Here is a 121,896-nt window from a genome sequence, read left to right as displayed (position 1 = left end):
TATTATAAACATATTTCCTAGTAGACATGGTTGAGACAAAGATAATATTATCAGAAGCTATTTTTTTTTCACTGTAAAACATGTCAAATGAGTAAATCAACACAGTGAAATGGTATTAAACTGTTACTTCTTATAGTTAAATACTGTATGTTTTTGTGAATATACGTATGTGTATCCTTGTACATACATGTGTCAATGCCCGTGTGCATGTGTGAATGGGTGATTCTGTGCATGAGCTTGAATACATCTGTTTGTCTGTGGATGTGTGTGCGTGCGGATGTGTTAGCTGATGCCTACTCTGTGCTTCCCTGCTCATGCACAGGCACTCCAGAGATGTCGGCGCTAATGGAAGCTGAAGCTGTCGTGGCCGTATTGATTGCTCAGACCTGCAGATTATTGCTCTGAAGAGTGACCAACAGCAACCCACTGAGGTAAAAAAACTTCTCTAACCAACAGGAGTACGGCTGCTCTACCCCGAGAAGCAACATGTTTAATTGTTTGTGGTGTTCTCCGGCCCCTACTGCTGAGGGCCCTGGGGGAGGAAGGCGAGTCCGGGGCCTGACCTTTCCCTTCCATAGCCAGCCTCATTCACACATGTATCAGTGCTCCTCTCTTCAACATTGCTCCAATTACCAGACACAAACAAAATTGGAGCCCTTATCAACTGGAATAGGAACACTGCATCCTTTGGAGACTATATGAGGCAGCTTATGCACTAAATTCTACCAAAGTGAAATACGCAGCGAGTGAGGCATTTTATAGGTCATATTTCTGAAATGTTTGTACTGTTAGAGCATGTTATTGCCATTGTATGTTAATCTCTACTTCCCACAAGGGTGTCGTGAGCTTCCTGATTGAGTGGAAAAATGAGTAAAAGTGCGATCGCGTCGCAGACACCCTCCTAAACACCTACATTTATTGCTGCACAGATGCAATGAAGAGATACATTAGAACAGGCAGCGTCCGAACACACTCCATCAGCATTCAGCTCAGTAGGCTGCAATTATAATGAATATTAATGACTGTTTTCTCATACATAATACTCTCATAATGACTCTACAAAGTAAATGCAGCCCTCTTAAAACAACCATTTATCATAACTACGCACCAAAGCAGTAACACTGTCAACCACTGGAAAGATAAAGCCATCAGCTACGCTCTTTAAACTCTCATATGACAGAGGAAGCATCTATTGTTTGTTTTTTTTTAGAAGAAATTATATTTTATATCACATACTGAAATATGAATATCCACCCTCTTTTCTTCCAGGTTATTAACTGGATGAGTTGTATGAATTTTAGCATTGAATCTGAATGAAACTATATAGGTCATTTTAGTGCTGTAATGTTAAATCATTCACACACTCTTATAAACATCCCCTACTGTCCGATGAACAAATGCATTACAGCAACTAAAACAAAATGAAATTCAGTGCTGCGTGTGTGCTTAAGAGTACTTCTTTACCTCCGTCAAATACCTTTTCCCGTGGGCCATTAAAACAGCAGAGGAGCCTTAGCTCAATCCTCGCAGACATTACCTGTGAGCGACTGAACCCTATTTGGGAATTGGTAAAGCGTACAGAGAAATAGACTTGGGATAGAACAGCCGGGCAAATTCCATTTCACATCTGAAGTGGTCTACTTGTGAAAGATCATTTGGTTTGGAGTGAGTAAACAGAGGGGACTCCATCGCTCTCAATGACTTATGTGTGAAAGCTGGGGATTACAGCCGATCAGGAAGTCTTGGAGCTGTTTGGAAAAGCATTGCCTTGCAAAATGAATCCAACCGCAGGCACTGTGTTTCACAAGCCCTCTCTCACATTTGTCTGTGCTATAGTAGGCTGCACAGCACATATATATATGGGGATGTTTCCCACGTAAAGTGTTCATGTTTTATTTGTATTAATGATCAGTGGTTAGTTTCATGTAAATATTTTTGGCATCCTGAAACAGAAGAATGTACGACAGCATATTAGGGCCATTGTAGGATAAAAAAAAAAAAAATTAAAAAAGTTATATTGCAAGAAAAACATTTTCATTACCATGGTGCATATTTTTCCCGTAAATTTATGACTTCTTGCAAATTTGTGAGTTTTTCTCATAAAATTATCACTTTAATCTTAGAGAATATCCAAGATTTTTTTCCTGACTTTAATCTCAGAATATTCCCCCCCTCCGTAATTCTTCTTCTTCTTCTTTTTCTTCTTTTTTTTTTTTTTTATTACCTACAATGGCCCTAATACGCTATTGTAAAAGTGAGAGGGAAATTAAGAAGTTAGCTTTATGTGCAATTTGGGTCTTATTTTAATGTCTATTGGTTACGATAATACTTTCCATGGCTGAGATATGGGGATGTCAGACAGCTTTTAACACTTAAATGCATTTAAGGTGTTTTGCCAAATATTCCTACATACCTCGTGTCTTCAGATACCCGCCACATACATTTAAATAACATTGCTTGTGGACTTTTAGAACATAGTTTAGTTAACTATTAGGCCCCTCTTACATTCTTACATTTCTAAACATAACTTACTTACATTCAATGCAGTTATGTTTTACTTTTAAAATACATATTGTTCTGTGTTAAATATAGGTCATTGCAAAATGGTTGTGCACAAAATGTGTGCAGCGGTCTGCTATTTGACAGTCAAGGTCATGACCTCTGAGCTAGCATTGCCGAACTCATACTCCATTTCTGCTTCTCGAAATATCTGATTTGTCACTTTGTGCAAAAACATAATCCTCACCATCGTTTCCCTCTGTCCTCTCTTCACTTACAGGGTTCTGTTATTAGAACCCTCCAATGTGACAGGAAGAGTTGCTCTGCAGTACATCTGACATCCTCCGTGTGTCTGCGTTCATTTCAGGGACAGTACATCATAGGCTAAAGAAGAAAACACAACATTACCGTCTATTAGGCTATATCTGCTACCTGCATACCTTGAAAATCAAAAGACACAGATACCTTTGGTCTCTATAGACTTTTTTAGAGACAAACAAATAATGATTTTGACATTCTGACACCAGAAATTTGCTAAAAACAAATCGTTTGAGGACTAGATGGCACTTGAGGTCTTAATTGAATAATAAATTAGAGGAGCTGTGATACGGACACAGGCCTCTAAAGACCCATGGTGTCATGTCCCGCTCTCCTCTAAGGTTCCTTGTTTCCAGTTTTCAGATATTTATCTGTATTTATTTTGGTATACTCACCTTTGTCTCTTGTTTCAGATACTTCACTTCCTGCCCTTGTGTGTTTCCCACCTGTGTGATTGTCTACGTCGCCCTGATGAGTTTAACCCTGTCCCTCGTTATCACCCTCCTTTGTCTCTGCCAGTTTCTCTTAGCTTTTCTTAGTTAGCGTTCCAGCCTTGTTTCTTTGAGTATTCCTGGTGGGATTTTGAAATGACTTCTCTGTATTTAGACTTTGCCTTTGCGTTTTTGGTTACCTTCACCTGTTTCTGGACTGACCTCTCGTGTAAAGACTGTTTTTTTGGACTCCCTCTCTCTGTGTCACGCGTTTGAGCCCAATTCCTTGTGGCATTACACATGGTATGCATTTAAAATTTAAAATAAGTCCCCAGTTTAACCACGTTATTACCACGTTATGTTACTTGGATTTGAAAACAAAAGTGAACTGTCCATTCATTGTAAACCTGTATGCACACACAGCTATGACAAGCACACAAGGTCGCAATTAAACCAGGAAGAAGCTGGACATGTTAAAAAATCAGTTTAAGTAATAAGTTTAATATTTACCTTTTGTTTTCATAACTGAAATAAACAGCATGGTAAAACTTACTTTTACCCATTGTCTCTATAGTACATGTGGTAATTATTAAATGTTATCATAACTGATACGAATCATGACCATACCTATCAAAATAATACTCTGTTTGTACAAAAAGAAAAGAATCTTTTAAATATATTCATTATTTCTCTCATTTTTCATCAACCAGTATTTAGAAAAATATGTGTCGTGTGATCAGAGTGGGCTTCAATCTTCTTGGTCACAAAAGCACTTGAGTGTGATGGGCAAAGTGGCACTCAGTCACCGTGGAGCTACTGGAGCTGATAAAAAGGAGAGACATTAATTGAATGACCTTGTCATCACTGGTTTTAATAAGCGGATGTACTTCAATATAAAAAGCCTACAACTGGAGAAAATTGTGTCTTAGTGGCTATTTTAATTTCTAGTGGCATGAAAGCTGTTTATTGTCGGCCCAAATAATGTTTAATAGTTAACTAGAAAGTTAAATAGTGGAGATTATCAAGTCATATGCAATACAGGAGTATCTTAAGCTTTAAAGGGAAGTTTAAATTAAACAATTCAACTGGTTACTGACACGTTATGTTAAAAACAAAGTGATCAGAGGTGCTGCATTGTCCTTCAGACACATCAGGAAAGGGAGACAAACAATAGAAAATACACTCAGATTCTAGTAACACGTTATCGGTGGTGAATACCTGAACCCCAGCTGAGGGCAGACACCGGCTGCTATGACAGATCCATCAAAGCAGCGGAGGCTGTCTCTCCTGATGTGGACGCCGGCGTGGGCTCTGCCTGCTGCGGCGAGCTGAGGCCCGCTCTGCACCGTCCACTGGCACCCAGCCAAACCGGCCCTGCTGCCATTGTCCTTCACCCACCAAGCTCTGAAGCCTGCTATTCAATTAAGATACATGAACTTTGTGATGCATGCTTCAAGAGACGCTTTAAACACACTTTCCAGCTATCAGATGAATGAGCGCTGTCACTGCGGAGGCTCTTTAAAGTTAATCGTGACGGGGAGACAGTATGAAACACTTTTTTGTCATGCTTTCTCGCAGACCATATGACACCGTGCTGTACAGTATGTCTTGGACCAGACTTTCGAACAGTCCCGGCATCATCTGGTGTATCTGTCACATCCACAATTACATTATTGCTGTTTCACTCACACGAGCCACTGTGTCAGAGCTCTCAAAACCAAACAGATGGAGCTAGTTGGCAACAGAAGGCATGCAAATCATGGATCATTTGATTGGAGATCTTATTTAATTATTCAACCAAGTGGCCATCTTGGAGGCGACTCAATACAAGCTGCCTACTGTACAATATGTGTAAGCAACTGTTACAATATTCAACTAATAATTAGTTAGAGAAAAAGATGAAAACTGAGACGTGTCTTTGGAGTATACATGAAATATCTGGCTGAAGTCTCTCTCTGTTGCTTTTATATCAATTTATGCTGATAAATGGTTGCCTTCAGTTTGTAAAAACATAATGCAGTGATAAGGAAGAGGAAGCTACAGAGTGTGCATTGATTTTTTGATGGCTGCATTACATGTAGAATAATATGCTTGTAAACTATCTCTACAGACACATTCAGGTTTGATGCTCATTTTATGTGAGCCTTATGAAAACCTTGAATCTGAGGAAAAAAACATAGTGGTAACCAGAGAGGCAGCTGTGACAATGAACCAAAATTACAATCATGTGGAATGAGACCGAGGATCTCAAGTAGGGAAGTAAATTAAATGAAAATGTACTGTTGCCTGAAATAGTTTGCAGGAAAAACAAAATGAGCTGTATTTAACATTCAGGCACAATGCTGAAAAGTGACAATTGCTTATCTCCATGGAGATCAATAATGGCTGCGGGATCATTGTGTAAAGTGTCTGCAGGTTTAATGCAGATAGGATGTCATTATTATTTTCTTTCTCCTAATGACCATCATTATGCACGGACACTGATTGAATTCCATTTGTTACCTACGTTTGAGCCTGAGTGGAATAATTACCATTTAAGTATCGCCATTAAAATTCATGCACGGATGTTCATACTCAGACCTTCTTTTAAAAATAACTAAAATATTCTTTGAATACAAAATTCGTCGGATGCAAACCCGGGCCCTGCTTTAATACTTCAAGTCTAATTACATGTGAGTGTTATTAAAGCATGTCTCCTTTTTTTAGTTTGTGTGGAAAAAAAAAAAAAAAAAAAAAAAAAATGATGGCAAAAGAAAAGCAAGAAACGGTTGCTGCTCGGTTGCTATCAATGCAGCGCACTCTCTTAATATTTAATTAAAATGGATCTGCTGGTAAGTGTGATCAATATCCAGCACCCTGTCTAAATTGCTTTTTCAACCTCTTGTGTCACATACAAAATAAATATGTTTTAATAGTTACATACATTTCAGTAAGGGGTTATTGTGCTGCATTAAGATATACTGTATGTGCTGTCTAGACTTCACATCGGTGTGATTGTTGACTGTTGCAAACATAGATGACAGCTTCTTCCTCCCAAAACAAACCCGTCATAGGTCTATAAGCCTGTTTGTTTATCCGTTGGTGCATGAATCCAGCACCAACAAGAACATGTCACTTCTTGTTTCTTGTTTACTGGTGGTCATCCTGTGTGTGTGTGTGTGTAGTCGCCCAAGTGGAAGTAACCATGTTTATGTTGCAGGTAAATAAGGCAGCCTCTTCTCTAACACAGCCATCTTTCTGTAAATACACAGCTGTGGCTGCTGAACAGTGAGCCAGCGGAGGAGAACGGAGAGAGGGGATTTGGCCACACCTAATCAATCACTGACAGATTACTGCTAAAGCCACTTCCATACACATTAAAGAGGGACAAATGCAGAATTGCAACTGAACAAGTTCTAGTTTGAAGCCAACAGTGGGACTTCCTGGTGATTTATCAAAGTCAGTGCCGCTGAGCAGCATGCCTGTGTGATTGTAGTTCACAGCAGACAGAGCTGAAGCGCAGCACTGAAAGGAGTGTTTATGCCCTCAGCTGTGGCACTGTCAGCCTTGTGGAATTTACTGTAAATCACATTGCTTTTATTGCAAGATTTAGTAGCTTATCCTCTGTGGGCTCTATTCACTTCAAGCTTGTCCCTATTAGGATTTTAGCCCTAGTCTATACAGGGACTTGGATACACATCTAGAAAATAATGTGGGAAATCAAGCCTGTGGTTTTTGCATGTTTTTGCACATCTTTCTTTATGTAACATCTTGTGCTTTTTTGTAGTAAAAATGTGTCATTTCTGTGACTAGACTACAGTGTCTTAATCCTCGGTGTGTGTGTGTGTGTTATTTCTACTGATGAAAATCACTGCCTGTGATAGCCCAGAGATACCGTGCAGCATCTCGGCAAATTATGTTGTTTATTCCATGAATAGCCCCCAAATCGGATTTGGTTAAGTTGCGTAATGATAAAAAATATAAACACAGTTTGGAGAAGCATTACTTTTCAGTGCCAGTGGAATTACTCAAAATATATATTTTATTTCCGTTTTAGATTGATGCTATAAGCTGCTTTTATTACACAACGTTTAACGACAATCACCGTGAAGATGAGTCAATAATTCTACAAACCACCGATCAGGGGAATAAAATCTCCTTTGTTACATCAAGACGCATGCCCCTGTGAGGAAAAGGCTTCGATGCAGCTGGTTCCTCCAAAGTCAGTGTTTCATGGCAGAGACAATAAACGCCCGGCAACATCGCTGAAGTGATCACACATGACATAAGAGTCTGTAGGCAGAAGGTTAAAAAACAGGCGGTCACGTGCCATGTAAACCCCTAACCTCATTCCTGGGGAAATGAACTATTCCACTGAGTGTGTGTGTGTGTGTGTGTGTGTGTGTGTAGGGCAGGAATGGGTATATCAGCAAGTGTTTTACATTCATTCAGCTTTAATGCTTTCAAACTGTCCTCATTACAGCTGTAATAAACTAATATTCATGCACAAAATACTCTATTTTGCAGGAAATTAAAGGTGAATATGTTGTTTTTTTAATTCATCAATAATTCAATTTAAACATACCAGTTTTTAATCTTTTAAGACACTCGTTTACAAAAGCCATAATCTGAAATTTTAATCCGAAAACACCAAAATCACAGCGGTCTGGCTAACTTTTTTATTTCCTCGAGGTTTGATGTGTGTCAAGGAGGATTCAAGTGTGTGATGGACATGAACTGTGATCCCTGTAGCTGTATGTGCGGGTGTCTGCATGATGTGTGTATTGACGTGCTGTAGCAAGAGTTCAGGGAGGCAGCTGAGCAAAATAATTTAGAATGTCCTGCCTGCTGACACAAGGACAAAGGCACAGACCGAACATGCCCATATGAGGAAGGAGACAATGGACGTGGCTACCTGGAAATGCACTGCTGTTGTTTTCACCGTGACCTCCACAGCACACCGAGATTTTCACAGGCTGCTCCTATACGAGCGCGGACACTCGCTTCTGGTCGAGTCAGCTGCGTTTTAACAGGACATTATTCCACGATGAGCAGTAGCATCCACACGTAATTAAACACATTTATTTTGTGTTTAAATCTTGGACAGTTTTGACACAATCAGCAATTGCTTTTGTCTCTAAATAGATTTTTTTTTTTTTTAAAGAAACACTGCTAACAGGGACAGCAGCAGTGAATGATACTGGAGTGCAAACTGTCATTGTCCAGAGCGGCTCAGTGGCGACTCTGTGTCCTGCCTTTTGGGTAGGATTTCTCCAAAGAGCTCGTGCAGTTGGAATTAGCATGGTGCAGTCAAGGGAGTACTGAAGGCTGAATCGATGCATCACTCCTAGGGCCTTGGGTATGGATATGAGAGGGCATAATGGGACTTTTGTTGCCGATCCTCATATGTGTCGAACCAGGGTCTTCGTGCAATGCTTCCCCAAAGGAGAAGAGACCCCCCCCCCTCCATCCTCTCTTTCTCTCTCAAGGCCATGTACAGATAACAGAGAGGGACTGGAGAATAACCTGGGAAAGTGTGTGTCAATCAGTGAATGAAATAAAGATGTTTTTGAATGTTTTCTGGACAAAATCCCTTTAAAGCAGTAGTTTGACATTTTGGGATTATTTGCTTTCTTGCTGAGAGTTAGATGAGAAGATCAATACCGATCGCATTTGTTACATCTAGGCTAAGTATGAAGCTACAGCTATAGTTGCTGGTTAGCTTATCTAAAGTTCACTAATTAACACATATTAACCTCTTGTGTGTTTAATCCATACAAAAAAACAAATAGTATACAATTTTTTTTTCTCCAAGTAGGGAAATAGAAGATTTGCAGTTTGCATAATCTGGTTGAAAATCATATACATTGTTTTAAGCACTTGAAGATCCAATCATCACTAAAGGGTATCCCTCATGCAAGAGAGCCAATAAAAATAAATGGAATGGTCAAAGTACAGTGAATTAAATTGTTTTCCTCAAAGTATCCTTTCATTTTTTGTTTCTAATGTATGTAAACCTGCCACCATAGGAACAGTGCTTACTGTACATAAAAAGCCACAACTGTATGCATGTGCGCATATAGGTGCGCTTAAAGACTCTGCAAACTTGGCTTGAAATAGAAACAAAATACATATACGATATCAAAGTTGTGTGTCTCATTAAGCATCCACAAAAATCTGTTCATAACTGTTAGAAAGCCTAGTTCAAAAAACAAGTCATTTGGCTGCTCAAACCATTTCTCAGAATTGTGGGGGCGTGATCAGCTCACGCTTGATTGACAGCTCCATTTCAGCTCATGTAACGTTACCATTTTATTTCCCTTTCAATCACTGAAATGTTTTTCTGCCATGGAATAAACTACCAAATCTATCAAATGGACTGTATTTGGTTAGAAAGCTTGACTAATCGACTAACTAGGAAACTAGGTTAAACCAGCTAACACTCAATGCTCAATGTTTTCCACTGGTTCTTTTTCACAGAAGACATTTTGACTCATCACAGTAAGAAAAGCAGAGGTTTAAATAATGAAATTGATGATGGCTGAATTCCATTTAGTTGCTTTGCTTTCAGGTTCCTGATATGGTGAATGCTAGCTCACTGTCAATCTCACTGGAGCACTTGAATATGAGCAGAGCCGATAGATGTACACGATATGTTTGGCGTTCAAGCGGTTAAGTCGTGAGGACACCGCTGCTAAGCAACGGCAATATTAACGTTACTGTCGGCGTCTAGAAGCCACAGAGGCTAACAAAATGAACTTCCATGTCCTCCGCTATTTCTGACAACGTCAACAAACACGTCGCAAACTCTGAGCTTTCAGAAACGTTCCACTCATGAGGTCGTGGTTACCACAATAGAGGGGCGTTCATATGGATTCTTCTCGTCAACGCGGTAAACACGACCCCATTTGAAGGCACCAATGGTCTTGATATCATGCATGCTATAGCTCATCATGTCACGCTCATTGTAGCACTTGTATAGAACAGAGCCATCGTTTGTGTTATTAGTTACACCTGAGCTTTTCCTACTATATGACAAGTCAAAATGTCTGCTGTGAGAAAGGCCTATTACATAGTTAAGAGCCAATCATGGACTTGCCTTTCCAGGGGGCTTTAAACGCATAGCACTACACAATGCTGCTCAGAGGAATATGCAACCTTGACCCTTAAGGTGAAAGCACGCCAGCAGAGAAAAATACAAGCAGTTGGTGAAGATTAGTGAAAGGCCATTCTTGACAGATCTACAGAAGAGGAGCATTGTTCAACAACGTATATAAAAGAATGTGGCCTATACAAAAGCTGTTGAAATAACACGTTAACAGATGAAAATAGAAAAAAATGTGTCCTAAATAGGGATGTCACGAGAACCGATACTTCGGTACCAAGTCGATGCCAAAATTTTAAAAACGTGACGGTACTCTTTCTCTACAGTAGGTACCGAGGGTACCGTACGATGCCTGTAATGGTCGTTGGTAGTGATGTGACAGTGAGGAAAATTTTCCCACCGGTTAAAAAACTTGTGACAACTTGTGTGGCGTTTGCTTTTCGCTTCGACAACAAATCCTCTGCCTCCTGCTCCTACTACTCTGAGATGACGGACCAGAGGCATTCACGGTCAGTATGTAGTGTGTCCGTCGTCTGACTATCGATTGATAACATGCCGCTGATACGCCAAAATGAACAAAATGGGTCAATTATTTTTATTTATTACTTAAAGGCTACATGACTCTGTTTTTTGTAATGTTCAAATGTTTTTTAATAAAACAGTATATGTTGAATTACATGGGATTTATTGTTGTTGTTTTTTACCGTGGTATCGAATTTGGTATCGAGAATCGTGGAAATTCACTGATATTGGTATCGACTACTAGATTTCTGGTACCGTGACATCCCTAGTCCTAAATGAATATGCACATGATGCAGTTAGTGCCAAGCAGTGCAGATATACAGTACACTATTAAGAATTTCCCAGTAGAATAACAGTAAAGAACTGGCAGAAGGGTTGCCTTTATGTTACTGTAAATTTAACATTATTATACCGTCGCTGAAATTTACAGCTTTGTACTGTTAATGAAAAATGCAATTTGAACTGGTTTTTTTTGTATTAATTTCACAATATTTTACAGTTGATTTACTGTTTAAAGATACATTATATAGCTGTTTTTCACCTTTCTTTTCCATTATCTTACTGATTTGTTTTAATGCACTATTTAGGTTGTATTTTTTACATACATTTTAATAAACATTATTTTTTTGCCTAGATGAATAGACTTAGCAGGTTACAGACATAGGAATAGTCACACTAAATACAATTAAAGGCACTTGTTAGGAAAAAGGCTATAATAGACTTGTTGACACTTTTCCCAAAATGTCTGTCTATAGCTGGCTACCAGCATAGAATGCAAACCAGAACAACATGTGAGTGAAGAACAGAGCTAATTCACTGATTTTACAATCATGTACAATGTACAAGCCTCACATGTGCAGATCAGGTCCCAGAATTAAAAAAACACTGCATGAAACTGTTACTGATGATACTTTAGACAGTTGATCAGCAGTAAAGTGATGTTTTTTAAGAATGCATTATAGTAATTTAACAGGTTTTCTTTTGTAATAACAGTAAAGCACTGTTTTTCGCAATAACAGGTTAATACTGTTGAAATCCTGCTGTCAATTAACAGCAATTGTTTACAGTGTAGGCTACAGGGCACATGAAGGCAGACAGACAATTAGGCTAAAATGTTAATATCATACACCACATAGCCTCTAGCAAAATGTGTCCATGACAGGCTCCTATAGTGAAGTGCATCTTATTATTAAAAGGTGGATTCTCTTTGAATTTGGCACCCCTGCGCACAGCTCATGCGCAGTGGTGCCTGCGTGCTGCCTTCAGTCAGCAGCGGAGAGAGAGCAGCTGTCCAGGGTTTGGGATTCCAACATGGAAGCAGAGGCTGTGCTCAGTCTTCCCTCTCACTCTCACTAACTTGGACTGCTTTCAAATGGCGAGCAGCCGCGCTTCTTAACCCTCGGCGAGGTCCATTCATGTGCGCACTCAGCGGCGGATCGATGGTGCTATAAACCGTGAGAGTGACGCTGCTGCTGCCCTGGCACCTACACAGGTAAGTCTCATCCTATAGTCTGTCTATCAGCAGCGATGTTGACAATTAAAAAAAAGAGAGAAACGGAGCAGCCATGCACGATGAAAGAGAGAGAGAGACCGTGTAGTGCATCACATCCAAGATCTGCTGGAGCGCAGTCAGTCAGTCTGTGCGTCCATGCATTACGCGTTTTGGCATCGCGTTAGAAAATGCGATGAAGTTTCGCGATTAGACCGAGATTGTTTTCCATCTCCTCCACCAGTTTTGTGGAGACGCTTCCACATCCGTCTCTGAAATAACTTTCACTTGCAACGTTGAAGTTTTTTTGCATGTCAGCCTAGGAATAAAAACTTGCCGCGATAAGTTGCCGCAGGCTGGCAGGCTGGAGAGCGTAATAGATGGCTTGTCATTGCGCGCTCTTAGTGGGACAAACTGCTGGCAAGTAATCTATTTTAAAAGTAAAAGGGAGGAGGAGGGGGGCATCACGCTGCTTTAGCCTCTTCCTCTAATAGGCGGCATGAAGAATGTGTGTTTTCTGTCATCTCCAGTCTCTCACATGCTTCCCTATTCTCTCGTTTCAACTCGCGTAAAGAAAGAAGTGACAGGCTTCCAGCCTTTTCTGCGTCTCCGTCCATGCAGGGCTGCTTTTTTTTTATTTGATTTCAACTCGCATGTTCCTTTGCATTGTTCTTAATTATTAGATGATGAATACCTGAGGAAAGAACAAGAGACCGTGCGTTTTTTAGAAACTTGTGAAATCCGATATAGCTGCAGGAAGAAGAAGGAGAAGAAGAGGCTGTAATGAGAAGCAACCTTTGGAATTCCTCCTCGTGAAAATTCTGCTGTTTTTTTCCCCCTCTCCTCTTTGTTTTTAGGCTTGAAGACATGATCACTAGCACCAGTATTTATGGTAGGTTCATTTTTGTAATTATCACTAATATTATTGTTATTATTTGTCATATGTGTCATGTTTGGAAAAAGAGGCTGTTATTGCAATTTATTTCTTTGTGCATGTTTTGGTTTCATCTTCAAAAGTTTACTTAATTATGGTTATTATAATAAATGAGCATATATAGGGCACATTATGTGATTCATTTCATACAAGTGGCATTATCAATTAGGCTCAAAGTATCTCATGAAGGTTCAAGAATTTGCCCCCCATTTTAATTTGGTTTCTGCTACTGTTACATTCTTTATGTGCACTTTCACATTTTCTTTCTCATTGCACTGCTTACATATTTTTTTGCATGCAGAACTATAACAATAGGATTTTTTTTTTTTTGCCTAATAGACAATGGATGTGAATTTATCCAAAATGGTTGAACATTTCCATTAAGAGATCACATCACACTTTTTATATTATTTTTATTTATTTTATTATTTTTTTTTACATTTTTTTTGTGTGTGGAGACATAGTCTGTTATTATATCATTATTTACCCATAAATTAAATATTTGCCCATAAAATAATTAATAGGAGATTTTATCATGACAGCTTTAAAATGTAATTTATTTTAAAAATGTATGACATGGGTGCAGGATGTCTTGTAAATATTTAGAATATTATTACCTCTATAGTGAAATGACAAACTGCATAGAACAATACATTTAGCGTCACAGTTATTATCTCACAAATAAACTACATCTTGTGTTCAATAATTATAAATATGAAGGATAATGGGAAAGTAAAAAGCACAACAAAAATGCTTGTAATACAGCAATGCTATAATATGTTGACAATATCAATATTATAGGTAATTTGTCAAACATCGTATGTGATAAAGAATGACTTTAAGGAAAACTCACAATTGGTCTCGTTTTAAGTTTCATCTAGGAAGTTGTTGGGCACTTTTATATACTTGTCACACATAACAATTCACTAATGAAACTAAATCAAAATTGCTCACAGATGAGTTGAAAGGTAGCGTCAGAAATAGCTGTTATCCGTGCTTCGGTGGAAACGCTCTGTGACAAGCCAGTGAATGGATACAAGTCAGGAGGAGTAACAAGTTGTGTGCTGCTGTCTCTCTTCTGCAAACACTTTGTCCTGAGCGAACCTTTCCCACCTCCATAGAACAATTTACTTAATTGTGTTCACACATTTCATTTGCATGTTTTCCTCTGAGAGGAAATTAACATCATCAGCAGCGAGCTGAAGTATGTTTTCATCCCTCTTCAAAAAATAACAGCATTGCAGCATCCGTCACTCAGTGGCAGGGAAAAAAAAATGTACATTACCACCACGTTCATTATGTCTGAGTGTTTGGTTGTAATGTGTTTTTGCAAAGTGGGTATTAAATTTGTTGGTCAGATTTGTATGTGTTTCATATTTAAACCCCCTCATGGATGTGTGATGGGTATTTTTTATTACAAAAGAACTTTAATTTGAGCTGCTCAGATATGGATACTGAGCAGGGTGGCAAATAGTTTGGAGCAATTTATAATATTTAAATCTGTATCCACAGGCTCACATTGCTGCAGTAATGTTCACACCTATAATTTTAAATATACAGTGTAGGTTTATCTTGAAAAAATGATAATGCATCTGCACAGCATTCATCAAACCACTCTCTCAGATCTTAATTATCAAGTCCAACCTGAGGATATTTAGCTTCAGACCCTGGAAGGCTTCCATGTCTGAGCTCCTGCAGCGTGTGAGGTGATTCTTGCGGGTCCTTACTTAACCCCGGAACACCTCCGGCGTGCATGGAAAGAAGCTGACAGCTCTGTTTACTTCTGATAGGACGGCACTTATGAAAGCAATCTAAGCTGTCGCTCGACGTGAATCTTCTGAGCCGAGTTTGACGACAGATGCTGACCCTCCCGTTTTCATCACCCTCTTTACCGAGTGTCACACATGTTCACACGTTTTAAAAGGGACTGTAAATAATAATAACAAGGAGTTGTGTGAAGCAAAGTACAGTAAATAATTACATCCACCAATTAAATAGTGACACACGGATATAGAAATATGCTTGTTATATATAGTTGTGTTGTGTTGACAGTGGAATTGGTTGCAGTCAGTGCACCTTAATTGTAGTCAGACAGATATTTAAAAATAAAAAATAAAATTAAATGTCTAAATCTTTCATAATATGTTGTTTTACAAGCTCCTATTATTTTTTTTAGTTTAATAACTGCACCACATAAATCAGATTAGATTTCCAGAAATTTTGTGTTGTCTGTTATGACCGTTATAAACATACAATATATCCTTTGATTAATTGTTAGGTTACTTAATCACACACAAAAACAAATCTTCAGTATGCATGCAACATGACATCTCTGACTTGATAGTGTCATGTGTCTGTATGAAGCAGTTTAGCAGCTCTAAATGTTCTGTCCATAATGTGTTAGTGATCGCTAAAAATTGACAGCATGTCTTAAAGCGTTATCACAGGGAAGCGGTGTACACAGTGAGGGCCGACACTTTCTATACAGTCTGTCCACTAATGATGACAATTAAAGCCGGCTCCTGAATACCTTGAGCTGTGTAAACACCCCCTGGGATGTCTGCAAACGCCGTCTGTAAATTGATGAAATATTCATCTTTACAGATGGATCTATTTTGTCAGTAACTACCCACTCAGCCCCCTTGACTATATTTTATGAGATCAGTGCAGGATTGTCATCTTTAAGCAAATATGTTAAGTGGTGTCTTTCCTGGGTTTTTCATATAAAAAGCGAGGGAGTCCCCAATGGAGTAAGATGCTAGCAGAAGGGACAAAAAAAAATCTTCTAAGTATTCTACGTCTCCCTCCCTCCCTGCCTCCCTCCATCCTCTCTCTCTCTCTCTCTCTCTCTTTCTCTCTCTTGTATCCACATCTCTGTCGTTTCCCTCATGGCAGCTCGCTATGTTATCTTTGTGTGTTTCTCTCTACGCTGACAATTCTTGCAGTGATCTAAGTTGGACTGCATTAGAAAGTGGAGGCAGCTGTCTGTTGCTATACTGAGGGACGTGTTTGCTCTACTGCAAAGATGAAGGACCATGAATCCTTGACATCCTCCCTTTCTCTCCCCTCCTCCTCCTCCTCCTCCTCCTCCTCCTCCTCCTCCTACCATCTCATTTAGACACAGCGACTGTCTGCTCAGACTTGTTTTTTTTTCCTCTGAGTGACAGCATATGGCATGGACATTTTTCTAAAATGCATGCGCCTACCATTGGCTGCTTGTGCTTACCCTTCACATGTCTCCGAGCTGCAGGCCCGTCGTGTTATTTGTTCCTCTGATTCAAACAAAATACTTCCAGTTTCATTTAGTTGAACAGATTCTAGTGGATAAAAACAACACAGGTTGCATAGAAGTGGATATTTTGTTTCAAATCAAAATCGCCACATAGATTTATCTTATTTTATCATTTAAATGTTTTTAAGGATAAAGTACGAGTGCGTGTCTTTGTATGAGATTGTGTGTGTGCATATGATTGTGTGTGTGCACGTATACAGTCTGTTCCTCTTTGTGCATGTGTTTTTTTCCAGAACCAGTTTGAGGGAGGACACAATGCCTCTTTCTATTTCTTTTATTTTTAAAGAAACTAATCTTTCACATACACATCCTATGATGTTTTTATGATCATATTATAACATACAATGTACTTCACTAAATGACTGATTATAACAGAAACTGGTTGTAAGGCTGCTGTATTCAGGCCATATACGCTGGGCATATTATTTACATGGAGGCATGGCGTTTGTTGCTCTAAACTCCCTGTTCTCCTCATCTCCAACACATTGAAACAGAGGCTTTGTTTCATCTCCTTCACACGAGGTGTCTGTGCACTCGTAAGGAGACGAGGCAGCTCCGCGCCTGTTGGGGATTGGCTAGAATAGACAATCCCCAGGTGTACTAAACTAGGTTTAGCGCTAAGGCTTTTAATCTGGACTTGTAGGAGATTCATGTGCATTCATAGATTTGCCTCTGTAATTATCATACCCCCAGTGGCAGCCGGAGAGACGTTTGCCTAAATCACTGATGTCCTCATTACACTGTTTACATTTTAATTAGACATGCTAAATTCTTGTTTTTTTTTTCTCGTGGCCAAAAAGATTGGAGGTTTTCCTATCGGTAGTTCAGCAGAGATGGACTAGAGCGTTGCAGTAGTGTGTGCATCTCACAAGAAAAGGAGAATTTCTTGTTAATGTAGTCTTCTTTACATCCTCTTAAAAGGATTTATAATGTGTGCTGAGAGCGTAATTTGTTGGCTGCTCTATGAGCAAAGTCTGAATGGAGTGGCAGTAGAACATGTTATTTATCCAGGAGAAATAATACAACATAAAATTATGTCTTTGGCCCGATTATTTATTGTTACTCTCCGGCAGTGAATATCCAGCCCCCAAGGACTATGATTAACAAAATCTACAATTCCATGACTTTTGAAAATAGCTGGCACTTGGCGCTGTCATTGTGTGCCTGAGTACTGTTGCTTATCATTGAATAACCTTGGTGAAGAGAGGTGTTTTTTCCTGTCCTTCTTCCAAGGTGTTTTTTTTTTTTATTGCATGCTGTTGGGGAGTTTCGTATTGTGGAGAGAGCAGCAAGCCTTTCACAAGAGGATAAGAGAAAACTCAATATTTTTGCTGTATTGAAATTCCTCTTGTGTTCCCACAAAACGCCGTCTGCCTAATCTGGCCATCGAGGCCGCCATTCTAGCTGGACTGAAAACCCCATGCAACAAGAGAGCCTTTAAGTACTTCTTTCACCACGACACATTTGTCGGCTCCATTATATATAAATCAGAGTGTTTGAAATGTACTTTTTTTAAAAATTCAAAGTCTCAAATTTGTCTTGATGCTGACCTGTCTTAATCAATGTAACCTCTTAATGATGATAACACCATAAGAGGCTGTGATCCCGCTGCTTTGATTCTACACGAACGTAGCTCGCTCTAAATTTAATAAGAGATAAAAAACTGTAAGAGCAAAGTTAGAATAAATTTGTCTCGCAGAATAACGCCGCATGTTCACCATTTTTATTTTGCCATTGCATGACAATATAATTCATGTATTGAAATACATACTTGAATTAACTTTGATATTTATATTCAAGAGCATGCAAAGGATTTGAATATAAATGTTAATCTTTTGACTGCCTTTCATCGTCCCATTCATCACATCCCGCGCTAATTGTCTCAAATTGATATTTGAGACAATTAGCCGAAGCGATGATCAGACGAGATGTGAGCTATCGGTGGTTTCCGCAAAGTTCTCAGCGATTCATTCATCCTCTGTGGAGTCGGGTGGCTGACAGGTTGGCATTATGCCAGGTGCTGCTGGCGGAGGGGGCCTTGAGTGCCAGGGACGAGAGAGGATGGGTTGAGGTCTGCCTGATGGCGTGGAGAGGAGGAGGGGAGGAAGGGAAGAGGGGGTAGAGGGGTGAGTATACGCTGCCATGAAGGTTTAAGGTGTCAGGCTGCGGCAAGGCAGCGGGTGTCTGCAGTGACACCGTGACGTGACCACAGCAGCACGCGCGGACATGAGGCAGGACGGCTGGATGTTTGAGGACAGCCGGTGATGTTATGTATTAGGGTGTGAGATGCTGTGTTAGTTAACTGCTTAAACCATATTAGTTTTCTTCCAGGTAGGTAGGAATGGAGATGAACCGGGAAAAAAAGAGAAATAATGAAATATGAAACAATAATAAAATGTGTATCTTGTGATTACTGGTAGATTAATGCAAGCATTATTGCAATTTAAATCCATAAAGCCGTCTCTTTTTTATTTTTCTCCCAGCAACTTGTGTCGGTTGTAAGTGAATAGTCACCAGAAGTCTTGTTGCCTGGCGTGTGGCCTATTTGACAGCCCCTCTTAGAGTCCACATGGAATTAGATTAATTTAAATCAGAAACATAAGAGTGCATGAAAAAAAAAAAAAAAAAAGAAAAAGCGCTCAAGAGTTGAGCATCATCACAGAGCTTTATGAGGGCTGACACTTCTTTTGTGTTCATTATCAGGAAATCACCTCAGGGAGTCGCGTTGACTTTGCATGCTCTAAAATAGCTGTTACAGTGGACTGCCCCGCGCTCGCTCGCTCGCTTCCACTCCAGGTATCTGGGGAGGCAAGGTGGAAATACCGAACGGAGGTTTTGCTGAGAAAAGCTAAACATAGTATAAACTCCCACTTTAGCGAAGGAAATCAAGCCGTTTGTCCAGTTGCGCCGTCTAGGATGTTGTGTGCACTAAACAAAGGCTCGGTTTGAAAAGGAATGATTCCAGTGTTTGCGTCTGCAGAAATAAAGAGTGGACTGAATGGCTTCAAGTTTTCACCACCAGTTTGTTTCTTTCCAAGGGTGAAATAAAAACTAAAAGTACATTTTTATTGTCATATTTTTACCCTGATTTTAAAGGTATTATGTCACTGTTGGCATTAATAGGCCTGCGCTCTGTTTATTATACTGTACTGAACAATAGTAGATTCATTTCTTTGGAGCCTGATGTTTCTGCAGTCCAAACCCTGACTGCATCGCCTCTCCCACATCTTTAAATGGATCCCATGAGTCTTCAGCTCTGTTGTTTCCATTATTCATTTCAAAACTTCCATGTAGCATGGAGAGGCTAGAGGGGTGAAAAAATAATTTTGTGTCTAAAAAAATTGATGTAGAGCAAAGTCACTGCTTTATGCAAAGTGTGCCATGCCTGGGGAGCATGTGAGCTGGCGTATACTGTAGGAGGAGTGAGTGCTTGGGCGAGGGACCGACTGTATGTGTGTGTGTGTGTGTGTGAGCGCCTGTCAGTCTGTCAGTTAGGCCTAATGTGGCTCCCTAGAGGTACCTGGGGGAGACCCATCTAGCACCCAGTCAGCCTCCGCTGGCGGCCAAGTGGTGACAACGGGTTCCCACAGAGAGAGGAAGTGTCATAGTATGTATGTAAACTAGTGACAGATGACTGGAGACATGTGGCCTGTAGACACTGGGCCTGAAAGTAAAGCAGTTTTTCCTCCTCGACTTCCTTTCTGTCTCTTCCCACTTGAGACTTCAGAGAGCGAGCATCAGGCTCCACAAAAGCGCGGAATACATTGACAACAAGTCAAAGACGTGAATAAAAAGGATGCAAATCATTTGGCATGAAAAGACACATGCTATGTGCAAAGGTTTCGTTTGCCTTTGAAAGGCTGCAGCAAAGGAGTGAGGAGTTTTTAGTGCGCGGAGCTCCAGGCAGCTTTTCTAGGTCACAGGTCATGTGGGTCAGTGTTACACTCCCTGCAGCCTCACTTCAACCCTCGGTCTGGAAATAGAACATGCAACGTCACCCAGCCAGGAGGGAGGTAGATTCCAGACCTCAGTGGCCACGGGGCTGCACATGTGGAATCTGCTCGTGTAGTTGACCCCAAATGTTTGAAACTCAGAATGCTCCCAGTAGGATATTGTTATTTCATGCATACCCAAATGAGCAAGGCTGTACGGATCGCCGTGTACAAAGTGGACCGGCATACTTAGACTCTTCACTGTCGGCCGTTCGCGATTCATCAAGGGACCTCGCACTAGCCAGAGGCGGATTTATTTAACAGTATGCACATAACCTGTAAGAGAAGCAAAACATAACAAATAAACTGGGGAGGTTTTTTTTATTCAGCCAGCAGCAGGCCGTTTGCCTACTTTTACTCTTTTTACGCTTTCATTGTAATGGACGGAAAGCTGGCACATTGAAGACAGACGTTCAACCGGTGTGAAGAATCAAGCAAGATTTCACCTAAGCCTTGCCATCATAGGCCACAGAGCACTTCTACTATTAGGCTTAGTACTATTTTTGTCATGAAAAGCAATTTTTTTTTTAGCACATTTTGCATGTAACATATACAGTATTTAGACTGTGTGGATTAAGTGTTTTGGACATCATGAAATGTGAATTGGATGTTAATACTATAGTTGTTCTAGTAGCTGGTAGTGGTTTAAATTCACACTATAATGGCCATAAATCAAGTTTTGGTTTTGCAAAAAAGGGTTGGCAGAAAGAGCAGGCAGTGAAATATGGCAATAAAACACATAACATGAACACACACCATAAATGCTTATTATTATACTCATATTATTCTCACTAGACAGACAAGGAGTCAATAGCTCGATAGGGTGCAATGAAAGGTCACCAATCAGAGCTAAATGCAAACTTAAATTTTAAGACACAATATAACTTAATGTGTACATTTTGCAAATTGTTTATTTTTTTTCTTGATTTTAAAGGTGTTATTGATAATATTCAGCCACTAGATGTCACATTCTCCCTCCCCCGTTCCATTGCATTTACTTCACAACAAGTCATTGCCAGGCACTTACCGTCCCACACTAACTGACGACCCACGTGATACCACCGTTGTTTACTATTGGCTCACAAGCCTTGTTAGAAGTGGGAACTAAATGTCAGATATCTTCCACAGAGATAAACAATACATTCATTTTGGACCCATCAACATTTTTTAAATAATTAATTCACAATTATAATATTTTTTTTCAGGAAAAGCTATACTTTTATTCGGCACCTTTCTAAAGGCTCTGTGGGTGTATTATTTTATTTTTTTTAAATATTCGTCTACATAAAAATGTTATAAATAAGACCTTTAAGCACTTTCATGCAGCATCTAAAATATATAAACTCAAATTTATTCAGTCAAGTTTGGCTTTTGCAAGATTCATGGTTGCAATAACTTCATAATTCTGGCAACATAGCTTGAATGCAGAATTACAAGCCGACATTTGTTGCATCCTGGTTACCATAACAGAGACAGAGAGAAACAGCGATTCAAATGTTTTGATGGTGCAGTAGTGTTACTAGCATTAAACATAATTAGAGTGGGAGTATGATTGCAGTATTGTGTGTGTATATAGTAACATATGAGCATTTGTGAGTTGTGATAGTGAACACCTGGCCCGTCTGCGTGTCCCAGCGACTCCTCCTGGTCCCGCTTTCTATCCAGGGAAGTAAAATCCATCAGCGCTGATGAGTTCGTGCTCCGTCAGATATCTCCGTGCCAAACTGTTTATTGTGAGCTCCAATAGTGCCATTGTGCTATTCTCTAGTCCATGTGGTGCAACGAGCCAATTCACGTTTGAGCAATGGGTGACCCTGGGTTGTGTATATTGATGAGCGGGATTTGTTTCTTAATAGAATTGTGTCTAATTAATTAGCTTTTAATTGGTTGAACTCTGTACATGCAAATGCAGCACAATGTAGAACAATCATCGCTTTAAACTGAGCATTGAGGTCGACTTAATGAAATGTGCGAAATGCGTTTGTTGTGTCTGTTTATTCTAATTTACGTTTTGTGGTGTAAAATTTCACTTAACTACCCAATTTACTCGAGGAACGGATTTACAACAGCATGAAGGTGTTAGTTAAACAGAGAGAAGGTAGAAATATTTGAAATGCCTACCTCTCGATGTCTATTAATTATCTCATTTGTTTTTCACAAATGCTTTGTGCCACAGATTAACCTTTTTTTCTTTCCTTCGTTTCATAATCTGTTAAGGAATAATTTCCATTGCAGCCCCTCTTGCTTTCTTGCCTCATTTCTGTCAAAGTACTGAAGTCTTTGAAGGCTGCCACTTTCTGATCCACCTGCCTCACAGAGCTGTACAGATGTTTTCATTCAGAACCTCTACCTTTTAGACAAATCACAGTGTTGCCCTGCTACAGCATGCATACTGATGTTGTGTAACAGTTTAAACCACAGTCATACAAAAGAGGAATATTTGTAAATAATTACTTTTCTGTAATGTTTAAGTTGCTATATTTCCAGGTTATTTCATTTGGACCGCAAACAATGTCTGATTTTGATGCATGTTTTACTGAAATGCTTGGCTGGCCTCTGTAGCTTCAATGACCATTTTCAAGAAATACATGAAGCCAGATTCCAACAACAATGACAATAACATATATTATGGAATGTTTTTAACCTTTAACGGTCTCCATAAAATTAATGTTTGATAAGTATTATTCTGCTTTTACCATATGCAAAATAAATGCAAAGATGCATTTCCACATATTATTTATAAAGTCCCGTATATAAAAATGTAATTATGAAATGTGAACATAGAGCCACCCCAAGAAGTCTGGCAACTGCAACATGAGTATAGAAATTAGGTTGGAAATAGATGTTTTGTCTGAGTTTTACTTTTTAAATTAAGTCACAACCAAATCCCAACATTTTTATTATTACTGTTTAAATTTGAATTCATCCCCAGAAGAAAGATTTTATCTCAAAGGGTATTTCATGGGATCTTTATGTGATAGAATTCTGTGCAGCAACGTCTGGCGTAACTTAACCCAACAATCACTGTCACTATTATCACAGTGATGACAACATGTACACTGTAGGTTCACCCAGTAGCTCTACTTATCAGTCAACAGGTGATTTGCTCCCTGAACATAATACTGAATAAGCTTGGAGTTAATAGCATCTGTTTCTATTTATTAAATACATGAATTATTGCTTAATACTGTCTGGAGCGTACTTCAGAAATACAGCATACAATTCCAACCCTGTATCCTAAAAAGTACGTTCCCAAACAACTAAACTGCATTCTCAATTATGTTTCGAGGGAGACGTATTTTCTTGGTTATGTTTACAATAAGTTTGTTTGTAACGTAATTTAAAACACCCATCCATCCACCTCGACTTCCTCCCTACGCGGACTTCCTCGGACTTTGATTAGACGCGTATTTGTGAGACCAGGCTGACTATTCGTGTGTGTTTGCACATTGCCTTTTTTCTGTTTGAATGATTTTGGTGTCCATGTAATCCTCTACGCCCCCATCACAAACTCATGTTGTGTGGACAGGTTTTCTTCAAAATCAACAGATACCCAATAAATAATGCTAAATTATACAAAAAATGTGTATTAAAATCTGCGCTAATAAAAAGTAGAGAATATATGAATGTGTGATTCTCATTTCATCACTTAAAAACCACTTGAAGGAAAATTTAAGATCAGGATTTAAAGATTTTTTACACACTTTTTCATTGCTACATTTTTTGTCACAAACATAAAGCTAAAAAATATTAAATTCCTTGTAAAAACCAAACTTAACTTTTAAAGCCAATGCTGTAATTCAGCTCCATGGTGGTGTACTGACCATGCCACCTTAGCTCTTAGAAGCCATTGTTTGCCAGTGGGCGAACCAATCTCCTAGACATCTCTCTCCTTGTAAAAGTTCCCCTTTATGGCTTCACTACTGCACTTCAGTAACTTTATTACAGTATAGCTGAGAGATTTCTATTTCATATTGACCTAAGATTGCTTCAGTTGTCTCATTTCACCTTTTGTCTGGCCCGTGTTGGAGAAGTGACCTTCTTTGAGACTTGCAGTCGATACCGCAGAATGCTTCAGAATGCTTCGACGGAAAGCTGCCAGTGGTTACAGGCAAACATCCCTTTTCTGTTCACTCGGGTATTTTCAATTATAGTTCCATTTGAACTTTTAATCGGTTTAATGTGTAGGAAACGATAAATAGAACAGCAGATGGACCCGGCTTTCCTTGTGAACGCCAAAAAACAGATTTCGCTTTTGAACATTTGCATTCATTTCTGCGTAACTGCGTGGAATGATTTCAGGCTAAATCAAACAAATTAGTTGTTTTCTTCAGTTGGACATCATGTTGCACATCATGCTGATCAAAGCACATACAGTATGTGTTGCTCTATTTTTTAATGTACTGTGTATGAATGCTTAAACATCGCCGTATAGCAACCAGCAGTTCTTCATTAGCTGTAGACTTTAAACAGAGCAGCAGTTTCTCTGTGAAACGTTGATGCCACTGGCTGTGTAGCTAGCTGTTTGACAAAAAAAAACATTTTCATTCTGATTTGTATGTCAAGATCACACTGAGGCGAATGAGATTTTTTTACAACGCGATTCCCTACCTGCGTTAACCAGGTTAACATGGCTGTAAAGTCTAATGGTTGGAGGTGTAATCACAGTTGTGAGTCGGACCAGTGAACAAGATAATCTGTTAATTTCCAACGGGGCTCGGCCTGTTGGTTTGTAAATCAGACCACCGGCTCCTGGTGCCATTAAACCGCTCATAGTATAAAGTCAAGGTGTGCTAAATGATAAAAATCCAGGAAATACCACCAACATTTTTTTTTCTGGCCTGTGCCTCTTTGATTGGAGTCTTCCTCGGGGTAACAGGACTTTGGGGAATGAAGATGTTAGTGAGTAGCTTTTTGGTCAATGAGCCTTCATGTAGCAAGGTCACAATCTGCCTCTCTTCTCTTTTGAAGTGTGTAAGTGATCCCTTGAGAGACGGAGTAGCCAAGTTCATAGAGGCATTGCAAAAAAAACACTGCCTCTACTGTACATGCGCTTTTAAACAAGTTTCACCAAGTGCTCGAATTCAACAACTGTGTTCTTTTAACTAACAAGCCATTTGAGTATTCATCAGTATTATGCACTACAGAACACTATGAAGCCTGTCTCCTATAATTGTCTTAGTTTTATTCAGCGTATAAGTTCTACTTGTGAGTGGAGAGCTGTTAGTTTAGCATGCGTGTGGATTTAGCTATACTTAGGGTAGTAATGGAAGCTGTAGCCTCGGGGGCTTCTTGGCCTGAAGAGTCATGGTTTAATTAGCATCACGGAGACAGACGAATCACAGCTCACAGATTCTCTCAACTTCACCATTTACTGTATTACAGCGGGGAAAAAATGAGGAATACAAGTTCCCCTCAAGCCAATAGAGTTTATCATTAGCTCAGCCCAAAAACCCATGGGACTTGAGAATATCCAGGGTATGTAACAAAGAATGCATCATATCAAATTGAAGATTTCAACATCTGTGTACATTCACTGAGAACCACTGTGAAGTTTGCCTTATATGGTGTGTATCTTTATGACAAGAGCAGTAGTTGGCTCAGATTTCTGTTTTTCTAACAACAACCAAAAAGCTTTGTTTAAAAAATAAATATGATTTTATTATGCTGTGGAAGCTGGTCCACAGATGAGTTACTGTACTGTGTACCAAAAGTTGTGGAATTGAAACATAAATGATCTTCTGTGTATTCTTCTGTGTGTTCATCATTGACGTATAAAAACAACTGGATACAGCTTTCGAGGCGGGCCCCGTTCATTCCCATGAAAGTTGCTCAGCGGCGCATGAAGCACAAAAAGTTGAACTTAGGATCTTCGGGCGATCTTCCGCATCCGTTTCCTTTAACCCCTCGGTCCAGCCTCGGTCTCGGACTCATTCACATGAATGGAGGAAGGAACATAACTCTGGATTCGGCTATTAGTGCATTAGTACTAATTTAAAAAAAAAAAAAAACTTTTAGCAGCAGAAAAAAACAATCATTTAAATATAGTTTTGTGGTTTGTCCATGTATTGAAACATCTGTCAATCATTATGGGAGTTATAGCAAATTCCAATCTTGTGCTCTGAACTTTACGCTTGAATCACAGATTGTATCTTTAAAAAGAATTTACCAAGTCCTTCATAAATTCTTAGAAACTACTGGCTAGTTTCAAACTGATTTACTAAATCTTGACTTCAGTCTTTGTCCAAAATATAACTCTATACGCTTTAGACACTTAAATTTACCTGTTGCATGAAGTTTCCCTAAGAGTGACTAATGTAAGACTGACTTAGATGTATAAAGAGAACTGGATACAGCGTCTGAGGCGGGGCCCCGTTCAATCCTATGAAAGTTACTCAGTGGCGCATGAAGCAAAAAAAGCTTGACTTCCGAATAGAAAAGTACCCGGATCTTCCGGCAAACTTACACATCTATTGGGCCCACAGAGCAGGCGCAGTAGTGTTTCCTTTAATCCCGCCTCCCAGCCCTCGCTCCAGCCTCGTTCTCGGTCCCATTCACAAAAAAGGAAATTACTCCGTATTTTTCTATAGTGCATTTTACAATTTTTACGACCTAATTATTTAAATAAGAGCTATTCAAGTGTTCGTACTGGGAAGTTGATTCACCTCAAAAAAAACAACCCACTGATATACAGACGTCTCTTTCCCAATGTAAGTCTATGGGAGAAGTCTTTTTTGGCCCAATGGCATCACGTGACGGACACGGAAGTTGTAGTACCACCATTTGGCCACTATGTAAAATTTGCTTCAAAGCCTGGCGCTCTTCCTGAGGGCTTGGTCTTCGTACCTTTGAGTATTCAGAGAAAAGCAGCTGCACATGCACACATATGTTTTCTTATTGTCAACAAATCCCATGAAAAGACCAAGGCCAATAGCTTTAGTCCATCTCTCACACACTTTTACAGACCTTGTTTATGTCACTTTAAACGTAGCCCATTCGTCCTTACTGAAGATGTAAATCTTTAACGAATATGTTTTAATGCGGACGAGATATAATGCTCTCGTCCGCACTCCATAGTATCACTTTGAACACCAAAACATTTACACGGTACACACTCACACATGTTTTATACTACCTCTTTTAAGGACGGACTACTTTAACAGTCATTTAAAATCCAAAGTGGGCATTTGTACAGTTAAATTATGCAATGATTTCTGAGTGGGAACATTTACATCTTCTCATCTTCAGATGAATTATTCAAATCATCAACAGACCTGTGCCAGCAAACAGTTTTATTCTCTTACAGCTGCTGTTGAAATAATGTGCTACTCTGTAGATTCATACAATCATAGGAACTGTAACAGGAGCAGACACCCTTACCACCATCTTGTGTATAACACAAACGCGTCATGCAAGTGCATTTACTGTAGCTGCAGATAAAAGCAGGTATTCTATATTGAGAATTTATAATTTTATTCAGAGGTGAAACCGTGCGGCTTTGGATCATCTTTCTGGCAGTATAGCACACAGTACAGTTTGGTTGCAGCTATATAGAGAAGAATGGTGAGCTAATGAAGTAATGATTTTGAACCTCTGAGTCAAACTGATTTATTGTATAAACAGTAGAGATGCAAGGATTAATCGATTAGTTGTCAACTATTAAATTAATTGGCAACTATTTTGATGATTGATTAATCGGTTAGAGTAAGTTTTTAAGAAAAAAATTCACTGATTCCAGCTTCTTAAATGTGAATATTTTCTGGTATCTTTACTCCCCTATGGCAGTAAACTGAATATCTTTGAGTTGTGGACAAAACAAGACATTTGAGGACGTCATCTTGGGCTTTGGGAAGCACTGATTGACATTTTTCACCATTTTCTGACATTTTATAGACCAAACAACTAATCGATTAATCGAGAAAATAATCAACAGATTAATCGACAATGAAAATAATCGTTAGTTGCAGCCCTAAAATAGATTAAAACAAGAGGTACAGAATCAAAGATTGACCCATCACATTTTTGTAAATGGAGATTAGAGGCAACTGTGTTATTATGATGTTAGCAGGATTTATATTTAACATGTATTTCATATTTAAAATACAATTCAAAAGGATAGATCTAATTGGGCATTCCAGTTTACCATTTGTGCATACTGTTTAGTGAGAAATAGACTCACCATATGATAACCTGGATTGATTAGTCACCTTACTAAGAAATCAGAAACATGATCTCCAACTGCTTCCTGTCTGCTTTAATCGTTAGTTGCAGCACTACGGTTGTAGAAATGCCAAAGAGCTACAGAAACCATCCTTCTCAATTCAGTAAGCTAATATCGGGACAGTTAACTTTAGTCCAAGCAAACCCGTTGTCGGGCTGCCCTCATTGTGGTTAAAACATAGAGCTGCTTATTTACTCTAGAAATAAGTAAATAAATACGTGTGTGTCTTACTAAATCGCTAATTTATAGATCTGCCTTTAAGAAAACACATTTATTGTTTTTACTATGGTTGGCGACGACGTTTCTAACTGAATATATGAAACAGGGTATGAGAGGTGTTTGATGTTTAATTGACTATTTAAATTTTGCACAACTTGGATGCATCCTCAGTGATGGTGATCAGAAGTACTGACTATTGTCATAACTATTTAGACTTTACATTATAGTGATGAGCATTTTTATTCTGGTCACAACAATAGGTTATCTGAAACAATATGCCAACTCCTCAGGATGTCATATTGCTGGTACACAAACTGACACGCAAACAGGGAACACATTGAGTTTTACATTTATGAGGTGATCCAGGTATAGAAAAATGACTTGTGGCTTTCTAAAAAATAGTTGTACTTAATACTAAATAGACACCAGCTGACACAGCTGGATTCATCTACTAAAAAGTATATTATTGTAGTAAGATATTTAACATTATGTGTTCAATAATGTGATTGTTATTGTTTTAGTTATTGATTTAGCTCCTGGTAGCAGGAGGTTTTTTAAGGAACACAGTTTGCCAGTGTTCACAGGTGGGAAGCCAGTTGGGGATCATGTCGCTAGTATTAGCAACTCCTACTGGTTGGTCAGGACAAAGACACATAGAAGAAGTCTTTATGGAGTGTACAGACTATTAACACAAAAACACCATCAAGAAAAAATATCACATAGACATTCATTGTATGATCACATTAAGGATTAACACGTAACACAGTAAATGCAGCACCAGTAAATCCCAGATCAGATGTCTGCACACATGTCTAAGGAACTGTTGTTTGTTATCTTTGCCATAATATATTTTAATTCACATTTATTTATACATGTAATTTATGCATGCCTCCACACTTTGCTTTGTCAGCAGCTGAATTAGTCTGGGAGTTTGCACCAGAATTTCTGCAGTTGGATCGATGCATCAGCTTCACATGTAAAGAATTGCTTTCTTGTGTCCATATGGCATCACTTTATGTTTAATACTTACTGTGCTGGGAACAAATACACAATTTATCATTATTTTTTACCTAAAGATTTCTGATTAATTAAGATTTTATATATAAACTTAGTGATAATAAAACACACTTGTAACAAACTTACAGGGGTAGATTCAATGGATGGCATACATGATTTGTTAATTGACATTAGATTATTTCTTACAGATAATGAATTCATTTTTGTCAATTATCAAGTAAAATATGCCCCAGATATAGTTGCAGCTTCACCTAGTTGCTGATTGCTTTTATCAAATTCGTAACATTGTTCAATGAATACTCTGATTGTCTGATTAAGTATGGGCATTTTTGTATGCTCTTGCATGTTGTGATGAATATTTGTGATTCATTTATGACGTTCCACTGATTAATTACATTAATTAATGGACTCATTGGAAAAAAAACAATAACAATTGGTTGCTTTGGATGTACAAAATCTTACCGTATTATCTAATATCTAACATTTTATCTAATCTTAGATGTAATCAGATTAATCTAATCTGATTTATTGTTCATCCATAATCATTAATTGATGTCTTACATGTTGTCTTTTCAAGTAATTTCAGTAATGGAAGGTGGTCATAAATACAGTAGAGACATAGCATGTGATCAGGCGAATGTTAGTGATAGATGCTTAGCTTTATCACTCTGTCTCATCTTAAGTATTCGGTCGCAATGGACTGTCAAACTCACTTTGCTTCCTGTACAATCATGATATTATTCTAATTACAAAGAGAAGTCCTGGCACAGGAAGTTGTCTGGCTGACTGGCAGGTCAAACGACAATAAACATACTGTAAGTGCGTCATTTTCCACCTTTTGTGTTTGGATTAGTGCAGACTCCACTGGGATCGGTGGACTTTGATAGTGTGGAGACAGCTAATAATTTGCTGCCGTGGGTGGTCAGACTGTGAAATGTATGGGCAGTCGCCCTGTAAAAGACAGTGACTGAGGAAGGCATATCTTTTCTAAATGAGGGGTTAAATGGCACCCTGCCGTCTAAAGATTGGAATTACTGCCACATGGAGCTCTAAATTGAGTTTAAATAGTCTTAACTTGATATGTGAGATGAATGAGACGCTGTAGCCGTACCGATTACCATTTCACATTGTATTAGGATGTTTTGCCCCACCCCTACTTAGAATATCTCCAGTGAATTTGAATATGAATATGAGCTTGTTTTTATTTATAAATGTAATTACTGTCTGTCTGCAATATTTGCACGCTTGTCAAGTAGAGTGGCCTGTGTGTGCAGAATAAAAGCAAAAGCATCCCATAATTATGTTTACGTCCGGCGATGAAAATCCCAGGGTTGTAATGATCAGTAATTATAAATACTTTTCAGCATGTCTACTGCCTCAGCTGGGACTATTGTGTGGTGTGAAGTGCAGAGTTTGTGCAGCTTAATTATGACATTGTACATGACTAAATGTACCAGTCTGCTCCAGCTCTGAAAAACACTTCCAGTGCATAATCACGCTCAAGTCTGACTTTAAAGAGCTCATTACAGTTAGTTTTCTAAAGAGCGGCTTATTAAACACAGTTACCTAATAAGCATCTTTGGTGGTGCAAATTGGTAAAAATGGTAATGAGTCTGATTAGGCCACGTTTCAATTACGACAGCTTTCACTTCCCTCCCCCTCTCCCTCAACCCTCCCACCTTCCCCTCCCCCCAAACCAAAAAAAAAAGACGAAGCAAAGTCCAGCTCTTTATGCTTGGGAATCCTCCTGGAAGGCATTTTGCTCTCTCTCTCTCTCTCTTTCTCTCTCTCTCTCTCTCTCTCTGTCTCACATACACTCACGCACACACAGCGAGAGGAAAAGAAAACCGCTCTGCCACCTCTGTGCTTCCTTTCAGCAGCACAGTAATGAATAGAGAATTGTGCAAGCGGCGGTCCAATTTACGCACTGGGAAATTGGATGGACAGAGTGGAGGCCCACTCTTGTTTGCTTAAAAACGGCCCAGGCTACCAGATTAATAGTTCCCAAAAAGGTCAGCATCTCTGTTTCATCGGCGATGATCACTGAACCAGAAATTAAACACCATATAGCGCAGCATAACGCCATGTCAAATGCGTTTCGCCTCCACCTGGTCGAGTGTGAGATCATCTATAAAGTTTATGATGTATAACACAAATTATCTCTTTATTTTTTGCTTTATTTTGTTTTCTGAATCTCAAATTCAGCATTTAGATATGAGTCGATTTATACGATAGAAACGGATAGCTCCACAAAATTGGATAAATGACACACCAAAAAAAAATATTTTCCACCATCGCCTCAAATGTAGCTTAGAGGATTACTCAGATATATGAATTGACAAACACAACAGTCCAACAAAGGCTGTATTTGTTGGTGGCTGATCAGTGGAATTTGAGCCGGAGAGCCCCGAGGCTATCTGAAAACATTCCACTAATGGAGCGCTCTGTAATTATACCATTTCAAAGAAAGACAAAGGAACCTGTGGATGTTGTATTTGAATTTCCAGGCAGGTGGAATAAAGGACAAGCGTTTTACCGTAATGCCAAAGTACCAGCTCATTATGCTAATGCGCTGTTTGTGTGTGCACGTGGGTGCATTTGTGTCTATTTGTGTGTTAGTGTTTATGTGGATGCATTTACTATCTACTCTGTAACCTTTGTCTAAACCAAACTATTTAGAGTCTGATTCTCGTTCAAATAGCATGCTTCATAAATATGTTATTGAGAGAAAACTGCACAAATAACACACATTATGATGGCACTCACTCATGTTATTGCTATTATATATAATACCAAAACTCCTTTGTTTATTTAACATGGTGCAAAAATCCTTGTATCCTTGAATTTATCTATTAGTTGAATAGACTTTTTTGCCTGTATAAAAGAAAATGCCTTGTTCCACAAATCCAAATCTCAGGTTTGAGTTATTTTCTATATAGAGCAAACAATATAAGTCTGTTTATAGCAGTGTGCTGCATTTAGATAATCATCTTGGATGGTTTCCATCATATAAAAATACCTGATGCTCAAAGATCTCAAGCACACTTTGCGAGTAGCACTCCTTTGATTGTCCAAAGTGGCACATTGTTCAGAGAGGATTAACAGTAATAGAAGAATCTCACTCAATAAGCTGTGTGCAATTTTGCTATTGACAAAATGTGCCTTGAGTGTTAATGAACTCCACTGAATGATTTTACAAAAAACCCATTATCCTGATACTTGCACTGCGCTGTCAGTAAATGCTGTGAATGGCTGAGATTGTTTTGGCAGACGACGCAGCGCTATAGTCGCTCTCGCCCAAATACCGTTTTGTTAGTTTTGAAGGGAATCTTTTTCTCAGCAATAATGTGGAAGAAATGTTAAATTCAACACGTTGTTTAACAGGTATTTTAATGCAGTAATAACATGAGTTCGCAGGTTGTGCTGGGGGGGGGGATCCACTTAAAAACATTGCACCCACCTACAAACTGTAACATACCAGCTGAACTAGAATGTAGTGAATGTAGATGGACACGGGTCCAAAGGGTGTCATTCATACATTTTCTTCAGTCTATACACATGTCAAGTAAATACGGTTTTGATTTATGATGAAAGACATTTTGTTATTATCTGTGATAACACAATTTGTTTCCATATATTCTATTTTCTGTAGGTTTCTGTTCCAGCACAGTATGGCGACCATGTTTTGTCATGCCTTGGCTTTTTGCCTCTGGCTTCTTTTTTTTTTTTTCTTAATCATTAGCTTGGATGGTTGACAACCATGTGAGCCATAGCATGGATCTCTTTGACTAAAACCTTGTAAATTAACACAATTAGTGCAGCATCATCCTGCTAATTAGCTCCCGGTGTCTAGTGTGGCGGGCGGGCAAATAGCTGGGAGGGAGTCAGAAGGGAATCCGCAGACAAACACTGCGTTTGTAATCTGCCTCTGGACAGCGGCTGTTTGTTGCCTAAATCCTGTGATATGGACTTAACCTACTGAAGTACAAAGTATAGCATTGCAGCGCCTGATTATTCAAAGGCATGGACCATTTATAACAAGCGGGGAAAGTTTGGTTAAATGCGTCTCCTCTCATGTCTTCTTGTAGCTTTTGCTCAGATTAGTGTTGATGTAAGATGTGCGCTCTATCTCGGATTGTTTTGAGCTGCAGCCTCTCTAATAGTCTACATTCTTCGGGGCTATAGTACATCCTCTGATAATCCCAAGCAGAGTAAAAGATGACAGCATGTGTAAAAACTTCTATTTGCAGATTGACTTTAGGATTTAACTCGATTATTTGTGTCATTCAAACCCCTCAAGGCCGTATAGAGTGGCTGAGAGATGCTGCAGAGAAAAAGACAAGTGAAGCATGTTTTTTTTTTTTTTCCTCTCTCCCCTCCCTCACTCTGTGGACTAGGAAGCAGTAGGCAGACTGGATGTGGATGTAATTCATGCTGGGCTGAGGGGTTTGTGTGATGAAAGCAACAGAGCGCTGCCAAGGAAGATTGCTTTGCTGCGCTCCTCCAAGCAGATTTGAAACTGTCTCAGAATGCCTCAGATGAGAGTTGGATTATAGACTGACCCGCGATGTCTGTGTCATTCTGCTCTGTGTTGGGTGGATTATACCACGCTAACCAGGTGTTGGGTCCCATATCCTCATCATACTGACCGTGATGTGTGTTCTGTTAGCGTTTGTCATATGGGAGACATTTGGACAGTTGTTCTTTTAACATTTTCTGTATGCTAATTTAACTATTTGTGTCAGAATAGCCTCATGCTTTTTTTCTTTCCACCTTTTTCTACTCAAACTATTGAAAGAAATTCATGCATTATGGCTTTTCTTTAATTATTACACACCTTAATATGTTAGAATATGATTTTTAAATGACTATTAACCCTGATTTAATGCTTTCATTGACATATTTCTTCCTTATGCGGAATATCTAGGTCTAAAGATGCAGTGGACCCCAGAGCACACACAATGGGCAGAGCAACACTTTGACATCTCATCCACTACCCGCTCGCCAGCACACAAAGTCGAGGCCTACCGGGGGCACTTGCAGCGAACGTACCAGTACGCATGGGCAAACGATGACATCTCTGCACTGACTGCCTCCAATCTGCTCAAGAAATACGCAGAGAAGTACTCTGGGATCCTAGAGGGCCCAAATGAGAGAGCCCTGCTGTGTTCCTACTCCGATGGCACCACCGGACTCATGAATGGACGAAAGTCAGAGAATGAGTCCTGGCAGGAGGGGATTTACCCAATGAACTGTGCTCCAGATGTTATATCTGTGAGCAAAGCTGGAATGACAGCTGCCCTACCCCCTACAGATGTGTCCGCTAGCATAGGCAGCTCCCCGGGGGTGGCCAGCAGCTTGTCTGAGCCCAGCTATTCCAGCAGTAACTGTGGGAGCCACACAGCCACCACTCTCCACTCGGGCCTCCCCTCTCAGGAATATACCGCCAGCTACAACGGCTCCTACCTGCATTCTAGCTACAGCGGCCAGAGCACTCCAGCCCTCCCTTCCCCACACCCCTCTCCTTTGCACAGCGCCGGGCTCTTACAACCCCCGCCCCCTCCTCCTCCCCCAACCTTAGTGCCGAGCTACAACGCCGGGTCTCCAAACCTTCCCAACTACAATTATCCTCCAACAGGGTATCCTTCTCAGACTGCTGTTGGCCCTGGTTATAGCCCCGGGGGAGCGCCCCCTGTGTCTGCTTATCTGCCGTCCGGCATTGCAGCTCCTACGCCGATCCCTCCTTCCACACTGCCCGGCTACACCTACCAGACCCATAACCACACACCAATCGCACCAACACCTTTGAATGGCAGCACATCCCACTCATTAAAACGAAAAGCTTTCTACATGAGTGGACACGGAGATATGGACTCTAGCTATGGTAATTTCAACTACAACCAACAGCGCTCCTCACAGAGCCCAATGTACAGAATAACGGACTCGGACTCAAACAGGGGCAACGGCTTTGACAGAAACGGCGAGGCGTCGTCTTTGGCGTTTAAGCCGACCAAACTGTCTTCTGATCAACAGCGAAAATTTATCATACACTCTGGCAGAGCACTAACTCCTCCATCCTATGGATCAACCAAAAGCTCTGTGGGGGATCTCAGAACTGGCGAGCCCTACGGCAAGTTTGGATCCCCCATCATGAGCGAGCAAACTGAAGAGCACAGACAGCACCTCTCTCACTCCCTAACGGGGCCTGACATTGGTACGGCTACCTCGTCCATCCATGCTGCAGAGGAACAACTGAAGAACAGCGACTCCAACCTGGTGGAGATGGTGACCACCGAAATCCTTCAGCAGGGCCCTCCGGTGGACTGGAGCGACATCGCGGGTCTGGATATGGCCAAAGCAGCCATCAAAGAGGAGATACTATGGCCCATTTTAAGGCCAGATATGTTTAGTGGACTTGCCACATTACCTCGGAGCCTCCTTTTATTCGGACCTCAGGGAACTGGCAGGACGCTGCTGGCCCACTGCATGGCCAGTCAACTGGGGGCTGCCTTCTTGCAACTCAGCAGCTCAGCTCTGGTGACCAAGTGGCTAGGGGAAGGGGATAAGATCATCCAAGCGTCTTTCCTGGTGGCCCGGTGTCGCCAGCCAGCGGTGGTGTTCATCAGAGAGGTGGACCTGCTGCTTTCGGCCCAGCTAAGCGAGGAGAGCCCAGTGAATCGCCTCAAGGCTGAGCTCCTCATGCAGCTTGACAGCCTCCTGACCTCCGCTGAGGACCACGTCCTCGTGGTCTGCTCCACCAATAAGCCTGAAGAGATCCCAGAGTCCCTACGGAGGTACTTTGCCAAGCGACTGCTCATCCCCTTGCCTGATGGGACGGCACGACACCAGATAATCAGCCAACTGCTCTCACAGCACAACTACTGTCTCAGTGACAAAGAGATGTCACTACTGGTTCAGAGGACAGAGGGCTTTTCTGGACTGGACGTGGCTCAGCTGTGTCAGGAGGCCGCGGTAGGGCCTCTCCACGGCATCCCCGGTACTGACCTGTCGAGCATCCACCCCACTCAGATGAGACCGGTCTCCTACCAAGACTTTGACAGTGTGTTTTGCAAATTCCAGCCCAGCATATCACAAAAAGAACTTGACATGTACACCGAATGGAATAAAACGTTTGGTTGTAGTCAATGAAAGAGACAAATCAGACATAATTTCTTTAAGCCCACTAGTTGAACAAATAAGTGTTTGGCCTTCAGTGAACAAGATAACAAACAGTGGTGACATGAACATACTATAAACAGCAAAGGGATTGTCCTTGAAGGCTTTAGACAGAAGATGACAGTCCGGACGTCACACAAAGTTAATTAAATGCTTTATAAGGCCGACGTCATGTGCTCACTAAAACTCAAACAACTTGGAAGAAGATGCCCCCCCGTTTTTTTGTATATACATATATATATAAATATATATATACATACTATTCTGCTGATCTTGAGATTTAGTTGCTATCAAGTGCCTGAGGTGGTGCTGTTTAAGTTGTTTTTGTTCTTTTTGCCTCACAATCTTCATTGGTGACATGTGCTAATATATATAAAAAAAAAGCTTTAAAATGAGACTAAAAACTTGCTTTCTCTTTTCCATTAGTGTTCTACAGCTGTGTTTGTTTCGTGCTCTCTGTGAACAGTTGTGGTTAATTTGAGCTAAATTACATTTAATGGTATCATTTGCATTACCTTACACAGGTTTTTTATCTATGTGTGAATCCTTTAATTACAATAACACTCGCATACGTACAATGCCATTTGTTTTCTGGCAAACTTAAGGTGAATTTGGTTGCTGTATCTCTCCACTATAGATAAAATTACAAAAAACATTATTTTACAATGTGACTTCAATCTAAACAATAAATTACTATGTAATTGCTGTTAAAATATTGTTTCAGTAGTAATTCACAGTGTTTCGCATAAATGTAAGATTTCTTTTGATGTTCTCTATTTGAAAACTCAGGAAAGTGATGATGATATGTACAGTACCTCATAAGCTTGTGGCGAAGCACTACACACTACAAGAGCATTTGGCTTGCATTTGAAATCCCATCATCAGACCATGTAAGGCTATATAATACCTCAAAAAGCTCAAAATGAAACGAGAAGGTTCCTACAATGAATGTATGAGAGTGATTCTGGTTTATTTACAAGACAAAAACAAGTCATTTGTTTGGGGTTCTTTACTTTAGCTCGTGGTGATGCAGAGCTGAGAGAGAAATTTGAAAGGTGCAGACAAACATCTCGGGGTTGAAGAAGACAGACGCCCCCGAGCTATTTCATTCCATCCTGCTGCTGTTTTATCATTAATGAAACCTAAGGATTATGTATAGCCTAAGTTCCTTTCTACCTCAGTTTCTTAGTTATCTCTGAAAGACAAATACATGAAGACAGCAAAATGTCAGCACCTATTCTGCTTGTTTGATGAGAAAACCTTTTGAGAGAACACCAAACAGTGTTTTGTTGTGTGCAAAATCTATTAGCTTTACATTTTGATAACTCCCGAGAACCACATAATGCACTTAAAGGGGAATACCACTGAATATCAGGTTTGGGATACACTATACCTTTGCCTTAGGACAATTTGGTTTGCTGACATTCACCATATTGTTGCCATTGCTTTGTTTGGCCCCTGAATCTGTGATGTCAAATAGAAAAATCTAAATGTGACGTGATGTTTAGTAGGCATCCAATTCAATTATTTTAAAACAAAGTTTACAGAAGAATTGGCCATAACTGTAACATTCATGAATTGAGTGGCATTCCCTTTTTAAGCATGTCATGAAGGCTCACTGTACACAAAACTGTTCTTTTTACTCTGTGTTGTACTTTTCACATTTAAACTGTTGTGTTTACAGTGCTATTTATCTCTATACTTGCTGCCATTTACCGGTACATTTCCATGCAAGGTTTTTTTTTTTGGCAATGAAAGAGCAGGACTGATAGCTGAATTGGCAAGTAACAAAATGTTATTGAATGTATTACGTCCTCAGAGCAGTAAGGAAAGCAAAGCACTCGCACATTGAAAAATGCCACTGATGTAGATAGCACTGTAGGTGTAGGTGTAGGTGTATAATACCGCAGAGGCACTAAAGGACCTTGTGTTTGTTTTTCAAAGGAGGTCCCATCATGTTGGTTGCCTATTGCACATGTCTTACCTGTTCTTTTTATTGTTATTATTAGACAGTGTGCAGATTGATTGATAGTTTTCTCAGATTATATGGATGTGGCTTCTTTGATTTGAACTCTTTTCACTTTTTACACATGATGAATTACCCCAAAGTTACACAGTACCATCTTTAAAAAACAAAACTTTAAAGATGGATTCATTGTTTTCATTCATACTGTGCAAAAGTAGCTTAATTAAACATTTTTTTGAGACTTGCTGTTTACATACACCACATCCAGCAGTCCATGTTGAAGCTTCAAACGTGAAAAATGGGTAGTTACACAAGAAAATTAGACCAATATTAATGGAAAATATATCTTGAAAAGCCCCTTAAATATACTGTGTCATTTGTTACTACACTTTGAGGTGTTTATTGGTTGAAAAATACATTGAAGCCAAAGTAAAACTGCTTTCTTTTTGAATGATTTGCTTGAAGAAGTTGTGAGTTTCAGTGACCTTAACGCCACAGTGTGAGCTGTGGATTACTGAAATTGCCGATTTTATAGCACTCTCACTGGGCATTGTTAAGCTATTATATCACAGTATGTCAAATATATGTGGGTTTTGTAAAACATGCATAGTTTTTCCGTTTTATCCTGTCTGAGTTTATGAACAGCCATTCACCTCTGCTGGAGTACAAATGGAAACATGGCTAATTTGTTTAACTTTAAAGAGGACCTGTTGTGCTTTTTCCGCTTTCATATAGTGTGTTATATCGTTTTTTTGTGCATGTAAAAGGTCTGCAAAGTTACAAAGTCCAGGCCAAAGGGAGTTACTCTCTGCACCTGAAACGCCTTGCTTGAAGTCCCGCCTTTTCTTCTGTAACATGGTGATGTCACCAAGTAACACATTTGCAGAATACCTGCATAGCGTCCAGTTTGGCACGCCCTCAAACAAAGCTAGTTAGAGCGGAGCTGGAGAGGAGTCTGAAGAGTTTGGTTTGATTGACCAATCGCAAAAGAGTGGGCAGTGAGCATAATAGGTCCTCTTTAAAAAACAACATAGATATTTGCAGAAAATGTCATACACCACACAGTGTGTTGTGGCACTAGAATATAATTGTTTCTGTGTCCAAGTTTAAGAAGTAATTATACTCATTGCAGGGTTTTTGACAAGAAGGCGATAAGAAGCCCTAAGTGCCGTTAACAAGCGCAGATTTCATGAGTTTAAGAGGGCGACTGTTCATGAACTTACAGAGAGATGTAATGTTAAAAATGTTCCACTCAAATTAAGTAGTACTTGTAATCACTCTGACAACAAATTAGCTTTTTTTTATTATTTGTCTGCCTAACAGTGCAATAGAGCACAGTGTAACACACAGGGATAAGAAGCTTAAAGTGAGATCTGATATGAGGAAAACACTGACATTTATTCAGATAGGGTGTATATTTCACATGCTATAGATGTAATCATTAAAAATAGTCATTCGTTTTTGAGGGCGATGTGATGAAAGGGCCAACAGTGACACAAGCAACACATGAGCCGAACCTATACGATAAGCACATCCAGTCTCACAGTGATGCCAACTCAGACACTTGAATCACTTTTTTTTTTTTTCAAAATCTGTCAGTATTTCTGTTATTTTGATTCCATCCTTATGTCGTTTTATAGTCTGGTATTCTTTATAACCATTTCTACCTCATTGCTACATATTGTACATGTAGTACTTATGTCCTGTCATTTTGAATGTCATGCATTTGTGGATAAAAAAAAGAGTTAAAAAAACAAAAAAAAAATGAACAAAAAAATAAAAAAGCTTGCCCTTGAATCTGAGCAGTCTACCTCACAAAGACTGTCTTTACACTGTCGAGTGCAAGTCACAGAAAAAATGAGGCACCTTGAGGGCAAAGATGAAGTCAACCTGCTAATACTGACGTACAGTTTATTTACATTTCCATTGGATTGTTGCGGGCTGCGTAGGTCTCCTACGAGCTCGCCAATGCAGTTCATTTCCTTAAAAGTAACAAATTGCTTTAATCCTTTGTGAATTGTTGTAGTGCGCATGTTAACGTGTGTGTATGTGCACTTGCAGTTCTACATGCAAGTATGAGGGGGACAACATTAAGATATGAAAAATTTTTACTTTTCATATTCATGTACAGAGAATAAACTTGCACATAGCTGTACGTATTGTACATTTGCTAATGATATACAGCATACATACAAGAAATGCACCACAGACATGTTTATATGTGTGTATGTATTGCCATACTTACGGTACGGTCGATTTAAATGTATTTTAATTTCAAGGTACATAAAGGTTATTGAAATACTAAATAAAGATGTTTTCTTTTTTTTTCTCTGAAAACTGGATGCATTTTGTACCTTAACTTGATTAAATTTGCAACGGTGTGATTGATTTAAGCCTGTGCTATTTCCGTTTCAAGCAATTTCTTCTTGGAAGGACCGTGATAGATCCATGACAACTTAAATCATTAATTTCTGTATTTCACTGGTGTTCAACGACAACATAGTGAAAGTAATTCAATTTGCAGCAGTTTACAGAGGCTGATTTTAAGGCTTACTTTTTACTGCACTCCCTCCCACCAATACACCTCTCATGATCCATAATAATTTGTAAATCCATACTGGCTGTTTTTTTTATTAGGAAATGAACAGCTATGCTTAAAATTCCTCTTTCATGTCATCATTAAGTAGTAGGTGTTATATGCGTGGGACGTTTCTGTGCAATTAACATGAATGAGAAAAGACCCAGCATACTGTGTCAGTGTTGGTAATTCTCTTTTTTTATATACGTCAATATCTGTGGGTGCAGTTTATCATCACATTTAACATATTTCATGATTCTAAACACGGGGTGAAAAACACTGGATTGTACAGAAGAAAAAAAATACATTTTGTACCTGTATTATGTCATGGGGAAACATCCATACTTTGCACTGAAAATTGTAAATAAAACATGTTTTCATGTCCATAGAGCCTTTTCTAAATAAAGAGTCGTACATGATGTGGAGTAAAATGAACTAATTTACAAAAACTAAGAGGTGTGAAAAAAGGTAATTTCATATTATCAGTGTGCTGTCAGTGTCTGAATACTCTCCCTCACACACACAAGCATTGATAAGCTTGTCAAGGCGAGAACACTTAAAACATCGCGGTCTCCCATGGAGAACTGTCTTTGGAGGATGTTCACTCGTCTTATTCAGCGTGGCTATTATGCTGCAGAACATTGGCTGGCAGGAAACAGGAGTAATTCATTCAAGTTAACTCAAGACATTTTCATCTCTGAATGAAAAAACTTTTACACATTTTTTTTATTAAAATCAAGTCACATTATAATAAATGAAGCCTGTGTCTGTTTAAACATGTGTAAGTTCAAGAAATACTAATCAATGCTAAATGAATGGGCGCTTTGTGCATTATTTCTTAAACTAATCCAACAAGCTATATGATGAATTCAGTCTGTACAAAGAGGTAAGTATCTAGAAAATTCATATATATGTGATGACACTGAATGCATTTTCCATAATATGATGTAGCTTCTCCATGATGTTGTTCCTTTAGCAGGTTGCTCCCTTTCACAGTGACTGCTGTTTGTTGTTGGATATACAGATCAAAACACCTAACTGCATATGCATGCACATGCTTTGTTTTCATGTTTAACAACTCACATGTTGGGCATGTGCCACAGCAGCATGTCTGTTATAAAAGGCAGCTCGACATATATATATCTATCTATATATATATAGATAGATATATACAGTCCACATCCTGCTGCCTCTGAGATTCTAGCACACCCTTTGTTTCTTTCCAATGAATTTTTAAACAAGAGCCATTTGACCAGGAGAGGAGAGGGGGGGGGGGGGGGGAGAAAAAAATCAGGACTGATAAGAGAGAAAATAAAGTTGAGTCAAACAAATTACACTCAAGTTATTAGTGGCTATTTTGTAAATATCAAAGATCCACTTGTCCCAGTGTTCTGTGCTTCATTTGCATTCTGATGAAACTGGAGTGGATGTGTGTGAACTCGGAGGTTATCTGTGGAGCTGCAGCGCCGAGCAGCCGAAATCAGACAGCTCCGCAAACCGCATGGCTCAAGAGGATGAGCCACAGACCTCTCTCAAATCACTTCCTTCATAACAATTAAAATATGCAAAGTGATAATTTTCCTTAAGTAGCCTTAAATGTGCAATCTATTTAAATGTGAGGGAAATTGCCTAAAGCTTGTGGTGTGTGTGTATATGTGGGAGAGGTGTGGGGGGGGTGGCGGTGGTGGTGGTGGAGGGGAGGGGGGATAAATTATGCAAATAACAGAAAGGACTCTTGAAAGCCTAATTTTTCTGTAATAAGCATACTGTTTCATTTAATTTTTTCTGCCTCTTATTAAAAGTGACAGTTCTTTTGCTCTGTCTGATGGCTATATCTGACACAAGCCCGTGGAAACTGACTGCTGGACTAAATGGTAAAGCATTTTTGTAGCTTTTAGATGATGGTTACATTCACAAAGTAATTATGCACTGGAGAGTCCAGAAATAAGGTTTAATTACACAGTAATCGCTTCTGATGGACACTGGGAAGTGTGAGCACTGCCAGACTGCAATCCATCAATGACAAACCTCTGGCCAGTTTTAATTCCTCCTCATTTGCATCATAACCTCGGCACCAAGTTGCACAAATGCTGTTAAATGTTAATAGGACCTGTCTCTCCACTCAAAATGGATGCTTAAGCCATTTCAATTCTCCCCTTCTTTCTCTCTATCTCTTTCGTTCACTCCCTCTCTCTCACCCTCACAACACACACACACACACTCTCTATCTCACACAGTCCATATCTCGCCTCAATTCTCACATTCTCATGAGTCTTCACATAAATAGCCCCTCTTCAGAGGGGAAGCTGAGCACAGGAGACAGTGCACGGTCACTGCTGTGCTAATTGGGAGCAACATGTAAAGTTTTATCTCTTGAGTGCTAACAAACCATACAGACACGTATAATTCCTTTCCATGTGTGTGTGTGAGTACAATTGAGAGACACTGTCTGTGTCTCACACACACATTCACACAGCCACAGAGCCTAAAGGTTTGTTCACACCATGTGAGGGAAGGCCCTCAAGTTATACCGAATCCCCATCCTAGGGGACTGGACAAAATTATGTTTTTATTAATTGAAAATTGTTATTGGTGCGGCGGACACATTTCTGCTCCTCTTCAGACTTTTACAAGGTTGATTAGAGCCAGTAGGTCTCATTATCAGCCCGTCTCCTTCATAATATTGTGAGTATACTACTTTATTATACACAGGACATCTCGGTGTACTGCAGTGTATTTCAAAGGGGAGGACGTCAGACCCAGTGGACCACTTGTGTAAACAGAGTGTATTTATGTGTGTATTTATTGTAATAACGTGGAAAACAGCACATTTTGTACTTTACTAATCCCAGCGACATCAAACCCACCATATACTCTTAGATACTTATGATGTGACCTTGTTAATCCCCAGGCATTCAAAGCAATTTTGTCTTGATTTGAAAAAATAATGAGATGTATGGAAACAAAGAAATGATATATATTCGCAAGTCAAACTGTGACCCGTGAATATGATTAGTGTGTAAATGTTTCCAGCATGATTTTTTTCTGTTTTTCTGCAAATATTTTAACCGACCTAAATATTCACTTTTACAGCCATCCACAATTTAAAGGTTCTATATACGATATTCAGAGCATTAACATAGCAGCAAACAACTACATGCAATGTAAAGATACAGTGGAGTAATGTCTACCTGTGTTGAAATCTGAGCTTTTTTGTGCTTCGTTCACATAGCCGGGCCGGCCGTGCATGCATTTTAGTGCACGTGAGTCTCTGTTGTGCCCCACTGGTTAGCTAATGGTCGCCACTCTGCACTGCGCTCATACGGCGGTTACAGCTCGTAACGCAGTAGAAGCTTGTAGAAGCGTAATATCCATCCCCGCAGGTTAACACTGTTAGCTCTGTTGCCCTTATTTGCACTTTTCGTGCTGTTAGCACCATTAGCTGCTAGCCATGTTGAGAGCCATGTGGAGGCAATAGAAATGTTCTGAATTCCGTATTATTGAGCACCTTTAACGTCAGCTGTAATTACCAAGATGTCACCATTTTTACTTCTCAAGAGCTACAGAAAAATACATACAAGTGATGAAATAAAGCTTTGAATTTTTTCTGTTATTGAACATCTTCCTCATGTAGCCTATATATTTTTAACCAGCGCTTGGAAACACTGCAAGGTTGTTCTTATTGATAAAGTGTGATATACAGTGATTCAGACTCCATATCGGAAGTTTCACAGCCTACATGTAGTTAGCAGTCCCATCCCAATGACATCATTTTAATATTTTTTTACAATTATTAATGGTACTATTATGTATTTGTATGCATATAGGCTACAATATAGGCGATTGATTCCCGTGGTGGTCGTATTCAGAAGTAGTTTTGAGATATTTTACTTTACTAAAGTAGCAATACAGTATAAAAATACTCCTGCAATTTTAAATTTTATTTGAGTAAAAGCACAGAATGTACTGAAGGTATCCAAAGTAAATGCACTCGTGCAAAATGGCAACAGCAATGACGCAGTGTTATATGTATCATATATGTTATTGGAATATTATTACTAATGAATTTACATGTAAGCAGAATTTGAAATATGTCAAAGGGGAGCAAATAACAACGTTACATTCTGTAGGTTGGCTAGTTTAAATATAACAATGCATCATATTTTATAAAGTGATCAAATTTGACATGTAAATAATCTGCAAAGTCACCAGTAACTATAGCTGTGAAATAAATGTAGTGGAGTAAAAAGTACAAATAATTGTTGCGTGGTGGAAGTATAAAGTAGCTTTGAATTGAAAGTACAAGTACCACAAAATTGTACTTAAGTACATAACTCGAGTAAATTCACTTAGTTACATTCCACCACTGATTGTTTTTTAGTTGTAGGCTTAAAATGCCCATCTGACTTTCTTCTGCAAATTATTCACTACATTTGTGACGCTGTTTTGTGAGTCTTAACTCTAAACTTGTATTTTCCTTGTAGTTTTACGTTGCGATAATGGTGGTGGTGATTTTTTCCACATTTGGCTACATACATAAAATGTTCTGTGTCCAGGTAAAATTAAGAGGAAATCGGAGTATCGCAGTATTCACAACTTTTTTCCTCTAGCCAGAGAGAGCAAGCTGTCTGACTCGGGGGTGTAGAGGTCAGCATTTTCACATTCAACAGCCCGAAATAGGCAAAGTGAGGAAAAACTCTGCTGGAATCACCTGTAGTTAGAGCCGCGTATATTAGTGTTGCAGCAGCGGGAGAGATGTCCCTCTCTCCCGGCATACACTGAGCTTGATAACAAGCTGGCCCCCTGCACCAGCGTGATCACGTCTAAATGTCCTCAGGTCAGTGCCGTCAACTATCCACTTCCTAAGTTTTATGACAAATTCTGGGTTGTGCACTGTAATATGGCTTTAGAAACGCAGTGCACTCCTGTGTGTGATCTCCACCATTCCGATAATTCCTTTTCATATTTTCACAAAGTGGCCAAAGTGGCATGTAGTTACCATTACTGTGTGGTCTTCTTTGAAAAGTATAATGATGGGATCACAATTCCTGTAACACCAGGTCAATGCTGCAGTGTGAAGTCAATGGGATAACAGTCGGTATGGAGGGATTTCTTTATTGTTTTCATTTCTTCTTTTATCCATCAACTATATCACATTCTAACTGATGTCTCTCTCTTAAGCTGTTGAATAGTCAATCAATGTGTTAATTAGTGTCTATAAATTAAGGCATAACATCAAAAGTGGCCTAAAAGTCGAAATTTTCTTAATATCTCAATTGCTATTATGAAATGAATTGTAATATTTGGCTCTTTTATGTTCTGCGTGGAATTAATGAGCTTCATTACAGTTTTATAATTTCTTTATTTATACTGTTGAAATACCAGCGCTGACACACGGAGGCTTTGACTGGTCGAACTGGTGGATCTCTTTAGTCCGTCTTAACCCCTGTCTGGGAACAAGTGGAGCTAATGGGGAGCAAAGACAGAGGAGTACATGTCCGATAGCCACACATCCTCCAGTCAAGGCAATCATGGGAAACACAGAACGTCACTCTTTCAATTTCATCCTTTCCACTGTGCGAGCCGCCCTCTATAACGTCATTATCTCCAGCAGATCTGCAGGGTCCTCTGACAGGGCCATGTTATCCAGGCACCGGGGAAATGCAAATTGATTTCATATCAGCCGTGGCATTTTTAAGGCCTCCACATGTTACACAGACTGTCATTTCAGGCACAGATATGAAAATCAGAGGGAAATGTCAAACTGTGGAGGGACTATATTATACGCAGCGTGTTGTTTACTCTGATCACCGGCTCACGGAACAAGATACTTCTTAATGCCACGTTGTCGGTGGACTGTTTAAGAGGTCTCTATTATGCTTTTGATCTGTTCGAGTATAGAGATAGTTTTCTCACATCAGAATAACACAACTGACTAACTAGAATATACACGATTAACGTGATGCAACAGCAGCGAACAGGAGAACAGATATTGAAGAAGTGAGTGATTTGAATGACACCTTTAAAGGGATGTTATCAAAGCTGCTATAATAAATATTCTATGTTAACAATGGATCACATGGCTACTTACTGTATGTGTGAAAAGGGTCGCTCAAACCCACAAAGAATTACCACCTGACTGCAGTTTCCCTCAGCTCTAAGGAGCTTTTCAATATCTGAGGCAAATTTTAAGCAAACTTTTGAAATGTTGCAAAAAAAAAGCGAAATAGTTGCGTTGCCATCAACCGGTTTGGAGGGAATAACCTCGGTTACAGCGTAGTTTGGTCAGAAGTTGGCGCTATAGGCTATGTCTGGCTGGAATCCGCCAGTAAACAGAGTGGAAGAAGAAGAGGAAACAAAACAAGTTGGCTTGATTGAGAGGTCTTCAGGAATTAGTGTCAATTGGGCAAGTTTTAATTGTTCTTTCATGTCAGCTATATTGGTCATGTTTCATTTTGTCCGGAGACGAAGACTAGCATTCGCACATTATGGGAATATCAGAGAAGACGCCGACAGCGGAAACAGCTGATCAGTTATGTGAGTTAAATGTTTACTACATCAGGATTTATTCAGCATTTCCACAACCCATTTAGCGCAACTCTTTTTCGACAAAGGCAAAAAAAACTCAAGCGAGCCTAAAGAACTTTTCTCCGCAATTGAGGAAGTTGTTTCAAATGTTGCTGTTTCCATACAGCTTTTCTAATGTGATAATTCAAAATGTGCATAAAAATATGTGAAACACAGCTAATGTTAGCAACTAGCTGATGAACATAGTAGAACATTTATCTAGATATAGTTATTTCGCTCAGGAGTTGGTGGAGACCAAAAACAGAGCTAAAAGAGAGTGAAAATCTAACTTACGCTCAGGTGGCTAGAAACACAAAATAAAATAAATGTTAATGTTGTTCTGTATCTCTTGGATGTATAAGTACACAAATGTATGTATGCTAACAAGTTGGCCCTAACTTAAAAGGTGATAATATGTCAGTGTTGTGTTTACAGTTTGTTCCTGCTGCCTCCAAGTGGCTAAAAAATGTGTTATTGCATTTAAGATAAATAATGGCTACTACATGTAGCCTACTAATGTGGTCGTGTTAACAGTGTTCACGAGAAGAGTCCTTATGAACTCTTGTGTTATTCACAACCTCAAAAGTGGCCTCAAAGTTTCTGAAAGCTCCAAAATTACGAGTTGTGACATGTTTGTAGACGTTGTCAGAAATGGCGGAGGCTGTGCAAGTTAATTTTTTGGTGCATAATAACTTAATATATCGTAATTTTAGTCGTAGCTAGAGAGATTATATTTACCCGCTTCCTAACTTGCTAAATTGTTAGCCTCTGTGGCTTCTAGACGCCGACAGTAACGTTCATATTGCCGTTGCTTAGCAGCGGTTTTCTCACGACTTAACCACTTGAACGCCAAGCATATCATGTACATGACTTCCCATGTTGTAACCACGAGCTCATGAGTTCCATTTGAAGGCACCGATAGATTGCTGTTGTCTTGAATTATTTGATTCTAGCTTTCAAGCATTAGGGTACACAATTACAGCGGGGTGAAAATATATAGACTGAGGGAATGATAAGGAGAAGAAAGAGTAGATGGAAGCAGATGGCTAAAGATGAAGGTCAAAACATATTGAGAAGTTTGTCAAAATTTGATGACATAAGCAATCTGTAAGCTGTTATTGCACCCAAGCTTGAGGTACAGAGAAACATATTGAAATTACAAAAAAAAAAAAAACAGTGCAGCTGCCAGCGCACTGCCAGGAATGATTGCCCCAAGTGTTTTTTTTTTTTTTTGCTTTGCCTCTCTCTCTTTCTGTCCCTCAACCCCCCCTTCACACGCATGGCTGCCTGCCAGATGTGAAGAGAGGCATATCTGGATTTAATGATATTACAAATGCTTTTCTTTATGCTCAATAATGACTCAATTTTGATTGATACACAACTGTCAGCGCCTTATCTTAATACAAATAGGGCTGTCTGTCATCCAGCATTGAGTCATCAATTTCAGCCGGTGATGAGGCTCGTTTGCCGCACCTAATCATCTGTCTCGTTGGGAAGCCTCTGAGGCTGATCAGATAGCACTTGTAAATACTCGCGGCAACAACCATCACAACACCAGCTTTCAGGGGAAATTGAGTGGGCCCCATTATTGCTTGCACTCCTAGCAATGTCCAAGATTTCTTTGTACATAAAGCAAAGCCGGGAATAAATCATGCAGTACACCCACATTTCTATTGATTAAAGCCATTCCCATGCCTGCATCTGGCGAATTGTCCACAGAATAAAGAGCAGCTTTATATTTTGTCCTGTCAAAATGTTAGGTCATTCTATCAAGGCCAGCCTGTTCCATACAGTACAATAGCACAGTAAGTCTTCTGTTGAAAAACACCGAGAGGCACAGAATGAATTCTTGTATTTTCTGCAATAGGAACCTGCTGTCCTTTATTTAGTCCACTAGATATTACAGCGTAGTACTGTGAGTAAATACCACATTTGAACCCAGATAGTTTCTCTACATAAGGTGGGAAAGTATAAACTAATTAAAATTATGTTTGGGGCAATACTTTATTTTAAGTCCCCCTATTTAGCATTCATGACCACTACATTAACATCTTATATATTGTTAATTATATGCTATATATAGCCGATATAAGTGTTTATTTGTGTATTTATGTATAACTCCGCACCCTAAAGTGGAAGCTGGTGTATAAACAGATAATAAATGACATTTAAAACACAGATATGTCTTCATAAGAAGTTATATTGGTGACATATTATACATTAATAACCACTTTGTATCCATATATCTGCTTACAACCACTGTTTTTAAACCATTTATTAAAGTGAAAATTAAAGTGTAATATTTTTGTAATTAAATAATGCTACAACTGACTTTGTAATAGTAGTAAAATAATATAAAAGTAGGACTGGTCTTGACCAAAGAAATTCTTAGTCGACTAACGATTTTGTCAAATAATCAATTAGTTGATTTAATGGACAGATCTGTAAACCTGACTTTCTCCACAAAGAATCACACAAAAGCACCACTTTACATCTTGTGTTTACCAGAAAAAAGCATAAAAAATGACTAACTGACTAAAGAAATCTTAGTCGACTGAGACCAAAACGACCAATTAGTCTACTAATCGTCTAAGACGGGTCAGCCCTAGTTTAAAGTGACTCTATAACCACATGTTATTATACACCAGGAAACACATATTGTGTGTTATTACTTTATAATTACCTTAAAGTGTGTACATATTATCACACAAGTGAATCTTAATCAGACTGATGGCTCCTCTAAAACACTGTCTTGCGTTTTACTGCATCCCATACAATTATCCTGATGAGAACTTGAAAGACCTCTGTTAATGTGGGAGTGTGAGAAGGCCCGTAGCCTATAGACCCTGCTTTCATTCATCTCACTAACATCAGGGAGCTCAAGCTTGGCGTCACTCAAAGCTTTTTTCCTTTGAAATTCCCCAGGCAGACCCACAAATTAAGCTCACTTCTGTTTGACCAAAGATGAGACCGGGCCCTGAAGTAAGGCAGCTTTCCCTCCCTTTTCTCACAAGAGTTTGCAATCTATCCCTTAGAACTCTGCAGACCTATAAATCTCTTCAAAATCTCTCCAGTCATTGTCAGCCGGCTGGTTGTGAATGTCAAGAGTGCAGAGAATGAGCCTTATTTTTTTTTTTAAAGCATGTTTTGCTCAAACATTAAAAGAACTGTACTGTCAAAATATCTCAGTGCTGATGTTGCCAAAAAAGTAAATAAATAAAGGTAACACTTTTTGACAGCGAGCACTGCTTGCCTTTAGGATGTAAACATGTTCTTGCTTGTGTAGCCTATGGTATTGAAAATGTGGCATTTCAATCCATAAATGTAAATCGCCTGCTGCCTCATTTGTAATGATAATATATTGTTTGGATGAAGCTTGATTTCCAAGAAGGAAAAAAACCCAAAACACCTTTTATATAAGCTGGTGGGTAGAATTTATTGATTGAGAATTCATGCAGCTTGCAAATAAATATTCATTATAAAGTATGATTTTGAAATCGAAAACTTGCACAGATCTATTTTTTTTTTTGTGGATGCATCCATATTGCATTTTTGTGGTTTTAAAACGAAAAAAAAAAAAAAAGAAAGTTAGGGTTACGATCAACTCGGAGGACATCTCATGACAGGCAATCACTCCTACAATGGGATTCTTCTCCTCCAGAAAGATTCACAAGGAAAGATTATCTGAATCTATTCTGAGCACATTCAAAGGCAAGGGACCATGCACTCCCCTTTGCGAGTTCATTATCATTCTCAGGTTATCCCAGGCCCAGTGAATCTGGAACGCAAATGAATTAGTGAGAATTAAGAAGTCTCTGCGGTCTGAAACCTCTCCAAATCTCCTCCAAGATGAAAGGTACATAGCCATGGCTTATGCACTGTCGCTCTCTTCGCCTGAGCCCCCACGGTAGTCCTATATCTACAGACCCACCCCGGGACACACACACACCACCACCACCACCCCCTTTTCAGAAAATGGAAATGGTGCGAGCAGTTAATGTTGCCTAACGTCTCCTGACCGCGGGTTTTGTCGTAAGGGAGAAGTTTGAGCAGGGGCTGCAGGACTGAGGCTGCCATCGCTGGCGATTAATTACAGCACTGTGGTGCTGGCACTTCGACATGGCTGATCCCTCTGCAGGCAGGGCTTCCTCTCATCTCAGCCTCTCTGTAGCCTTCAAAGGGCTCTCCACTGCCTGCAAGACTGAACCTAGGCCAGGTAAGAAAGATGCCATAGCTCCATTGTGACTGTACTTCACATATTTCAATGGGACTTCAGTTGTAGATTGTGTCAGTATCACTCCCCCATTGTCCAGAGTGTTATTATGGACAGTTCTTGCTCATAACAAAGCTGATAAAAAGCTAATAATGATAATTTCGAAAGAATAGATTTTATTGGGTGTGAACAGATTAAAGAAATGTCCCCATGTTTGCCCCACGCCAACATGTGCTTCACGACCATTTTTCCTCTCTGACAAAATAGATGAAATATAGTAATAGTCTGCCTGTGCTCAGTATTTTTCCCTCCTTCCCTACCCGTCAGGCCGGGCCTTTGTAACAGACTGCAGAGGCTGCCTCTCTCCCTCAGCTCATTCAGCATCACACCCTGCCCTTGTGCTGGACATCAAATGACCAGCTCACCCCCTGAGGAGCTCTCAAGTTTCTTCATTTCAGCAGCCGCCTGGCTCTCCCCTGGTCAGCAGCCGGCCACGCGGGGAGAGGGGACATCTGCCTGTCTGAGGATAAGGGACAGGCTGGCTCACTATCCGTCTGTCAGCCCCTCAGACTGGACCCCTCACGTCACCGCTCCACTCCCTCCTTGTTATTCTGGAGAGAACGCGGGGATCTGATATGAGGCATTGTTTGTGCCATGCTGGCCAGAAAGACAGAGGGGACTGAGGCTAATGCACTGTAGGCATGATCTGCAACAGAAAAATATCGTAGCTTACCACACAAAACCCTGAACATTATCATACATTTAATCTGCGTGACAACAATAATCTATCCGCACATTTAAGTCAAACTGTTGCAACAGATTCCACGCTGATGTAAACATGTCCCGTTAATGATTATTCTGTAATGATTATCTCTATCTAATTACATGCGGTTCTCTCCATCCCGTTCCATCAAAGCGAGGCAGAGCGATCGATAGAGACATATTTGCATAAAAATCTATTTCAGCGTAACTGGAGGATCAAGACTGAGCTCCCTGGATAAAGACGCCTTTGGCCTTCTCGCCCGTCTAACCTGCAAAGTAATTTGTTTGCTTCCTAAACTTAATATTTGTTCTCTCCCTCCACTGATTTATAAGTAGGGTTAGAGTGCAATAGCATGTGGCTAAAGGAAGTGAGGAGTCTCACTGAAATCATGTACAAATGTTAATTACCGCTCAAGCTGGTAACCTGCTGCTTGAGTTGCTGTTTAATTGGATTATTTGAACGTATAGTTGTGGATCTCTGCATTTTACTACAAATTGTTATATGCTCCGGCTTCATCATTTGTGTCTGGCTATTGCCAAAGCAAAAACAGAAGAATGGTGTAGAGAGTCTGACACCGTGGTGCACAGAGAGGAGCAGTGTACTGTAAATGATCCTGTGCGGTTGACTGCTGGCCAGCAGCCACATCTATATGAGCAGAGGAGGACCACTCCGAAGAGCCCACACCTCCTGGACCGAGCCGGAGGTGAAGGAGAGAGTATCACACTCTCCTTGTCAGCTGCAAGGGTAATTACTGCTGGCTGAAATTACTCAACATTTGTTTATTAGCTCCCCAGAGCACACTGTAAATAGATTGTCTGTTATAGTCCGATCACATTAAAACCCCGTGCTGGGCGAACCCCCCCCCCCCCCACCCCTCTTCCACAACCCACCCCACTCCCACCTCCTGTTTGCTGTGAGCCAGCCTGCTGCTCACTTATTGAACAGCTAGAACCAAGGAGCCATGTTAAATGTGATTGTTTTCCATTAGCTACATCCTGTCTAATACCTCACTTGTGCGGCGCAATTACTGAATTCTGCCATGCAACATAACCTTCATTAGCTGACTGCAGAGTCCTGCAGCTCCAACGGCCCCCTTACCATTTTTCATTTTTGTTTTTTTATTCATGAGCGGGGAGTGAGTTTTAATTCAATATTGATTCCTACATAGACACTCCTGTTTGCCTGCATGTGCTTTGTGTACTGCATGGTTACCATGCTTTAAGTGTATGCAGTGATGGAACCAACAAAATGAAATAAATAAAAAAAATCAGCAGGCCGTGTCTTTCCTTGTATTCATCGTGCTGGTTGGTTCCTGTCAAAGATGACATTCTGAAACATTTGACCCACTAAAAATGAATTCTCGGCCAGAGCCCATGTGACGGAGGAGAGCAATTCATTCCCCCGAAAATGTAAGGAGATAAAAAGCAGAGGCATGCAATAGTCCTGTCAAAAGAGAACGAGAGAGAGAGATGTGGGAAAAGAAGAGAGAAATGGAGTATATTAATGTGAATGGAAAATGTGAATGAAATTTATATTCACGGCTGTCTGCACAGAAATCCTCTCGCACAGTTTGAAATAAGTCATCTCCAGACAACGCTGGAACACTTTGGTGATAATAGCCCAAATGTTGCTCCACAGACAGAGGCATTTGTAACAGAGATATTTAGCTGTAAAAACTAAACTAAAACTAAAACAGCATGCTTTGTGTGCCTGTGACAGGTAGAGCATGGCTCCCTGGGAGCCAGAGTAATAAAACGCTATCTTTCCGTGGCATCTTCCCTTTTTCCTCTAATGTTACTCTAATAAAAGCAACCGCTGAGGTGACTGCGTGCAAATAAGGGCCTAAAGCTGCTGGACATCTATCCCAGCCCCCTGGAGCCACATTACACACACCTAATGGCCACTCCAAGCTTCATTAGGATATTAATTCTCCACGTTTCTGAAGTGATTCCATCTGTAATGTGACAGTATCTGGCTGCTAGCGAGACAACTTGTTGTTATTGTTGCCCCACTCCCTCCATCCCTCCCATTCTCTCCTCCCACCCCCTTCCTTTTCTAAGCATATTGTTATTCTTATAGCGCCACTGTCTCCGTTTTTCCAGGGAAGAGAAATCTGATAATACTGGGTGTCCTTTGAGATGGAGGCCAAAGGAACAGCTCTGAGCGTTGCCAAAAGCGTCGCTCCATCTGACCAGGGGAGCAGATGGTCAGGTCTAGCCCGGGTCTGGGAAACAAGCAGCAACGCTAAACATTAGATGTCATTTTGCATTTTTAAACACATATCACCTGCTCCCACCTGCAGGACGTCGGAGTCCGATATTCACAGCCAGCAGTCATGGGGAGTGCATGTGGCATTAATAGATTTGTTTCTAAAAGACACTTGGAAAAATTCATCATAAGGTAAAGTTAGTGCAGACGAGTCAAAGCACCTTTAAAGTGGTTTTAATACACCCTATTTAGCATTAATAAGCAGTATATAAACACAAAATAATGGTTAATAAATGGTTTATAATACACTATAATGTTATTGCAAGAAAATACATACGTTTTTTCATGTATTTGTTAACAATGAGAACCCCTATGAAGCATCCATAACTAGACAGTTACATTAACCGTAAATACACATGTACAAATCATTCACAGACAGGTTTATAAATGTGTCCAGGAATCTTGAAGACCATTATAAGATTAATTATAAGATTACAACTATGCCATGTTACCAAGTGTTTATCTGTTTACACAACAGTAAGAGATCCTTCATACTGTATGAGGAGTTAGTACATTGACAGAAACTTAAATTGTCCTTATATCTGCTTATTAGCATATGTATTAATGTGTTATAAATCAATTATTAATTGATTATAATATTGTATATGTGTTACCAAATTCACATGTATATAAATTAATGGTGTATACCATGTAGGATAAATCAGTTTGGTTTAATAAATAATCTGAAACATTAATTATGTCTCTGTCTATTTATTGACGTCATTGTCAATTATAAGTATTTATTTATTACTTTTCTTTGTGTGATATTGTTTTTGAGACGAACGTGGCAGTACAGTGCATCATTAGATTATATTTGTGTTTGTTGTATTTTTATTTTTATTATTTGGTGTTGATGCTTTAAGAAGTAATAACCAAACTGTGATATTAAGGGCTGATTGGTCAATTAATTGATTACTGACAGGAAATTATTTATTAACAATTTTGATATTTGAGTAAATGTCATTTATCAAAGAAAAATTTTAAACATTTGCTTCTCAAAATGATTGTACAAAATTGAATATATTTGGGTTTGAGGATTTTCTGACTTTTTTTTTGTACTAAATGGTTGAACGTTAAAATAACGGACATATTAATCATTAACTGCAACCATGCATTCACAGCTCGGCCAAATCCAAAATGTATTCTATATCACAAGAATTTCATTCCATCACTGCTTTCACACCAATTAAACATGAAACCTAAAACCTCTCCACCAGTGGGATCCTATCACTTCTGTACTCACATCCTATATCTTGAAATAACACGGCAGTTTCTTGGAGAATATCAAAGTAGGGAGAAATGAATTAGGAATATTTAAAATGCAGAGAAATCTTTCTGTTGTTTCAAAGACTGGCAATATCAGAGGGTTCAGGGGTTGGTGGGAAAGAGAGAGAGAGACACTCATCTTCGTCGGTGAAGAATTCCATTCATCCCAACAAGGCTCCTCAAGATACAACTGAAGTGTAGGATTCTGACATTTCTGAAGTGAAATGATAATTGCCTTTAAAGACCAAGGAGGGAAGAGAGAGAGGAGATGAAAGATAAAAGGTTGGAACTAAAGAGAACATTAGGGTGGTGAGAGGGAAAGCAAGCGGCGGAGACCAGCCACATAAATAGTCATGAAATGAGAACTTTCTGCTTTGTATTGAAGTTAAGAAAGAAACATTCAGCGAGAGGCCAGCAGGCCAGACTAAATAATCCTTGACTGAGCCTCCCATTCTGAATCCTATATTAGCTGCCCAGATTTTAATGTAAATATGCCATTACGCTGTCATTACAGTGATCAGACTGCATGGCTTACAGGTCAGCCCAGCCACTGTTAATTTTGCAGGCAAAAGCTTTTTTTTCCCGTCTTTTGAAATGTTAATAACTTTCTATTAGTTAATGTAGCGTGACTAAAATTCAAATTAGACATAATTTATTTTAATGTCTGTGACTAGCTTGTCTGACCATTTAGCAATGGTCTCCCGCTGAATACAACACTCTAAATTGTGGTAATTTGCATTCGATGGTTGAGGCACGCCTTGTCTCACTGTTGTGCCGATGTGAAGTCAAGGATGATTCATTTTTGCTCCTTGAGGTACGAGTATCCACAATTTAATAATGCCATCCGTCACATTTAATGCATGTGCTTTTAGCAGGGCGGTAATGCCTACTAAAAAATGATTTGTGTAAAGTTTCAGAGCCACTGACCATCAAATGTAGCAGGAATAGTTGACCTTCTTTGGTGCAATATTGATGCTCACATGGCTGGATGAACCTGTTGCTGTTGGACCCCAACCGCCCTCTGTGCATTGTGTTCTGTTGCCTTCACAATCCCACGTACGTGGCTGCTTCATTATATACCCAGAGACCTAGAAAACATCCACTGCTCCTCTGCTGGAATAACACCAGCTTTTCTTAGACTCAAGCAGTTGTGCTGTTTTTATAAATACAACTATATTTTGGAATCTGCACCACCAAAAGAGGACAGAGCCAGGAGCTCTGAGCACTGGATGGTACTGCTGCATTTAACGTTTCAGTCGGGGTAAAATATAACAACAAGCCTGTTTATACAGTTGGTACCAAAAACGTGACCAACAGCAGCGGCTTTTCAGAATATTTGGGGCACATTGTTGGGATTCTCACTGCAATATTTGCTTACTCATTACAAGAGTGGTGACGTGCATTTTTTTGATTCCCTTAATAGTGCCTGCAGTTCTTGAACGCAGCCCCTTACCTGACTCCTCCTCCACCAACCCACTAATCAGGCCCGCCATATAAAGCACCTGGGGCCTGTTAAGTCCTCTTGCTTCTGCCTGGCATGCTGTTGTAGTGTTGATGTTGCTGCAAGTATGTGAAACTGACAGTTTAAGATGTAGTCTGTCTTTTAAATCATGTGTCTAGTGAGCTCTTTGCTTTTTGGGTTTTAGCTTCTACTGTGCGACACATAGGTTACCTTTCGATTTGTGATGCAGCATTATTAGCCCTGTTAATATTTCATTTTTGACTGACCTAAAATAACACTGCTGCTGTTTTTGCCCCTTATTTAGACCGATTGTTTTGCCCCCTTAAAATACTTTTGATTTGTTTCAGTATATGTTTTGTTCTTTTTGTCCTAGTTTATTAGTTTGGTTTGAGTTTTTTTGCCTTCTAACCAACTGGGTTGTTTGTGTTCATTCTGTTTAGTTTAATTCTTGTATTTATTTTTTTTCTTTCAGAAGCTGAAAGTCACTTTGTTGGGAGGCTAGGCACCCATGGGGAGGTACCTCCACCTATTGCATGTGAGTTAAGAGCACTGGGACACAAATGGACTACACTGTAGCTTTGCTGTCAGGATCACTGTGATGCACCCAAGGTGATTAAGTGTTGTCTGCCTCTCCAACAGTGGCCTCAACTTAGTTTAATTTTGGACTACTATTTTAAGGTTGCATTAGATTTTAAATTTCATATTGGGCCTTTTTAGAAATTGTTAAAATAAACAATTTTAATCACCCCATATTTCATCTTTCCTTTCCCTACAGCTCCAGTCTTATCTTTGTGCTTTTTCTTTACTAATTAAAATAAAATTTGACTTTTGCAAATGCGTCTCTGCCTCATCAGTAACAAATCTGTGTCTTACTCATCTACCAGAAACGTATTCAAGGTTTTGTTTAGTGTTTCCTGGGGTGCAAGTCCCCAGGTGGCGTTGTCAGCTAGTCTTAGTCCACCACTCTTTGCAACACAAGTATTAAAGTGTTTCCACTTATCTTACGGCGAGTTAGAGTTCACAGTGATGCAGCTCTTGTAGGCGAAGATTTTGTTCCATCTATTATTCATTACTAATTTTATAAAAGGTTAACACATTTGAATTTATGGGTCTCTAAGCAGCATACAATCTAACAAAATGATACACACCATTTGCTCATACTTTAAGGTTTTGCTCCCCTTCCTATGTCACATGCAGGCTCATTAGAATATATCGCTCACCGCGTGAGAACTACCTTTGCAAAGGTGCACCCTATTTCTTTTTCTTTTTTTCCGCAAGCCAATCGGAGCAGACTGGGCTTTTTTTTCATCTTAAAGAAATGGGTGCAAAAACGGAGTGTTTCAGACAGAGGGTGAATACAGGTATTCAGACAGGCAGGATGAGAAATGTTTTTTGAACATTAAAGCATGTAAACATGTTCTAGTAGAAACTCAAAATGTATGAACCATGAGAATCATAGTTCTCCTTAAGGCCCACTTCTTGCTGTTAAAAAAAAATTAAATTATGGGTCATGTTTTCTCACCACACTTTGGAGCTTTGACTGGTGCAGGGTTGTCTCCCACATCACTTTATTGTTTCAAAAATTATCCGTTTTGTGTCAATGCATCCAAGGGAATGTTAGCTAGCGAACAGTGGCGAAACGTGATTGATGTGGGGATATTCAAATGTTACTGATCATTGAAATTAGGCATTTTAATTTGACGTTTTTTATTTTTAAGAATTCTTGAGCGCATTTAGATGTAAAAATAACCAGCTTTGTTGTATTGAACCATTTGCTTATACCTCCGCTTGCTGATGGCTTTCTTGGTCCCATTATCCGGTTATTCACTAGCAAGGACCACACCACCAAAAAGGTACGATTTTATTGAACGAAAACACACATGATGCTTGTGGTTTGTCCACTTAGTTGGATGCAGTTTGGGGAGCTTCGATCGAGGATCTGCCGCAGCGCCCGGGTACGAGGGACCCCCTCAGGGACCCTACGAAGAGATGAGGAGAGAAGAATGGGGTGGGAGGTAGGGGTGCAGAACAGGAGTGGGTTTGGCGGGTATTTACAGGAAATACGGGAAGTGGCTCGTTGAGGCGTCCTATTCCCGAAATTCTGCTTATAGCTTCAATTATGCATGATTTGTACTGTTTCTGCTGGAGTGTCAAATCATAACAGATTTACTGTTATGCTTATGTTTTACACACAGGCAAAATCAATACACCTACTGTATCAGCTCTTATGATCTGCTAGCTGTAAAACATGTGGGATTGATTAAGCTAATTAGTTATCAGTCATGCTATAGGACAGTAGAGCCGAGAGGTAAAGTATCTATCACTGATTAACACTGGTAACACACATAGGAAACAATATAAAAACTCACATACAGTGCACCTGATTTGACTGTTATTGGGTTTTTGAATAGGCATATGTTTTTATATATTTATTTTCTCTATGATTGGCAGAGAATTACAAGCAGAATGTACAACATGATCAAATATTGCTTTGATGAATGCTGTATGGGAAATACATTTTATGTCAAAGTTTTGGAAAGAAAAAGTTGATAGCAATAATGAAGCACATGCCTATTAACAGGCCTTCTGCACCTACTGTGCTCCAGGCTCCACCAGCATCGTCTCATCATAATAAATAGGTGATAACAGCCCTGTGAACCTACTATTAGTTTAGTAGGTCCTAGCCTACACATTTGGGACGGATGTGATAACGCATATTCAATAACCTGATACTCATGCAGACACATGAATCAACCAATTACCTGAAATTGTCATATCTCATGACACTAAAGAATTTAAAATAACATTTTTTTAAATGTTTAATTGAAAATTTGTTACACAGTAGTCAAATTTGCTCACAAAAATACTGCTCATTATCTGCACAGTACTTTTATTTATGAATTAATTTTTTCCCCTTTCAATAGGAATGGAAATGCACCAAGAGCTAAGGTGATGAGTCGGATGAAAATGCAAATTATCATTGGAAATGTCAGCACGGGGTTTCAATTAATCCGATTTTCCGTTTCTGTCTCTTTCATAAAATGTTTCCAGTGGTTGATGGTGGCACTCCAAATTCAGACGGTGGCGAGAGTGGGTGAGGAGGATGGGAGAAGCCCAGCTGATTGGAAACATCTGGGTGATTGTAGGGAGCACTCCCACATCATCCAGCGCTGGCTGAGATTTGACAGTGCCCTCTGAAGTGACAGCTTTGACCTCGGCCAGTGTGCATGCGTGCAGCTGCCAGAGACCGGTCTGGCTGAAAAAGAGGACAGAGCCGGGCGCTCTAGGCACTGGATGGTACCGCTGCTTTTTGATAGGAGCTCTGTTGACAGCCAACGTTTCAGTAGGGGTAAAATACAACCAGCTCGCTGATGCGTTTGGTACCAAACAAGTGACCAACAGCAACAGCTTTTCAAAATATTTGGGGCACATTGTTGAGATGCGTGCCATAACGTGTTGTTATATCTGCACTATGCATTGCCTGCATACAGCATGATCATTGTGAGTGGATTTCAATGTGCCAAGTAGCTAATTGTCAGTGAAATATATAATGTACATTTTTTTCATTTTTCCATCATAGACTTGTTATATTGTTTGCCAAAAAAAACTCCTATGCACAGAGCAAAATGCAGCTGCTTTAAATCCAACGATGTTCAGCAGATGTACATTGTTATTCCAAACAGATGTGTCTGAGAGAAGCAAACAAATAGAGAGCAGACAATGCCTTTTAGATCTTACCTGCCTGAAACTCAGCGACAGACTGCAAATAGTAAGATCATTATGATGGAGCAGGTTTTGCTTTTGCAAAAAAATATTAGTTTTCCACAAGTGTTGTTTCAAAAATCGCATATTTAACAGAACAATTACAAAGATTTTGTTTCCTTTTTCTTTTTGCAAACACGTCATTAGACATTGTAGCTCAGCATCACCACATAACGGCATTAATATTAATGTTTATGGTAATGAACTTTTTTTTGAAGAGGAACACTTATTCATATTTGATTCATTAATGTAATGAATGCAAGGAATGATCAGATAATACGCTCTTGTGTCCTTGATATGCAATGAGGAGTATTAGACTGACTTAAATTCCAGATAGGTATGCCTAAGCTGCATTAATCGACGCGAGAATATAGAAGCTATAAACTCTCTGAGAAAAGGCTGCGGAAAACCTACAATGTTATAGATTAAACAAAACAGAGTGAAATGGAGTTCATTTGCATCACCCTCCTCTTTTCAGAGGAGCTAAACTGCTTACCATTATTCAAAGATATCTTTTAAATAAGGCCCAAATATGCGGGTGAAACCAATTTAACGAGTGGCCACCAAAGACGTTTGTCAAATGATCTATATTGAGATTTTGACTGTGTAAGCCTCTTATCATAACTGCTATAAAACACACATCATTCTGTTTCAGGACTGAATTTCAGAGATATGAAAATACAATAAATGTGACATTTTAAAGCTTGGCTTACTTGTTAATTGCAAAAGCATTTCAAATTGAACTTGGGGAACTTAATAAGTGCATATTTGTGTTGAGGAATGAGATTCACTGTGAAAAGGGAAAGAATCCTGGCTGATGTGCTCCACAAGGGATCAACCAAAGGTCTAATAATGCAGGTCATTTGATTTAACCGCTAATCAAGTTGCATTGCAGGTGCTTTCCTTATTTAAGTGACTTACAACCTCTGTGCTCTTTAAGTGTTATCCAAAAGTGAAAATAAAACTACTTATCTTTTTGTGTATTCTCTCAACGTTTAACAGAATGCGCTCGAAAAGCATTTTAGTAAACCTAACAAAGGATTGGAAGATAATCACATTTGCATGAAGCAGGGGACAATAAGGACAACATCACTCATGCGGAAGAGCTTAATTACCTCAAAGAAAAACAAATTAATGCATCCTCTTTAATTGTCTGCTGATAACCAACGCAGAGGAAAGAGATCGCTGCACACCGTGTTCGACAGCAGCAGCATGCAGCGTGATACAGCATGTGTAGGTGTGCTTAAACATAAAGCCGGAGCACACAATGTTGTATCTTTAGCACGCTCTCATTGTAAATCCCTAACAGCCAACATCCCACCTAGCAGACACATCCTGACACTCACAAACACTACAGGCACCAACCTGTCAACAGATGGTGCAGCTACCATTTGTGCCTTCATTACACATTACACATCAGCAGTTATTCTCATGTCAAGTGAAACAAAAACACTGTCTTATCTATCAACAGGCCTTTATAACAAGTCTAATGCTGGCCAAATGTCTGCTAATGAGCTGCTACAATGTGGATTTAAATTTTGCAAAAGTGAATGTGGATGATTCTGTGTGATCTTAAAAGGATATGAATGCTAAATTAATTAGGAATGAAAATCCTAACTGACACTGAATTAAAGCTAGGGTTGGTAATGTTCCTCAAAAAAACGTTTGTTATATTTGTTGAAATTCTCTTTACATCCCGACAGAAATCAATAAATCAAATGCTCTGTCAAAAAAAACCAAAAAAAAAACCTTCGGAGTCTGAAAAGTGAAGCCAATACAGAAGTGCCTTAAACTTGCATTCTTTCTAACAGCCAGCAGGGGGCGACTCCTCTGGTTGCAAAAAGTAGTCTGATTAAAAAATGAGAAATGAGCTTACTTCTCACTTGATTTATTACCTCAGTAAACATCGTAAACATGAGTTCATGGTCTCGATCTCTAGTTTCTAGTCTTCTTCAATACGGCATGATGTTCATTTAGTAAATTACGGTCCCATTTAGAGTCAAATAGACCATAAAGCAGGGGATGCTTTAGGGCGTGGCTACCTTGTGATTGACAGGTCGCTACCACTGCGTTGTTCTGTCTGGGAGTTGTCTGCATTTTCGTCTCAGAACTTTAACCCTTCACAGTGTGTTTTCAGTTCATGAACGTTAATTGTAACATTTTGGTCGCTTAAAAATGTCTTATTCAGCGTTCGATTGTAGTTGGGCTCCACCCTCTTGTGTCACTTCTGGTTGCAAAAAACAACAAGATGGTGACGGCCAAAATGTCGAACTCGAGGCTTCAAAACGGCCGTCCATAAAACCAATGGGATGACTACATCCACTTCTTACTGTATATACAGTCTATTGTCTGTGGCTGTCGCCAGATTGTAATAAGCCTGTCCAATCATTTCATATGGGCCTGCCTACCTGTCTGCCCGCGCTCACTCTGCCCGTGCACTGGAGTCTTCCACAAGCTGCTAACTTGACAGCTGTGAGTACTAACAATAGCCATGTTCATTGTTTACCTTCATTATGATATGTTTATGTTCATAATGATAATTTTGGGGGCGTGGCTTGAAGACATGGGCTGTCAGCGTTGCCAAATTTGGCGACTTTCTCGTTAACTACCGCTCCAAACCAATGCCATAAATCTAACACATTACGCCACATTCTACACGTTGTGTCTTTACACCGACTGTGTGGCTTATTAGGCTCTCTGTCTGGTTCAGTAAACAACACTGCACACTCCACACACACGGCGCGGTAAAGATGGATGAGCAACACTCCTCGGTTACTACAGCCACATTTATTTAGAAACAGTGGGGAGAGTTTTGGAGGTGAGGAATAATTCCAGCCAGCGGTTGGTGCCCAGTTTGAGAAAGAGGAGGAGGACCACCGTGGGGCACCTGACAGTGATGAAGAGCATGGGCACATGCTGGCAGATTCATCTTGAGCCACAGTGAAAGAGAGAGAGAGAGGGCTAGAGAGAGAGAGAGCTCAGGAGGGAGGGCAGACAATGGCAGAACACAGGTTTAACAATAAAAACAGCATAGAGTGTTGTCTTTGAGGTTTGTTCTGCAGCAGCAAGGTGCTGTAACTCTCTTTGCAACCTGCAGGAGAGAGAGACAAAAAAGACAGGGAGAGAGCTCAAGATTTTATGTGACTTACAAATTGACACAGGGGCTTTCAAAACATTACCTGCTACTTGGCCGGTGTTGGTCAATTACCTGTCACTCCACAATTCCTTTATTCCCCACTTCCTCCACTGAGTCCCCCGTGTGGTATTGTGATGGGGTTGATGCTGATCACAGTCCCCCAGCTCTCTGTGGTCCAGCCGGCTGTCAGACAGGAGCTGAGCGGTGTGCTGGGATGTAAAAGAGTGCATGTCTTTGATGACTGAGAGATGCACCCTTCTAGTTTGTATTTATGTATTCAAGCTGCCCTCTGCTGTTCGCATGCCCAATGACAGCAGACGGAACAAAAGAAAAACCACAACTACTGTGCTCAAAGTCTGACGTGTGAAATCGGCAGCACAACCTTCCGCTTTCATTCATGTTCCTCTGATTCTCTGTGTTTTTCCTTTTCTTTTTTTCTCATAGTGCATGTTAAACTTCTTCCACTATGTGACATGATTACATGGGTATTTATAGAGCAATCAAAGGACACATTTGTGAAGGGTTATTGTCACTGCTTTTTCTTACACATAAGTGACACCAGTGATGGAGATGTAAGTGATAATGGTGGTGGGCGGGGGGGGCGTGGAGTTAGTACTAGATATAGCTGATTACCTGTGCATACGATAAAGCTTTTAATATGTAATGTAAGTCGTCTTTAGAAGATTTTTGCTTCATATCTGACACAGACAGATGTTTACAGGTGTTCTAAGACATCCTAGCAAAGAAGCAGTTTTTTATTTTATTCATTCCTTTAGTTTATTTCTTTCTTCTATTCTTTCTGTTAAAGGAAAAACCTTTAACAACCTCATTCACGTGTATTTGCTTTAAAAATAAATCTATCTTCCCTCATTTTTTCCTCACCAAATTATCTTTGACCTCCCTGTTTGAAACGATGCAATTTTTCCCCCTACCTGACAATTAGATTATTGCTGTGATTTCCAGAAATGTGCAGGCTGAATGATAATAAGTTTCTGAAATGCAAGTGGCCCATATGCTAACTAGGGCAACATATTTCCCCTCCGCATTAACATATCATCTGAATTCAGTTACCTGACACAATTGCAGAGATCAACACAGTTGATGTGTCAGCTACATGTATGTGTTGGGCTTGTAAAATCGGCTGCACTCAAAGTCAAGTGGATGTTAATGCCCCACAGACCCGTCTGTCTGATTTCCCTCATAAAGCACGAGCACATTTGTGCAATAGCTCTCCTTACATCTTTTAAGAGGAAATTGTGGAGTTTAACCTCCCAATATTATCTCTCCTTTTCTTCTTTGTGCAGGGAACAGGCGTATATCCACAAGGAATTTGGCACAGTCCACACAGTCAAGACGCTGATAATCCCAAGTCTTTGACTGCTGATAAGACGGCCAATTTAACATAATTATAAACCAGTAGTATGAATAGTAACGATTCATTAATTCTGTGCATAGAGGGAGGTGATAATTCAAATCGAGCATTTACTCACAATTATCACACATGATAATGATTTCATTAAATCCTGCTCAGTTTCTGGCATTATAAACATAATTGTTACACAGTAAAAAACAGTTTAACGTAATAAAACTGTAGAGTGTAAATTAAATGATGTCTGTGCTGCATTAGAGGGGTGAGGCTGACAAATCCCTCTCTCAAAACAAATGCTGTTGACCAACACTATTATTACCTCCACACTTAATTACTTTTTGCTTTTTGGTTTAATTGCTTCAATAAAAATAATCTATAACGCTTTTTTAATTACACTTTCCGAGTGACCTATGTAAAGAGAATTTTATTATGTGCGCACAGTAATTACCCTGTCACAGTCCAGTTAGGGGCTATTGTCTGGCGATCCTTTTGCATAGCTGTTACTGGCATGACCAGCATGCCTAACTACCTATTTACTGAGCTCACAACTTTTTCAATGGTTGCAGAATATGCAAAACACGTGCACATTTGAGCCAGATATTTTGTAGAGGAAGTCAGGAAGAGAAAGTCAAAAACACCAGCCAGAGCTCGGCTCAAACACATTTGATATGTGTACAACATAAGTATGTTGCTTTGCCCAGCCAAAGATTTTATTAGATCATGAATTATAGAAACAAAGCAGATAATAATTTACCAACACAGTATTATTAGATGGTGCCGGATTTTAATCTATGTGTGTTTTCTACTTATAAATTAAAAAGTGTCTGTGGGGGAGGGGCTGTAAATGATGAAATCACGCATAATTAAATGGCTGAGGATATTGTGCAATATGTGTGTTGCTAATGAGTTGCTAATACATACACAATAATTGTGATGTTTTGTCAATCTCATAAATGGCATGCTTACCTAAATGTTATTGTGGCTCATAATTGCTTTTAGTTCCATTTGGTTAATCATGCAGTTAGAAAGCTGCAGCTTTATAATCTGTAACGGATTTTAAAACCATCGTTTGACTGCTGCCTCACCGCTCCACGATCTCCTGATCCATGGTTGTGATTTCAAAAGTCCTTTTTGTTCACTTAAACACGGGCAAATGTTGTGAACACCTCATGAGAAGTTAACAGAAGCACCATTTCCTGTTGCATAGAAAAAAGAAATTTAAGAGGTCACATATATTGAGGATGATAAAAGACAACAAACAGCAAATATCAAAGTAATTGTGTGTTTATTATTGCAGCTGTACATGTTCATTTGCCTCCCCTCCCCCCCGTTGGATGACTAGAGGCTGCCCCTTCCTTTGTATGGGTGGCCTTGTCAGTCCTCATGCTGTTCTCAGCAGCCATGGCCTCCCCAAGACCTCAAGCTCTCGGTTATAGCAAATCCTCCTGGAATATACTTCCAAGACACCACAAAAATATATTTATTAAATTAACAGAATATGTATTGTTGTTGTTGGTTATGGCTACTTTAATAACAGGATCTACTGAAGGTGCATGTGTTCCACTTACCACAGTTATATCACTTGCAGCATACATTAACCAGACAACTTATACTTATTCCTCAAAAACTCTTATACACTCAGTGACCACTCTATTAGGTGAAATCTAATGCAATCCAATGCAACTGCTCAGCCATGAATTCTACCTTTACAAAGATAATAATGTTCAGTATCAGGGAAATACTAGACTGCATTATACTGAGAGGAGTTTCTAATATGTTGTATTAGATTGCATTTTGTTGTATAGGTGTACCTAATAAAGTGGCCAGGGGGTGTATTTCTATTGGCTCTGTGCACATGCATTTTGGTGCTGTTTTAGGACAAAAATATTTTTGGCGATATGCACTGAAACATCCCTGTCAGAATAATTTAAACCACATCAATCTTAATTATCCTCTAAGCCACAGTATACATTTTTACTGAGGCCTACTGTGTATTTTTCAAAGAGATTAACAGCAAAAGTCATAACACTTTAGAACTTGCAAGAGAAACACTGAATGAGATTCAGAACATATGAATCATATGGATCATTGGAGCAGTTTAGGATATGACCCTGCTGTAACACTGGCACTGACCATGTTGAAAGCAGACTTTCAGAGAAATTCACAATTTCCAGCTGTACAATAGGACGGCCTCAGAAAACGGCAAGCCTCAAAGCAGATGTATCGTCCTCAGAATCTGTGAGCGAGGGCTGAGTGGGGAGCAGTGGGACAGCCTTGGGACTGGGGGCCTTCTTCATGCTGGCTTGCCAGAGAGCCGCCCAAAGCATGGACAATTAGAGGGGTCCCTGGTGCCTCTTTGCTCTCTGTGCGCCTGGTGGGCTGCTCTGCGAGGCACCGGGGGGCTCGAGGAACTGACTGGGCTGGCTTGGCTGGCTGGGCCAGAGGCATTGAGCTGGGGGAGGCCTGATCTCAATAATCCCTTTGCCCCCAAGAGGCTGTCACAGCACTCACACTGCTGGAAGCTAGAATGGAAATGGACCGAGGGCTTTCTGAGGCTTTTACCTGCTAGGAGAGCTCATCGTTGAGAGACAGAGACGCACTGGGAACTCACCGAGGTTCAAACACAGAGACAAGTTCTTTTTATAAAAACTGAACCTTTGATTTGACACGCAGTGCTGCAAAACATCACTTTCTTCATATTAAGGTGCTCCCATCAAATGTCATATACAAATCTATTAACAGACCTCCTGCATCTTCATTCAAATCAGTAGTATTTTACACCCCTATACATTATTACCCCTCATGAGATCTGAGACCCCTTTACTTAAAAGATGGAGAGAAAAAGAGCAATAACCCTGTCGCAATTCTTCTCCGCAACCATTCTCTGCTTTCATTAATGTACAATTTCTTCTTGAAATTCCCTAGACCATGGCATAATCTATTGGCCTGGGTGGAGGATATATGATGTAGAATCACCTTGTTGTACAACTTAAAGTGAGCCGTCCCATATGAATATGGCCACAGTCAAAACCATTGGCCTAATTAGACCGACATGCCTCCGAATGTGAGGGGAAACTTAGTGCAAATGGATAAAGGTCTTTCAGCACTCTGCCACTGGCTGTCTCAGTCCCTTAATGTATTACCACCTGCACCCGCAATCAGCGCAGGAACATTTAAATGACCGCGATTCAGAGGAGACCGAGCTCCAAACTGGTAGGAAACACACGAGAGGTGATTTAAGATATTGGCTGTAATGAAGCTGACCGTTGGCAGGTCTGCTCTGAATGTGATGGGGGAAATTAGGGGCGGGAACGGGTCATAGGCGTACGTATGCCGGGGGCACGGCAAGCAAAATGAAATGCAGAGCAGAAGTCTCCAGTCCAACGTGCTGTTTACTCCGTGTCAGGTAAACATCAACCGCGGAGAGCTTTGGGTGTCTGTAAAGATGATATAATCAATGTTTTGTGTTTGTTTTCCAGCAGCTAGAGTATATTGTGGTGTTCCCTTCTTATCACCTCTGACTGCTCTCTTCCCCAACATCAGCCCTCCCCTTTATAGACTCCAACACAGAAACAAACAGCCTCCCTTGAGGTTGAAAACAACACATTTTCCTCAACCGAAGGAATATATATTTCTCTATATATTTCTTAATAATAAATTACACACAACAAACACGGGGTAGAATAATGAAAAGTGTTAGTTTATGATGTGTAAAGGTGGAACGCTTTGACAAGAAGTAATGGAAAAAGGACAGCCTATGGAGGTAGAACATGAGGAGATGGGAGACAGGCAACATCTGGGTACGGCTCCTCAGACTGATGGCTGCTAACTGATCCCTGTGATTGTGATTGACAGGCACTGACCACCACTCTACTGGCCCGGGCTTCTCCACACTGCTGAGCACAGCAGGTAGTGTGAAGGCTCGCTGAGATTCCCAATAAAATGGACATTACAGGGAAAAACAACAGCCGGCCTTGCAGAGGTGAATGTTGGGCACGTAGCACTCCTCCATCACACAATGTACCAGGGTTCACTGACTCTGCACTGTTTCAGGATTGCAGAGTATAGAGCCACACTCAGGCAAACATCTTATTGAAAAAGCTATAAAATGACCAGTGGTTCTCTCTTTGGTGGAACAAGAGCTCACCCAAACAGCAGAGAGAGGATCAGATAGTGTAGCGGTAGTGTGCAATGAGATAAATCTACATGGAATTAGGTTAAATAAAACAGAAAAGCCAACTTGCTTTCAATTTCTTTTGACAGGTGCAGCAGTTAAAAGCATGCTTTAAATAAGTGTTTGGTGTTTGTCCTTGAAAATTGTCGAGCAATATTCATGTGGTTTCCAAAAATGAAAGTATATGTATAATGTAGGTTACGTAAGTGTCGTCTTTATCCGGTAAATATTCCCACGAGCAATGAAAATAAAGGCTCCAAGCCATTTACATCCCTAATTTTCACATCCATTTAAGAGATGAATGCTTTGATACCATTGCAGTGTTTATCTGCGGTCTCCGGGGATTCATTAAAGTGAGCACTCCTTTCAAAATATAATCTATTGCTTAATTAAACTTCCCAAATATGAAATTTGAACCCACATATCTGGAGAGAAGTTACCGCTTTGTTGTTCCCTCATTTGCACAATATTTTAATGAACGAGTTGTTAAGATATATGGCCATTTGCATGTAAATAAAGCTTTTCCTCAAGCACTTAACAGTTTTGATTTGGATTATGTGTTGTTTTTTTTTTATTATTGTGCTGGACGAACCTCCCAAGAATAAGAAATTGAAGCCCGCTGACTGCTTAGTAAATTTCACAGCTTCTAGCTCTGAAGCACATCATTACAATGTGTGAAATTTTAATCAGAGATGTTGTGAAGAAACAGCGACCGGTCGACGAACATAATTAATGTCCTCTGTCATAGAGATTATGATGGCAAATTTGAATGTGTAAGTGTTTTAAAGAGCAAGGGGAAATGCATTAACTAAATTACATAGCATGACGTGAATGAGCCATCATGCTTTTCTGTCAGCTTATGTATGCACAGATATCCTTTATTATATAGGATGCCATTACTTCCCTTTTAATTGAACAGCGTTTTGTTTGGCGCGGGCCTACTGAACTTTGCGTCAGCCATGCATAAATTATATGCATGGCTTCCTCATATGTGACACAATCAAAGCAGATTTGCAGAGAGCAAGATGCAACACATGACTTGGTGTATATTGAATAAACAGATAAAACTAAAAGAAAACCATTTTATATACTCAAATTAATTTGAAATAAATGCATCCTGAGTGTTTACGGGGGGGAATTATGATGATAACTGATCTACAAAATGTGTTTATAAAATATTTGATTGCCATATTAAGCCACAGCTTTATTGTAAGAGTTGCTGTTGCCAGGACAATTTGTTTTATAATGCTCACTTGCTCATTAAAATGCAAATTGTGCATATGCTTTCATTTTCCAGTACAATAATCCAGACTCAGACTGTTTATCCAATCATCAACTTCACTATAAAGACAAGCCGGGGTTTATACAGGGCGCTGCTGCTGCTAAGACCAGCCATATGCACAGACACATGCACCCACTTGCCCTTGCACACACACACACATATGCCACAGTCAGTATTACCATGCCACACACTCACACACACATAGATTAATATAGTTTGAAGATCAGGCCAAAAGTACTCAAAGTACTTCAAAACTATACTTGACTGAAGCACAATTCAGGACTCATTGTCAAGGACCAAGTTAATGCAAAGTTAGGAATATTTCTGTATACCAGGAATCCTGTGAAATCAAATAAATCCTTTAAAATAGAGGTTATGCATTTGAAGAGTCACAGGAATTCAATGCAAACTCTGGTCCCAATACATAATCACATGCAGAGAGATAATGCTGCTAAGTTATCCCAGTGGTCACATTGTGGTTGTCGTTAATGTGTCACTAATGTGTGTGTGAGAGAGAGAGAGAGAGAGAGATGCTGCAAGGGAAGACTGTACACCTGGCACCGTGCCCAACAGTTGCCAGGGCCGTACTCTCGTTTCTGTCACCGGCGTTTGTTTCACAAGCCTCCTAATCAATTGGAATGCAGCCCCTGAAATAGAACTTGGCACCCGACTCAACTCCTCTTTTGTGCCTGCTGGTCAATGCTCAGAGAATACCACCCGTCACCCGTGTCACTTTCCAATTCCCCCCCTGTAGCAGGGTAAGCGGGGAGGACATTAAACAAATTTTACATTATTGGCCTGCCAGCTTGTAAGAGGAGGATTCCTACTGTACAATAATTTACTCTGGAGTTGTTTGCGGCGGGTGTTCTGCCAGGTGTGTGTCCTTTTGTGTTCACTTGACAAGCAGTGTTAATGAAATCAGAGCTGATGGCAGGGAGAATAAAGAGGAGCGGTTAGGTTGGTTAGTGAACACTCTCGGTGAGGAGAACTGCATTCATTCTAATTTCCTGAAGACAGCACTGAGTGGGATCAACACCCAAGTACACTGTCATTAGTCCATTTGATACACTGTCAGGCGCTGGGATGTAAATTGCTGATTTCTCTCACAATGGATAAACAGTGGATAAACAACCCCCAGCAGGAAACCTGAAGACTGATAGGCCATCGCGTCAGCCTCTGCAGGTTGCCATGTGTTCCCCAACTAATCAAGGGCAGCATGCTTCTCGCTGTGTCCGTCTTGGCCCGCCAACGGCTTCATCGGCGCCTGGGTTAAACAGGAATAAAAACACATTAGCGTCATGTTAGACTGATAGAGAGAAGTGCCTGGATTGGCGCTCCACAATTGTAAAAGTCTGACTGCGTATTGATTTGTGCTACATAAATCTTGTTTTCTGTCTGCGCTGGTGAATCAGTCGTGACCCCCGGGGTTAACAAACATTGTCGAGGCTTTCAGCTGGTGTGTGAGCCAACAACGCCCATGCATTGCAATAGCCGTGCCCCATCTTGTCATTTCTCAGCCCGCCTGGCTTTACTAATTGCTGGCAATCAACAGACAATATGATGGGGCTGAAAGAGGTGGTGGGTTTCTTGCGGGGTTTTTGGCTCTAACAAGGAGGTTTTTGAGGCTCCTGCAGCCAAAAACTATCAACAATGGATGTGAATTGGTCAGCAGGAGTCTGTGAGTTACAACCTGGATTAATTGGCATAAGGGGATCCAGCATGGCTAGCGCCAGATCACATTAAGCTGATGAGATTTGACTCAGTAAACTTTCACAAAGGCAAATCCCTCGTTACAGTGGCTGAATGACACTATAGCATAGAAACTTACCTTTTTTATCTGTAAATCCACCACTGAAAACACACTCAAATACAGTATTATATCTGCTGCTGCACAATATACATTTACTGGGGAAACTTTCACATAACAGTGTGTCTTTTACAAATGTAGTTTGAGACGAGCTGAAGGTACACAATATGTAGGTTGAGCAACATAATGACCACAATATTTTGCAGGTCCCCTATGGCCACTTTTTGTTTTAATAAGCCACGGAGACATCAGGTGGTAAATTGTTTAATCTTTCAGTAGTATATGAAATCCATTTGTTTGTGGGCTTGGAAGATTACCATTGAGAAAGTAATTACATTATAACAGGTGCCATCATCATCATTTATCTTTCTGACATTTAAAGACTCACTAAATGCCAGACTGTTCCTCCGAGACAGGAGCTTGATCCTATGTGATGTTCAAACACTTTTAATTACAGGATCTTTAAATTCTAATAGTGTCCATCTGCAAACTCCAACAACATAACAGAAGCTTAGAGAAAAAGCATGCATAACCTTGGGTCTTGACAAAAGAATTCATATGCTGTAAATCTGAAATGTTTAGGTCCATTTTTATTTGAGCAATCTGCCTGAACAAGTGATCAAGTTAATCCCACAATATTGGACACAGATGGATCCTGTTGCAAGTGCTTTAGAAGCCATAAATGTTCATGAGTACAATCGGCTAACATTAATCAGCTCGCCTGCTGAGAGGGAGGTCTGCGTGTGTGTTTGTGTTTGTGTGTGTGTGTGTCGGTGGATAGGGAGGGAGAATGGGAGAAAGTTAAAGAGAGAGAGGATAACAGAATTAAACAGCTAGATATAGAAAAGGGGGATGGCGTGTCTCTGGAGGCCTCCACACCAGTGCTCACCCTGCTGCCAGGCACGCTACACACACCAGAGACCTTATTTACCCAGCAGCCCCGAAGAGGCCTGGGCCCCAGATCTTATTTACTCAGAGCCTAGGCAACCATCAGGTGCTGAGGGGATCTGGCCAGCAGCAAAAGCAAATACCCCAGATCAAAACCAACCATGGAGGAAGAAAGGGGCGCTCAGCCAAAGTCCTGGTCAAGCACTAATGTTTACTCTTTGGTTTGAAGGGCTATGGATGGACTCCATTTGAAGAACTCCAAATTGACACCCCCACCCTGCACCCCTTATATATAAAAAAAAAAGAAAAAGGAAAATCTGATGGCTACCACTGTCTCATATCCATATGTCTAGAGTACCTGCGGTAATGTGGGCTTCTCTCGTCTTTTAAACCAGCACTGCCACCGGTCTTCAGGATCAGACATGGTGTCGGGGGAAAGAGAGATGAAGACGGAAAAAAAGCCCAGCTAATGACTAGCTCTTATGCATCAGTGCACTTACTAATGAGCTTCCAGGGAGAGGCTGGCAGAGCCAGAGCGAAGGCTGAGCCGGGATGTGAGAGGCCTGGGCCATCACTTCCCCGCTGTGATCCCTGCCTTCCCCCTCACAAGGAGCCCCGGCTCCCAGCCACTAATGAGTGTTAGAGGGAGAGTCCAAGCTCGCGTCCACCTGCCAGCCTTCAGAGCCCAGCCTGCTGCAAGACAGTAGGGGTCAGACGCATTCCTGAGCTCTTAATAATTTACATCATATTGATTTCCTCACTGTTAGACACTCTCACCTGCATGGGCTCTCACTCCCACTTTCTCTCGCTGCTTCTCTCTCCCTGAAATAAGCACATTCCACCAGAGAGAGGAGTCAGAATGATACAAAAGCATGTAACTTTGCCCTGGCTCCAAACCAGTTAAATACAACATTCAATTTAATAGATTGTGGACAATGTCTGTGTCAGCGGGGACAGTGTGTATGTCAACTACTGGAGCATGGGCCTTGAAAATGTAAGACTCCTATTGCACTTATTGCTACAGAGTAGGTCTGCTGCAGATAAAACATTTTGCACAAATACATCTTTAACTTTCTTGGACATGCTAAAAACAAATGATACCAATTATCCCTCATTTGTATGCTGCACCTTACCACGTTTCACTTTAACAGACTTCTGCACAAAGAAGTTATCAAACCTAAAAAAGAGGGAGCCAAATCAAAAGGTACAAAAAATGCAAGAATGGAAATAAATTATGCAGTTTGCATTCTGCTTAACCTCTAATCAGACTCAGAGAAGAGGACATTAGTATTCTCCCTTTGTCAATATGATGATCTGTATACTCAATCCTTTAAATATTCATCAGCTCAGAACATAGAGTTCTCCTTACTCTGATTCATAATTCAAATGATATGAATGTTACATAGGTATGGCACCAATTCCCCTCCTCACAAGCACAACTTTCTATCATCAGTGCCACACTTAAGAATGACTTTTAACACCGGCCACCTTTCTTCATTGGAGAGGCAACTTCAAAGTCTACTCACTCTGCTCCCTAACACAGATTTTTCACTAAGAATCTACCCAACTAGGAGGGATTTACATGACATTGACACAATTATTCACCAATCTTTAGCCGTATTTAAAAATGCCTGCAGTTGAAGTTGATAATTATCTGTTATTCTTTCTATCTATCTATCTATCTATCTGTCTGTTTATCTATCCATCTATCTAGCTATCTATCTATCGCCTGTGTCTTCGTCTGCACATCTTTTTTCAGGTTATGTCTCTGGCTGTCTCTGTAGTTCTCACCCTGCCTCTGGCGAGCCTAGACAGGCTTATAACCTTCCTCTGTTAATTCCCAGTGCGGTAATCCAACACACACTGCGCCACAGGTTTGGTCCCTCCAGTCAGGTCACTTTGTGAGCATCAGTCTGAAGCTACCCAGTATAATACAGTAACCTCAAGTGTCAAGTTACAGTAGAAATGCTTGTTTGCATGCATGTATCATGGTCCATAGCCTCTTTCATGTGTAAGTATTGAAACCTGGTGCAAATGTTGTGAAAGTGTTTGTAGGTTATAATGAAAATGCAATTATTGTAAGTGACCTCATCTTTGAAATATATTGTTTATTTTCAGTTTGGAAATTTTCCGATTCATATAGACCAACAAGCGATGGAGAATGTCATAAGTCAAGCATTTTATTCTAACTACAATAAAAGAAATAAAACAGGTTGACCAGTTGTAATATCTAACTTCTTAGTTATATCTTGGTCAACACTGCCCTCTCCTGTTTACATCCAACACAGCTTCGACTCAAATTGACATGACTCACTGCAGCCCTGTTATGTGCACTGTCCCTTGGTCTTACATACACATGCAGTTCAGTATACACAGAAACACACAGAGGTTATTAGCTTATTCATTGCAATAAACCAGTAATATGATATACAATTTGTAGCATTTGTGTGTATGATCCATGTTACAGTAACTTACTTGTCTTCTTTATTTTCTATAAAGCACTTTCTGTGATTTTTTTTTTCCTAATGGCACATGACGGTTGACTTCAGATGGCATGGGAGCTATTTATGTACATCAAAGTTTGTGTATTTAGTGCGTGTGCCATGACTTCTCAACATTATCTGTTAAGAAAACACAACCGGTAACAACATTGTTTAAAGACCATGTATGTTAACCTTTTTGCCCCACAAATTGAAATGTTATATAAAGAAAAAAAAAAACATATGACACCATAACCCTTAATCTACTTTTGCTAGAGAGTGGTTCTGTGAAAAATCAAGTTTCATTCCAAACAACACCAGACCAAAGATGTTTACAATATGAGTTGGTTGAACATTGGCTTTAAAGTGAACCAATTATGACCAGGATTTACCCCGAGTTGAACCAGTAAAGTCAAAGAGTGGGCCAACTAAAGGTCAACATAGTCAGGTCAGTAACTTTACTGTAAACTAAATAAATGAATAAAGGTTACACATATGTAACATGTAACATACATGTTCCATATTCGACATGTCGAACACTTCGATCCTCTAATCTCGATCTTTTTATCCATCCCTCGCTCAAACTACAAAACAAAAGGTGATCGGGACTTTTCTGTTTTAGCCCCAACCCTCTGGAATCACCTCCCCCAATCTATTAGAGCTACTGAATCTCTGGACTGTTTTAAGTGGCTTCTAAAAAAAACATCTCTATAGGCAAGCCTTTCTATAGGCCTCATCCACATGTGTGTTTGTCTGTTTTTGTCTGATCTGTTTCTCATTGTTTCTGTGTTTCATATTGTAATTTTTCCTTGTTTTTATCATTGTTTGATGGTTCATTTGTGTGTGAAGCACTTTGTAACGGTGTGTTTTAAAAGGTGCTATACAAATAAAGCTTTACTTACTTACTTACTTACTTACATAATAACTCTATTTCCATTAGCAGGCACAGCACTAGAACTGTCTCTAACGTTACATGCTTGTGCTCACACAGAAGATTAAGATTGTTATGTGTTACTTCATACAATAAACTAATTAAACTAAATGTTAAGTGTATTTGTGCCATAATAGACTGTATCTGTGCCATAATAGACTGTATCTGTGCCATTATGAAAGAGGCCAACAGAGGGCGTTCAGAGCTTAGTTACGTCAGTGCGCGTCGCTCTCGCGGTATCACGGCACAGTTCACGTTCGAGAGCGAGAACAGAGCTGATGCACGCTGAAGTGAACGCTGGAAGATGAAGCGTGCAGCTGACTGCTGTCATGAATATGTGTTGCACAGGTAAGTTAAGATTAGTTTAGCAATTCACAGGCTAGTTAAAGTGCTAACGCCTACCACTAACTGTCATTTAGTGAAACCCAGTAAAATATTAAGTGTATGTAGACCAACCTCAGCAGCTCATTGTGTTATTTTATAGTTTTTACTGTGAACTATAAGCTGTTTTATGCCACTGCGACTCTGACAAGCCTGTAGATAATTAGTCAGGAAGGCTGTAAAGCTTTAGGTTTAGTAAGCCGGTGTTATGTGTAGTATTGTTTCCTGTCCATATGTGTGTCCGCCTACCTAAACCTGAACCAACCCTAGCCCTACCGAGGGGGGAACAGACTTCAACATAACACCTGTTACAGGTGAAAACTACACTATCTTAATTAACCCATTAAATGCAATTAAAGGGGCAATATGTGCAGCAGAGCAGTTATTGACAAATGTGTGGAGAATACAGACTTTTAATCACGCAGGTGTGTTAATTGTGTTTTTGTAAAGATCATTTTTACTAGTTTGGGTGCACATATAAATATGTTCTGTTACTGCACATAAATGTATGTTGACAATATGAAATGCAACATTTTTTATGCTATTTTATAATCAAATATGTCAGGGATAGATACAGAACCAGTTAAATCAATCTCAGAAAAGAGACAGACTTTACCTTTCCATGTCTAAAGAATGGGCTAACATGATTAGCACTTGATATGCAGGAAGTGTTTTGATTTACCCACGATGGGGTGCAAGTCTCTTGGGGTGCTTTTCATGATGCTAACTTATGCTTCCTCTCTCCTCCCATGACCAGGAAATCGTTCCCCCTCCGCCATCATTGAGGATTTTCCAATCCCTTAAATGCACCTCGAGGAGACGAGCAGACTTCTGGAGGAGCTGAGAGCGAGGAAACAACAGTGTATCCTTTGCCATACACGACGTGAAAAAGGTGTGACACACATAGCTGAAAAAAACTCAAACCACGGCAGGACTCTATAAATGTAACTATTCCTTTTGTATTCATAAGTTGTAGTTATTTAAGATGATCAAATGTGCGATCAAACTTTATGCATTTCACTGTTCTAACCGCATTCCTTAATGACATTTCACCTTGATATTACTTGTGTTTTCATCTGGAATGTAGACTACACCCAATTCAACTGCTATAACCATGACATGATGTTTACAAGTGCAAACAGCTGATGATGGCACATTATTATATCAATAACATTCTTTTTCTTGTTGTTATATAGATAGACAGGAGTGTGTTTGTGTATATATATATATATATATATATATAAGATATATCACTCAAACTCAATCATATATATACTGTATGTATAAATAATGTGACATTATTTATATATATATATATATATATACAGTATATATATATATATATTGTATGTATAAATAATATGACATTATGCCACTTTGTTAATTTAATTAATAGTAAATATTTAAGTTGTCATGAACACTAAAATACAGCGATGTAACAGCTGTGCCACACGTCATATTTAATTGATGTCGCTTTAAAATGATGGCTCCGAGGCAATGATGTCTCATTTGTTAAATGCCTGTGGCCTTGACGCCTCTTTCCTTACATCTCTTCCTCGCCTCCTCCGCTTGCATCTCCCGTGGGCGGGACTAAGACGTAAGGAGAAGAGACAAGGAAAGGAATCAAGGGGACACTTAAGCATAATGAAAAGCACCCTTATTTGATATTTTATCGCTATTTGCTTAAACCAAAAATTGTTCTGGTCCGTCATCTTGAAGGCCATCTCAAAGCTCTTATTTCTGCTCTGAGGAGTGAGGAGGAATCTCTGAGCTCAAATCTCGCTCAAATCTCTTTGCTCATTTGAAAACACAAAAGATTATAAAATACAGGTCCGAAAATGATTACCTCCTCCAGGAAAGAGGCATACAGCCAAGAACGCCTGGGGGTGAGTTAACTGTTTTATGTCTGTTTTGACAATGCTATTTTGCTGCATTGTATGATAATCAATGCAATGTCATGCTATCACCATTGTCCACGTACCTACTAAATGTGTGCTGTAATTATTATGTATGTCGCTTATTGTAAGTAATCACACTCAGGTTCTTCCCATCACTTTGCATGTGAGACTCTCATTAATCAAATGGCATATATGAGAATAAACCTTGCTAATAACATACTGGCTTTGAAAAAGAAAGTTCCACAGTTGAATATGATATGGCATTGTCACATTAACGAAAGATGCCTTTTTATTAATATTGAACAGAACTATCTTGTGTCTGGGATCATACCAGGGATGCAATAAGTTGACATGTTTTGTACTCCACAGGGAAATCATAAGGATGATGGGCCTGGAGGGACGCCTCACCTCAACACAGGTCTCAAGAAACGGGACAATTTAAAAAGGAAATATAAGGTGAAATATTGTATTTATTATGAGCTCAGTTCACTTCCATATAAAGCATTTGTGACTGTTGTTATTTTACAGAATGAATCACATGCTAGTGTTTTTAGTGTATCTATATGTCATTGATATGTCCCTTGTTTGATATCTTCCAGGAGCTAAAAAATCCCCCAACAGGGACAGATGAGGGGGGGGGGGGGGGGGGGGGGAGGCCACAGCAGCCACTTGGTCGTGGTTTTCCCTGATGCATGAGACCATCGGGAGGCGGCCCTCTATTGAGCCCCCAATCCTGACAGACTTGTGTCAGAGGAAACCATGAGCCTGTGGCTAACGTAGCCCCCAGTGATTGTAGCTCATCATCTTGCGGAGCTGGGGCCGCTACTTGTGGCCAGGCGTGTTAGCAGGAAGAGGATTCTGCACAGCCTGGCACAAGTAGCGGCACCACCACAGAGCCGGATAATGAACCATCCAAATCTGCCTCTCTCCCACCCAGAAAGAGACATGCCGCTAGGGGGGCGTTGATGGAGTTACTAAAAGAGGAGGTAAGAAAGGAGGAACAACACTTTCAGGCTTCGTAAGCCAACAAAAACATTTTTTTAGATCTTTTTGAAGAATTAGACATAAAACAATAATATCATTTGTATTTACTACTATAAATACTTTGTACTTTAATATAAAAAAGCAGTATTCATTTATTTTGTCATATGTCTGACTTTTTAAGTTCTGAAAAGTATGTAATTTACGTTATATTCATATGTCAGACTGTTTAAAAAATTAAATGTTGTGGAAAACAGTCTTGAATCAGTGTTCTTTGAATCTTGATGTCTGATCAAATGCCGCGTCCAACAGTGATTCTAATTACATTAATTGACAAATGTCTCTTCAAAAATTCCTTTTCCAGAGTAACGTTCCAAGGAGTGTGGCACAACTCAAACTTTTTTCTCTAAATAGTTCAAATTCTCAGCATTTCATAAATAATTACATTTATACACCATAGACCTCTTTCATATGATTTAGTAAATTTATAAGAACAAACTGTAAAAATAATACAAAGCAAAATAAATCATAAAAATGAAAATGCAAGCAGACAATTCAAAATAAACAAATAAATAACAGGTAAGTAGATACTGGGAACAAACTTCATCAATGATAACTTGTTTACAGCACAAAAAACATCACGTTCATTGATTTCCTTTAGAAGATAAGGGCACAACACAAGTCAAACTTGTGTAGACGGGAAGAGCTTTTTATTGAGGTAATCCTGGCCATGCGGTCCTAGGGGGGTCTTTATGCGGACATGGCAGCCATCATTGGCACTCACACACCTGGAGAACACTGGGCTGTTGGCCAGCTGTGCAAATGCTTGGCCAGCCTCATACAGTGCTCCAGTGGTGGGCAGTTTGATGACCTCCTGGCAAAGGGCTGTCATTTTCTCCACTCCAGTGTGCACCAGTCTGCAGACTGCAGACTTGGGAACATGGAAGGCCCGGGACACCACGCTGTAAGATAAGCCATGTGCCAACCAACCAGTAAATGGTGATTAATAAATGCACCTCATGTGACCAGCCTTGGGTGTTCTTTGATGGCAGAATCCTCAAAAGGGCCTCCGTGGACTGTCGCCCCAGCCTGCAGTCAGCCATGAGGTCCTTCTGACCATCAAAGAACACAGCAAGGATTGGCACATTGGGATTGAGCTGTGCATTTAGTGGTTCAGTGTCCAACTCCATCTACAAAATAAAGGAAGCTGTTACTTCCCACACCTAGTGCTGCAAAACTCTGATTAGAACTAATCTTACTTTAAATTAATCTTGTTGGTGCAACCAGTCATAAAGCATTAGACTTGTGATGCTTACCTCTAGTAAACACAGGATAGCATGCTGCAGTTTTGCTCTACTACACCTTGAACTCTCCTGCTCTTGCTGGAGCATGTCATACGGCAATTGCACAAACCACTGAGTTTAGAGACATCATCTTATTCTTATAGAGATTAAATCGTTTGTCTATCCGATACTTACATGGGCACCTTCTTCTTTAATTAACTTCATGAATTACAGCTGGTAGTTTGTCAACACACCTAATTAGCCTAATTTCAGCTGCTGAATGGCAGTGATTGAATGTAATTGAATATAAAGGGTTCATTCGCGAAAACAGAAAACTGTTTTTATTTATTTTCCTAATTGTTTTTGTGTGCAATCCAGGGAGTATTGGGTTGTTTTGATATCCTTTTTTTCATAAATCATGTTTTTTTTTATTGCACGCTTAAACCTGCAGTAGGCAGAATGTTTTTGGCATCATTGGGCAAAAATTCCGTAATAACCTTTCAGCATATTGTAATTCAAGTGTTCCAAAAGATAACTAGACTTCTGCAGCTCCTCATGGCTCTGTTTTCAGGCTTTAAAAAATCTAGCCTGTTACAGGAGACTTTGGCCAATCACAGGTCATTTCAGAGAGAGAGCGCGTTCCTATTGGCTGTTCATTCACAGCTGTTAATCACTCGCAAACCCACCAACTTTCTCATTTTACAGCTAAACAGTACACTACAAGATGTTTCTGAAAACATTTTATGTGAGAAATAGGCATAACAGAATATTGATTCATATTTGATCAGCGCTGCCTAGTTTGAACGTTTGATCGGAGTTTGTGAGTGATTGACAGCTGCTCAGGGACGGCAGGCTCCAGTTCGGCTCTGATTGGTTGTTTTCTTCCGGTCTGTGAAATCTTGCAGATGCCATTAGGAGCACCGGAGGACACAGAGGCACATGATTTTTTTCAGATAATCTGTCTCATGCACTACTGTCATTATATAGTGACCGCTTTGTAAAAGTAACTTTTTTAATCATACGTGCTCCAATTCTACCCACTGCTGCTTTAAGGAAATATTAAACTGATGTTCATTTTAAGAATGGCTTTATCTGTTTTTGAAAATTAACTCTACATTTATAGACTTTATTTCAGTCTGCAATAAATGATAGAAATGTAAATACAAGTAAAACAGAGCTGGCAGGAGGAGGGGGCTATTTGCTTAATCTCTCTCCGCATGGTTTCCTTGCGTCTCCCTGGTAGGAGGGACTAAGACGTAAGGAAAAGACGCAAGTGAGGGAAACGTGGATGCAATTTAAGAGACTTGGGATGCACCCATAGTGTTCTACTAAAACAGCCATTTAGGGGATGGATGTTTTAGCTCCTGTATTTTGAATTTTTTCTACACCTTAGATTTACAAGTAGCAGTGTCTCTTCCTCTCTTATCATTAAGGTAGTCGGGCGTCTTTATTTTCAGTGTTGTTAATAGTATGTGTTCATCAGCTGACAAAACTTCAAGATGCAGACATGATGACACTGCACTGTCTGATTGTGGGTATAATGGATCCAGATCTGCTGACAGGTTAGCTTTTTGAAGCCTGTGGTCTCTGAATAGACTCTAACAATAGAGGCCCAGTTCAATTAATCACAGCAGGCGCAGAAACAGACAGCAAAAAAAAAAGTGCATGAAGTGCTGTTTTTTTCATAATGTACAGAATGAGATGCAGTGCTGCACCGACTGAGAATCACTGTTTGATATTATATCAGGCTGGGTGTTTCCTTAAGTCATTGTTTACTAGAATGGGATTACACAAGGACAATGTGTACTCTGCCAGCTTTTACATGGAGATCACATGCTTGTGTCATGTGCTGTGGGTGGTTTAAACAAGGCCACAGATCAGGATAGGAGACGTCATCTAAAAACCTTACATGCAACTTGTGGTAGCAACCACACGATGTCAGCACAGAGCCATTTATTCCTGCAAAGACCTCAACTCTACATTTTCTTTTTTCAGTTTTACAGACATTATTTGTAACCACCAAAACATATTAAAGATTCACTCCAAGCATCAAGATCTAAGTTGCATTAATGTTTCAGTGAACTGGTGCAGTAGTTACTAGTGAAGTGTAACTACATGTAGTAATGTCAACAAATACATTTTATATTAACTAAAGAAGTTCAATTTGTCACTACATAATTGTATTTTAGCTCGTCCCAAGTCATTTCTTGGGTGTCACTGCAGCAAAGCTCTTTGTCTAGCTGTTTGTGGTGGGTATTTCCTGTGTCCCCCACTGAGAAAGATGCCCCAAATAACCATGACCTTGTAGGACCAGGACAATTACTCACCAGCCCGCCCGCATGTGTAACTTGCAGGCTCCTTATATATACATATACACATCCACTCAAAGACCTGTTCCATTTAGAGTGGTTATAATTAAACTTAGTGCTGGCCTGTGCATGCGCGAATATTTCTGTGATTTTGCAGATATAGACACTTCCCCCCCCTACCTATGTATAAGACCAAGTATTGTTTTGAATTGGTGCCACAGAGATGCTACAGCACACAAATCAGTTTGGAACACAAACCCTGATACAAAAAACATTGCCATGTAATACAATTCCATATAATTGCGATGCGGTAAATTCGGACTGCTGTTATCCATTTTAAACGCTAACGGTCAGTCCTACGTATTGCTCCTTTAATATTATTGTGGCCCGTCCACTCCTCCGGTATGGCTGCTAGTAGTTAGCGCACTTTTCACAATTTGAGGGTTTCCTTCTAGACATGACCGTGTTAGCCTCTGGCCAGCAGCAGTAGGGATCACTTCACCGGCTGTGTGTCTCAAATACTCGCTGCCTTGATAACCGAGAGATTTGCCCTATGCTTTTCAGGTCGGTAGAATCTAACATTAACGTTATTTCTGTTGATCCGGATCGTTTTAAGACCTTACATGGCTGCTGAAGGTTTTGTTGTTATGCCAATTTGTTTCATACGTGGCAACGGGGTGTCGAAATGGGCAGTGGACGGGATCACAAAAACCAAAACAGACGTTCCGGACCGGAATGGAAATTTTAAAGCTGAACATGCTGGCCGTTGCATTGTTGTCAGAAAAGCCACTATTTCAACTTAGCATGTTTCCTTAATCTGTGATGACATATCATGGTCATTTTATGATTTACTACAGTAAATATATTACACATCGGTGCTTTAAATACAACACCACCTGCCAGAAATTGTATATTTGAAACAACACAACACAAAATTAGCTATTGTATTAGGTTGTATTGCATGCAGGTGCTCTTTTCATTACATTCAACTTAATGTATTATATAATGTATGCATTTAAAAGGGTGAAGTCTGTGAGTGACATGCGCCATGCTTGCCTTCTTCTAAGGTATACCGAGTTTACCCCCGAGTGCTTCAACATCAAAAATCAAACCTCTGTTTTATTTTTAGTCACAACAGATAATTGCATGTGCGTCACTGATATTAAAGGGGATGATAATGAAGATCAGAGAGAAGTACACTATAGCACGAGGGAATATTCATTAAAAAATGCTTAGGCAGGCGGTATTGCTGTATAAAAACAAACCTGTCTCCTTTGAGGAAATGAGCAAGATCCAAAAGGCTCAAGTCCTCTTTCTCAATCTTAATGATTCATGACAGTTACACAAGCATTTGCCAGTGTGTTGGCTACTATGTGTTGTGGAAATGCATGCATGTAGCTGTCCGTCTTAATGACAGTGGACTAGTTCTTTGATTATAAATATTATTTGAAGATTAATTTGTAAGTATTTCTCATAGATAGTCGGTGCAGTGCTGTGTAGAGTGTTTGTGCGATGCATGGTGATATCTGTGTTAGTTAGTTTGTTTGGATGTGGAGAAGGACTTCTTTTTATTGGCTGCCCTCCAGAGAGACAAAGCTGTGGAGTCAGACTACTGAGTGAGAGTCCCTCATGTGAGCGGTGCCAATAAGCAGACAGGGAGCGCTGCCTACAGTATAAACATAATACACACCCTCAAACTACTGTTATCAAGTGACATGAAGGGTGACCAGACAGATTTAAAGCTCTATCAATCACATTCATACGGTTTATTCCATGTTAGCCAGCTCAACCTGTTGCTTATAATACCAGTCAGAGCCAAGTGTATTTTATATTATTCATTTAATTCACAAGCAGGGTTTAGCTATGATGAGGAAAACAATACCATAGAACAATTGTATGAAAAGTAGCTCACTTTGCCAGAGGGCGACAGGCAGTGGCACATCTACTGGGGCACACCAGTTTCCATGGTAACCTCTGATCACAGAGGGGATAACTGAAATGAGGTAATCACTCCATTGATCCCTGCCAGCAGATTGACAACAGTTTTAACAAACTGCTCCTAAAACTAGCGACAAAAGCTGGAGATTTCTCATATTATGTTGATGACATTTGTTTTTTACAATCACCCAAAAGAAATCTTGAGAGGATGCTGTCACAGTGTCCTTCGGGGATATACTGCTATAGATGACATGACATATTTGGAGTGATGGGGTTCATTTTCTGATCACAGACACATCTCCAATTAATCTACACACAGCAGGAAACGGTGAGAAGGTTTAGAGCCGTAGAGACGTCTCCATACTTTGTAATCTGTCAAGTTTATGAGTGGATCTGACTCACCATCTGCTGCCAACACAAATGTTATTAATATCAATGTATTAATGCAGGTAATTAGTTAGCTTTTTTGGAAATATTTATGGCTTTAGACTCTTAGAGTTTCTCTCTAAAATATTTGTTTTTGCTGTAGCAGAAGACACACAACAGTTGCTGTTTATTTCCGCTTAAATGATTAATCTGCGGATCAGAAGGTCATCAGTGATTTGGAACGGCGTTCGTTTTGTCAGCGTCAGATTTTAATTGGCGACATTTTAATTATCCATAAAGGTAAATTATTAGTTAGTTGGGGGGAGAGTCCAGTGGCTGTGCCCTTTGCATGTCATCTGGCATTCCGCCGCCGCTGAATAAATGATGTGTAATGATGTTTAGCCGTAGCCTCGGAGAGCCATTTCCACCGGGGGAAAAAGGGTGATACTGCTGATGACCTCAGTGGGAAACGCCTACCAGTAGGAAAAGATGAAAGGCTTTAATGTCACCTCAAGTTGAGTTACATGCACCCTAATTATTTTAAAGTGTGAGTAATGGTTTAGGATGATTGATGGTAATGTCCGTTCTGATCCTAATTATCTTTTGCTCAGATAATCTGAGAGAAATGATCCTAAACTGTAACTAATATTTCCTATATGTTTATTCGCTTGAGGTTTCAACCCTACGTGCATTTAATCTGTAGATATAATTTCCCATCAGCAGGATTTGTGTAAGCTTCATGTATCAGGACTAATTCTCCTTCCGCTGCCAGTCGTGACAAACAACAATGGATGGCTGACCTATAGCACAGGAGATACCTGGCTTTGTGATGAATCAGCAGTCACCGCCTGGACAAAGGCAAATATCAAAGCGAGCCTCACATGCGGCAGTTCGCTGTCGGATGACTTTGTAGCCTATTTGTGGGTGGCAACATATGGTGTTTTGCCTAGAGACTGCAGCTGCATTCACACGGGGCCTAACACTATTTCCCCTCGCAGTGGTGACACAGGGGACAGATGCTGCAGTATTTCTGACCCTGCAAATTAACGGAAACGTGATGCGGGCTGGTTAAAAACCATCTTTGAGCCCAAGGCACCAGGGGGACATAACTGTTGAAGCTTTAATTAAGCGTTTTACAAGTAATTTTTTTGAATCCCTCTCTCAAAGCACATTTTGCACCCTTTGTGATAGGTCCAACAATTTCAGTAGTGCCTAAGGGACAAAGCGCTGACCTCTGGTAGATTAAATGATATTGTGAAGTCACATTACTAAGCCCATTTTTTTGCTCCATTTTTTTTTTTTTTTTTCTCATTGAGGGCAGATGGTGGAGAACGTGTGCAGTGGCATATGGGGTAAGGGCACAGCAGCAAAAGCAGCAATAGCACTCTAGTGTTTTGCACTAGTGGATTATTCTCCGAGACAGGGCCGTAATGGTTTATATGGACAATGAGTCCTGAGCCCTGTAACTGCGCTTCATGAGTGTACGTGTATGACCACAGTAGCACAGAGAGTAGAAGGGGCTGAGAGGGAGAAAACGAGAGACAGAGAGAGAGCTATACTGCCGTGAGACCTGGATTAGGCTCTGGACAGTGGATGCTGCTGTGGCTGCTGCTGTTTTTCAGATTGCTCTAAATTCTCAGAGATTATGTGGAATGAATGAACGAATGACCAAATGAATGAATGGCAGCGTGATTTTCAAAACAACCATACAGCATCAAGAAGGCGTTGTCCTTTGAAGCTTTACATTTTCCCGTGGAAAAAAACACATCCCTCGATTTTTTTAAGCATGTTATGTAATATGACACAAGGTTGATCTTCATCAGAAATTGTGCTTCCCCTTCCACATAGTAGAGCTCAACTGTTAAACGGGAATTTTCTGACATTCACTTTGTTGCTCAAACGATGGATGTTTTCTGGCACGTTGGTTTGAATCTTCACTAAAGCACCGTCCTCCCTTCTGGAATCACTCAAAACTGAAACTGTTGTAACCCGACAGGCCAATCACTAGTCCTGGAGCCACAGAGTGATGAATGTCATCTCATTCAGTCACTGACACCACCGCATGTTATTGATGGAAGATTTAATGCATTCATGCATCTTGTTTGAATTGAAGATAAAAAGGTCCGCCACCGTGCCATTAGAGTAAATGCTCTCTTAACATCAGCGTGTTAAAACCTGCGTGGTTTGGGGGGGGTTTACTCACTTAATTTCATTCCTCATAGTTGAGTGGAGTGCTGCTCATCAGCTGATCCCAACTTCTATCCTCTTTACTGTAAACTGCACACCTGTCATTTCAGATATAGTAAAGCTGCGTCTAAACATTACATCATACAGTAACAAACCACTCCAAATCCAGCACATGTGATAATTACTTAAAGAAATTGAAGAAGACAAAGAATTAAAGGTCAAATCAATACTCTCTTTGCTCTCTACTACTTTTGCTATTAAATATGTAAAAATAGCTCTGGCAGAAAAAAAGATCTCTATTTCAAGTGTAATTCACTGCATGATGTAGATGCATTGTGAGCTGAGCGAGCATGCTGGAGTAGTCGCACACTACAATGTGTCTTTACCCAAGGGCACACAGCTCTCCATGGGATATTGTTTCCCTTGTGTGCAGCTTTCAGTAAGAATCACCCCTCACCTACCCACCCATCGCTACCCTACCAGTCAGCATTTATGCCAGTATTAATCAAGCATGTTTTTAGAAGTGAGATGCACACAACAATGATATTTCTCACATTAGTCATAATACTGTAAGTAATAGTTTGGACTCCTGGTCCCACAATGGAGAAAATCAATCAATTGAATTTTCACCCTAAGATGCGAAACAAACAGAAAAACAAACAAGTCATGCTTTCCTAACCTAATTGTTAGTGAGTAATGGCCACCCTCCGAAAGGTTCAACTGTAGCTGTGTTGTGAGTAATGGATACAAGCTGCAAATTGGCTTAATACAACAGTGATTTAATAAAATACAGCAGAAAAAGCACTGTGTGGCCTGGGGAGCTCTGTGTTTCTGGGTACAGGAGGAAAAACACTCCCATGATAATATTGCATGTTACTTGCAAAAAAAAAAAGAAATGCTATCTAAGCTGGCTTTTAAAGTTTACCAGTGCAGTGCAAAACAAGAGAACAGATATCGCCACAAGCTTTTGCCCCAATCTTCTAAAATGTAGGCCAATAAAACTGAAGGAGAAAAATGAAATCCTGGAGTGTTTTTCACCCCAAGACACACACCTGCAGCGCCACACAAGCTCCCGGGGAGTACAGTATGAGGCAACAAAATATCACACCAGCCAGGGTTCATATTGAAGTATGGAACAATAGTGCCTTTTTTCATAATACATGATCCCTGCCAGGTAGATTAAAACACATCACACCTATTGGGTGGCAATTGGTTAAATACAAATAAATACACAAGTCATCTTCATATTCATGAAATATGCATGATCTCTGGACATGATCATGTTTGTATTGCATGTGCATCCATCCCATGTGTTCTCGCCGTCTCAATTGGCCAGATGGACGATGAGATCGAGCTGAAATACTGGGACAGATGTTTCAAGACTGCAAGTGAGCTTTTACATTATGAAATATATTTTCATTTTTTTCACCACCTGGCTGTTGGCTGTAATCTTCACGGATTAGTTTAACTTCTATTTCTCTGATTTACATGCGCCCATTCATGAAAATCAGTGTACATCATGGGAGTATTTCCCCATCTACCAGCTTTTCCTCCAGTTCCCAAAGGATATAGAGAGTGGTGCATGTACAGTACATGAACTGCAGGACCATGGACAGCGTCTCATTCAAACTCACCTCATGCTGACCTTATGGAAAGTTGGGTGGAAACCTGTGGGATCCCCATGTATGTTTACCTTCCATGTATTCTGGTGTAGTATGTATAAATAGATTCAGCCATTACTTATATAGGCACTTTTCGTAATTGATTCATCCAGTAGAATGGCTGAGTGGATGCCTAACAACCATTATTACAGGTAGAGTCACAATAACTTCCAGTCTCCTACATTCAACATTGTGCGTAGGACTTGCCTTGTGTAAGCAATATTTTCAATATTTGTAATATCGTTTAATTGAATCAAATGATTGCCTGTAATTTTAAAGAGTTGTTAGTCCTGCCAATGTCACTGAGAATCAACAGTCTGCAGCATGATGCAGCTTTCAGCTGATTGTTTTAGATGACCAGACTTTCTGGTTCAGGACCTGCGACTCTCATCAAGCCTCCATAAAAAACTGTAGGCAGCTGATTCCTGTACACAAGCTCAGAAACCTGAATTGATGCTCCTGTCCAGCACCAAAATTGGAAAGTGTTTACTCCTAAAGTGCTAACTTTGGACAAACAAGCCAAGCCAATGCAAGCTACTGTATATGTTTTTTCTCAGGAGTTGGTGGACCAATCCATAAAAATGATAAATGGGCTTGCATTTATATAGCACCATTCTAGCCTTCCGACAACTCAAAGCATTTTATACTACATGTCAGCATTCACAGACACATTCATACACTCATGGCAGAAGCTGCCATGCAAGGTGCCAACCTATTCATCGGGATCTAATCCAAATGCTCATTCACACACCGATGGCACAGCCCTCGGGAGCAATTTTGGGTTCAGTATCTTGCTCAAGGACACTTCGACATGTGGACTGGAGGACACGTGGATCGACCTGCCAACCTTCCGATTGGTGGACGATCCGCTCTACATCTGAGCCACAGCCACCCCATTACTAAATCACCAGTGAATATTGGCCCAAACAACAGATAAAATACCACTAAATACTGGATTTCATGTTTATTTAATTCACAGTGGTTCACACATCAGTAGGACAGATGCATATTGAACAGAGCCCTATAGTGTCACTAGATTTTCAACGACTGTTTTCTTTTCTACACAGTTTTAGAAAAAGAGGATTGGCACTGAAGGATTTCAGCCCACATATGCCAAATATGAATCATCAGGATTCCCATTATCACCTGAATGCACCATCCTCTTCAGCACCATGGACAGCAACTTTAAGGAGCTCCTGGCAGTCTGTGTGTTTTTCAGGTATTATGGCTGAACAGACCTCTGCTTGGGGTAAAGCCAGGTCAAGCTACGCTGACAACAGTATGGCATCATCGAAATACATGTATTATGAATTGTTAAGGTGTGATTTTGTTATGTTTGCCGTCCTTGCAGGTATAACAAAACTAACAGGAGAGTTGGGGAGATGTCGATCAAGTGCAGTCTGTACATGCCCACACAGTCCAGAGAAGAGGTTGTTTCAGGTAAAATAAGTGAATCACTGAAAGTGTGTCATAGATGTATGTATAGGGCCTTGAATGTCTTCTTCTTTTTGGGGGGGAAGGGGTAAATTTGTGTGTCAGTTGAGTGTTCATAGAAATGCTCTTTGAAAACACGCAGAACTATGACTGTAATTTAATCACTGCTTTTGGCAACTAATGTTTTACTACACATCAGTAAATGTTGGATATATCTCTGAAAAATATACATAAACGAACAAATAATTTAAAAAGCGTGAGTTAAAACTAAGGGAATACTTTGTCAAACATTTAGATCTCTAATCTCTAATGCTTATTCGCTGAGAGTTATATGATAAGCTTGATACCATGTCTGTCCCTTCAATGTAAAGCTACTGCCAACAGCCAGTTACCTTAGCTTAGCATAGCATAAAAAACTGGAAACAGCCAGCCTGGCTCTGTCTAAGGGTAACAAAATCCACCTGCCAGCTGCTTTAAAGCAGTGACCAACAATAGTGACTGGGCGTCACTGCTCCCTGCTGAGAAATGGCACATAACCCCCAAATGGTAAAACCATGAATTGTCATTTTCCCCACTTGTTGTTTTTGTAATGAGATTCCCAACATGTTGCACTATTCCTTTAATAATTACTATGAATTCATTGTTTACTAAGAGGCTTAAATATATGCATACATTTACCAGTGTACTTAGACACACAGCCTACTCAAAGCAGTAACTAAATATAGACAAGTAGAACTAAAGCAAAGGTTACATCATAGGATAGGCTATACTCAAGTAATACAGTAGCTATAGCAGTATAAGCTGTATTGTGTGGAAATAACACTAAAATTACAAAGGTATAATCTACATTTAATGCTTTTGAAAAACATGCTAACGTGTGTATAGAAAATAGTAATAAATTCACTAGATTACAGGTCTAGTGAATTCATGGTTTTACCACAAGTGGTAAAAACATGAATTGTCATTTTCCCACTTGTGGTTTTTGTAATGAGATTCCCAAAATGTTGCACTATTCCTTTAATAATTACTATGAATGCATCGTTTACTAAGAGGCTTAAGAATATTCATACATTTACCAGTAGACACACAGGCTACTCAAAGCAGTAACTAAATATAGAAAAGTAGAACTAAAGCACAAGTTACACCATAGGATAGACTATACTCTCAAGTAATACAGTAGCTATAGCAGTATAGGCTGTATTGTGTGGAAATAACTGGAGACTAAAATTACAAAAGTATAATCTACATTTAATGCTTTTGAAAAACATGTGTATAGAAATATAAAATAGTAATAAATTCACTAGAGTACAGGTGAAGTAGTGCTTCCCTAGTATGAAACCACATAGGAAGCACCACTATATAATAAGTATACTGTACTTGATCACTGTGCACTGAACGTGTATTGTCAGTAGGTTATATACAAATATACCTAAATGTTTTTCATGCATATTAGTGTGCATAATATTCCTAATAAGCTTATATGTATATATTGTGATAAGGCTCATTGTGTCTGTGCAGGAGGCTGCAGGACTGAGCCTTACCCGAGGTGGAGGGAACTAAGTCCCATGGGAGCAACGTCACTCCCCTCGGCATATCAGCCTCTGTCCGCTGGATGCGCCCAGCACAGCACCCACAGAGGACTGCAGGATCGCATCCATCCATCCATCCATCCAGCCTCAACTGCGAAATGCTTTGCGAACTGAATTCTGCGCGTCTCGGCGACGAGGAGGCATTCACATGCTCCGGCATACAAGCGGGCTAAAGAAGTCCTCCTCGGTGGAGTAAGTGTGGAAGGAAGGTGATCCAGAAGTGGAAGAAGAGCGCTCGCGTCGAGTATGGTCCGTGCTGAAGGGAACATCACAAAGAGTCAACATCTGTAACTTAGGGATTTACTTGTAAAGAAGCTTTTTTTTTTTTTTTTTTTTTTCTTCACTGGAGATCTTTGGATATTCTGCGTGTAAACATGCCTGTAAGAAGAGGTCACGTTGCGCCACAAAACACTTTCCTTGGAATGATTATTCGGAAATTCGAGGGGGAGAGTGAGTATCTTCTTGATTTACAATACTGCAAAGTCAATGTTTTTATAAATTAACGTAAAAAAAAAAAAAGTGATGAATGAATACATTTAAGTTTATCTTGTGATCAAATTCCTTCTCATTAAAAACATATTGATGGGAATAAAACCATTTATTGACTTCCATGAGAAGACCAACCAAAGACCTTGGCTGAATTGTTTTGGTCAAAATATACATTTGAGTTTATCTTGTGATAAAAATTCCTTCTCATTAAAAATATATTTATGGTAATAAAACCATTTATTGAAGACTTACTTCCATGAGAAGACACACCTAAGACCTTGGCTGAATTGTTTGTGTCAAAATATACATTTCAGTTTTTTGATATAAGGTTTGCTGAACAAAATTATTAGTAGGCTGCTTATTTCTCTATACAGTGTCAACTTAATCTGATTGCTGATTGGTTTAATTTGTGAGCTGACACCATGGTGTATCGGCTCTGAGGTCAGATGTATCACAGTACAACAATGCATCCTTTCTCTCCCCCCCCCATGCAGACCGGAAATTTGTGATAGCCAACGCCAGGGTGGAGAACTGTGCAATTATATACTGCAACGATGGCTTCTGTGAGATGACAGGCTTCTCGAGACCGGACATCATGCAGAAGCCTTGCACCTGCGACTTCCTCCATGGCAACCTGACCGACAAAGACGCCATCAGCCAGGTGGCCCAGGCTGTGATTGGGTCCGAGGAGCGCAAGGTGGAGATCAACTACTACCGCAAGGATGGTGAGTCAGTGACCTGGCACGATGGTGCGTCTGTCGCAGAATGCCCGTAAGCTGAGAGGGGTCTTTTGTGACGTGTTCGCTCCTGAGATAGCACCTGCTGCAGCTCCTCACTATGTCCATCAGTCCGTGATGTGGCCTGTCAGCCTGTTACCAACCAGCCAGAGTCAGTTACAAGATGTGTTTCACATTCAGACATTACCCCTGATAGAGGAAAACAGTGAGGGCAGTCGGCTCTAAAATAACCCCTTATGCCGGAGGTATTCATGTACTTGGTGACATTTAAACAGATACATATAGGCTCACTTTGATGCTCCTCATATATTAGCAGGGTTATGACTATTATCCAAACAAAAAAACAACATATGCTGCATATGATAACAACATTTACACAATAACACGTTAGAAAATGGTTGTGGTGGTGTGAAAATGGCAATACATTGATGTTATTAGTGTTTGGTTGTATGCATTACAGAGGAGGTAACAGACAGAAGCTCCATGTGAAACACAGCAGTAGAATTATAGGCACATCTTTTTGGCACCTGCCGTAATTCCCATCATCTTGTGCCTGGATGACACAAAATAAAAAAGTCTGGCTGCCAGAATCATGGTGTGCACCTCTCCCTAGTTTTGGATTGAACACAGAAATAGGATGAAGCATAGGTACGATGTCAGGTGATCCACAGTTTTTGTGCTTTGATGGACAGGGTGAGAGGTGGTGGTGGAGAGACGGAGCTCAGCTGCTGTCCTGTGAAGTTCACGAATACGTCTGCTTTACATATTTCAAATAAAAATACACTCACTCTGTATTTGAAGATCCATGATGCATTTAGCCACATTGTTGTTTATAGCAAAGGTGTACAGCAGCTTTAGCGGACAGCAGATCAATCCACTAATCTGTGAAATTGTTGTACATGTGATTGGCTACAGCATTGCCAGCTTTGCATAAAAAATGCTCTCCCGTTAATGCTAGACTGGTGTTTGTCATTCATTTTTGGCCAATCCTAGTCCCGGCATGAATGGTGCACTGCAGAGACGGCAATCCTGAGTCAGAGAGAATTAATATGATGTTACCGCTCAGTGGCATAAATCCCAGGATTGACCACCTCCTGCTATGCTCTCACATGAGCTTTTGATGGTCAGCATGACATAGCTGCACAGAGTCAATCCGAAAGTACTCCTCTCATAGAGAAGCACAACAAGAACATGTTTTTTTTCTTTTAATTATTTAGTGCCAAAATATTCATGTGTTTGCGTGATATTGTTAACTCATATACTTTACTCTGCGATAACTTCCAAAGCGTGTACAAACAGCAGTGTGTGAAGAGTCAAAGCTGGAAAATAAGAAACGTTATATTTTATTTAATCATAAGGAGCCGGGGCTTTAATTTTTAATTGTGAGTTTGATTAGATTCTAGGCCATGGATGCATGTTTAATCTACCATCAGCAGCCATTGGCTTGTACTGTTTTTTTTTGTTTTTTTGCTTTTTGCTAATCAGGAAGAAACCAAGAGCCAGCTGCTACACTGCTAAAATAGATTGTTTCAGAAACCTGCAAGACAATTAGACAAAACACTCCAGGGTCTGTTTGTGAGAGCATGAACAGCTTGGTTTTTGACAAGTAGGATTTTTAAAGCAACTTCATTTAGTCTCACACACACATGCTTTACTCCATCGAAACATCATGTGCCTTTTAATGTTTAAAGCGTGACGGACGAGAGCTACGGAAACCTTCCGACATAATCGTTGCTCTGTCTCCTCTTCACGATCCTCCCCGGTGTGCATCGCGGCTTCAAGACACAACTCTTAATACTCCTCAGAGGAATTTACAGTAAGCGTGTGTGCTCATGAATAAAGATGTCAGGGCTGACAGTGCAGTGACTGGGAATGAGCAGCTTACAGGGTAAATGCATTAAACTGGTATGGAGGGACACAATCCACACGCTCCCACTGCTATGGGGGAATGAAAGATTCATGGCATCCTTGAGAGGGGACGGCCATACAGTATTGATTGAAGTCGCTCTACAAATTGAAGCTGATGGGTGGAAAGTGGATGTAATCCGTGTCTCCTCTCCTAACTGTATTTCAAGTTATCAGTCCTCATGCAAATCACTTAATCCTTTGTATTAAACCTCCTCCATTTGCCATGCACCTACTAGAGTATATGTCACAAATCACAGGGGTATGTTAAAAAAAGAACATTAAATACACCAGCTTGCATATGTTAAAAGTATTTCCTCTTTCTATTTCTCTTTTTTTTCCACACAGAAGATGCCGTTAAAATACTGGTTGAATTATGATCTACAGTACGTCCTTAAATGCTAATGTTTTGAATTGCAATGTGACACAGTGTAGTTTGTTTTTCCTCTCCCGTCAATAACTACAGTGAAAAAAAAAAAGTAAGTTCAGGATTTGAGGAGCAACAAAGCTTTGGCTTTTTTTTTTTTTACTGAAAAGGCAAAAAGTTAAGCTGCTTATGCGTATGCTTAGAAATTAAAAGTAGTGGAACAATGGGGACCGTGGGAGCGCAGCAAAGGCCTTCAGCGTGAGGACATTTTTGCTTAGTTTTTGTGTTCCCCTCTATGTGAACAACCAAGACGGGGTTTTGAGAGAAGATACCAGGGGCACAGTCTTCCTCCATGCAGCGATGATACCTAATCAATGAGATAAATGCTTTCCCTTGATGGCTTTGTAAAGCTATCCTATTCCACGGGGTGTAATAATACTTTGTACCTGAATGAGTCTTAACAAAAGGAAGCTGACACCGCGCGGAGAGAAGTTAAATGGATAATGGCTACATAACAGCGGCAGCTTAGCTAACCGTGCTGAGTGATCTGGGACATGTGGTATGCGTGGGTGCTGGGTTTCATAGGTGACTCCCCGCCGAGGGGACTGAAGGGCCGCGTACCCCTGCTGAGGGTTTAGTGGCAGGGGGTGCCTGCAGTGCACAAGGTGTGCTGCAGGACACTTGGGTGACCACGGTCCCGAAAGAGCACATCCATTTTTCATCGCGCTCAGCCCTCTTTGGTGTCTCGCAGTATGAGGCGAAACACATACAGAGCTTTCCTCATCAGGTTTCATTTTGTTAGATTGAAATCAGCTTGTCCAGGTTGATGTAACAAATTGAAAACAGCCCAGTGGGGCTTTCCATCTTCGTGAAATGGAAAGTGTGGATAACATGCTGTAACTTAAGCTTGAAGACAGCCTCATTATGGAGAAATTTGCATATGCCATTTTAATGGGAGGTTCGCTACCAATGCTGCCCTTAATTAGGATGTGAAACAGGTTTATTGGTAGCGAGGAGGAGCAGATGGAGCTTTAAACACCATAACAGTACAGGTCTAACTTTACATTGGGCAGGAATGTTCATCCACAGGCTATTTTTACCTCCCGGGATGCTTGTAATGGAGGTGGTAATCTAATATTCCTCTCCATACCATCTGTGTTTTTTCTCTTAATCAGCCACTGTATGCTAACTTAAATTTATTTACCATCCATTACAGTCAATCCACCAACATTTACGCCAAGTTTAACAGAATAAAGCATCCGATCAGGAGCTAAATATCATGAATTGATGAATGTAAACACAAATGAAATGGAGTTTGAGCCGGAGCTGCTCGTTATCCCTGATGGCTCTGGAGACACTGATTGAAGATGAAATTAGGCCAGGCTGCGTAGCTCGGAGCACTCTCACTGAGGCGAGATGTTGCCACTCGGCCCAAGGACTCTAAACAAAGGGTTAGCTTGCATGGCCTCTCCCTACATGCCCTCGTACCGATTGGCTATGCCCCAGTAACGTTGGGTATTGGCTTAAGCAGAATAGCCCTAAACAAGAGACATGTCAGATTTCATTATACAAGACTTGCTACCAGGCAGTAGTCTGCGGCTGTACTGTTTAAAAGCTACAGTTGTGGATAGTACATCGGTGGAAAGATACAGAAACAAAAATCAGCGCTCAACAATATTACTCATGTTTCTCCCTAAAGCAGATCAGCTCATGCAGATTAATATCAAGCCTCAATACACCAATCAAATGGCAGGGTTCAAATAAGGAATAGCATCTCATTTTGAAATAAGATTAAAAAATGTATAGCGGTGCTGGCACCACTGCATGAATATAACCACTACTGCTGTATTTATGTGTCTTTAAGACATCTTACAGTTTCACCACAACTCTGTTTGACCTGTGAGTCGTCATTGTGCGAGTGTCCAAAGGATCACTTGATTAAGCGGCAATGTTTTAATAATTGATGATGGAAATAGAATCTACAGTAATGAAATTTCCATCATGAAAAGGGAGCTAGTCTTAATACATTGTCCATTCATTCAAGAAGGTGTAAATAACATGTCTTGGCTCGCAGGGAAACACTACGTAAAGGTCAGGGAATTATTGGACACTCCCCGGTACTGATGTTAACCATATCCAGCAGCTATGGCCATGTTTGGATGGCATTATGTTGTCGTGCAGAGTCGAGTGTTGCAGAAGAATAGGAAGGTTGGGTAGCCTGGAACCCACATGGTCAGCAGTCTTCAGTAGCACACATACTGTACACTGCAGCTTATCTGTTTTCATATTTACCAGAGTCCAAAGTTAATCATGTCAAATGTAAAGATAGAGGAGAGAGGAATCCAAAGAGCTTGCTAGATGGTACAGTGGAGAGTTAAAAGCTCTGCAGCTTAACAAAACACATGCACATCTCCATTCACCATCCATTTTGACAACACATTATGTCATTGTTCTTTAAGACTTGCAGCATTTCTGTAGTTGCTTGTGCTTTCTTAATCTCTACAAACAGATTATGCATTCACATGTAGAATCTGTAGGGAACGGGACAAGATTTTGGCATCCGGAGCGATCTGGTTTCTGTTTGTTGTCAGAGTAGTATTGACCAATCACGGTCGAGCAGGCTTTTGTTGAATGCAGGTAAACAGTCCCTATGGAGGGCAAAAGATGCGGAACGCATCGGCTGAAATGCAATCTGGGAGTCCGCCGGCTAACGTCTGACGATGATTTAGCTCTCTATTGGTTTAAAATTAGCTTGCAAACTGGCTATTTGTGAAACAATTTGGTCATACACGTCGTCTCTCAACTTCAGTCTCGCATCTCAAGTTGCTGATCGGACTGTAAACGATGAGCAGCACACGGAAACCGTCTTGGCACGGAAAGCCACTGAATACACTCGAACCCCGGAAATATAGTCCCTTGCCCCCAGAGGCTTATCCGTCATCAGACCGACCGTGTGATCGATTGCTGAATTGCTGTGTGTCTCTTTATGCCAGCTATGTTTTGTTTGCTAATTTCCCAGAAGAGCCCCCATTTGTCACAGTCTGAGAGAATCACATTGATTGATCAATTTAATTGCTTTTGTGTTGTTAACATATTGTTAATCAATATATGCATTGTCAAAGTGAAGATGTTTTTTGTTTGCAATCGTTTAAATGCCACAAATTTCTTTAACACAATAATGCAACTTGCGAATTTTAGATTGTAGCGGGCTCAGTTGTAAAGCTACAGATAAAATACTGGCATCATGTGAAACTAAAAAAATGAAGGAATCCATTTGTACCAACCATGTCATACTAGCTTGTTGCGAAGGAGGCTAAATAATGCTCAAAACTTACGCTAAATTTTGGCGAGGAAAAACTGGCATGGCCATTTTCAAAGGGGTCCCTTGACCTCTGACCTCAAGATATGTGAATGAAAATGGGTTCTATGGGTACCCACGAGTCTCCCCTTTACAGACATGCCCACTTTATAATAATCACATGCAGTTTGGGGCAAGTCATAGTCAAGTCAGCACACTGACACACTGACAGCTGTTGTTGCCTGTTGGGCTGCAGTTTGCCATGTTATGATTTGAGCATATTCTTATGCTAAATGCAGTACCTGTGAGGGTTTCTGGACAATATTTGTCATTCTTTTGTGTTAATTGATTTCCAATAATAAATATATACATACATTTGCATAAAGCAAGCATATTTAAATATATTTTATTTAAATAAATGTGTGATTAATCGCGAGTAACTATGGACAATTAGGTAATTAATCACTATTAAATATTTTAATCGATTTACAGCCCTGGTTTTTTCTTGTGTTTTTTCTTTCTAAGTTGTAGTGCATTGAGCTCTCTCATAAAGCCACCATAAAGGCCGGGTATGTTTCTTACAAACTGGTTTGTACGAAGTGTCGTTTGTCCACGTCTAAAGACAAAAGTGTTCAGAAAAGCCACACTTGAAGGTGGGATGAAAAGCCTGACATCATAGTGAGGAGCAAGGAAAATGGAAATAAGACACACTTTTGGACAGTCTGTCCTTGAAGACGTCCAGAAAGGGATTTCAGATGCTGTTTGATGATGCAACAAGAACTTGAAATGTACTGACGCCTTTAGATGGGGTAGAGAGCATGCAGCTGGACTTTAGAAGTCAAGCTATCAAGCACGAATGCAAACACTTCATTTATGAATTGTGAAGATAAATAACATGACTGAGCTTAAAATGCACTACGATTCATGTCGTCATACAGTGATGATGCAACTAAGTGTATTCCCTGTTGATGGTGTATATCTCCAGTACATTGTGCTGTCATAGTCATACAGTATAAATAGATTATTTTACAGCTGGAATGTCAAAATGCATTACATCTGATTTTATACTGTTGTTCAGTTTTGTTTCAGGAAAAATGTATTTCCCCGAGGCTTTTCCATTCTGTAACTGTGTGACGAAGTCTAGCGCGCAGTAGTATCACAACAACTTGTAAATAGGTCAAATTACAAATCCAATATTATTTCCCAATGAATCAGAAAAAGACCATAGCTTCTCATAAAACTGTCTTGACAGTTTTGTTCGTCATGCCGTTTCAGCTGAGAAGTTATGACTGCCAAGACAATTAGTCAGTCAACAGGGGGTGGCATCACAGATCCAGAAAATGAGATCTGTCCATCTGTTTTTATTTATTGACTTGAAATGCAAAGTTTGGTTTTAATTGTATTATTACATAATGTTAGGCAATGACATTTGGTTTAGGCTCTCATTAGGAACCTTGATATACAGGTCAGTAACACTGTTTTGAACACATGGAATGCTTTGGATCTCAGTTAGTGTTACTATTGGATAAACTGAATATGGTTTACTGGAATGAGGACAATCAAAGACAGGGAGAAAAAAAATCAACGCTTTGAGTTTACATAATTCATAATTCCCCCCATCATAATACTGTGGGTAGGCTCTTGGCCTTTGTTGAAAGTGAAAAAGAAGATGAATAACACAGTTGTTCCCAAATTAATGACTGAGGCCGTCTTTCTTCAGGTCATGAATAGCTCTGCAGATCACATGATTTCAGCTGGAGGGAAGAAAAGCGCTGTGTTTTATTCACAAAAAGTTCCTCTTGTTCACCAGGATAATAAGAGCACTGTCTGCAAATACGCAAGTTTACAAAACCATAAATAATATAGTGATAAGAACATGTTGTCAGATCAAATTTAGAGCTGCACAGTCGGCCGATTTAACATAGCAGTGTTAAAGAAGCTTTGCTTTGATCCATTTTTGGTAGAGGTGACATTCAGCAGGGGACCAGATGAGAGGGGACCCCCATGGCTTAGCCTTTAAGCAAGACCATTGTTTTCCCATCTGGTAAGGTAAACTCCGGCCCAGAAATATTTCTGCTGAATTTACCATCTTGGCTGCACACAGAGCATAGTTCTTTGTACTGTAGATCTCTGCAATTAAATAATACAAATCAATATATTACTCCTATTTCCTCCTTTTTCAGACGGATTTCTTTAAAGCATTTCTTTGTAAATTTACATACAGAACCTCAATATCACTCTACTGTTAGGTTGCTATAATACCCAATATGCTTATGTTAGGGTTGTCAATTGATTAAAATATTTAATTGCAATTAATTGCATGATTGTCCATGATTTCTGATCTTTTCAAAATGTACCTTAAAGGGAGATTTGTCAAGTATTTAATACTCTTATCAACATGGGAGTGGGCAAATAGGCTGCTTTATGCAAATTTATATATATATTTATTATTGGAAATCAATTAACACAAAACAATGACAAATATTGTCCAGAAACCCTCACAGGTATACTGCATTTAGCATAAAAAATATGCTGAAATCATAACATGGCAAACTCAAACCCAACAGACAACAACAGCTGTCAGTGTGTCAGTGTGCTGACTTGACTATGACTTGCCCCAAAACTGCATGTGATTATCATAAAGTGGGCATTTCTGTAAAGGGGAGTCTCGTGGGTATCCATATAAACCCATTTTCATTCACATATCTTGAGGTCAGACGTCAAGGCACCTCTTTAAAAATAGCCATGACCGTTTTTCCTCACCAAAATTTAGCGTAGCTTCGTACGTTATTTGGTTTCCTTCTCGACAAGCTAGTATGACATGGTTGGTACCAATGGTTTCCTTAGGTTTTGTAGTTTCATATGATGCCAGTATCTAGCCATCATTCTAGCTTTAAAACTGATCCCGCTGCAACCTCCAAAAGATAGATTACATTAATGCGTGAGAAGAAATTAGTGGCATTAAAACGATTTTGCGTTAACGCATTATTATCGCGTTAACGTTGACAGCCCTATCTGATATGGTCGAAAATTTAAGCATGCAACCATGAGCACGGAAAACCCTTATACTGTTAACAAAAACACTTTTTTATAATTTATACGCTCATGGCTTCACTCAGTAAACTTAAGCAACTCCTATTAAATGCACGGGTTATTGCTCAATTCAGAAAACTTCCGGAAAAAAAACCCTGACAGAGAGTAAAATTAAGATCAAGTACTCGCATGCCTGAGCAATGGAGCAAAGGGAACAACTGCATCTGTTTCTCCATATAATGAGGAGAAATGTTGAAATCTCATTTTTCATTTCTGCATACAGTATAAAGAACTACTGCTTTATACTGAGGCTAATGCAATACATGATATCTCAGACAGGGGCATGTCTTGTTGTCTTATACCTAGAATACACAAGGCTTAACATTTCATCATTTTTAATAACATGACATTTGAGGAACTACAGTAACATACAGTAAATATAATTGTTTATCTTATCTTGAGTGGCTCAGTAGAAAGGTCTCAATGTACTTGGACATAACATTATCTATATATTAAGAAGATTTGTTAAGCAAAAAACATAATTTGCACATTTTGAGAAAGAATATGTGGTTAGAAATCTGATTTTAGAAATATGGTGAATATGTTGTGCTGTCAGTGATGAAACTTTTACTCAAAACTAATCTCAATTCCTGCTGGGAACCTTTGTTGCATGTCATTCCCTCCTCTCTTCTCATTTCCTGTCACCTCTCCAGTGTCCAATTTTGAATAAAGGAAAAAAAATACCCCAAAAATAACATCAATGAGCGCACATTTTTTGGAGGGAAGATTTTAAGGATTTATCACTAACACGTTTAATTCCTCCAGGATTTATCAGATAATTAAAAGTCGATACTGATAACACTCTCGCTCACTCTGAATAACGAGCAAACTGTTAAATAAAAACAGATCAAAGTCAAAACCAAAAATGTTCCCGTTTGTACTGTAGAACGGACAATGTAGAAAAATTAAGTGAAGGATTTCTGTGAAATGCAGGAAAGTGCTTTTTATGAAAAGGGGATTTTCTGGGGACAGACTCACAGTTATCCAGCTCTCTAAGCACGGCTCTTCTACTTTACAACATAACATAACCAGGCACCCATGACAAGATGGGTGAGGAGTGTACACCCGCTGGTCTTATCATCCACATGCAGCACATACACACGCTGTACTATTCATTCCCATTAATTCACACGATACATTGATTTCTACCTGTATTCTCAAATACTGTAAATTTTTGATGTTTCCCATTGACTTAAAATCACATCATATCGTCATTGGTGACGATGCAGCGTCACTTTCTGTGAGTTTTAATGCAGAAACCCTTCCAACAGAACTCTGGCATGTTGAGGCAGAACGAGCTTGTTATATTTAGTCAGACAGCAAGTCTACTGCTAATGAATGCTGCTGGCAGGGTGTCTGTGAGCCCTTCGGAGATTACAGTGAACACTGGTAATATGTGTCCTCTGTGAGTAGGAGCAGCACAACAAGCCAGACAGAAGGACAGACGGACCTACATAGAGGGGCAAAGGGACAGTTAGTATTAGGCATATTAATTGTAAAGGCCAGATGACACATATCACTTAATATATTAAAAAAAAATCAATGACACTTTTAAAAAAAATCTATGTAATGTGGTTTTTGATTGTGGTGAAAACTGTACCAGAGATGGTCACTGTCACATTGTGTGTCACCCAGGCTGTATAGGCGCTGTTGTGTTGTTGTTTAGGGTCCAGTGAGTAGAACGTTTATTGGTGGGCAGTTGTGCCCTCAGGCATCAATAGCTTCCACTCACACAGCTATAACCAGTTCAGCTGAGAAATTGGGATATTCTGGGCTCAAGACTAAGTTTAGATCATGGATTGTTTTCTGCTCCACTGCCTCACACGACTCTCAGCTCTAGTGATTGTTCCTATGAGCACACTGCAATCCTCCAAATTGGCTGTAATCGGTGCAGCCTGTTTGATATATTCTACTAAACCGTCTGCACCATATTGTGGCTCTTGCATCATATTTGTCCAAGTCCTTTTCATGCCATGTATTACTCATTAAAATACTTGTAGTGCATCTATATGGGGCATGCAGCACACATGAACACACACACACATGCACATATACTTTGTTTAACCCCTGGGCTTACTTATTTTATCTCTCTCTAGCATTTCATTTGCTCTGACATGCAGGCATTGACCTTTAAATCGGATCAACTTCTCCTCAGTTTTCCCAACATTCATATGAAAGCAGAGGGAGGTGTTAGTCATTTTTAGATTTCTGTTTAATTAACATACTAAAAAAATGGACTCTACAATAACTTGCATGATTGCAATATTTGTTGATAAATTCCCTTTAAGTATAATGTTTTTTTCTATAGTTTTAGGTCAAATAAAGATATCTTGGGACATACTTACCCTTTTAGAGATGACCGGCAGAAGGATAATGTATGATTTAGCTTTTTCTGGCACTGACTTTGTTTGTTTCTCTTTCAGGGTCTGACTTTCTGTGCAACATTCACATAATCCCTGTGAAAAACGAGGAGGGAGTGGTGATGATGTTTATCTTAAATTTCGATTACGTCGTGGATGAGGAGAGTGACAACTCCACAGAGAAGATAAGCCCAACGTCCCCTACAAAGTCAGATCAGAGTGAGTATTTGATATACCGTTCCCTCCTTACTATGATAGAAGCATACCTGAAAAAGAATTGCTACTGAGAGAAAAAAGAAGAAGAAATGGGGCTATTTTTTCTTTGTTGTTTTGGTATTTTTATGAGTTCAAATTTGCTTTTTACCCCACATCACTATGTTCTAGGTAAAAACTTTCTTCTCCAAAGCTAAAAAATCCTGATATGATGCCGTACCAAAAAATTATGCATAGCATCTGTCATCACATCTTCTTTTCCAAATTAAACCTGTGCACATTTTGTGAGATGGCACCGTTCCTAAAAGAAAAAAAACATATTCCTCACTCCTTTTAACAAAGGGCAGTTGCATAAGTGGATGGCTTTAATTGAGATAATTCATTAAAAATAGCCCTTTGCATCTGTTAACACTAATTAAGCACTAGAGTTTTTTTATTCAGTTCCCTGAGATGCTCAGTGTGTGACCTCCAAACATGTTGCCAGCTTCTATTATTCCAAAAAAGTATGCATTATTTAGTTTGCCAGTACAATGCAGTTTACATGTACATGTACAATGCACTGTGTGCATCCCTGGATGGTCCGCTTACGTAACCTCATCTTGTTGAGGATGTTTAATTCTTAATCGTTCTATGTGTTTTATGTCTTTTGGGAGAACAGCATATACCGCACCCTCATTTTTTTATTTGGATGTGTGTCAGTAGGTGTAAATGTCAGTGAGACATTCCAGCTATTCTCTGATTGGAAGCACTCAGCTTCTCTTTTCTGACCGGAGCTCAGCCATCCACTTCACTCAGCATGAATTCCTGCAGGGCACTGGCATTCGGCTTGTGCTGTACTTTGTGTATGCGTGTATGTTAAGTGCGTGCGTGCATGCACATGTGTGCGTGCGGGCATGGGGGTGTGTGTGTGTGTGTGTGTGTGTGTGTGTATGCTCATGTGTGAGCGAGTGCCTGTGTCCATCGCCCCTTGCTAACATTGCTAATCAGAGTTGATTGCTTGTGACCGCGCTACAGCAAGGGGACCTGTGGGTAGATGGGGCAGATAAACATATGATGTGACTTTTGATTGGGAAGAGTCTTGACTACATGCACACATCACACTTAAAGTATGACCTTACTATTGTCTTTGTCTTTGAGCGGCCCTTATATAACACTAGGGCATAAAAGTGTATTTTTACGCCATACTGGGTTTGACTTTAAAGACTGATGCTAATCATTTTGTCATGAAGCCGCATGCTATCAGACTATATTACGTGTACATACTGTATTGTCTTTTTTTATTTCCACACTATTTTCAGTATTTCTTCCGCAACCCGATCTCATGGGAAGGCGTATAAATAGCACAACATTTCCGCGTGTTATGATTACGCATTTTAGGCGCTTTGCGTGTCATTTATACGCCACAGGCTTAAAGGAACAGTGTGTATAATTAAGCTATATCTAGTAGTTATGTTGCAGATTGCAACCTCACCCGTGTGCCAAGCGTGTAGAGGAACTATGATGGGTGACGAGCTGTGGGAAGTATTCAAGAGAATACCATAAGTCATTTGGAGAATAACAATTTGGAGTGTGTGTGTATGTGGGAAATGAGTGGTGAAGCAAGAGAGAGAGAGAGTGGCAGCGAATGTGTGCAGTGGAGCAGAAGACAGAGTTAGTTTAGCTTTGAGAATGTCAAGTGAATGTAGAGTATAAGTTGCAGTTTGTGCAGAAATAAAAGCTGCAGCTCCTCAAGACCAACAGAGGTTTCCCATGTCTTGTTTACCGGCGGCTAAGTCGAGCGACGGGGTTTAACTCCGGAGCCAGTAACAGCCCAAGCAGGAAAAGTTAAGTGTTTGGTTTGTTCGTTCTGGTCTACTGTACAAACATGGTGGCTGGCTCCGTGAAGAGGGACCAACTCCCTTTGTAGATATAAATGGCTCATTCTAAGGTAACAGAAACACAACGATTCTTATTTTCAGATGATTATACATTAAAGAAAACATATGTATTAATATTATATTCCATTTCTGCCAATAGATCCCCCTAAATGTTACAAACTCTTCCTTTAACGTTGTAAAAAGGCTTTTCGCGTGTCATTTAACACCACATCATTACCATGAAACAGTGGCCGTTATGTTTAGTCAACCAAAATTACCATAATGGCAGTAGTTGGGTTTAGGCAACAAAACCCTTTAGTTTTAGGAAAAACATCATGGTTGCGCTTAAAATTACTACGTAAACTAAGTAAAATATGTACATAAACAACATAACATAAGTACGGAAAACACGTCACTAACGTAACTTCAAAATAACTCTACAACACTGGAACACAAACACCAGCCCCAAGTCCTGCGTTTGTTGGACCCGCCCACTGTAAGCAGTCTTTCTCACTTTTTATTCTACGTCACTAGCTCTGAGTGTAGCATATTGAGGTGGATACGTTTGCATTGCACTCAGCACAGACTACATGGCGTACAAATAACATGCCTTAAGCAACAAAGGCGTTGTTATTGCACACGAAATGATTTACAATTTGCATTGCCGTGTCATTCATACGCCATTCGGTGCGACAGGGCTGGTATTCAACAGCATTTAGGCCATAACTAGATACTAAAAATTGTCACTGTCGAATGAAATTCCTTGGTTGGTTGTCAGACCTTTATAGCACAATGACAGGACTGTTTCATTGGCAGAGGAGGAACTTTGACACGTCACTGCTTTTCAGCATTTTATCTGAAATGATGAGGAGAACATTCCCACATACATTTCGGAGAAGCAGCCTATGAGAAGTGATTTTTGGACATTGGGGAGCTAATTATGATCTGCTGTTGACAGCAGGCAATAAGCCCGCAGGTGTCAACTAGCACAATATTGAGCCTGGAAGAGAGTAATCCCTCTTTCCCTGAGCTGCCATCTATAACACACCATTCAGCAACTTCAACGTGCCTTAAAGGCCCAAAACCAGAGACAATACTTACAAATTACTCTGCAGAGAGATATAGTGTTCAGTTCACAGAGACTTCGTTCTACTGTTCAATCAACAACATTAGAATCTATGAACTTTCAAAATAGAGGCTAGTTTCTTTCAATATAAAGGTCCACTCCTAGCTCTTTCCAGATGTTCAAGCTCCTCATCCTGTCTTTAACGGTGAGAAGAGACACCCTGTGAAGCAAAGTCATGTTGGCTGATTGTGTTTTCTTGAATACTTCCCACAGCTCATGCATAGCTGAGGGTGGAAACATCAATCAACTGGTAAATCATGAACTTCGCCTTCAGGCTCAGCTCCGCTTTTTCACCACAAAAGACCATGTCACTGCTAATGCTGCATCGATCGTCTTGTTAATCTTACGCTCCATCTTTCCTTGACTCGTGAATAAGACCTCGAGATACTTCAGCTCCTTCACTGGAAGCAGCCAACATGCTCAAAGCGCACAATCCACTGTTTTCCAGCAGAGTACAATGGACTTGGAGATGCTTATTCTCATCCTCGCCTCTTTCAGGCTGTTCTCATACAGCATTCATAGCTATACCTATGAAAAGTAATGGACTGTAATTTGTATATATCACAAAAAATCAATTCATATGTAATCCACAGGAGGTCAGGGTGGATGGGTTGGTCAAAAAACACCAGAACGGACATTTGTGGGATATCGCAAGAACAATTAGGATTAACTGTGTAAATGATCATAAGAACCGTTGTATAAGGATATGTTGCCCCTTTACACTGGAGTTGCTGTTTTATTCCTGAAAACATTTCATCACTGAACCGAGGGATTTAATCAGTCCACTCACTAGAGGGGAGTTCCTCTTTGGATGATTCACACTCTAAAGTCACATGAGGTGTCATTAATGCCACATGTGAGTTGTTAAGATCACATGGCAGTTATGTGTGAGTCATCACAGTCCCATGAACTCAGGTGTGAATTGGTTTGAAACCACCTCAGAGGAGATGTCGGGACAGCACTGTGAGCTGCTGATAAGCTTTTTTTAGGAGAGCTTTAAAAGGCCTTTCTCAAACTAGCAGCAAGATCTAGTGAAAACTCCAGAGCAACACACAAAGGGGAAAAGCTGGGCAGTTATTCTATACATACAGTAGAAGATGGAGTGTCCAATTAACACAGTATCCCGGTGCTTTTCAAACCCAGCACCACACCAAAGCAGATACCTGTCCACTCTAATGGCCATACCAAATACAAGTCTCAGCAGGCTACATATAAAAAAAACAATAAGGGACACTCCTTTGAGGACACTAATGTGAATATTTTGGACTGAGAAGACAAAGGGTTTGAATTAAAAGGAAAAAGCCTTCTATGTAAGAACGCAACTACCTCTCCTGAACAGAGGAATATGGGCTGCATCACCACTTATCAGAAATTTACAACGCCATCTTTATATTCCTTCCCCAGACTGCTATACTCGTTGATACATGTAACTCTGATCATTCTCACATGACTGTCATGTGACCTTACACACTCTCATGCAACGTCAAGGTGTGAAGACATTTACAATCCTTGGACGCCACAAGAATCAATAGAACTGGAGAAGCCTCCTGAATGAGTTGTCACTTTTCGGTCGCAATAAACACGTGCTTAACGTAGTGAATTCAAACACTTGCTTAGGTTTAGGCAAAAAAAAAAACACGTTTAGGAAAAAATATTGCAGTTGGTCTTAAAATTACTATGTAAAGTTCAAATGAAACGTAACATGAACACGAGACACAAACGAACAGCTGATTGTAAAGTGAAAGTGAAACTTAAGGCTTAAGGCATGGGACATGAACAGCAGCACAGTCTTCTGGATGAAAGCCCTGTGTTTGTGTGACCCATCCACCACCCCTCCCCTCCCACCAGCCCTATATGTGTCAACTATGTCAACACACTCTCGGAGCACTTTCTCTGATATTGCCGCGGATTGGTTTACATTGTAGTTACTTAAACATTCGGTGCATCTCATACATGTGCAATAGGGTTGTGCATTGGTATCACACGCCAAGGGGCATGACCGAGCTCGGTATTTTACTCCCTGGGAATAATGAGAACTGGCTGGATATGCATAATGCATGTTTACTCACTTTGCGTTTTAGCATGCTAAAATTTGCTAGTTAGCAGTAAACACCAAGTACTGCTGAGGCTGTTGGGAATGTCCGTTTTGTTGGTCATTGTTGACAAATTTCACTCAAAAACACAAATGTCAACTTCATGGTGGCACTAGAGGAACGGTCAGGGGATCACCAAAGTCAGTGCAAGTATACATTTTAAAGACGATTCTTTCAAGAGTTGTTGGTTATCTTAGTCTGCACCTACCAACTGATACACCAACAGACCGCCATTGCCATCTCTAGAGCCATGACGCTAGTGTGCCGCCTTAGTCGTTCTCCATTAAATGTCATTAAAAAGGATTATGACACTTTACAATTTTAAATTGTATTTTAACTGAAAATGTGAAATGTAAAAGTAAAATAATGTTACAATAAGTTTTTATAGTATAAAAATATATATATGATGTACACACTGAATGTGTGCTGGTGATGATGTCATTATAGAATAGGTACTATAATGATTTACGTTGCATAACAAGGATATTTTCCTGAAGCCACTCCAACAACAAACTGCATCTTATGGGGGGTTGATAGAGCTAGACTTTTCCATACTCAACTGTGTTATATAGGTATTATATAAACAGCAACAGTCAACATCATTGATGACAGTCTCCCTGCAGAGAAGAGACAGGAAGGTTGTCCATATCTCCTGCCAGCTCAGGATGTCATTAGGTTCCTCTCCAGGAAACTTGTTGAGTGTCATGGCTCTATTGTAAGCTGCTATAGTGGTAACATCAGCACATTTGGCCAGGGAATGGAAACAGATGGCAGTGACGTTATGTAAGGAGGCTGCTGAGGGATGGGTGCCTCACGAGCGAGCCAGGGTTCACTTTCACCCTCTTTCTATTGTTAATGAGCCAAAACTTTCACTCTGTCCCACGACGTCATTAACATTTGCTATGGTGTCCCTCCTGAAAATGTGGCTTCCGCGCAAAAATTGGGTTCCTGTCTCAAATTAATGAGGCATAATAAATCGATTGTACAATATGCTCTTTCCAATGCTCATGGGCACTGAAAGGAGATGTGTTGCAATATGACAAAACCTAATCCCTTTTGATTTGTCTTCATTTTAAAGTTTAGTGCACTGATCTTCTAACACTGGGGCATTTAATCTTCTGCTAAACATGGATTTGTTAATTAAAAGATATGAAGCTTCATTTTCAGAAATAACATAAATTCTATTCCCTCATTGTCTGGGGACAAATACAGTATCTTATAAAACATTAATTTGAAAGACGTTCATGGAGACCTGCACACTTGAGAAAACCAGAGTTTTTTTTTTGTTCATTACATTATTTATGAGCGGACATGTTTCAGTTCCCGTTCTCAACGGTGGGCCTCCTTGTTACTCATCCTTACTTTTTTTTGTATTACTGTTGTTGCTGAACGGAGAAGCCGACATACCAAATAAACTTTAAACACAATGTATAAATGATATAATAATAATAGATGATCATATAGTCAGGAAAAGGAGTGTGGTTCTCCTCTGGTTCTACTGTCATGACCTTTGCAATTACTGAAAATGGGTCTGTGATTTGAGTATTTTATCAGTTTCCATTTTACCGTATGTGTTTTTTGGCAGACTAAACCTCTTATCCAATCATGACTTTCATTTTTCATTATTAAAAAAATGACTTTGACACTAAATGACTTAAGCTTTCTCATCATTTCTTCTCATTTTTTAGGAAGGAGTAGATTCTTCCGCTTCCGCCAGGCCGCTCTGAGCCTAATGAACACCAAGCAATCTCTTCCGCAAGAGGACCCAGATGCTGTGATGGTGGACCCGCCCAAAGAGAACGAGGGCTCAGTGGCCCTGCAGAGCTTCCCCTCGCCCACCAAGAGCATTTGCAGTCCCATTGAGACCAATGACACGCATGGCCTCATAGGCTCAAGCCACCACTCTTCCCAGGCGAGCGTCGGCCCGGAGCCACTTGACCATTCATCCCCCAAACTCCTCTGGGAGAAGCTGTACCGGACAGAGCCGCACCAGTCCTCCAACACCCTGTCGAACACCTTCCCCAGAGGCAGCATCAACAGCATGAGACGGGCCTCATCCGTCCATGAAATTGAGGCCTACAGCTCCAATTCCAAAAGCATATTCGGGGATCGTCATACCAGTGACGGTATGTACTACAGTATGCAAGTAAAGCTTACAGCTCCAATCTGCGATTAGTGTGCAGCGCCCCACTGGCCCAGAACATCACATTATGATTGAGTTTGCATTAGAATGCAGACCAATGTTAACTCAACCATATGACACTTTTGTCAGCAAGGCAATGTACACCGATTACAGATTTAGTCTTCAAAAGTTATATTTAAGAGACACAATTTTTGTTTTATTAACTTTACTTATCTTTGCTCTCATCTTTTTTTACTTAAATGTGTTTTAAAATGTTTCTTCTTTCTTTGCTCTGTCCACAAAATGCTGCCTTTAGACAATGTCAGAGGTAATCATTTATTTCTGCCCATGACTTCATTGCTCAGTGCTGTTTTGGAGCATGACTTTCAAGCAAGGCAATCAAGCTCTCTCTCTCACAGATCCACTTTTGGTGGATAGGTTGAGTGGGCTGAGTGCACTTAATTATGAGAAATGATTGTTTACTTAGACCAACGTAGTGATTTTGTCACATCAGCGGTCTTTAAAATCATATAATGTAATCATATAAGCCTCCTATCTGCTCTCATCATGCGCTAATCAAAGCATTGCTTGATTAAGCTGCATTAATGTATGCTTGTATTATGTGATATCGTAGTATCTCTGCTGACGAGCTAATATCGGCTATGCAAGCCGTTAAGCATCTGTGGGAAAATCTTAAACAATTTCATAGCTGGCCATCGTTTTATGTTACAGAAACACTTATTCTGTACCCAACGACTGTTGCCACAAATTTCATATAAAACAATTTTAGCCAGAGATGTATTTTCTCCAGTCCACCATACTGTTGTTAACACACGTGCGTTGATGCATGCGTAACCTGTGATGAAAACAGAAACACAGTCTGACAAAACTTTGCTTTTAGGAATATGTGAAATTTAAGAGCTTATGCCTATAAATGAAACACCAGTCGCTCTTTAAATATTTAATTGGATTTAATTCACAGCCAAGTACAGTTCTCGGTACCGACCTTATTCTTACATAAGCTAGTTGAGCTGTAGAGGAAGTAGCTAAACATTCCCTGTAACTCCTCCATGATCCACTGATGCCAGAATACATTAGTCAATGGTACTATGTAAGTATGGTAGGCTGCTACTGTACAGCTGGCTACATCCATGCATCTACAGTAATAGGCTGATACAGTAATAGGGTGACATAATGATGATAAGAACGCCATTCATGCTTTAGGCTTGTCATTTGAACGCCAGGTAGTCTGTACTGACTGTAATGTAAATACATCCACGTAAATATGCTACATTCAGAGCTACTGATTTAGAATAAAAAGTGAGAATGAGGTGGACGGGTCCAACTAACACAAACACAGATTTCCAACCAGGAGACCGGTGTTTTGTTTTGCAAGCTTCGTTAGTGATGTTTGTGATGTGTTCGTGACCTGTTTTCTGTACTTATGTTGTTTCCGTACGTATTTTAATTAGTTTATGTGCTTATTTTAAGGCCATCCGTGACGTTTTTCCTAAATCTAATTGAGTGGTTTTGTTGCCCCCTGTTGTTATTGCACCTTCATACACGTGTGTAATGTTCACAATACGGCGAGGCAAAATGTGACACTGACACGCTATCCTCTGATGGACAGGCGGGATATCAGGTTTTGTGTTGTCAAAAATATCATAGCATCGATACTGACTATTTGAAACGGTTTCAATACTCCTTTTCTGTGTTATCGATACACGGGTACCAGCTGAGCTGTCTGCTCTCTGCTCTCCGACAGCGAGTTGACACACACAATGCTATTTATCTTTTATTCAAAATCTAAAATTGTATGCCCTCAATTGTGTCAATTTTTCCCCGTGGTATCAAAAAAATGGTATCGAATATCAATATTTTTGAAGATATTGTATCAAAGTTATAAATTCCAGTATCATGACAACACTAATCAGGTTGTATCAGATTGTAACAATTTGAGTTGTTACTGAAAAATGCCAAATCCTATGAGTGTATAAATTTGAAATATTGTGTACAGAATAAGTTTACCAAGGGTACTTATGTGGCTTGTGATTTGTTCTAAACCACCAGGCCCTTTTAATCACGTGAAGTCCAGCCTGCTTGGCTCTAACTCTGATTCTAACATCAACAAGTATAGCACCATCCACAAGATCCCCCTGATTGCACTCAACTTCTCTGAGGCGACTGATAAGAAGACGCACTCTCCGCCAACATCCGAGACAACCATTATAGCACCGAAGGTCAAAGACAGAACTCACAACGTCACAGAAAAAGTCACACAGGTGAGTCATGATGTTCCACTTTGTTTGATATTGCAGTATCTTCTGAACAATAGGCAACATTTCCAGCCACCATCATAAGACCTGGGGTTCAACTCTCAATAATCCCTGGTTCTGTATTTCAAAGAACACGGTGTTTCTAGGTCGGAAGCTGGCAAAGTGATTATGTCTTTGTCACTGCACTGACTCCTACTGTAGTATAGTGTGTACCCTGATACACAACACATGTTAGAACTTGCCGGTGAAATTTCTTGCTGGCAGGTATAGGGGTGTAACGATACATAAATTTGGATCGATATATAGATTTAATGCTCAACAATCCAATATATTGATGTAAAGTGAAAACATTAATACATATACATATCTTTAAGATACGCCTTTATAAGTCTTAACTGATAAAAGAAACATTTGCACTTAAACATGAGAATTGTGGCACTTTATAGTGGACAACAGGAGTTTATTTTTATTCTTTTTATTAAAAAGAATATATTTTTTCATTTAAATTTCATTTTTCATTTTAATGTCTGGAAGTGCCCGGTAATAAATTTGTCAAATCAGATTTTAGTTGCTTTTAGTGAGTTGATATAAATGTAACTGATTGTGTTAAATGGGCATATGATATCATCTCATATCGATCGCAGGCCACTGAAATAATATCCTTTTGTGATGGCCGGTGAAAAAAAGCAGCTGGTGATCCCATGGTTCACCGAGGTAACACATGAGTGTCTGCTGCCTACCCAGGTTGACAGTGGAGGAGGGACATTACGGACGAGAGTGAAGGGTAATTGGGCATTCCTAATTGCAGAGAAAGAGGGGATAATATTGAGGAAAATTCACACATCAGCTAAGATTAGTAGTTTCGGAAAGGACATTCCACTGATCCCTCATAAAAGAAATTCATCTTTTTACTTGCAAGCCTTCTGCAGGGATTCAGCAGGGATTCAGTTTCTTGCTCAAGGACAGTGCAGCAGGACCAACACTTCCTGTCATATGGCTGAAACGGGGGCTATCTGGTGGCACAATTCCCCGCTGACAAGACCAGCAGCACAGCTGATGCCAGCTTGCCAAGGACAGCTAAGAGCGCAGGCACCTGTCGCAATTTTGATTAATGAATGCCTATGTTTCTTCTGATTTCATTCAAAAGAAAGCCAAAATACATAGGCCTATATTTCTGGGGTCACTTGAATCATTCTGACAAATAATTTTGACAGGTATAAATAGCCATGAAAACTGAGTCTAGGTCACACTACAACAGAAAAAACAATACTGCTAGTACATCCAGGCAATGTTAGCAACAACCAAGCACAAAAGAGAAACCTCATATTTAAACATCTTTCAACAGAGCTTACTCATTTATCAATGAAGACAAACCATCATCGTCCATTACTGTAACCTCAATCCCACCGACTGTGGTCCCCGCAGACCCCAGAGGTTTACTTTTTGTCATATCTCACAGGTGCTTTATTCTATCATTCCAATTTTTATGACTTTGTGAATCAATTTGTTCCCAATGACTTCATATTATTGCTTGGTTTCTGTTTTAATTAGTGCTTTTTAAAAATACCAATGAATTGGGGTCCAGTCAAAATCACCCAATTCTGCTTATGCAGTTTTAACGGATGGAACTATTTATTAAGTTCATGTTTGCCATGAGTCATAATTTAAAGAATGAAGAAGATTAATGATACGCATATCACGTAGGTGCAAGGCTATCAGAGCAGCGTCCGTAAAGAAAAAGGTAACACCTGCACACTACTCCATTCCACAATATTTTTATCGACTACGTTTCAATCCTCCTTGGATCTTTGTCGGGTCAAAGTGTTGTCAAAAAGTGAAATATTTTTGATATATATCATGATGAATTTGACATCATGTTTAAAAAATAACATATGTTTGATATTTAGAAGTATGGCTTTTGTATTACTGTTTTTATGTACTTTATCAAATTGTGAATTGTTTGTGGGTGTTATGCTTCTTTGGTGTGCTGTTTGTATAAATATAGGTGTGATTTCCTAATTTAAATTATCACACACTTTCAGGAGGCGTAGGCGCTGTCAGTCATTGTGAAGGAGACAGACACAGATTTCCTCATGTGCTCGGTCTATTTTCGTTTTTACACAATATGCAAATTAACTCTAATTTTCCTAAAATGATATTTTTTTTTCCTCAGATGACATTGATTACATAAAGAATAATGTTTTGAGAGGAAATAAGTGAACATTTATCTATGGCAGTTGTTGTTTCTCACTTGTATATTAAAAATGTCGGTAGGATGACGGTTAAACGCTCAACCTCCCTGCTGACTTTATTTGGGAGTTTGGAGTCACCGCTGAGATGCGAACACTGCATCTACTTCCTGACTGCTAGCATAGGGAAATCTATAATTCATGTGTTGAAGATAGGGGAATGTGCCTGAATGAATAGAGAGGACCCGCCGCCCTCATCCTCACTCCTGCACTATTTTCTGCCCTCTCTCTTTGTCTGCCACTGCTTATTAAGGCAAAAACAGGGACGGCTTGGCCTTCCCAGGCACACTGAATAATTTATCATCCAGTCAGAGATCATTCATATGGGGAAATTAAAACAGATGTTTGTTTACCAAAATACATCTATACAAATATCTATCGGCACAATGTGTACAGCTTTATGGTCTGTACAGTAAAGCACTTTTTACCAAGAGTACAGATGTGGAACTCTTGCAAATGTGAAACAAGTCAGCGGTAGTCACATTATTCATGGTGCTGGGACAGAGGCAGTCTACTTGTCATTGTAGAGTGCAGACTGCCTTTATCTAATACTGTTTGACTGCAGAGCACTTCGTGTGTCACAGTTGCTGTCAAATCAGTCCTTGAAGTCTGTGAGCTGGTTGAATTACCTGGTGGGCTTCAGAAGTAATTATCATGAGAATTAAATACTTAAAGGTGTCTTTGATCAAATTGTCAGAAGGAGGATCAACAAAGAGAAACACTACCAGCATCAATTTAGACAGGTGACAGAAAATACAGTTTTCACTGATCCTATTCCACTAAGCTGTTGATCCACGTTAAAATGAAGTGACATTTATAAATTCAGATCAATCCTGACCATCTCTTAACACTCCTCCAGGTCCTGTCACTCGGCGCTGATGTGCTGCCCGAGTATAAACTCCAGACGGCCCGCATTGACAAGTTCACCATCCTCCACTACAGCCCCTTCAAAGCCGTGTGGGACTGGCTGATCCTGCTGCTGGTCATCTACACAGCGATCCTCACTCCCTACTCTGCTGCTTTTCTTCTCAATGACAACGAGGAGTCGAAGAGGCGCGAATGCGGATACTCCTGCAGCCCTCTTAACGTGGTGGATTTAATGGTGGACATCATGTTCATCATCGACATCCTCATAAACTTCAGGACCACTTACGTAAACCTGAACGAGGAGGTGGTCAGCGATCCGGCCAAGATAGCAATCCATTACTTTAAAGGCTGGTTCCTTATAGACATGGTGGCGGCAATCCCCTTTGACCTTCTTATCTTTGGCTCAGGATCAGATGAGGTATGTTATCTCTAATGCATATATTTTCTACCTGTTTTTTTTTTTACTCCCAGGGAGCTTTGCTTCACATAAGCCCGGCCATGCTTGCACTGTTATCCATTCACTAAGTCCAGACTTGTACCTCTGGGCCACTATTAAAGCCTGAATCTTTCTGTCTCGGCTCTGAAAGGATTACTTTAAATTGCATGTTTTTTCATACTTTTTTTCTCTTTTTTTTCTTTTCTTTTTTTTTTTTTTGAATGGTCCTCATTCTAGAATCCATTTACACGGATTAATGGCTTACCAAATGGCAATCAATGATGCATTTATGTGAGGAGCAAGCCAACAGGGCTGTGTGCACAGCTTACATGCAGATGTGAGACGGCCATTGGTAGGCTGGCTGCCAGGCCTGCTGGCTTGTTTGTTGGTAGGATATGTCCCCTCAGGCTCTGGATCCACTTCAGTGCTTTATCGTGCTTTGTAGGCACTCCATTACACCAGAAAAGCTCCTGATTATAAACCATAATCATCTTTTCCGCCACTGCTGCTGCTGCTTCTGCTACTGCTGCTGCTGAGTCAGTTCAGTGAATGACAACAAACCAACAGGAAAATGGACATTTGTTTATCTCACAAGACAAATCACAAAACAGTCCTGGCAAATTTGCTCAATAAGTTGCAAGTAAAACATCATCTTTTACCTCAATGCAAACTATTTGACATTATAATAAATAGTACGTCATATACTGTGATAACATGCCAATGCATTTCTTGCATTTATAGCCCACCAGCTCAGTGTTTATAATTTTCAGACTGGACACGCAACGTCCCGCTCGACTGCCTTCTCATTCAGAAAATAAAACAACTGAAACAGTGGCAGATGGTTTTCACAAGGCTCATTTAGTTTAGCAGCTTAACAAGACGGTTTTAACCTACAAGCGCTTAAGTAAACCTTTTGATTGGAGCAGAGAATATTTGAAATAGATTTCAATCAATGTCTCGTTGCTTTTCAAAACATCTTAGTCTTGCCACAAGATTGAACATACTGTGAGAGGAAATTATGCAAAATTGGCACCATGTAGTGTTTTTTTAATAATAATAATTATAATGGAAATAGAAAAACAAATTATTTATTATCAAGCTGTGTCACTGTGAATGCGGTGGAAAAGAAGTTGAGTGCTTTGTCCCAATTTGAACCCCCTAAATGTTGTTCCCATTAGAGAGGAACAGGGAGGAGGGTCGGGAGGGGGGGTTGTAGTGCTGTGCAGCTGTCTTACAGTATAGAATTGCTTGTTCAGGTACATTTAAGACTTAATTGAACTTTTATAGAGTGCAGTGTGCCTCTAGGTTTAACCGATGTGGGATTTTAAAGGCCACGTTTAATATTTTGTTTTTAATATTTCATGGTTTTTTAATTAGTTTTTTTTTTTCTGGTGTTGTTAGATGAGTGTTATTTGTAAACGCAGCAGGGAAACTGGCCTATATTAGGATCAGTTGAGGAGACAAAATACTGATTTTCCCACCAAACTCAGCAATTATGTGTGTACATACACCTCAAATTTATGGCAGTTTTGTCCTTTAAATTCAGATTTAGGGCGAACATACCAACACACTGACGGGCATCTTTTCAATATGCGAATCCTACACAGAAAAGCTCCTTTAAAACCTTTTTGTTGTACAGGAACCACCAAAGAAATCAGAATAAAATGCCCTGAGACATGGAACAAGTCGTCCATTAAAAACAAGAGGAGAACTAATTATATTTGAATTTTAGAAATTATACATGTTGCAGTAATTGTTCTTACAATGTGGTGACTGCGCTTAGCCTGTTGTTAGCATCAGCAAACCAAACTTTAGCCAAAATAAAGTCCACAGTAACATTAGCAAAGAATTCTGGTCAATTCTTACATTTCACATAATGTTCAAAACCATTCAGGCGGCCAGCTCATTAAAGTTGTGCCGGACTCAAAGCAATAAGAAGTCGTTAAGGGAGACAGTTTTCTGAAAATAGCCACTAGAGGACAGAACTATAGAAACCTCTCATTAAGTGAATTAGATTCATACATAACTGTAAAGTGCATTACATTATTGTTTTTTGGGGGACAGCCAATTCCGGCGATTCAAACCACTTGGCAAAGTTTGTTGTCCTAGTTGAATGATAATAATTTCAATTTGATTACAAGTACAAGATTGGACCCAAACATAAACCTCTAATGTCAAACACAAAAGCATAAACCTCTAATGTCAAATACAAATGCTTAACTTGAAACAGGGGAGATTGTCCCAGAATTTGGCTTGAACATACAGCAGTGCAATGG

The 121,896-nt window shown here is 39.9% G+C and overlaps 2 protein-coding genes and 1 long non-coding RNA gene across 3 annotated transcripts in view; all 3 read left to right on the top strand.

The window, feature by feature from the left end:
- The first annotated feature begins 12,118 nt into the window (after window positions 1-12,118).
- On the top strand, window positions 12,119-39,954 carry fign (fidgetin). The gene is made up of 3 exons (XM_037790677.1): window positions 12,119-12,346; window positions 13,201-13,235; window positions 34,946-39,954. The coding sequence occupies exons 2-3, from the start codon at window positions 13,211-13,213 to the stop codon at window positions 37,165-37,167; spliced, it is 2,247 nt and encodes a 748-aa protein (XP_037646605.1). The 5' UTR covers window positions 12,119-12,346; window positions 13,201-13,210; the 3' UTR covers window positions 37,168-39,954.
- Window positions 39,955-60,071: 20,117 nt separating this feature from the next.
- Window positions 60,072-62,705, top strand: LOC119500733. The gene is made up of 3 exons (XR_005209678.1): window positions 60,072-60,130; window positions 61,202-61,226; window positions 61,329-62,705. It is a non-coding gene; the product is annotated as an uncharacterized LOC119500733 (long non-coding RNA).
- Window positions 62,706-78,504: 15,799 nt separating this feature from the next.
- The window catches only part of LOC119500684 (potassium voltage-gated channel subfamily H member 7-like), a 62,524-nt gene continuing 19,132 nt past the window's right edge, over window positions 78,505-121,896 (top strand). The window contains exons 1-10 of the mRNA XM_037790532.1: window positions 78,505-78,801; window positions 79,245-79,431; window positions 92,178-92,329; window positions 92,462-92,550; window positions 94,063-94,583; window positions 95,117-95,347; window positions 106,446-106,601; window positions 113,359-113,796; window positions 115,863-116,074; window positions 119,177-119,602. Coding sequence (XP_037646460.1) covers window positions 94,508-94,583; window positions 95,117-95,347; window positions 106,446-106,601; window positions 113,359-113,796; window positions 115,863-116,074; window positions 119,177-119,602 — 1,539 coding nt within the window. The 5' untranslated portion in view covers window positions 78,505-78,801; window positions 79,245-79,431; window positions 92,178-92,329; window positions 92,462-92,550; window positions 94,063-94,507. The remainder of the gene's footprint in view (window positions 78,802-79,244; window positions 79,432-92,177; window positions 92,330-92,461; window positions 92,551-94,062; window positions 94,584-95,116; window positions 95,348-106,445; window positions 106,602-113,358; window positions 113,797-115,862; window positions 116,075-119,176; window positions 119,603-121,896) is intronic.

The sequence above is a fragment of the Sebastes umbrosus genome, chromosome 13 (genome assembly GCF_015220745.1).
Source record: "Sebastes umbrosus isolate fSebUmb1 chromosome 13, fSebUmb1.pri, whole genome shotgun sequence".
Taxonomy (NCBI): Eukaryota; Metazoa; Chordata; class Actinopteri; order Perciformes; family Sebastidae; genus Sebastes; species Sebastes umbrosus.
Note: the sequence above shows the minus strand (reverse complement) of the source record. Positions and strands in the feature narration are given on the sequence as shown.

Bases quoted from the DNA above. Each gene is read 5' to 3' on its own strand.
- fign (XM_037790677.1), top strand. From the start codon at position 13,211: ATGATCACTAGCACCAGTATTTATG. The intron at 13,236-34,945 runs GTAGGTTCATTT...CGGAATATCTAG, and splicing joins CACTAGCACCAGTATTTATG to GTCTAAAGATGCAGTGGACC.